The 118,893-nt window shown below is 28.2% G+C and overlaps 12 protein-coding genes and 2 pseudogenes across 13 annotated transcripts; 3 read left to right on the top strand and 11 right to left on the bottom strand.

The window, feature by feature from the left end:
- The first annotated feature begins 325 nt into the window (after nt 1–325).
- Nucleotides 326–16,634, top strand: LOC126853280 (pyruvate dehydrogenase (acetyl-transferring) kinase, mitochondrial). Its single transcript, XM_050598882.1, has 8 exons — nt 326–794; nt 12,486–12,693; nt 12,784–12,968; nt 13,070–13,234; nt 13,515–13,693; nt 13,805–14,029; nt 14,160–14,383; nt 14,468–16,634. The coding sequence occupies exons 1-7, from the start codon at nt 692–694 to the stop codon at nt 14,346–14,348; spliced, it is 1,254 nt and encodes a 417-aa protein (XP_050454839.1). The 5' UTR covers nt 326–691; the 3' UTR covers nt 14,349–14,383; nt 14,468–16,634.
- A 1,542-nt stretch (nt 16,635–18,176) lies between these two features.
- LOC126853279 (zinc carboxypeptidase-like) lies at nt 18,177–21,029 on the top strand. Its single transcript, XM_050598881.1, has 7 exons — nt 18,177–18,296; nt 18,497–18,650; nt 18,979–19,491; nt 19,577–19,664; nt 19,872–20,074; nt 20,428–20,512; nt 20,692–21,029. Exons 1-7 carry the CDS (start codon nt 18,277–18,279, stop codon nt 20,892–20,894), a joined length of 1,266 nt encoding a protein of 421 aa, XP_050454838.1. The 5' UTR covers nt 18,177–18,276; the 3' UTR covers nt 20,895–21,029.
- A 1,062-nt stretch (nt 21,030–22,091) lies between these two features.
- Nucleotides 22,092–24,325, top strand: LOC126853590 (zinc carboxypeptidase-like; annotated as a pseudogene).
- Nucleotides 24,326–24,708: 383 nt separating this feature from the next.
- LOC126853274 (uncharacterized) lies at nt 24,709–30,408 on the bottom strand. Of its 2 annotated transcripts, XM_050598872.1 has the most exons (9): nt 30,308–30,408; nt 29,726–29,760; nt 29,433–29,552; nt 27,658–27,865; nt 26,890–27,365; nt 25,960–26,137; nt 25,627–25,848; nt 25,211–25,440; nt 24,709–24,905 (listed from the first exon to the last, which is right to left on the bottom strand). In XM_050598872.1, the coding sequence occupies exons 2-9, from the start codon at nt 29,744–29,746 to the stop codon at nt 24,744–24,746; spliced, it is 1,617 nt and encodes a 538-aa protein (XP_050454829.1). In that variant the 5' UTR covers nt 29,747–29,760; nt 30,308–30,408; the 3' UTR covers nt 24,709–24,743. The 2 variants fall into 2 exon arrangements, with proteins under 2 accessions (XP_050454829.1, XP_050454830.1); XM_050598873.1 differs by lacking the exon at nt 29,433–29,552 and having other exon boundaries at nt 30,308–30,400.
- A 1,625-nt stretch (nt 30,409–32,033) lies between these two features.
- LOC126853589 (odorant receptor 4-like) lies at nt 32,034–34,077 on the bottom strand (annotated as a pseudogene).
- A 1,141-nt stretch (nt 34,078–35,218) lies between these two features.
- Nucleotides 35,219–37,740, bottom strand: LOC126853588 (uncharacterized). The gene is made up of 7 exons (XM_050599437.1): nt 37,447–37,740; nt 36,967–37,142; nt 36,736–36,822; nt 36,430–36,529; nt 35,974–36,075; nt 35,610–35,768; nt 35,219–35,323 (listed from the first exon to the last, which is right to left on the bottom strand). Exons 1-7 carry the CDS (start codon nt 37,738–37,740, stop codon nt 35,249–35,251), a joined length of 993 nt encoding a protein of 330 aa, XP_050455394.1. The 3' UTR covers nt 35,219–35,248.
- A 1,407-nt stretch (nt 37,741–39,147) lies between these two features.
- Nucleotides 39,148–42,025, bottom strand: LOC126853283 (odorant receptor 67a-like). Its single transcript, XM_050598884.1, has 6 exons — nt 41,809–42,025; nt 41,072–41,481; nt 40,292–40,391; nt 39,941–40,042; nt 39,543–39,701; nt 39,148–39,237 (listed from the first exon to the last, which is right to left on the bottom strand). Exons 1-6 carry the CDS (start codon nt 41,935–41,937, stop codon nt 39,178–39,180), a joined length of 960 nt encoding a protein of 319 aa, XP_050454841.1. The 5' UTR covers nt 41,938–42,025; the 3' UTR covers nt 39,148–39,177.
- A 1,447-nt stretch (nt 42,026–43,472) lies between these two features.
- LOC126853299 (odorant receptor 22c-like) lies at nt 43,473–45,347 on the bottom strand. Its single transcript, XM_050598906.1, has 5 exons — nt 44,994–45,347; nt 44,618–44,717; nt 44,064–44,165; nt 43,840–43,998; nt 43,473–43,592 (listed from the first exon to the last, which is right to left on the bottom strand). Exons 1-5 carry the CDS (start codon nt 45,278–45,280, stop codon nt 43,530–43,532), a joined length of 711 nt encoding a protein of 236 aa, XP_050454863.1. The 5' UTR covers nt 45,281–45,347; the 3' UTR covers nt 43,473–43,529.
- A 1,618-nt stretch (nt 45,348–46,965) lies between these two features.
- LOC126853587 (odorant receptor 67c-like) lies at nt 46,966–50,101 on the bottom strand (the record flags this gene model as incomplete). The annotated part of the gene is made up of 6 exons (XM_050599436.1): nt 46,966–47,025; nt 47,276–47,434; nt 47,518–47,619; nt 47,794–47,893; nt 49,153–49,559; nt 49,796–50,101. Coding segments are annotated over 6 exons (1,134 nt in total), but the record flags the coding sequence as incomplete, so codon positions are not given.
- Nucleotides 50,102–53,592: 3,491 nt separating this feature from the next.
- On the bottom strand, nt 53,593–54,848 carry LOC126853313 (uncharacterized). Its single transcript, XM_050598926.1, has 2 exons — nt 54,549–54,848; nt 53,593–53,997 (listed from the first exon to the last, which is right to left on the bottom strand). Exons 1-2 carry the CDS (start codon nt 54,846–54,848, stop codon nt 53,593–53,595), a joined length of 705 nt encoding a protein of 234 aa, XP_050454883.1.
- Nucleotides 54,849–56,059: 1,211 nt separating this feature from the next.
- Nucleotides 56,060–58,338, bottom strand: LOC126853308 (odorant receptor 67c-like). The gene is made up of 6 exons (XM_050598920.1): nt 58,237–58,338; nt 57,523–57,929; nt 57,089–57,188; nt 56,793–56,894; nt 56,426–56,584; nt 56,060–56,146 (listed from the first exon to the last, which is right to left on the bottom strand). Exons 1-6 carry the CDS (start codon nt 58,321–58,323, stop codon nt 56,090–56,092), a joined length of 912 nt encoding a protein of 303 aa, XP_050454877.1. The 5' UTR covers nt 58,324–58,338; the 3' UTR covers nt 56,060–56,089.
- A 1,475-nt stretch (nt 58,339–59,813) lies between these two features.
- Nucleotides 59,814–62,863, bottom strand: LOC126853586 (odorant receptor 30a-like). Its single transcript, XM_050599435.1, has 6 exons — nt 62,570–62,863; nt 60,886–61,292; nt 60,499–60,598; nt 60,261–60,362; nt 59,952–60,104; nt 59,814–59,870 (listed from the first exon to the last, which is right to left on the bottom strand). The coding sequence occupies exons 1-6, from the start codon at nt 62,861–62,863 to the stop codon at nt 59,814–59,816; spliced, it is 1,113 nt and encodes a 370-aa protein (XP_050455392.1).
- Nucleotides 62,864–63,855: 992 nt separating this feature from the next.
- LOC126853585 (odorant receptor 4-like) lies at nt 63,856–65,726 on the bottom strand. Its single transcript, XM_050599433.1, has 6 exons — nt 65,643–65,726; nt 64,919–65,325; nt 64,605–64,704; nt 64,389–64,490; nt 64,033–64,191; nt 63,856–63,912 (listed from the first exon to the last, which is right to left on the bottom strand). The coding sequence occupies exons 1-6, from the start codon at nt 65,724–65,726 to the stop codon at nt 63,856–63,858; spliced, it is 909 nt and encodes a 302-aa protein (XP_050455390.1).
- An 18,703-nt stretch (nt 65,727–84,429) lies between these two features.
- Nucleotides 84,430–87,528, bottom strand: LOC126853306 (adult-specific cuticular protein ACP-22-like). Its single transcript, XM_050598916.1, has 3 exons — nt 87,412–87,528; nt 86,511–86,751; nt 84,430–84,723 (listed from the first exon to the last, which is right to left on the bottom strand). Exons 1-3 carry the CDS (start codon nt 87,526–87,528, stop codon nt 84,581–84,583), a joined length of 501 nt encoding a protein of 166 aa, XP_050454873.1. The 3' UTR covers nt 84,430–84,580.
- Between the last annotated feature and the right edge of the window lie 31,365 nt (nt 87,529–118,893).

Genomic DNA, 118,893 nt, shown 5'->3' with positions numbered 1-118,893 from the left:
GCACTATAAAAATTCTTGTCATTTCCGGAATTAGAATTGATGAAATGAATGAAGGATTTTGCACCGATATATTAATAAATATATAGTATTTTCCCCCCAAAAATATAATAAAAGAGTATTATTTGTTGTTTATATTCGAATATTACATAATAAAATGATGGAATTTTTATCTGTAATTATATATCATAATAAAATAATCTGCGCGATTAGTGTATTTGGAATACTTTGAAATTTTAGATTTGAATTTAGAACAGAGAGGGAAAGAAAGAAATTATGAATATATTTTAATAATATATATTATAATTATATAATGTGATATGACGTCAATTAGTACATTGAAGGAAAGGTGAATACATTTAAACTCTATGTACATGTGTGTGTGATACCGAATAACTCGTACATTCATGGTACGCATGCGCGGCTTGACGCGAGCCCGCATATACCGCACCGCGCTCCGTGGAGTTCTCAGCACTCGTTGACGTGAATCCTCACGGTTGTGCACGACGATTCAGCTATATTTTTTTCCTCGTGCCGACGACTACTACTACGTGCGAAAGGCGAGCAGTAGTTTTTTATATCATCCGCTGTGCGATAGAAGGAGTCTCCACCTCTCCGGTTGCGAATCTCCCCGACGTGCGCCGTTACGAGATTTTGACTGCGGGTTTAATGTGTAACAACAAGGCGATGCGAGATGAAGTTCACACGGAACTGTCTGAGCAACATTGGCAAGATGTTGGACTTTTACTCGCAGTTCAACCCTTCGCCGCTCTCGATAAAACAATTCATCGATTTCGGTGAGTTCTTCCTCGTCTTGCATTCGACGAGTACGCTCGCCCCTTACTGTCAGACGCGCATCGCGACGCGTTTTATATTGTCTTGATTTATATCTCGACGGATGGCGTACGTGCCCCCTATCTCATCCGCTCCGCTCATCACATGTATTTAAACGCGATTGACAGAGAGGCGTCTGAATTCTAACTGACGCGAAGCAGCGTCCGCAAAACTTTCGTATGTAGTAGCAATGCTCGGCGTATGTAATATTTCAGTATTAATTATTTAATGATGACTTCAACGAAAAATTATTAATTTTAAATTTTCTATATACGTCAGATTCTTTATATACGTATTGATAATTTGTAAACACAATAAAAAGTTGATGTCAATTTAATAGAAGTAAAGTATTTTGTGCGTGACGCTATCAAAATATTTTATGACAATACAATTAAAAAAATTGATTACTTGAAAAATATTATTTCTGTACATTTTGTTGAAAATTATTGACATATACATATTTGCCACATATATATATAATTTATGGTATATATATATATATATATATATATATATATATATATATATATTTCGTAATATTACATTTAGACCAAAATATATTATACAAAAATATAAAGTAGACAATTAGCATATATATTAAAATTTTTTATTTTATTTTCTATTTTATGCAATACTCAAATATATATTTTTTATTACAAAAATAAAATATTTCTCATTTGATACATATAATTATGTTTATAGATTATTTATATACACGTACACAATTACTCACATATACAATTTTTAAGTTATAAAAATTATATATACATACACATTAATCGTAAATATATAATTTTTATAATTAATAATAATTTTAAAATAATATGTCTTTAATAACAATGTTTAATAACAATATGTCAAAAATTATGTTCTATCCATAAAGATATGAGTTTAAAATAATATATATATATATATATATATATTTCCTGATAATAATATTTATCCTGCATTTTAGGGATCCTGGAATTCCATAAAAGTGCCTCATGTCCCGTTGCATGATTCGTTACTGCATTTACGCATTTAATGATAACAACGATCTTATTATGCCAGTCTGCTTTTTGTAATGTACATGCATGGCGTACGTGCGGATTCAATGAAAAATTTATAATGTTTTGAACACGTACAAGAATATGTATTCTTGTATGTGTATGTAAGAACTGGTTCTCATTTTTCGGATCTTATAGGGAACTGATGTCTTTTTCCTTTTTCATTTTTTTTTATAAAAGAAAACGTAGTAGGGATTTCGTCAGGATGTTTCTTTACGAAAGTAGTTGACCTTCCTTCTGTTTGCTGTGTTATATATGTTTGTGCCGATAAAGAGTGTTAACAGATACGCTTGTGTGATGCAATTGTTGCATGCATATTCAAAGTGAGTTTCTTCCTGTCGTGTCTCAGCAATATATTTAGAAACGTATATAATTGATATATATCACTTAATTTTTTTTTTGCACAATCAAGAATGATATTATTTTAATTAAAATTAAAATGCTAGATAAAAGTAACAAATAAAATTTTGAGAAAAATTAATTTAATTAAAATATCAACTCTTGAAGCTTTCATAAAGTGACAGTAAAACTATTAAAAAATATAAAATTTAAGGAATGATTATTTGACATTAAAATTAAATAAGGAATATCATGAAAAGAAATGAAAGTTTTAGAGTCAAGTTTTAGAGTGTGGGATAGACGACTCAGGTCATTTACCTTCGATTGCTTGTTTCTTATGTACAAGTACATTGCATGTTTTGTCTAGCGGTTGTTCTTGTTTCAGAAATGTTTCTAGACATCACGGTTTAACGTCACAGACGTGTCTAAAAGAATCTCGCGCTTCAATAGAATTTCTAATACACTAAAGTCTATATTGTTTGCAGTCTATTAATTCTTGATATAATTTTTGGAATATTTATTGATTTATCAAGAATATATAGTTATTTGATAATTAATTCATTTTTATCAAAACGTTTCACAAAGCGTGAAAAAATTTGATGGAGAGCATTTTTTAGTAACTTTGAGAAAGATTTTTGTTTTAAACTTTATTGTTGTGAGCGTGTTGTGAATAATTATAGTTATGTAAATGCACCGCCGCAACACTTCCTGCTTCACCTTGTCCGCAGACTATGTTTACCATTTGTTTTATGCTATTCTTCGAGCGTGAATGCTGAATATCAGACACGCTTCGAACAATGCAAAATTATTTTTGGAACGTACACGCTAAAGAATCTGTCTAATTTTGGCGTGAATAATATACAAGCAGCGAATTAAAACTTTGTCGAAACAATGAACTGAGCAAAAATCTATTCGGATAATTTTCTTAATCTTGTTTTGGAAATCTAGATGCGCGAATAATACGGTCACATTCAAGGAACGTATGCCCTTCGCTTGCACTAGGTCAAGGTCGCAATATATGATACATTTGGAGAGAACACTACTCGGTTTCAATCCTTGTCATTAGTAATATTTGATCTTTTACACAGACGTAAACATGAAAATATTAAACAATGTATGTATGCAATATCATCCTATATCTTGGAATGTTGCCCACGACTTGGCAAAGTCTGATAATGCGAAAAGCAGGAGCGGATATAGATCTGGTGGAATTTGTACCCTGCAGATGGTATCATTCTAGCAATACGCCCACACTATATCTCACTACATCTCCGTTTTGCTAAAAATATACATGTCACACATCAGGACTGCGAACTTTGTACCGTGAGATCGATACATTTTCATTCACGAGAGCAAAAGTTTATGATGCATGCAGCCTGAATAAAAACGTACAAAAATCTGAGCCAAGTAGAAAAATAAATTGTTTTTTATGTAAAAAATGGATTGAAGAAAATAAATGAAAAATTTATTACGTATTATAACTATTAAAGATTCTCTTTTTGAAATAAATTGAAAACTTAATTTAAATTACAAATATTAAATATGGTATATAAACATTTCTAGTAAAGATTATGATTTGCTTTTTAGACAGAATGATATTATGAATTGTAAACAGTCTACTACATTATTTATCACGTAATATATATTTTATTTTATTAATAAATACATATATTATATATTCTATTTATACATTAGCGCATTAAGCTTTCATTAAACTTTTTTTTTTTACGTAACTGGGCTAGAGATCAGTGATATTGTATTGCGCAACGCGTTATCGACATGTGCTGCTTCGAATGATCATGATTTGTTTTTCAATATGCTGCTGCGTTTTCGATCAATGATAAGTCAAAGTAAACGTATATTTAAACATAATACTTGATATATATATATATATAAAAGGCGTGATTATTGAATGAATGTACGCTGATTAAAATTAGTAGGTATATACAGGCGCGTGCAGCGTTAAATTAATACTATTCGTGATTGAATACTTTATATGCAATTGGCAGATGCTTAATGTCTTTCATATCACATATTTTTAAATAGATTTATTTATCCATGGCTTTTTGAAACATTAAAAAAAATATATTTTTCTTTTCTTATTTCACAATTATATTATATTACCAAGAAGAGAAGGAGATTTGTTATTCAAACCCGTCGCTGAAAATTTCGACAGTGTCATTAGCCTCGTGTAAATCGAGGTCACAGCAGTAAACAAAACTGACGAGTTAAATCTGACATCAGGTGCTGATTTTTAAAGTCAGATCACAAAATAAAATGTGTCTTATGGTTTCTGCACTTTACATTACGATAAATTAAAAAATTTTTAAAATTGATTGAGAATAATTTAAATAATTTTAAATTTTAATAATTTACATAATTTTTTAACAATATTATTTTAGTATATTATTTATATTAGATTTTAATGTATGTAAAATAGTTGTTTTGAACAAAACGTATCAGTATGATGTTTTTTAAATATATATATTACTTAAAAATATTGATTAAAAAATGGAGTTCTTGTGATAAATTCTGTCTTATTTTTGGAATTAACACCAAGAAATATATATAAGAATGAATCAAAATTATCCATTTAAAACAAAATCATTATTAACCATTTCACATTATTAACCATTTATTGACCAGTCATACAGCAATTAATATCGATTTTATTAGAAACAAAATTTATCCTTTAATTTCATATATTGAAAGTTTTATTACTATATCATGTATCTGTGGATATAACTTTTATCTTAATTTTAAATTATTACTTTTTACACTAATAAAGTTTTAGAGTTTTGTTATTAATCACATTATGAAGTAAGTTTTATTTGAAAATATAGTTTACAAGATTGATAAACAAGGATTGTACGCGATTATTTTATAAGAAAATACAGCGAGAGTTAGTTTATGCGGTTACTTATGAAAGGTAAACGTTCTAAAACTGATTGATATTCGAAGTCTTTTGTTTTAGGTGAAATAAACATCTTTTTTTGCGAAATATTTTTGGAAAGTAAGATATTTTTAATCTCTTTTATAACAATAGTTGTTATTGCTAACTTGATTTAATGTGGAAGATACTTAACTTTTATCCTTCTTCTATTTCATATTAAACAAAATTACCCAATATATAATAAAAATAATAAAAGTAATAAAAATATCTATGCTATTTTTGTGTATATTGTATTATAAATTAAAGATTTATCATCTCTTATCTCAAATAAAAATGCATCTTATTGCAAAAAATAGATTGAGAAACACTTGTATATTGATCTTCTTACAACGAGAGATTAGTGAGATAACACGCAAAAACATTTGTTGAGTTTTAAATTCGTCTTGAGTGATTTTAACGTATATATTTTATTGCAATGCGCAATGCGTCAATGTTGAGTTGAAATTGCAGCGCTTATTACATTCATTATCTGTTATCTTTCTACACTCTGTATTTTAGAATTTATATCTTATAGCTGTGAGTTTATGACAGTCTGTCCTATCACAAACTATACAGATTATCTATAAACTACTCAATGTCAATTATCTATTTAAGTCCGATTATGATTTTGCGTTAGTGACGTAGTTATACTTCCCACGTCTTTATACGTGATACTCTATTATTGATTTATTTTTATCATTTCCAAGAAACTGTTTGACACACCTTGATCATATGATCATGTTGTCTACGTGCGAGAAGATGCTTCGCATTAATGAGCAACATGTTTTTGTATGTACACTTCAGTTATGATATACCCTTTATCCTGGAAACTGAAACTGATCCGGTTTCTGAACTTCGTAGAAATGCGTATGAAGCCTGTTCTGGTTCTGCTTCATCCGCCGATGTGATGACCTCTAAAGGTGTTGTCATACGAGCGATATATCTCGTCAAACTGAGAATGCTTTCATTTATAATATTGTGTTATATTAGATAGTTGTCGTTAAACTGAATTTTGCTTGTTACATGAGGAAGGAAGTAATAGAAAATTTATTATTTATAATAATTGTAAATTATAATATAGACGACATATGTACTTCGACGCTGTTTTTGTTTTGGTTTTTAATATGAGAGGAAAAAACTGCTTATACAAAGTATCAATATAATGTGATATTTTTGGAAATAGTAAATCGACTTTGATTCGAATGGGAAGTTCATTATGCATTTACGCAGAATTTATACTTACTCGCGTGATACGTCATCGGCAGATTGCATAAACTGCAAAGTACGTACTATTTAAGTTTGCCCTTGCTTGTTTAATGTCACATGTGGTTTTAACTTAACAGGTTGCGACAGGTCATTACACATTACGTGCAAAATCATCAGCGATTATATATTTTCCAAACTTGTGTATAATTATAAGTGGTTGATTTATTTTCATTATGATCTGTAGCATTTAGATTTGTAACATCAGCGTATTTCGAAATCTTAAAGGGTCCGAGATATTTTCTTTATTCATTAATAAAAAAAGTTAATAAATAATTATATTTTTATATAGTACTAGGAGTACTTAGTCTATATTAATAGAATGCAGTATTTGCATCACATTATGCGTATTTCTTCGCATTTCTGTCGCAGACAGAGAAGTACGATAAATCAAATTTTTTTTTCTTTACCTTGTATTATTTCAAATATAAAACACGAGGACTGCGCAAAATAAATTAATTGACCGAGAATATAGTTGTTTAAAAAACGTTGGTTTTAATTTTCTAATAAATTCTCGAAAATAGAAATAAAATCGAATAAAATAGTATTATATATAAAATTAAACACAATGAAAAATAAATTAGTTAAAATTAAAAAAAATAAAATAAGTCAGAGATAATAGATATTAATTGCCTCAATCAAATAAATTCCAAGACCTGGAATATTGCACTTATCTAATTTAAAAGTTACGTCATATAATTTTTGTCCATATAGTATGCAATTTCGTTGTATGTATGTACAGGTGCAGCAATCTCACTTGTAATCGCTTTATACTAGCTACATCGAAAATCATTTATAGAAAAGTAATTAACAACGTTTGATGAGTTTTTCATGAAAATATTTGTTTTGAAGGAACGAAGCTATTTTTACTTTTAATTTCACTCGATTGTTGATGCATTCATATATACGATAGCGGATTTCAATTATCATCTCTTCATAGAGTGAAGTGACTTTTAAAACGTATAGGCAAAAAAATACGGTATCAGGATTATCTCTTCTCCAAGCAATTAAACTTATCTGTGATACTAATTAGTATCATATACAGATGTATAATATACAGAAAAATAATTATAGTGATCGAAAAATATATGAGGTTTACATCTTAGAAATATTTTTATTTTACATATTGGAATATTTTATAATTATTTTATAATTTTCTACCGATTTTTTGAGATATTTCACATTCAATATTCTGAAAATTTTAATAAACATATATAAACAAACATATTATAATAAATAATAGATTATTATTATAGATTTCAATTGTAATGCATTTTTATACAATTAAACGGTGAAAATATCATAAATATATATGTACATTGACATGCAATCTGTGGAAATAATACAATAATCATTTTAAAAAGTTAGTGTAACACATTGGAAAACACACAGTGAATTCTAATTTTATGTCTGTTACTGTGTCTAAATGCTAATACGATGATACAAAAACAAAATGAATCAACTCTTGCCACTGTTTATTAGTATGAAAAACTCACTAGTGGACTTGTGCAAATTCAAGCTAGATAGCTAGTTAATGTATCGTATACATTATGTTCTAGACTACGTCCTTGTCAGGTACATTTATGAGTATAATTTATTCAGAACATAAAAATTTAATATTATCTAAATAGTTTTCCAACAAAATATTGAATTTAACTCTCATTTTCTTTTTATGTAACAAATGATATTTTGTTGAGTTGTTAAAATTTATTTAAAAAGAAACGATGTAGATTTACAATTTTTTTTTTTTAACTGCAGTTGATAAATTATCAATTTATATTCGTTTTAATTGCACCTTCTGCGTTTAAAGCAGGATATAATAAAATACATTTTGATCTTGGGAAAAAGTAGAAAAGAAGCATATGTGTGTTGTGCAGAAAGTACAATTCAAACGAATAAATATGCATTTCTTGCAAATTGTACATTTTGCATCATCAAGCAGTAAAAGAAGCCAATTTATATTTGGCAGAATGAATACGGCCGATTATAGGTATGAGTATCGAGAATGAATCCAAAGTCCAAAAGGCTCTTTCCTATCCGTGACACATCCGGTAAACAATTGATTTCATTTGACGTCACGCTATCTTAGATAGATTCTTGGACGTCTTATTTTTTCGCCCACTCTTAAATGTCGTCAGTGATACGTTCCTCGGTGAAGAAAATATTGATCGAATTCCAAATTATTTTTTTTTCCCGATAAGTTGGCGATCTCTCATCATCTAAGTATTCCGGTGAATTCGTGTAATTCCGAAATATCTTTAATCTTATTTCTTTTAGCTTTTATTTATTTGAATTTTTATTAATTTTAAATAACGATAATCTCTTTACATAACGAAATATATCCGTGTTTCTTTCGTTGAAAGTGTGTTAAGAAGATAACACATATGTTTTGAACACTTATCTTTTCTCTCTCTTTCTCTCCTTCTCTTTTTTGTCTCTCTTAATTTATCCGGTACATATAGACATATTGCTCTTGAACTAACTTTTGTCAGCTCAAGTCAAATGATAACTGATGTTTGGTAGCAATATGTATATAATGAATTTAATGATTACTATTACCATTTGGACAGAACAATATTCTTATCTGTTATGCTTGGCATGTCACATCATGATGATTCAGAGTAAAGAATCGTGAGATATTTATTTTGCTCTTTGTAAGCGAGTATTATCCTACTTGCCAATTAAAAGAGAATACATCGTTGATACTTTCAAACAAATAATATTTTCGGACAAAGCAGAATCTTTCTTTCTTTCTTTCTCTCTCTCTCTCTCTCTCTCTCTCTCGCTCTCTGTCTCTTTTATCGAAGATTTGCGTGCATTTTTATGTAACGAATAATAATATTATATTTTATCTATATATTTAAAACAACAGCGAATTTGATCATAATAAAATTATTTAAACCAATATACTTTAATTTATGTTAGATTTTATAATTAAAAAATACAAGTTTGTACAATTATTTTAAATAATTCTTATGATTAAGATTTATAGACTGATATTTTTAAAAATGTAGTTATAGAAAATAAAAAGAAGTTTAGTTGTCATTCTATAAATTAATAGTAATTCACAATTAGTTTAGAAGGTAAAATTAATTAATATTAAATTAGAGAATCAACTAATATTAAATTAGAAATTAATTGAAATAGCTTCGTAATATTGGAAGTTTTATTATCTGAGCTTTTTATTATCGAGAGCTAGGACCAGTTGGTGATGAACAGTGAGCAGATGTCGCAAGAATTCTCGCTTATCCAATTTCGCATTGTTAAATGAAATTTTAGATAAAAACACGGTGCCACAATGAATCATCCGATCTGCGTTTAACAGATAAAAGCGTCCAATTTCCCAACAATTTCTCAGTTGGCCGCTCCTAGAATCGAATCGCGATTGTCGCAATTTTTTCCGGAAAATTCATGAGGTTGTAATTTCGTTTAACGCCCACGAATGACATAACAATGAAAAATTTGCAAAGATTGCAATATCTCTCAAACGCGCGCAATAATTATGTGAAATATCATTATCTTATAACGTCACGTATTTTCTTTGTTCAAATAGAATCCGAAAATAGATTTCTGCAAAATATGCTAGCAGACTTGTTCCGTGCGCGTACAAATCTAATACAATTATACAATGTAAATTGAGTCTTACTGACAAGCGAATTTGTCGTTGAGAGAATGACGCAATCTTTATATTAATTAAAGCTGATTAAAATTGCGCAGAAATGCAGTTATCGTCATTGACTCTTTCGTGTTCTCAACCTTTATATTGATTATATGCTGCGTGATAAACAGTCGTTTTTCAAATCGAAAATTAGTGAATATATTATTGAATACATTTAGGCATAATATTTTTTAAATAATCAAATAAAATTTTATGAGAAAATGTGAGAAACTTCTTTTATTTATAGAAATATTGACTGTTTCTATTGGAAAATAATAAAAAGGTTGTTGGATTTTATTTATTTGCAGAAAATAGATATAAAATATATTCTTTACATACACGATTTTTTCTTCTATGTATTAGACTCTTACTTTTTTAGAATAATTATCAGTTAATAAGTACAGAGCACGATTTAAAATTTTATTTGACGATTGATTCATAGATATTTTACTGATGAATATGAGAAGTACACTTACGTTTTCATTTTATCACATTTTTAATACTTATGCGTATACAACGTTCGAACATTTTACACTAGGACACCGAGTAATAATTTTTCAAATTCACAATCCTAAGTAACAATCTCGCGTTGCATGCTCACGAGGTCGAGGTTTATTTTCAGAGCACACTATTGTAGACACGCGGGAATATGTTTTAGAGAGGCATGTCTACGTAAATAATTGAATTTTCATTCTGCCGAGAAGATAAGGGATATTACGATCGATTTATCGACATTTACTCGCGAGCGTACAGATACCAAATATTTTATAAATGATCGATAAACATTTCTATCACAATAATTTTCTATCAAGCAACTATCTCTTATGTACTTTAAAATACAAATATCTTGTGTTTGACAAAATTAAAAAATGTATTTTTTAATAAAGAAAATTAAAAAATTAAAAGTTGAAAGAAAGCCTTTAAATATAAAATATAAAATTAAATATTAAATATAAAAAATTTTATTTTTTAACGAAGAGTTCTGCGCTAATTGTTCTAACAACTTGTAATTGAGCGGTAGAATATTTTTAGCCAAGACACATAGAGTATATGTACGAATGCAGCTGTAGTTCATATTTGTCAATAGTGATAGCAATACGTTGTTAAGTAGGTTAATGTATGATTGTTAGAAGTTACTTAGCTTAAAGGATGCTTGTATCGATTTTTCGATATTCTATAGACGATGAGGTAATACGCAATAGTTTTTAAATGAACTTCGTTTTATGTAGAATCTTTCGTAACATATTTTGCAATTTTTTTTTATACAAAACACTAAAATAAAATAGGTAAAATAGGTAAAATTTGAATGTTATATTAATTTATTAAATATTAAGATATAAAATATTAAGTTTTTGAACTTTTTTCGGAATATTTTTATATGTATTTATTTAACTACAAAAAGCACTACACTAATTTTTCGGAAATTACTTTTAGTAACAATTGTAAATAATTGGTTAAATGATTATATTCAATGAATAAAACATGCTTTTAATTTCTTATCTCATCATAAATAATTTCTTATCAGTTAATTAGTAACTAGGTGAACATCTCCATTTACTTTGATTCAATCATGAAATGTAAATATTCGTAAATTTTAACATTTATTTTCTCTTTCGACTATATTAAGTTATACAAAGTAAAAACTCAGCGTAAATATTATATTTGAGATAAAGATTTTAATCAATATGAAGAATAATTTTTGATATCATTTTGTTCGTTCTATATAAAAGCTGTAATATTCTTTTTGAGCATTTTTTACGCATGTTAAAATATATTGTATATTTAGATTTTTTTTTTTGAGACAGATTAATCAAATATAATATATACTTTTTTGAAAGACACTTGTCAATTGTTTATACGATTAATGGTTGGCCAATTGTGAAAATATCATAAATAGTTAAATCTTCTCTCGTTAAATTTGCGGTTTGCTTTTCCGCTGATCTTATATTGTAATGATAACGTGACAGTGAATTATCATTTATTTTCTTCTGGAAGACGTTTCTAACTTTTGCAACAAATTGCAATGCGTTTTACGTCTGGCAGATGAAAAAATATGCTGCAGAAACAAAACTTGTTTTGACGAATATATCTGTCATCGTTTTAATGCCTGTTCAATGTCAATGTTGCGCAAAAATATATCAATCAAAAAAGAAAGACTAAATGATTGAAAAGAAGATAAGAAATTTCTGAAATAAAAATGAAATAATTGCTAAAGTTTTATTTCTCGCAATTTGTGTGAATTAAGATATCTAGAATTTATTTTTATATTAAATTTTGGAAATGTTAAAATTGTTTATTAAATTATTTTCCGAGATTAATAACCGCTTCGATAAAAATTAATTACCTTATTCTATTATAATAATAAGTAAAACTTGCAAGTATATCAATTATATTTATATTTTGTATCTCTTTTCAGGTCTAAGTGCCTGCGAAAGGAAGTCTTTCATATTCCTGAGAAAAGAATTGCCAGTACGGCTCGCTAATATTATGAAAGAGATCCACTTGCTGCCGGACAATCTGCTAAAGATGCCTAGTGTGGGTATTGTGAATAACTTATATGCCACTTCCTTCGAGGAAATAATACACTTTGAGAAAGTTGAAGTCAACGAGACCACTTTAGACAAGTGAGTGGATTAAGCACTGTTTTGGACAAATTGCGATGTTTGAAAAGATCGATTATTTTGTACGAATTCTTCGACTGAATCTTTTTATAGATTCTGCCAAGCTCTGATAAAAATCCGGAACAGACACACCGATGTCGTTCAAACGATGGCGCAAGGTGTTCTGGAGCTGAAGGAGTCCCATGATGTGGACATTCAGACTGAAAATAGCATACAGTATTTCCTGGACAGATTTTTAATGTCCCGCATTTCCATTCGTATGCTAATCAATCAGCACAGTATGTACCGAATATATCAACGAAATTAAATACTTACTTACAAATTTAAGTATAAATAATATATTAGTATTTTGTTAATTTTTTTTTTCTTTGCCTTTTAGCGCTCCTCTTTGGTGGGCAATTGAACGGGCACAGTAGACACGTAGGATGTATAGATCCGTCCTGTGACGTGATCGGCGTCATTCAGGACGCTTACGAGAACGCACGATTTTTATGCGATCAATATTATCTGGCTAGTCCGGAATTGATAGTCAAGCAACATAATGGCAAGTTTGTGAACACTGTTGATTATATTAGCATTAATAAATAATTTGAGACACGATTATTATGTAGAGCTATACATGTATTATAGATTGTTATATTCATTCCCATTGTTATTTTTATTATCTTTATATATGTATTAATTGTGTTCATAAAAAGAAAAAGAGAGCTGTCTGCGCAAATCTTGTTATATTTATTCTATACAATTAAACGTTAATTAGAGCTGTAAAAAAAATAATAGTGACTGAGTTCTAGTTTCATATATTGTGTATTTTGTTTTTCCAGAGCTTGAACGCAGTAGTGAAATTAGAATTATTTACGTGCCGAGTCATTTGTATCATATGTTATTCGAGCTCTTCAAGAACAGCATGCGAGCCGTGATGGAGCATCATGGATCAGATTCGGACAATCATCCGCCGCTCGAGGTTCTGCTGGTGCGTGGTAAAGAGGATATTTGTGTGAAGGTACGACGAACAATTTTGTTTTATTTTTAACAATTTAATTTTTAAAATATAATGCTTCTGATTAGACTGCAACAAATAATTGATAATTTATATTTTATCCGTTTCATTTAGATATCCGACAGGGGTGGCGGCATTCCTCGTTCACAAACGGACCATTTATTTAAGTATATGTACAGTACCGCCCCACAGCCGAGTAAATCAGATGCACACACGGTACCCTTAGCAGGATACGGTTATGGTTTGCCATTGTCTCGGCTCTATGCCAGGTATTTGCACGGTGATATCGTGTTGCTTAGTTGTGAAGGTTACGGAACAGACGCTATTATTTATCTGAAGGTAATGCTTGAAAATTTTCACAAATCATTTATAAAAATACATTTAACGACTGTTGTTACAGTTTTATCATGTCATATATTTTATCTATAAGCAATGTTTGAAACACGTGTTTGAACACTTTTATCTTCAGGCGTTATCTACTGAGGCAAACGAATTGTTGCCAATATTTAATAAGACTTCCACGAAGTTTTACCGCATGCCGATACCCATTGCGGATTGGAGCAGCCAATGCGGTGGTGGGATGGCAACGAGACAACTTACTATGAGTCACGCTCAGGGTCACAAGCTTCCCCATGGGATGGAAATTACTCATTTATAGCAGAATGCGATCGATGTGGATCAGGAAACGATTGGGTAATTTGTAATAAGTGACCTATATCGCAATTTTCTTATTTATTTTTAATCGATTAAATTTAATTGTTTTTAATTGTTTTCTAGGGAACTCAGAAAGATTTTTTGATTGCAAATCACAAAGAATGCTTTAATAGGAAAGCTAGATCTGCATTTGAAGTTAGAACAAAAAATTGAAAATATATTCTTTACAAATATGAGAAACAACTAGTGATTAGGCGGATAAAATACTACATTGGCCAGAAATAATATTGATAATCTTCCTTGTGTCCGCAATTATATTACATATCAAATTATTTATACAGATTTGACAAAATTGAGGTTTTTTTTAACATCTTTTGTGACACAAGCGTAGATTATTCACTACGTGTTTTTAACGAGAACACTTTCACAGGGTTTATTCGAGCCAAATAAAAAAAATATTTTAAAAAATTTTGAAGGAGAGGGAATGAATGATTTTATAATGAAGCATTGCGTTTATGATGATTGGATTATGATTGTTTATAATATTAGATTTTGTATAGCAAAGGATCTTCTCATTAATTATACTACAGATAACATCAGAGAGCATTTTAATTTCTGAGGAAGCATTTTTGTTATATTAATAAGCAACATATAACTCGTAATTTCCAATAATACATCTTAGATCATGTTCTGAATCTATTCACAAAAATTAGTCGACATGCTTATTATTATTATTATAATTATTTGACATATTTATATTAAATAATGATACATGATAATGTGTATTAATAATTTAAATATAATTTGTCGTGATTTTTTTCGGAAAAAAAATTCAAAATATATATAATATGTTATATAGTTCGAGAGATAATTAGAGAGAAAGAAAGAGAGAGAGAGAGAGAGAGAGAGAGAGAGAGAGAGAGAGAGAGAGAGAAAATTAATATTTTTTTCTGTATTTTCTTTTTATATTATCAAATTATTTTTAAAAAAAAATTTTTATATAATGTTCACTTGTTTATTATATATATAATAAATTTAGAACGTGATCTAGGTAATTATTCCTGATTTTGATCGTTTGAAAATTGATATGTAATAAACTACAGACTGTGATGTAGCTTAAAAATTTGATTTAGCTAAACAATTACACGTATTAATGTACGCATACAGAAAATACGTGTATGTAGTAAATTATAATTTTACTGCTGTATACGGTTGTTTCAAATGATTACAATAAGGACTAATTAAAAAAAAATTATTTCCTATCTCCCGCAAAGTATTCGATGTTACATAAAAATTTGATTAGCCGGCCAATTGGTTTTTTTTTTCTTTATTATAATTTATATAAACAGATTAAATTTAAACGAATTAGAGATATTTCTTCATGAAAAAATCTTTTGATATAGATTTCATATTCTGAGGTATCCATATATATATATATATATATATACTTGTATCTGTATATATATTTCAGTGTATTTTTATTTGTGTATTTATTTTAATTATTTTTAATAATATTCTTTTTATAGAAGCATACTTTAATGCAATACATAAATATCACTACATGATTTGTTTGCCAGATTTTCATTGAATCCTCGGAGGAATAGCAATTTTTAATTGTCCAATAAAAATATCAATAATTCTTTTTTATATACTGTATATATATTAATATTAATATATATATATATATATATATATATATATATATGTATATATATATATATACATATACATATATAATAAAAGATATTATATGATATATAATAATATATTATGAGTATATTTATATATATACAACATTTTTGAAAATTATTGATTTTTCAATTGATACAGAATTTTTTTACTTGATTACATACCTTATTGATCAGATATCTTAAAAAAATTAATTTGTAAGTTTATACTGTTATGCTGGGAGAAGAATGTTGTAAGCAATGTAAGCGATAAACGAATCAGAACTGTGAATGCTATGTACGTTTTCTACGATGCTGCAATTTTTTAGATGTAATTTTCAAGATGTAGATCAAAACGTTCCTAATTAAACTAGTGTGTCAAGTAAGGCGTATCTTGCGCGTGCATAATGCGTACATATTTCGAGAGATCATAATGTCGATAATTTGTATAGAAGTCGTTTTTTCTGAATAATTCTAAACAAATGTGTATATAATGTTATGTTACGTAAATAAATAAATATGTAAATTTTTAGTTGTTACTATATAGATTTATAGATATATTCGTGTGCGCGGCACGAATAAGATCTTGTAAAGCATTGTTAATAAATACGTCTCGTAACAAACGCGTGCAGATTATTTTAAATTGTGAAAAATAGGTCAACTTAATCTAATCCGAAGTTTAATCACAAGTTTTCGCTCATTCTTAAGTGACGTACAGTGTTCGCACAACGCGTCTGATAAGGACCCGCATGTTATCAAGGTAAACGGTGAATGTGGAATATCCTATAACGTGCTTTATTTAACTCTCTAGAGATAAAAAATAATTTATTCTGTATCTTACAATTGCAAATTAACGCATATATTCTGTTACTTTTGCATGCATTTCACGTATCTATAATCCTTGAAAAACGGTGCGCATATAAAAGTCGAAAAATAGATCATCGGAGACACTTTCAAACATGTTGCTTGAAGAATAGAGGTGGCATCCAGCAAAATATTGTTACTTAAGCAAGTATGAGTACAAACTTATATTTTTTATTATATTACGAGATTAATTTGTGTAAAAAATTTAGCATCTGACAATAAGTCGATGAATTAAAAAATATGTTTATTTTCTATTTTTATTTATTTTTCGTAAACGATTGCGTAAGATTGATTATTGATTAAAGCCATTGCAATTTCAAAACATGCAAACTGTTTATAAGATAAAAATAATATAAGTACTTGTTTACATAGAGAAACACAGAGACATAAATCATGTTGATAAACATGAAACATTCACAATTTTGTAATCGATGCACTGCTTGTATCAGGCAAGATATGTGATATTCTTGCGATATATGTGGGGGATATTGAAAGCTCTGTCTTGATTTTAATCTATAATTTAGTGACAAGACAATTTTATCGTTTTTAATTATTTGCACAGATTAGCTGCCGCTAAATGCGATGCGATTAAAAAATTGCGTTATCAATTACTCAATAACTAATCAATGGAACATTTACGATAAGACAATGAAATTGATAGTGCATTTAATAAAAATATATAAATATATGTATGATAATTGCGCGTGAAATTTAAAATGCAATTTTTGCACGCTTAACAAAACAATAAAATTAAATAGCTTGTTTAAATAGTTTATTTAAGAAAAAATCTGAGATATAGATTAAGTGCCACATTTGTACAAGATGATTTTCTTATTTAATTCTAAAGATAGAATACAACTACTCATATATATATATATATATATATATATATATATATATATATATATATATATAGGTATATAAAATATCTCACTTTTATATTAAAACAGAAACTTGGATTATCCATATTTTAAATCAATTGCTCTCCTTAAATTTGTATTAATATTTTTTTGCGATACTAAAACAATATATCTTGAACGAGATAAAACTAACTCTTTTTTTTTAAATTATTTATAAAATATGTAATATACAAAAATTCAGATTTAGCAAGAATACATATTCACGCATATGTGTTTAAACATTCAATACAGCTCTTAGACAACTAATTGCGAAATCTCGATATTTCTCGAGAGCGTCGTACAGGATTGATGCGATAACGCGTGATTCTTTTGAAGTTAATCCGTTCGATGAGTGGTAAAACCCACGTAAAGTAAACGTGATTTTGTTTGATTGATCGGCGTGATTCTTTTTTTCGAAATCATGTCCTGGTGTCTCGATTCTTTGGTGCCGTGTGCATTCAGTGTTTAAATACAATGAACGAAACAGTAGCGACGATCACAAATGCTCCTGTCTTGTAAAGGGTAAGCCAATCTTTTGGAGAAAAAATTACAAATTAAAATTAAATAATTGACAATAATTGTTAACGATTACGTTTTCTTGCAAAAACTGCGTGTTGCACTATAATTAAAGAAAGTATTCGCGATAATTGTGACTATTATGGACTGACAATCAATAAAACTTAATTTTGCACATTAAAATAAAGAAAATCGTGTTTCTACAGAATCATTATGTGGAAGATAATAGTGTTGTGTACGATCCTGGGTCTGGCGATCGCCGAAAAAGCCAGATTCAATAATTATAAAGTCTTCAGGATTATCCCAACTACAGCGGCACAGGTCGAAATTCTACGCGAGCTGGAAGAAATCTCTGATGGGGTAAGTAAATCTTTTTTCTGTTACAAATATTTAAATTACATATATACGTATAAATCAAATATTGTATGCATATAGAATTATTCTTTTGAAAAAAAAAAATAGTATTGCATACAATAATTTCAGTGAACATTGATCCAATATTAGTTTTATAAAATTTGCGCAATTTAATCAAAATTTACAAAAAAATTAATTTTGAAAATTTTTTTATAAACTTATCTATAAAAAAAAATTTATTAAAAATCAAGTATAGGATTAATAATCAAATAATATATTTAATAATATCAAAATTAAATTTTAGCACTAAATATGCAAAATTAAATGTTTACAGTTTTCTTTTTGGGAAACACCGAGCTTTGTGGGCAGAAATGTGGATCTTATGGTAGCACCACATAAATTGCCCCAATTCTACGAAATAATGGCTCAGATCGGAATACCTCATCAGATTCATATCGAGGATGTTCAGGCGCTCATAGATGAAACGACTCCTATGATTCGATCAAAATCGTTCGATTTCACCAACTATCAGCCTCTTGACAAAATTTACAACTATCTAGACGAGTTGGCTAATAATTCGGACAAAGTAAATACTATTATAGGCGGCAAGACATATGAGGGACGTCAAATCAAAGGCGTTAAGCTTTCTTTCAAGGCAAATAATCCCGGAATCTTTATTGAGGGTGGTATTCATGCCAGGGAATGGATCAGTCCGGCAACTGTCATGTACATTTTGAATGAATTATTGACCAGCAATAATACAGATGTCAGAGCTCTGGCCGAGCGTTACGATTGGTACATTTTCCCTTCATTTAATCCTGACGGATATGTATACACACACACTACGGTAAGCCATTTTTCATAATGTTGGATGGGATTGTTTTTTTTTTTTAAATTGAAATCATCTATGAAACTCTATTAATCATTTGTAGAACCGAATGTGGAGAAAGACGCGTAAGCCGTATGGTCTCATCTGTACTGGCAGCGATCCCAACAGAAATTGGGATTACAAATGGATGAGTAAGTACTATAGTATTTTTTGAACACATAACTATAAAAATAAAGTGAATAAAATGTTATCTTTTTCAAGAGTTTAGAGATTGTTAAATATAATAATTCTGAAAAGAAGAGCTTAGAAGAGAAAAGAAAAATTTAAAAATCTAAAAAGTTCATAAAATTATAAAATTGAACTTATATTTGTTAACATTGTAATTTGACATTTAATAGGTGGAGGTGCTAGCAGCAATCCATGCTCCGAAACCTATGCCGGAAGTGCGCCGTTCTCCGATATAGAAACGAAGAGTATGTCTGAATACATCAAGTCCATAGCAGATAAGTTTGACGCATACATCTCGTTCCACAGTTATTCGCAGCTATTAATGTTCCCTTACGGCCACACAACAGAACATCTTGAGAATTACGACGAGGAAGTAAGTAAACTTTAATATCGTAAAATATAACAATTTAGAAAAAATTTTGAATAGAATATAAAATAAATCAACCAACTAAGTGCAAATCAACTAAATTATGAACCAAAAAGAATCAACTTTATTGAAAACGAAGTATTTATTCTTTTGTACGAGGATCTGATCGAGATTAAGTGATATTAATAATACATTAATTTCAATTCAAAATATAAATTTAAAATTCTTATGTATGCCATGCTTTCTTTTATATATCGAGCCTAAAATAAACGCACAGTGTCAAATGTAATTGTATCTTATCTCTAAAATGATCACTGATTTAAAAACACGAATTTATGTGATTTTATTTATGATTTCAGTATGCCATCGGTTCTAAAGCGATTGCAGCTCTCAAACAAAGATACGGAACAGAGTATGTAACAGGAAATATTGCCGAGACGATCTGTAAGTAAAATAATTTTAATTTATCTTAATTTCTTTAATCTATATAATAATGTTATTCATACATTGAATTTAAGTATCATTTTATTTTATGAAGCAATTGTCCGTTTTTTATTATTATTAATTCAAAAGAGTAAATATTCAATTTTTCTAGATGTAGCTAATATAAAACTCGTTTCTAGATGTGGCCAGTGGAAGTACTTGCGATTACATAAAAGGCACTTATGGCAAACGTCTCTCCTACACCTATGAATTGCGTGATCGTGGTCGTTATGGCTTCTTATTGCCTCCAAATCAAATTATCCCGACTGGAGAAGAGACTCTGGATTCTCTCGTAGCCATGTTTAAAGAAGCAGAAGCACGTGGATTTCCTAAGAAAAATTAAGACTAACTTAATTGATTGTAAATTTAATATTTTATGTTAATGATATATATTTTTGTTATATAAATTGCTGATTTTTATGATATTATTTTATAATTAATTAACAATAATAAATTTTGGTATTTTGATTTTTAATAATGTTTCAAATTTTAATTTTGCATCTTTATCATAACAAATAGTGAGATCATCATTATTTACATCTGGCTATTTTTGGAAAAAGATCAACCATTTTTGTAGTCTTTAGATATATTTGTGTGCATTTCATTAATTTATAAATATTTAATATAACTTATTTATCATATTTACATCAATTATTTATTTGTTTAAATCAATCAATTTCTTTGATTAGAAGTTGTGTGATTAAAATGTTTGTCATTGACGATGATCGTATGATAAGAAATTCACAAATCATTTACGATAAGCGGGTTTATGATAAGAGTGCATAGATTGATGAATATAATAATTTACTTGCGCGAAAATTAAAATGTAAATATAACTGCACAAAAAGATTCACAATGATTCATTACTAATACATCTAGCAAATAGAAAAAAAAGAATAAATATGTTTTTGAAAAGTAATAACGCTTGTTAAGTTATAATATATTATAATTTAATAGTTATTTGTTGATCATCAGTTAATGAGGAGAGAATAGATTAATTGTGCCGAAAAATACACAGTAACAATTTTTCTTTAAATTAACGTTACTATCTTTTTTATCTATGGTCATAAACATTATTATAGATTTAATAATTTACTTTTGATGATTATTAATTGATGCTGTTGTAACTTTATCTTTAATATATTTAAGCATTCATATTTTACATACACAATAAGAAGACATTGAGTAACAAAGAAACATTAGAAATAATTGTTTTGCAAAGAATATTATAAAGCAAGTTAGTAACGCATATATATATATATATAAACATCAAGTTTTAAGCGCATACAACTTATTGTTAGTAACATAAATATTGTTTGTATTTCGTCGGTGTCAGGCGTGTTTCTTAGTAACTCTGTTTACACATTTGAATTCTATTGTGTGAAATTATGCTAATTTCCAAGAAAAGTATTTGTTAAAAATGTATAATTTAAAAATTATAATTGTTTTTTTTCTATAACATTCATGAATTAATTTTTGTCTTTCTGATATAAATTATTCTTGGCGTAACAAAATATTTAGATTTGAAATAAAAAGAGTCATGATTGTATTAAATATGATCGTGAGCTTAGCTGACGCTCAAAAAGCTACTTTTGAGAATTATAAAGTTTTCAGTATTATACCAACTACAGAAATCAGTCAGATTTGGCAACTTTACAAAATAATTCAATTTCATGACGGAGTATATAGATTCTTTGTATATACGTTTCAGTGCACATAAATATATTCTTTTCTTTAAAAGAAATTAGATTATATAAATTTATTTTACAAATTTATTAAAACTTACAAGATAAAAATTGCGAAATTAAATGTACCTTACAGTTCTTCTGGAATACAGCGAGACTCGAACGTAAAATAATAAAAAATCTTATGGTAGCTCCGCACAAACTGCCGCAGTTTTACGAAATAATGACCGAAATTGGTATATCTTATCAAATCAACATCGAAAACGTTCAAAAATTTGTCGATCGAACGATGCCTGCAAACCGATCGATATCTTTCGACTTTAACAATTATCATACTCTCGACGAAATTTACAAGAATTTGAATGATTTGTCCATGCAGTATCCAAACAATGATGATACAGATTGTTATAGGTGGCAGAACGTACGAAGGACGTCAGATCAAAGGTGTCAAGGTATCATTCATGGCAAATAATCCTGGAATTTTCATCGAGGGTGGAATTCACGCCAAGGAATGGATCTCGCCGGCGACAGTCATGTATATTTTACATCAAATATTGACTAGCAAAGACGCGGACGTTAGAGCCCTGGCAGAGAGTCACGATTGGTATATTTTTCCCGTATTTAATCCTGACGGATATGTATACACGCACACTACGGTAAATAATATTTTATAATATTTTATAAAATTACTTGATATTATCTATTACTTTTAAATTGAGGTCATCTACATGAGTAAAGATTTTTTAATCGTTTCCAGAATCGAATGTGGAGAAAGAATCGTAAGCCATTCGATACCTTCTGCATTGGTGTAGATCTTAATAGAAACTGGGATTATAGATGGAATAATGAGTATATAAACAGAAAGCAATAATGATCGAAGAACAAAATATCGTTAACAGTACAGATTATTTTACAAACTTTAAACAATTTTTAGAAATTTGAAACTTTTAGAACATTTTGACAGGAATAAGAAATTAAAAGTTAATTCTATATTATATTATAATGTTAATGTGTTATTTTTATTTGATATTCTTAATTTTAGGAAATAGTACTACACCATGTTCCAATAGTTATGCGAGAAATGCACCGTTTTCTGAAATAGAAACGAGAAATATATCCAGATATATCAAGACTATTTCTGACAAGTTCTATGCATACATCGCATTTCACAGCCATGCGCAACTGTTATTATTTCCTTATGGGCATACAAAAGATCATCTTGACAATTACGACGAATTAGTAAGAAATTTTTTAACAAATAATAAAAAATTTTTAATAAAAATCTTTAAATGTGTTTTAGATAATAATTATATCATTAATGATACTGACACTTATATTATGTGTGTATCATATTGTATACATATAATGACATATATATGACATTTCTATATAAATTTATTTAAGTTTCATAATTTCAGTATGCCATCGTTTAAAAACGATTGCAGCTCTCAAGAAAAGATATGGAACTGAATATCACATCGGAAATATTGGAGAAACAATGTGTAAGAGAAAAATTTTTAACTTTTCTTTTCTGCTATCATGCACATTAAAGCAATTTTTAATTATCTCAAATAATCCATTATAATAAATATGTTCTTCTCTGGAATTATCGTATATTATAGCATAATTGGATGGAGCTAATTTGCAAGGTCACAATTTGAATTTGCAGTTTTAATTACGACACAAAATATCATTTCTTAAGTACTATAAATTTTTTTCTAGATATGGCTACTGGAAGTAGTGTCGATTATATTAAAGCTACTTATGGTAAGAAAATTACTTATATCTATGAATTGCGTGATCGCGATCATTATGGGTATTTGTTGTCTCCTGATCAGATTATTCCGACTGGAGAAGAGATTATGGACTCCCTCGTAGTTATGTTCAAGGAAGTAAAAGCACGTGGACATCCTTTTAAAAATTTCTCATTAGTAATTTAAATTAATTTTATTTATTTTTGTAAAAAGTTTTAAATATAAAATATATATAATTTATTATTTATTAAGTTTTATTATTTATTTTTTATTAAAATTACTTTTTCTGCGATTCAATCAAAGGTAAAAATATCGATCGTGAAACAACTAATTAATAAATAAGTCATAATTTATGTTTTTCTTTATAAGATACTTTTAAACAAAATATTGTCAAACAAAGTTTTATTAAATTATTTTTTTTCTAATCTGAAAATATAATATTTGCTAAAATCTCATTTTCTTTGTCAATATCTACATTAAAAAAATAATTAACTAACATTAAAAATTACCTAACATTAAAAAACAGCTATATTAATATATTATTTTAAAGCTAATTGATCACAATCTATATATATATATATATATATATATATATATATATATATATACACACACACACTCCGTTCATAATATCTATAATTCGGAAGACACTTCTGAAATTCTAATTATATCTATAAATTTTGTAATGTTAATGAAATAAATATAATATATATTATACGTAATTTCATTTATAATTATAATTAATAACTTTTTTTATTCCTTAGCTAGTTTTTTAGCCATTGCTTTCAAATCTTTTCTTGCAATTTTTCCTGAACCTGTATATGGAAAATTGTCCAAAAATATCACCCCAGCACGAAGCTTGTATTGATCCATCATGTTATTCGCCACAAACTCTATTAATTCTTGTTCCGTCACCTACACAGATGCCACAGATTGTAACATATTTTTTATTTTATAAAACATCTTAAATTTTGTATTAAAAAGTTATCATAAAAATAATAGTATTATCTTGACACATATTGAAAAAGAAAACAGAAATGTTTAAGTTCTATAAAATTAAAGAGAGAGTCTAAAAAAGATCTTACAATGGGAATTTCTATATATTAAAAATCTCATTATAAATTTTTTTTTAGGGAAAGTATCGGAATATTTTTTTTTAATTTGTAATTCGCAATCTCTTGCTCTTGCGTGATGTTCTCATATTTGCAACAAAATTATACCTTGACGTCAGGTTTTTTAGAGACATAAGCAATAGGATGCTCATCATCTATTTCATGAGGTACTGATACTACTGCAACTTCCAACACTGCCGGATGTGATAGTAACACATCTTCGATTTCTCCAGGTGAGATTTGATATCCTCTATACTTTATGAGCTCTTTAATCCTGTCGATAACAAACAATTCTCCGTCTTCATCGAAATAACCAATGTCACCTGAATGCAGCCATCCTGAAAGAAATTTAATTTTTATGGTATTACTATTATATATTTTGTTAAAGACAAAAAAAAATTCAATATATATTTATAGTTTATATAAATTAATTATTATAAACAACTTCAATTCAAAAATATTTTCAATTTAATTCAATTTTTTTTTTATTATTAATGTCATATAAAAATAAAACAGTTTTTTACCTTCTTCATCAATTGTATTTTTTGTCGCTTCAGGATTTCTGTGATAGCCGTTCATCATGGTTGCCGTCTTTATCCATATTTCTCCCGACTGATTTGGACCAAGAATCTTTCCGTTTTCTGGATCCACGATCTTTATTTGCACATTTTGGATTACTGTCCCGCAAGATCCATTCTTATGATTCGGAAGTTGTAGCGCCGCAAGTCCACCAAGTTCCGTCATTCCTATATAAATGCAACAGAATTTCTCATAATAATTTCTATGTTTAGTATTTTGATATCATATTTATAATATTTTATTACATTAATATTTTATTACATTAAAAAGACACTTGCCATAACCTTGTATCATCTGGATATGTGGTAAAATACGTCTCACATCTTCTTGCGTTTTCGCCTTCATTGCTGCTCCGCCGAAAATTATGACTTTCAAAGATGATAAGGGATATTTTTTTACGCAATCCGCTCTGAGAAACCGGCATATCATGCTTGTGCTTAGGAAAATTAATGTTACCTAAACAGCAAGATCAAAGATGATTTTATATTTCAACACGCAATACATACGAAAATGAAAAACCAGTTATATAATTTACTATAAACAGATATTATGAAAGTATGCAGAGATAATATCTTCAATATTTGTCTGTGTTATTATCGTCAGTTTATATCAAATCGTACTTTACAATTAGTTATGATGATAGGCACTTTTGCTGGGTAATTAAAAAATTTATATGTTTGCATGACGAACAAACTTCAATAACAAATAATGCCATTTGACAAGAGAATTTTCATAAAAAAATGATACATTTACATTTCATATTTACTTTATTTAATATACTAAGCATTAAATTTCAAAAAAAAAAAATGATACGACTTTATCACAGAATTCGTGAATAAAAACAATATTATTATTATTATTATTATTATTATTATTATTATTATTATTATTATTATTATTATTATAAAAATCTCTAGCAAAAAATCTAGGCGTGTTGATATGTCTCATTTTCTTAAATTAGGTTGTTAAATAAAAATTAAAATAAAATAAAAATTAAATAAAAATTAAATTAAAAGTAATACAACATTATGATCTCAATGAATATAAATATAAAGAAAAGTCTTTTATATATATATAAGATAAAAGAAAGTAAGTAAAATGAAAGTAAAATAATAATAAAAATAATAAAAATAAAAATAATATAAAAGTATAAAAGAAAATTCTCTTGTCAAATATTATTGCAATCTTCTCGTCAGCTCTTCTCTTACCTTATATTTTTCAATAAGTAAACATGTCATTTCTTCGTCGAATTCTGGGTAGATGATCACTTTGGCGCCTTGCGCAATTGCTTTAAAGTTCATCATCACTCCGCTGATCCAGTAAAGTGATGAGAACCAGATCGACACTGCGTTGGTCATGTCCAGATTTTTGATTTCGCTAATGAGTAACAGAGTGTACTGGGACATTTCAACACCTTTCGGCATTCCCGTGGTACCTGAGGAGTGCATGATACACACCGTTTTCTTGATATCATTGAGTTCGATATATCGAAAATTTGCTACTTCAGCATCGCTGCAAGAGTTCAAAATGTCGGAAAAAGAAATTGTGTCGGGATGATGGCCGAAAACCACAATCGTAGGATTGCAATTATTTTCCTTTACCGCATTCAAAATAACGTTTGTGGGTTTCTCGCTGCAGAAGATCACCTTTGGTCTAGTTAGCTGCAAGACGTGCAGCGCAGTTTCTAATGACAAACAAAAATAATTAATAAAAACTAAATAAAATAAAATTACATCAAAATGCTATACATTTTTAATATTATGTAATAAATATTATTATATAATATATTATATAATTAAATAATAAAAAAATAAAATCTTTAATTAATTCGAGATAAAAAGAAATTGCACTTGCTTTGTCATCTCTCGGAATTATACTTATTTTTAATTTTAACTCTTATAATCAAATGCAATATAATGTCTGCATTATATAATATCTGTGTTATAATATTTATATTATCCCACTGCAAAACTCACGCATATCCATATTGTCGTACCACGGATTAAAAATCGCGTTGATATAAACTGCTGCCAAACAAGGCACAATAGAATTAACATGATTATGTGTACACACACTGATAACATCGTCAGCCTTGATTCCTTGTTTTTGGAGCCATACAGCACATCTTACGACTTTGTCTTGTAACTCTGCATATGTAACCTCTTGTTCTGTGCGTGCGTCTAACTATAATACGTTGTTGCTATTATATGCTATTATACAGTTCTCTATTATAGTTATTATATGATATTTTGAAACCATGAAATATTTCGTTTTATTGCATCATTACAGTTAATGAGAGATAGGATATCTTGAATTTTTCTAATATATTTAATTTCATGTAGAAATTAGTATACTAAATATATGCAATGATATTAAAAACAAACAATTTAATTGCAAATTAATATTTGTTTGTAAATTTTGTGATACTTTTTTTTATATAATAAATATTGTATAATTAAACATATATACATTCTATATTTTTTATTAATATTAGAATAAAGTTAAATAAAAGAAATAAAAATCTTAATTTGCAATTTAGTTTATATCCAATTTATTTTAGCTTTCTTGAGTCTAATTCTGTCTGTATAGAAATGATTTTATCTTCTGTAAAATTACAGACAGTAATTTTACATTTATTGCTTTGTTTGTAAGACTTTCATCCATCAACGATTTGAAGACAGTTTAATAGCTTAATTTCACTACAATTAGTGGAGCTAAACTATATTTAACAAGTTCTTGCGGTTTATGTAATTTAATTGCTACGATAGCAAAATATTTTCTTTATTTGTTTTCCTACTATTCTAGCAAATGATATCCCAGCAAATTATATGATATATTATTACTTCTCTAAGACGTAGAACATTATAATATTTTAATAACTTGCTAATAATCTTTTCCAATTTAATAATGTTTTTTAGTTTAATAATTTCCAGTTTTGTATTTAATATCGAAATGATATATATTTGTATATGATTTATATATGATATACTTTTGTAAATATTCAATATTATATGTAAAATTGAATTACTATAATAAATAAATTATATAATATATATATATATATATATATATATATATATATATATAAATGTTTCTTTATATGTAATTTAATTTTATATATATAATATTGAATATTTACAAAAGTATACTTTATTAGTAGAAGACATATATATATTGTTTACACATATTGTTTACCTTATAATCATATTAATAAGAAGCGAGAAATTGCTAGCAGATTTTATTAATCTCATTATTATTTATATTTCTCAACAAGAATTAATTTTAAAAGAGAAAGAGAAAATATTTTTTTTTTAGAAAGTTTTCTTTTTCTTATTTACTTAATTACTAGAAATCTTGAAAGTTTTTTTTTTCTCTTATGTTGATGTGATGCTTAACCGTTTGAGTGCCAAGCGGCGCGATCGCGCTTCTTCTGTCCTGTCCTCAAAACTGCAGCTCTCTGAACTGCGAAGCCCATAATCACAGCAGGCGCGGTTTCTCTCGATGCACAACTTTACGGTGACCTTTCAATCTCAGGTAAAAAAAAAAGATTTTTTCGAAGAAACTTGCCCCCCCCCCCAAAGGCTCGCTATTACCAAAAGATAAAATATAATATAGAATATAACAAGCGCTATCGCGCCGCTTGGCAAATTTCGACACGGAATATAACAAGCGCTATCGCGCCGCTTGGCAAGTTTCGATCGGGAAATGAGAAAAGCCCGTGGCACTCAAACGGTTAAATATTCTGACTTACATGTGCGATTTTATTTCTATGGCTTTTAATCTGGACCCATACCATCTCTCCAAGACTCTTATAATTGCCCGTATAAGGTAATATTTCTCCTTTGTAAACATTATTTTCTATGGTAAAATTCTAAAAATAATAGATGAGTTTGATAATTTTAAAGAATCGCAATATCTTTGCAATATTATGTTTATACTTTGTCTTTAATCTTATATTTAATATTATCTACTCGTTTTACACTTGTTGACACACAATAGCTTTTTATTTAAAAATTAATTACATACAATTGTTTTTGCATTTACCTTCGCGTTATCCGCAACCATTTTATCCCAGATTCCTAGATATAAAATTTTGAATAAGGTCAAACAAACGGTTCAAAATAAATATCACCGCATCATAAATAATTACATTCAATAAATTGTATTAAATCTTAATTAATCAAATTAAAATTAATTTTTTATCACTGCACAATGCATAAAATAAAAAGTTTTTTTTACAATAAAAGATAAAATTTTTAAAACATTTGTTTGCGTGATATTACGCACATAACTGCTAAATGAATTATATCGTACTTTATATTATTTAAAACGATGATATAAAATTGATAGAGTAAATTTTTAATATTAATTAATTGCGCAAAATATTATGTTCATGTACGATTTAAACTTTTATATACAATATATATATATATATATATATATATATATATATATATATATATAGTTATATACAACAGTGTATATATCTATCATATACAATATTTTCAATGTATATATAAATAAATTCCAGGTTTTTGATTAATGGAGAAAATTGCTTGAATTTGAATAAAAATCGGAAATGCTATTGAAGAAAATATTTTGGAAGATGAGAAGTTTTTGCACTACCACAAGATCACTTTTTCCGCCAATGAGAAACAGTAATGTTAATAAACAACGATCAATGTATCGTCGTGGATAAATGTTGACTGACATAATTTAATAACTTCTACTTCAAATATGTACTTCTGATGCACGTGATATCCCCTTCTCTGATTCATTTCGTGACTAGTTCGTAGCGTGTGTTAAGGTATTGTAGAATTAAGATTATGTAATCTATAAATTCTGTTGTTTCTATTGTTTGTAATAGATCTTTTTCTTCTTAATTGTTACAATAGTCGTCGTTAAACATTTTTGATATTATGATATTATTATTGAGCTGATTTAAAGTGAACTAATTTGTGAAAGAGTTTTGAAATAATAAAGAAGTTATTTTTGAATAAATCATTGCTGATCTTTATTGGGCACACGTCAGTGAGCCACAAACTTTTTAGTATGCGAGAGCATTGCCATGGCGTCGCTACGGCGGCACACCTGTATATACAATATATATATATATATATATATGTGTGTGTGTGTGTGTGTGTGTGTGTGTGTGTGTGTGTGTGTGTGTGTGTAAAAAGAAAGTGACACTGAAAAAATGTAAACAGATGAAAGAAGATTAGATCAAAGGACATGTGACTCAGCAGTTCGGCAGTCCCGACTTTCGTCATGATAAGACAAATAAATCTATTAATACTAAATTTTCATTTGAAAATTAATGCCCTTTCCTGATTCCCTTGATTGCCGAGTTACATATATAAAATTATTATATTTTTATATATACTAGAATACTACAAACTACGCGCGCTCCATTCATTTTATGTGTAAGTGTATATAATTACTTACATATTAATTCTAGTTTCACACTTTTTCAAAATAAATTAAATAAAAATTACACACACTTAATATTTAAACTATCAAATGTGCCAGTATCGATTTAATATGGTGTGCTACCCAGAATTCTAAATAAAAAACCGGAAATATGAAAAAATTTATATTTGAAAATGGTTATCTCAAAATCTAATGGAACGCATTACTACGATCATTTTGATCTTATTTGAAAGATAATTTAATATTCATCTTTTGTTTCAGTACTTCTTGTTATAAAATGCATACTTTTCCTGATATTTATAAAAATATATGTGGTGTAAAATAATTGTGGATTTAGAGATTTTTGAGTGTGGTGGTCATATAATAATTGAGTGAAAGTTTTTCCTTCTTCGATTCTCCTCTCATAGAGATCAAAGCTACAAAGCTTTCTGGCTAAATGTAGCCAGAATGAATATGGCCAGGAGTAACGCAAGGTAGGTCCAACTGGCCCAACGGAAGCAACATACGGTGCACTACATTAGGGCACTTGAATAGAGCACGCGAGTAGGGCACGCGAATAGAATACGCGAGTAGGGTACCTCCTTCAAAATTTTAGTGATTCTTAATAAGCAACCATGACAAGCTTTTATTTTGACATAAAATAGTATACAGCGCAGTATTAAGATAATCAATCAATATCGAGGAAAAGAAGTAACAATACTTGTATCGAGTACTTGTATGCGAATATCAATTTAAAATAAATTATTGCTAGGTGCATTTAAAGTTCTGTTTAACATTAATCAGACAAAGATATTTTCAATATTTTGTATATTATATTTTTTACATTTTATAGAGGATTATTAATACCTAAAAATCAAATCTAATAAATCTAAATAAAGATCAAACTCTTTTTTTCTTTTAATTAAGTAATACGTTGATCAGTTCATGTTCCATTTTTTTGATCTTCGAACATCATTCGCATTGTAGTAAAGTAAGAAAATATAGTTGAGAGATACTGGAACATTTACCATATTAAAAATATACATATTTTTTTTGTAATAAATTACTATAATATGCATATATATATATATTTGTGAATTCCTTTTGGAAAAATATATACTTATTTTTTCTAAAAGGAAATTTATAACGTGAAAGCAGAAATGAGTGCTTTGCAGATATATATTAATAATTTCCTATTTTTAATTTTTTTAGTATAATAATTATTTTGTTACCATATTTAAGCGTTAAAATAGTTAAACTTGACTATTGTTTTATTTTGCTATAATATAATTTAATTTTTTTTATATAGAAAAAATTATTTCAAGTGATAGCTTCTAATAATTATATGATAATTAAATGATACTGTATGCTATTGACGAATTCTAGCAATCAAAATTGCTATCTCACCGATGCATAATAATGTAAAGACAACGAAGGCAGGCCGCAAGGTAATACAACAAGTACTGGTCTCTGGCTTCTTAGTATAATCATCTGTAAATTTTTTCGAAAACTCTTGGATTCATCATACCAATTTGTTTCAAAAGCTATTTGTGCAATATTATTACTCTAAGAAGAACATTCAGAAATAACAAAATTATGTAAATATGGTAACGTTATTACTTATCAGTAATTAACTCACTATGTGAATCAAGTGCTCCGCTGGCCATGCGTACATAAATACTTCTAATAATGCACTGATTGCTAAAAAGACGCACTGGATCTTCAATGCTAATGAAACTCCCTATTCAAAAAAAAAAAACGTTTAATATGTATTTAAAAAAATGTACATGTTACATCAATTGTAACTTAAATCTACTATTATTATTTATAAATGCGTAATTAAGATATTATTTAATTTAATAATTATAACAACGCTTCAACACAAGTTATATATAATATTTTCGATGCATGGAATGGGAATAATTTTATGAAATATACTTACTGTGATAAAAATAAGCCCAAATACTATCAATGACACAGTACTAAAAAATACGGTTCCCAATGCAAAAGGACGAACTGCAAGAGTTACTTTTTTTGCGTACCTAAAATATTGCACTTTAAGATTTTATTTCACACATTATACTTACTTTTTCTAAACATCTAAAGATACATAATAAAACTATTTCTTTAATATTTTTAGCAAAGATTAGCAAAGATTTTGCTTTAGAAAAATAACAATATTATACTCGAGTAATAGTTGATGTTTCTCGATACATTTCATGAGATCGTAAATATTTGTAATCGTGCGTAAATCCTCAATCAACAATTTAAATCTCGCTGATGCCAACCATAGCAAAAGGGCCATGAAAGCGTTTACACATAAATGTGCAGCTATTTGCAGACCAACTACAATTTGATGCATATATGTAATAGCCCTTAACGGTTGACGAGATGCATCGAATGGAAAATCAGCAGGTGCCGGAAGCGGTTCATCTAATAGGACAGGTCCTACAAAAAGGGCGAAAAGGCTCGTATAGAATGATGTTATACAAAAGCCATAAAAATTGGCACACTTATCGATATAGTCTCGCTGAACAATTGCTTCTTCATGAGCTTTAATCAGCGCGCAAAAATTTTCCATTTTGAAAGTGACACACTGCAATTAATTATGACATTTTAGCTGAGGACGTACGAGAGGAACAAGCTTTTTATTTTAAAAAAATAATATTCCTATTAATTACTTGCAAACGTTGATAAATAACTATGCGACACAAAATATTCCAGATAACATGACTGCAGGGGAACAAACCCAACGATGCTTTTATGACAAGCTCAGGATCATCTAGATTCTTTACAAGACCATATACCATCGATGCTATTACAGCTATAGTTAGTAATATAGAGATGTATTGATACAACTGCATACACAGCACTTTACGTTTACTTGCATCTTGCGGTAGTGGCCAAAACCATGCAACAAACAAACTTAACTTTACAATAGCAATCGTTTTTTTTAGTGTCATTCTTTTTTGCATGACTGCCTACATAAGCTATACACATACGAGTATATTGCAACTACTGTTTAATGCAAATCTATCTCTCGTGTTGAAACAACAATTCAAGAACTTGCGGCAAAATGCTAGAATTATACACAGCAAAATCTTAAGTTCTTATTAAGAAACTATACTGTGTTATAAATTTTCTTTTTACATATATACCCTTAATAATATTTTTATAAAATGTGCAATAAACTGAGAACAATACAGTTGCATCAGCTATTTTTAGTATAAATAAGAAAAATATTCATGCATTGTATTGAACTAAATTGAGTATAATTCTCCTGAGATATAGAACATCGATTGAGAAAAATATATGGTAGTCTTAAGATATGGTAATCTTATATTTTTATTTCTGCATATTGTCTGCATTGACTAAAATTAGGTGGCAGAGAAGTATTAATAATTAAATCCATAGAACTTCAAAAGGCAATTGTGGTGTTATATAGCAATTTTTTTAAGTATCATTACAACATTGATAAAGTATTTTAACATAAACTGAGATATCATTGAAATATGTTGATGAATAAGAAAGAAGTTTTATCGCGTGCGCTTGGTGGTATAAGTTCTCTTATAGGTTTATTCACAATATAGTTCTTTTCCATAAGTTTTGTTAGATGAATTTTGTCAGACAGGTAATTTCTTCTACTCTTAATTGTCAATCTTAATTTTTTGATACCAAATTTTAATTACTAGTTCTTATATTTTTTATTTTTTTCGTAATTGAATATACCGATTATCGATTGTATATCAAACGAATAAAATATTTGATGAAAATTAAAAGTAGCGAAAAAAATTCACATATATCATTTAAGTAGTATAATATAAACTTTGTGAGATGTTTAAATTTTCTGCTTGCACGATAAAAAAATAAAACGTGCATTTGCATTTTAATAAAAGAACACTAAAAAATTAGAGAATACAAATGAAACATATATATGTATAAATTTTTAAAATATTTTTAATATATAATATTTTTGTGCAACATTTAGTAATTGTACATACAAAATAACTTCTTGTCTACATTGTTATGTAACATAAAAAATACTATCGTATTTAAATGCGATAAATATAATTAAATATAGTGCTTTTAATATGTTGTTTAAATTATTGATTTTTCTGTAATCTGGTGGTAGACTTGTGATAAATTTTTATTTTATAATTAAACTTTGTCTGCTTCATTTTCTTCTAACATTACTCGTAAAGTTGTAAAATAAGAAAAAGCCGTTGAAATATACTAAAACATAACAATATACATATATATTAAAATATATTATATATATATATATATATATATATATATTTATTTATTTATTTATTTATTTATGAATATATTAAATTAAAATTATAAAAATTATAATAAATAAAATCTTTTTGAAATATAGATACTTTATAGAATATATATATATTTTATGGTATATAGTAATATTGTAATTCTCATCACATCATATATTAATAATAATGTTGTTAAATAACATTTATTTCTTTCATGATTCGCAATAATATAAATGTTTTTGTCTTACCGAACCAAAGTATCTTAAGGATAAAATAGGTATAATGCAGGTAACGGTAACAGCAACTGGTTTCTGGCATCGTAACAAAATGGGAAGCAAATTTTTTTGCATATATACGTTGCGAGAATACCATAACGATTCATAAACCGCTAAGGCAACATCTGAACTCTGTTATAAAAAGATATTTATTAGTAAAATCGTAAATTGTTATAAAAATAAATTTTTATGTATAGATAATTTCTCTTTTTGATTAATAAATATAAGAAAATATGAGCCGTTTGAAATTTGTAAACGCATCATGTATATCAGAATTATATATATTTATTAACAATTGCTTGTGTATAATTATTTGGCAAAATAAAAATATACATACTGCATTCAATAGATTGTTAGCAGGCCAACAACACATAAACACTTGGGAAAGGCAGGTGAAAGTTATCACACAAAATTGCAGTTTGATAATTAATGGCTGTTGCTGTTAATGTAATAGATAATATCAATTTTATAATAACGTCACATTATTTTAATATAATAATATACAAATATGCGATGTTTTTATATGCGCTCATTTAAACAGATATAGAATCTTATAAAAAAAAATATTATTAAAAAAATGATAAAAAAATGACAATTTTCTTAAAAAATAATTAACTTAAATTTTATTAAATAATTTACAGTTAAAATAAGCGGATTTAATCTTGATATATAATAATTAGAATGATTAAGAGTAATTTTGATAATATTATTTTAAATAAGTAGGGAATAAAACAATAAATGAATAAACTTTTATTTTATTTAATAGTATTTCATATTTGATAGTAACACTTACACTGACAAGAGTGAGACCGACGAATAATACTGCCGCTGCACTACCTCCAACTATTGTCAAAACCAGAAAACGAACTGAATGAGTTACATCATTTGCGTATCTGTAAATTCATATAATGCTTATATTTTATAACTGTAAAGGATACAATTTTATCAATGATCTTAAAATAAATTATATATAAAGTATAAATAATTTTTATTTAAAAAAAAAAACATATTTCTTTTTTATTTTCTTCAGATTCTTATTGACAAAATTTATTATTATAAAATTAAGGATTAATTGTATTATTTAGATTTATAATCGTACCGTAGCAGTTGTTGGTGCTTCCGAATACACCGTGTCAGTTCGTAAACATTTGATATCATTCGTAATTCATAGCACAACATATCAAATCTAGCTGAAGCAAACCAAAGTAAAAGTGCAATAAGAATATTGATACATAAAATTGATGCCATCTGCATACCAACAGAACTCTGTTGTACGTAAATAATCGTTTTTAATGGCTGATAATTTACGTTGAATGGATATTTAGCATACGTTGGAAAAGGTTGAGATAAAAATGGTGGACTGCAAATAACAGCAAACGCTGTTAAATAAAACCACATCGCAGTCACAGCGTAAAATATCGCATATCTATCGACATACTGTTGCAAGATATCCTTTTCGAAACCTATAGCATGTTTACAGTAGTTTTCCATCTCAGCAATTAATAACTGCAATATATAATTTGTGGTTTTGGTAGAAAATCATTACATTTTAATTAAAGTTATTGTAATAACATTAAAATATTAATTTGAATATGTTTTAATTCTTAATTGTTATAATAATTCATAAAAATTGTTTAATTATAATTGTAATAAATAAATTTATGATTTTTTCTTTATAATTTTAAATATAAATGTAAATATGTGTATGTATATAAAAATATATTATAATTAAATTGCATATTAATATATATAAACTCAAAAAAAATCAAAACGTCATTTAAAGGAAATAATTGTCTATTTAGATTTTTACTTGGAGATGTTTATGCTGTCCGTGACATATCCACATTTCTATAAAAGCTTGAGCACTGCCAGCTATTAATGGAATCGATTTGACGCAAATGTCGGGACGTTCATTCCAATCCTGAAGGGTCATGAACAATGGTACAAAAAGACACCATATGTTCACGTAAATCAAAAAGCGTAACACCCTAAAAAGAATTACTTGTCGTTTTGTAGCGACGGCCGGTAGTGGCCATGAAAGAGATATAACTAAACTCAATTTCGTGAAAGCGATCACGTTTTCCGGTGTTAATTTTCTCGACATCTTACTACCAACTGAAACGTCAGCTGTCAATATGTGAGATATATAATAAAAAAAATGCATAGGGAAATAATACATTTCTGCATACAAAAAATATCAATAATGATACATTATAGCTATCATTATGCTCGCACATGCAATGAAAGACTTCTGCACTATTCGTTTTCCCTCTACAGCAATATAATACATTGGTTTATGAAGGTATAACGGAAATAAGTTATTACATAAATCATTGCAACATGCACCTGAATATTTGCTGCATTGCGATTATTTGCCGATGTTTTCATAAGCTACATTATAATGTCAAGACAATTGCGTATGTTATCAATTGCAACAATCATATATTATATCTATAGACTATTTTCATAGCGAATTAGGTTTTATACATTATAAGAAGAAAAAGAGATGTAGTATTAATTTTTATATGTTAGAGAGCACATGGAAAGTTCACCCAAGTTGAAATAAATAAATGCAATATATTTATTAAGCTTTAACGTGATATAATAATAATATTGTTTTTAGATAAAATGAATAAAAAAGTGAATTATTCTGAGTCATACAGAAGTTTTAAAGTGAATATCTAATATAATTTAATATTTATATGTATATATAAATTTGTCATATACAAATAAAGAAATATGAATTGCGTTGGAATCAATTTTTGTATTATACTTGCGATAATGTAATCACGTTTATCTTGCATAAATAAATATACTACTATTGCGCAAAAGTCATCAACATTATCACAAGGTATAAAACTTATATTTATATTTAATAAAGTTTAATAATTAATTAATTTATTTTTAATTTATTAACTAAATATATAATCTATAATAAATATATTTAAAAAAAAAACATTTTTAAACTATTTTCAAAAATATTATTTGTCTATAATAACTTATTAATACGAGATTACTAAATACGGGATTATGGACTGCATTTTTTTGGAATTATACAAGGGCATCTGAATTTCTTTCGATTAGTTAGTTCCCTTTAATTAAAAAAAAAAAAACTGAATAAAAAATAAAATAAATAATTTTACAATAAATTATAAATAATTTTATAATTTATAATCGGATAATAGCACAGAGATATACTTTATGTATTACACAGCATGAACATATATGTTTTTAAAACAGCAGATATCTGGAGTTAAAATTAATTCTAGATTATCTTATATTTTTCCTATATGTATTGTATTTACATAAACGGTAATATTAAATTTGTCTCATACTTACAAATTTAAAAAAGGTTAAAAAATAAGCAATTGATACAAAACTTTTTTATTTCTAAGACATATGTTTCTGAGAAATTAACACTCACTAATAGAGATATAAATATATTTTTGCTTTTGCTAACATTAAAATAGTTTCTAACAAAAAATATAGTGATTTTTCTATAAAATTTGGAGCAATCCGTGTAAATTTAAAAAATTTAATTTTATGATTCTACAAATATTACTCGTAATGTCATTAAATAAGAGAAAGCTGTTGATACGTACTGAAATAAAATTAGAACATTAATGTTGTCTCGCTTTATATGGAAGATATGTAAATAATAATAAAATTTTTTACAAAAATTGTCAAAAATGACTAAAAAAATAATATTTATATATTATTTGAAATAATTTAAAAAAGTATGTGTTGATTTTTGTTTCTAATTTACTAAAAAGTCTATTATTTAACAAAATATAAAAATAAATTATTGACCCAAAGTCTTTCTTATCAAATTCTTTCTATATTATTAAAATCTTTTTATATTATGTAAATTGTATAAGAACAATATTTTAGTATTTTAGATTTTACCGATGCATAATAATTTAATGATAAAACTGGTAACATAGAGGAAACTGAGACGGCCGTTGATATTTGGCTTCTGAACAAGATAAGCGCTATACTTCTTTGAAAAGTTGCGTCTTTATTGTACCAGGGTGATTCATATACTGCGTGCGCAATATTTGTACTCTAGTAAATAATATACAAATTTTAGAATAATATGATCAACATTAATCATTATAAAAATTGAATCACTACAGAAAGATGTCATTTTTACAAAAAATATGTAATTTAATATTTAAATAATATTAAAAAAATGTAATTTAATATATATATATATATATATATATATATATATAATATATATCCAAATTTACATTTAGTTTCTTTATTTAAACTATACCTATGTACTCTTTGATGCAACTTACCGCGTCCATCAAGTAATCGGCTGGCCAAGCGCACGCGTAAACTTCCATAAATGCAGCTATACACAGAATTATGAATTGTGATTTGTCCATTAATTCGCTTTCCTATACATGTAATAATATACGTATAATATATAAATTATAAATAAGTTATGTAAATATAGAGTAATAAGAGAGTAATATAAATTATATATATATATATATATATATATATATATATATATATATATATATATATAAATGCGATATGTGTTAATTTAATATACACATAAAAAAGTCTAAACTATATATAATCTGGTAATCATATAGAATATATCACAACCAAAGTCGATTCAATAATAAACAATTACTTACGCTTGCAATTACTAAACCACCAGCTACAATCGAACATGTACAAATAATTATTATCGCTAATATTGCTGAACGAACGGCAATTATTACCTCTTGAGCATATCTAAAATAATTTGTTGCTTATTGCTTAATCATTATTAATTAAATTATCAATAGCTTACACATCAATGCAATTTTTTTTTTTTAGTAACACCGCTATAATTATATCCACAGCATTTAAAAGACATCACACCCATGCGATTTTGAGATTCTATTATTTTATATATTATCTTTATACAATTTATGATGTCTTAGTTAATCATTGACTCTATTCATGTAGTATCGCACGATATATTTTTTAACCATTTGGCCGTACGAGTTTGTATAACTATTGCATAATTATTTATCCTTATTATTCTTTTTATTGTTACAAGACAATCTCGTTTAAAATCAGTTTTTAAGATATTTATATTGATTGATTGTAATTCACAATAATTTTTTCGAATAAGTGCAATGTGTAAATATGTGAGTAATGAATTCTCGTAATCCAAGAGAAAGAAGCCTAAGAGGCATCGAGCAATAGCAGAGCAATCTTGGGGTAAATAATTTATGGTTCATATATATTATTTCTTATTAATTGTGCACGCGTTTCTATTTTTATTTGATTTGTTTATTTAGATAAATTAAATAAGAATTAGAAAAAAAATAAAGTTTTATATCTTATAAAAACTTTTAAATTTTACAAGAATAATTAAATATAAAGATCAAGGAAATTGAAATAAAACAAAAACATTGTTTTATTACCTTAACAATTTTATATGTTGTCGTACATTTGCGATGATACCGTAAACATCGGTGACCTTTCGAAATTGATGCGCCAAGATTTCGAAACGAGCCGTAGTAAACCATATGAAAAGACCGATAACAGAACAGTGACAAACATTCGAAAAAGTTTGCCAAATAACGATGGATTGATGTAGAAAGACAATAGTCTTCATTGGTTCACGTTTCACGTCAAAAGGATACTTTGCTTCTACAGGTAGGATCTGATCCGGTATTATTAACGGTGCTATTATTGTTGCAACCGCGGTGAAGAAAACCGCCACAGTAGAGCCTGTATAAAACACTTTACACTTATCAACGTATCGTTGATAAATTTTTTTTTCGTGTGCTTTTGCGTTTTTAAAATTATACTCCATTTCCGAGATCAAATACTGAAATTTAATTCGACATTTTGATTAGAATACATAAAATGTACAGCTTTTGTATGATTTAAACAACGTAATAAATAAATTTGGAGTTGCAGATAATGACAATTTTCTATAAATATATATATATATATATATTTTTTTTATTTCAAAATTATCAGCATAGAGCGTTGATAAAAAGATCGTTTATGGAATAGTATTTGTAAAGCTTTGTGATTAATAACATTGCGTATGTTAAATATAATATTTAATCTATTTTAATAGAAAGTTGCATAAAACAGATTGAAAAATGCTAATCTAAAATTAATTCTTTATCACTTTGGTATTTTTTACTTGCAATCGATCATATTGCAGCGCAAAAGATGATATTTCCCAAGGGACTTGTATAAAGGCTGCCACTAAACAACATAGCTTTGTTATCCTCGCTAGATTGTAATCATTGTTAAAAAGAGTGTATACCATTGGCACAACTAATAATATTACATGCACACAGACCAAGAAGCGTAGAATTTTAAAACGTATCACTTGAAATCTAGTAGCATTCTTCAGTAGTGGCAATGAAAAGCATAATGCTACCATTATTTTCGTAAACTTGACTGCGGTTTCCGGTGTTATTTTGCTCGCCATAATTACGTCAGAGCTTATCAATATAATAATAGTGAGTTTATATTCTTTCTCGATCGTTTTCTTTCTTCTCTTTATGTCGTCTCTGACAAAAGTACAAGCTTTCGTCGATTTATAACACATACATATTTAATGTATAATAGCATAGTTCGATACACGTAATTTATATAAACGCGGTATTGCAAGAAAAAAATATTTTACATATAACATACTGGTTTGCCCGATTATATTTTATAGGTGCTGCGAGTAATAAATTTATAACGGTGATTTCGCGAAAGAATATAGGAAAAAGGTATAGAAGAGTTTCTACAGGCGTAATAAGTTTCTTTACACGATAATCATGAACTATTTGCAGCTATTGCAATTTTCTATAATATTCAATTTCATTTCAAAAGCTAAGGAACATATAAAAACATTTATAATACGAACAATATTTATGATATTGTAGATACATCGTCACTTCGTGAAGACGCACTTCGTAAAGATATTAACAAAATCTTTTTAGTGCAATAGTAAAAAAATTTTGTAAATACATAATTGTGTTTTTACTTTCTACAATTACATCATAAATATTGTACAGGAAATTTATTATTTTTCAAGCATATTTTTTGAAAATTAAAGTGTGTGTGTATGTGTGTGTGTGCAGAACTTATTAAAAGGGTTTATAAAATTAATCTAAAAATACATATTTTGCAGAATATAAGCTGAACTATTTTACAATATTATCGATGTTTTATTTCAATATTATAAAAAAAATTCGATTTTCCCTTTATTACAAAGATTTTATGTTGAAATATATATTTTTTAGTAACAAAAATTTAATTAATTAATAATTTTTATCGTAAGAACACGTTGTTCTAACTTTTCACTTTAATTTTTGTCTTTTTGCATTAATTTTGAAAGATAGAATTTTTTAAGTCTGCAAGTTAAATTTTTTAGCCAAAATTAATATATGTAATAATTTTTATCGTTCACGAATAGCTGAAAGATTATATTATATTAATAAGTATTTCTGCTGTTCTACTATCTCTCTTGTCAATATATTATTAAACAATCACATCTTTGTGCGGCTATATTAGCATGCGATATTTATTGATGTACGTTATGGCAATATATTAGATATTAATTTCGCGTACATGTAAAAATTTTGTTTACTAATTATAATAAAATTAAAAATATACATTATTAAAATCAAAGATAGATAGAATGTATTGCTACATTTCATAAATTAATTTCATAATATAAATTTATAATAAAAACAATTCTATTTATAATAATTTTGAAATTAAACAATGTAATTTGCGGGTTCAAAAATTTATATTTATACATATAATAAAATTTATGTGACACAATATATATAGGGAGAGATTTTTCTTTGTGTATACATCAATTGCTACTATTATTATATTAATTCTATGCAACGTTTACTTTTACTCTTCATCATTTAGAAATGCTCGAAACGTTGTGAAAAAAGAAACTATAGTTGAACAGTACTGGAACACATAAGGATAAATATAGCTAAGTTTTCATTTCAAGAAAAGATTGTTAATAATACTTAAAAATTTACATATATTTTTATATCTTTATAATAATAATTTATGTTATTCAAATATGTTTAAAATCTGTTAGTAAAATATCACTAAATATTGAAATTATGTATGACAATAGCTAAATAACTGATGCGATCGATATGACAGCTATGTTTAACCAATAATTCAATCAATTTAAAATCTTTCTTACCGATGCAAAATAACTAAGAGATAACGTGGGCATAACACAAGCTATTGCAACTGTTATTGGTTTTTGACTCCTTTGCATAATAATTTGTATACAATTCCGTATTTCAATTGATTGATCATACCAAGGCATATCGAATGCTGCCTGTCCGACGTCTTGGGTCTGGAAAAAATAATAAACATGAATAAAATTATTTATAATAATTTTTTAGCGATAAATTAACTTACTGTGTAAATTAAATGTTCTGCTGGCCATGTATACATAAATACCTCTGATAAAGCGCTCAGAACCAAACCGATACATTTTAATAATAATAACCAAGAATGATCCTGTTTCAAAAATTTGATAAAGTAGATAAAATTTGACATATCTTTATTTATGCTGTTTACAAATTTGTTGATTTATTATTAATTTTGTGTGTGTGTGTGTGTGTGTGTGTGTGTGTTTGTATGTAGTAAATTCCTTATATCTACGAATGAATTAAACTTATATTTATTTAGTCAAACAGTGATATAATTTTTTTAATGTTAACATTAAATAACAATAGAGAACTTACAAAAGCAATAAAAATTTAAGAATCAAAAATTGCTGCAACTATTTGCTTCTAAATTATTCATAAAAATAAATAAATACAATATATTTACGATATATAATTTTAATTTAATTCATATTTTATAATGTAATTTAAGTGAGACCGTAATGTTTTTATATAAAAAAAATAGTTTATTTTGGAGAAAAAAAATTATAAAAGAATAACTTTTTTGATATAACATATACTTACGGTAAGAATCAAAAGACAGAGTATTACCATGCAAACTGTACTACAACATATAGTCGTTAGTGCAAAAGGACGAGCAGCAAGAACAGCTTCATTTGCATACCTAAATAAATTTATTTATGCATTTAAAATTCACAATATTTAAGTATTTTTCAAATCACACAATATATATCACGCAATAATGTGACTTTTGGTATATTGTATTCACACAGAGATTTTCTGATATACGATATTTTTCTCATAAAATAAACTATATTGTTGGCTGTTGAAACAATAACATGTTTCTTAAATATTACAGAGAAATTTAAGTGCTACGTGTAAGTGTATCGGGATTATTATTTGCAATTGAGATTATTGTTATCAAGTGGACGATATTCACTTGAGTAAGTCCTGATGTTTTCTAATACATTTGGCCAAATAATAAACATCTGTGGCTTTTCGCAACTCTTCAGTCAATATCTCAAATCTTGCCGATGCAAACCAAAGTAAAGCAGCCATGTAGACATTGGAACATAGTTGCCCTGATACGTGTACTCCGACTATAGTTTGATGTATATAGAGAATAGTTCTTAGCGGCTGACGATATGTGTCAAATGGATATTCGGTTAACAATGGAAACGGTTGATTCGTCACAAAAGGTAGGATAACCACTACCACCGTAGCCATATAAAATGTTATTATAGATACACCATAAAATATGATACGTTTGTCAATGTATCGTTGAATAATTATATCTTCATGTGGTTTAATCAATTCAGAAAAATGTATCATTTCGAAAGTGACATACTGCAAATAGTTGTATATATTATTGGTATAAGAGTATAGTATAGTTTAATAGTAAAAGGTGATTTCTTAATTAATTTGCATCTGAGTTTTTCCATGTTAAATGTACACATAGAAAGCAATTACTTGTATACGGTGGTCAAAAATTATGTGAGAGATAAAATTTCCAATACTGTGAGTAAGCGCGCTTACTCCAAGAATTAACTCTACTAAAATTGAAAAGTTGTTAAAATGTATTGTGATAGCATATATCAATGTTAGTAGTAAGCATATTGCCAGAATAATGCAAAAACATTGATATAGTTTTACGCAGATCATTTTCAATCTTGTCGCGTCTTTTGATTGCGGCCAACCCAAAACTGGAAACAAACTTAATTTTAGAAAAAAAAATATTTTTTTTAACATTATTTGTCCTTGCATGACTACGATGTGCTTTGTATTTTATATGCTTGTATGAGATTGCAAAAATCAATTATTATTTGAAATAGACACTTTTCCAGAAAGACCGTTATGGATAGTCGAAGGATTTGCACAGATATTATGATAAACAGACATACATATAGTCAATGGAAAATTGATATATACGCATGTTAGTTATTCTTGCACATTTTCGTTTCACATACTTGTAGAATACGTCGATAAAATTATTATGCAATGAGAAATAGTGTTACGTGTTTAGATTTAACAAAAAAAGCTATCTACAGCAATAGTCGATAAAATATAAATACAGAATAATAAACAAATTGAAATTTTGCTACGATATCTGAAAGGTATACTATTTGCATGTCCTAAATATTATAGGAAAACGAAACTATAAATTATCGTAAATTATCTATCACTTTTCTTTAGGTACTTCAGGTGTTTCAGGTGTTTTTCTTCACCTTTATTGTAGGTTTTGCAATAAGGCGTTTCTGCTTATAAATACCACAAGGCGTTTCCGCTTATACCTGAGCGGGCACCATCCTTCCCTTATATCTTCTTTTATATATTTTATAAATCGATACGCAACACCTCATGTGAAACTAACATATGCAGGAAGCAAGATGTGATTACACTGATCGACATGCGGTATTTCTAAGAATCGAGTTTTGTTTATAAATGTATTCATATGTTGCTACGCATTCTTTGAAGAGAGAAAATTGTAATTTTATAGATAGTGGAACAATAGATAATAGACTAGGAGTGCTTAAAAAACTATTATGGAGTGATATCTATCAAATGTTTAAAAAAAGTAAAGTATGTTTTTTAAAAACAACCAAAGATTAAATGTAGATCTTATTATATATACAACATAAGTGGATTTAATTTACTTAATGAATGTTAATATTCTTATTAATTATTTATTAGATAATAATTTTTATTGTTTATCAATCTTGGTTTGTGTTTAATTGTGTGTTATATATTATACATAATGCTTGCAGAGAACAAAATAGATTTATTTTGCTATATAATTTTTAGTATTACATTTACATATTCAACAAGATGAAAAACGTATTTAATATTTTTCAAAAATACCAGAAAGAAATTTACTAAATATGCTTTACCATGTGTTCCAAAACATTTTTAATTCATGATATTTTTACCATTAAACGTACTGCATTAAAATAAGAACAGGATGTATACAAAAACTGCAATAAAAATTTTTTTATTATTTTTGGAGGCATAATTATAATTAGATATTTTTTTTTTATATACAGTAAAATGTAAAAATTTTATTAGTATTGTAGATCTATTGTGATCTATACTATAAATGTATCTACATATGTATATAATGTGTTCATAAAAAGTTAGAGTATCAAATTAATAATGCGTATTAAAAAGACAAGGCATTAACTTCAATAAAAACGTATAAAAAGTCATGCAATGTACGGTCTTTACCCCTGCGTAGTAACGTAATGACAAAGCTGGAAGAATTCCATTAATCCGAATAACTTCAGGTTTCTGTGATCTGAAAATCATTTGATAGATCTTTTTTTGCATGCTTACACTTCCTTGATACCATTTCGATTCGTATGCTTCAAAGCAAATTTTGCTACTCTATAAGGAAAAATAAATTATTAGTAGCAGTTTTTATCTAAAATAAATTTTAATTGATCTAATTTTTAGTTAAATAACATTACCATATGCATTAAATTATCAGCTGGAAAAGCACACATAAAGAGTTCCAAGCTGGCACTAAATATTACGATGATATATTGGATTTTGACCACTATCGGTTGCTCCTATTTATTAAAAAATCCCATACACACACACACACACACATCTTTTCTTGGAATTCAATATAATATGAATATTTAAAGATATATTTATAATTAATCAGAAGATCTGATGTTTTTTTGTCACAACTGATTATTTATACGCACACGCACAAATAAAATAACTCACGTGATGCTTACAGTGACTATATTTAAACTTCCAAAAACAACACCCATAGCTGTCGTTGTTATCGTAGTCAAAACCAATGGCCATACAACGTTAATTATTTTGCTAATGTATCTGAAAATTGTGATATTTAATTAAAAAATAGTATTTAGTATGGAATAAATGCTATTCCTCTATTTTGTTTTATGATAATTTTTCTCGTTCTGAATTAATTGTCATTTTTTAATAAAATAAAAGATTCTTACGTTGTTTTCCATTTTACATTATCACATTTATCATGTGACCATCTGATTTATATTTAAAATAAAGAATACACATTTCATTCTGCGCATGTACAAGAATAGAGGGAAAGTGGAAATGACGAAAGATTTTAGAGTAGGGGAAGTTTTCTTGGTGATTCTAGAATATGGGAGCTCTACTTTAAAATATCACAATTATAGAAATCATATGCTAAATAAACATATTTAAATAATAATTTAAGTTTAACTTTATTTAGAGCAAAATATAGCTACTTTTTTATTTCTATATATCTCAAATTAATTTACATATTTTAGCAACTTGCATAGATAAGATTAACAATAATTTATATTTATAAAAAATTAATAAGAATCAAAAATGCTGTAAAAATTCGCAGTCAAATTAAGTGTTTTAGGGATCGATTTGAGATCGAATTGACAAATTTCAATCTTTAATTTAAGATTCTTTCTAAATATCTACAAACTATTGTTTCATGCAAAAATCTAATAGATATACATATAGACAAGAAATATATTAGGTGTGAGCAATTAAAACAGAAATTATGACCAACTCTTCCGTTGTTTAAAAGAAAAATTGCTTTTATTATTGAAGCATTCAGATTTCAAATAATCCTTGTCACTATATACCCATAAATAGATTAGTTATAAAGCTAGATATTGTTATAATATTATTAGTTTTTTTAACCAGCATAAATTCAGCAAAAATAAATCAAATCTAATTATTATAATAAATTTTATATAAAAAAATCGCTTAAAGGTATTTACAAAATATTTGAAATTAGACATGACATTTTTCGAAATCTAATTAATAAACCAGAAATGATTACATTAAATAAGAAAGTCTCAAATTGATTTTTAAAACGCTTAATTAATTACGCATTGTTAACTGTATTTTTAGCTGTTATTAATTTTATATTATTCCGAACTATATAATTATTTTTATATTCACATTCATATACACATGTGCATCTGCAAAACGTCTTTTTTAAAAATATCTTTCAGTAATGCATAATGTATTACGTATATACGTACATTATATGAGCTCGTAAAATGCATGTGCACATATTTATAAAGATTTGATAAATATACAAGATTTGATGAATTATTAATTCTCACCTTAATATTTCATCGTGTAGCTTGATGCATGCATCGAGTTCGCACTCAGTTTTGATATTGCGGATCTTTTGGGCTAACAATTCTAATCTTGCCGCTGAATAGAATAAAAGAATTGCAATGCTGCAATCGATGCATAATCCGGCCGAGGCTTGTAAGCCGACAAATGACTGATGCAAAAAAATAATACTTTTTATTGGATGATGTGCCACGGAAAACGGATACTTTGCATCAGTCGGAAACTGTTGCGGAAGAAATAATGGTCCGCAAATGACGCTCGTGGAGGCCAGATAACACCATAAAGTAAAAGCACCGTATATAGATTTGTAATTGTCAACATAACGTTGCAAAATAATATTTGTCTTATCATCTGCCTGCTTGCAAAACGTTTCCATGTCATAATAAAGCATCTGAAATTATATGTATTATAATATACTTTGTACTAAATATTGTTATAAAAATTAGTTCTTATATTACAATCTCATTTGCAAAATTATTCTTGCATTAGGCATATATTAGTATAATGTAATTTAATAATAATTAAAATAATTTGTAAAAATTATATATTAATTCTTTTTACACACATGCAAATATATTAAATTTTATCTCAGTAAAAGATTCATCAAATCTGATATATAATACATACTTGAAAGGAAGTATATTGTATACGACACACCATCATTTTGATCGTGACTTGAATGACTCCACAAGAAAGGCAGATCGACTTTGCTAAAATCACGGGATTGTCACGATATTCATAAATTGAGTTTAACAACGGAAGTAATAATAAGATACTGCAGAAGTAACACGTATACCAGCAAGCTCTGAAAAGAATAACTCTAGATTTCGTTATTTTTGGTGATTGCGGCCAGGCGCATATCAATGCTACGCTGATTTTTGTAAAAAGTATAGCTCTGCTTGGCGTTATCTTCATGGTGATAATAGTAGTTGTACATACGTTGTAAACACGTTATTAGCACGGAGAACACGTTGGCTATCAGTAATAGATAAATTCTCCTTGCACACTCGTATGCCAATGAATTTCCTTCTCTCTAATATTTTGCGTTTGCGCATTGTAAGAGCAAAGAGAAGAGCCCAACGAGAATTATCCACAAGATAAGTTACAGCTGAATCCACATAAATGATAATTGTACTAAAGATTTCATAACATCTTATGGCTATTGCTATACTTGAATTATACATTAATTATATCAACTTATCAATGTAAGTTAAAATTTTGCATAAAAATGTCTTAGGTATTTTTGTTTATTATTAAGAAACTCAAATGTGATTACACACTACATTAATCGATTTTGAGACGCACTGTAACTTCATGTGTAAAGCTTGTTGTGGAAACTAGTCTGTTAATGAATAAAGTATCCCTTTAGGTACTTGCATAATCATACCCTTGGTTAGCATTGCATCTATGTGTGAGAATAATAACAAGTTACAACAAAGCAGTAATAGGATGTGATGTTTGAACTACCGTGAAACTCTCACACTTAATTCATTAAACATTATGCGCGTTATTAATAGCTGTTCGATTGTTAGAAGTGTAGGAAGTGCTAAATACCTTTCTGTTAAAGCAAATAGATTTCCTCTGACTTTGCCATAGTGATATTCGATGATAAACAAGCAAACATCTATTTAGTAGTGCATACTAATGTGAATTAAAATCATGTTTTTTAACATTGAAATTTTAATACTGAAACATTGTGGTTTGTATTAATTAATATAAAATATCAAAATTTTTCTTTTATAAAATATTAGTTATTATTTATTAACTTGAATAATTTTGAATTCTTTAAGTAATCTAAGTTTCTTATTCTAGTTTATATAAACGAGATTTTATGCTTCATTTTTTACAAGCGTAACTAAATGTATATATTTTTGTAAATTATAAAATAAATTGAATTATATCGCTAAATTCGTAATTACATATTCAAAAATCATAAAAAATTGAAAAAAATGTTATGTAAAAAGATAATATTTATATTTATATATGTTTTAAATATAATTATTTAGTAACAATTAATAATAATGGCAAATAATTGGTAATATTTTAAAATAATTAAATTATATGCTTTATATCAATTTTATAAAAAAATAATTTTATACTAAATTTTATATTAAATTTTATACTATTTTATATTAAAAAAATTAAATGCAAACAAAGATAATATGATCCTTTAAAACATTAAGAAGAAACTGATCATGGATCAGGTATGTCAAAAATTAATAAATCTAAAAGTGCCATTATGAATCTCGAAATGTATTAGATTTATTAATTTTTGACATAGCTAATGCATACAGCTCCTTTTTAAATAGGATCCTGATATTTAGCTTTTTATATGTATTATTAATAATATTTACAGAATCATAAAAAAAAAATTTGCTTTTTAATTTTACGCAGTAAAAAGCAATACTCTTAAGTATATATCTATCAAAATATTTGCAAAATTGTACAATTATACACTTTAATATTTTGAATTTTTTAGAAGCTTTTAACATCTTTAAGAAACTTACTACTATATGTATAACTCACCGTGGATTAAGATGTATCGGCAAACGTTAAACTTTACTTATCGATAAGTTACAATGTGTATCATTGGAACTCATTTACTTCTGCATAAAAAGGTATTTATTCGTACAAGATAAGTGCAATTGCAACAACATTAAAGCCAAAAATAAAAATATTTTTTTATGTAAAAATATTACATTTTTTAAACTAATTGATAACTAATTGTAGAGATTAAAACATATCAGCAAACGCTAACTTTTATTTATTAATTTATCAATTACTTACATAGATGCGATGCATGTTGTTAGAAACCAGCAATATTTGTGAATACAAAAAGGTATTTATTTAAAGAATATAAATGATTATAAAAGATTATTATTAGAATAATAATATTTAAAAGTCTAATACTGAAAAATTTTCTATTTATTATTATTTTAATGAATGATCTGATTATTTTAGTATATTTTACTTTGTTTACTAAATCATAAAATAAAAATACAAATAGTATGTTGTTTACTAAACCATAAAATAAAAATACAAATAGTATGTTATAAAAAACAATTTGTCACTAATAAAATAAGGTGACACAATTTAAAATGTATTTTTAATACCTCTACATATATTTATGTTATACATGTATATCTACATATATATCTACATATGTATATCTCTCCATCTGTCTATCTACATATATATCTATATATATATTATGTTTGCTTTCTTTTTTTTTATTTTGCAGTTATCTTTAATTTATACTTTTACTAATCTATAGTTATACTTATGCGGCAATTACTACTCTCATCGTCATAAAGTATGACAAAACTTTGGTTACAAACTGCAAATACACACAATATAAATTTTTTCAAATATATTACAAATATAAAAATAATATATACATATATATATATATATATATATATATATACTGTTGAAAAAAATATGTATTATATATGTATATACTAATAAAAGTTTCTCACATCGCCATAATATTCTAGAGTAAGAGCAGGTAAAAAGCTACCCATAGATATCAAAATCGGTTGCTGACTTCTTTGAAGCATTATGAAAATATTATTCTTTTTTTTTTTTGCATCTTACTAGTACATGAGACACCGTACACCGACCAAGAAAGTTGTGTACTCTATTAATAAAAGTGCATTACAAATTATCTTATATTTTTTCTTCTATGTATATAAAATTATATATATATGTATGTATGTTGCTAAGAAAGTTCTATTATATAAATCATACTTACTATTTTAAAAAAAAAAAACTTACCATTTCCTTTAAATCATCGGCTGCCCATGCTGTGATAAACATTCGTTGTAATGCGCCTATAGGCATAGATATATATTGAGGAACCAAAACCAAAGAATGTAGCTGTTTAGAAAATTAAAGTTTCTAAAATTATAAATATTAAAACTTATACATCTATTTATATTTATATTATATTACATAATGCTTACATATAACATGGGAAAACCACCGCTGATTACAGTAAATGCCATCGTGAAGTTAGTTTTAAAAAGAATATGTTCAAGAGTCCACTGTGTTTCTGAAGTAAAGCTGCTCATATATATAGAAATGTGTAAATCGAAGAATAAATTCAACATACTATATATTATAAAACTTAATAAAATTTATAAGAAATAATGAGAAAGGGGAAACACATATGTTGTAGCATAAAAAAATTTATATTTTCTCACATATATTAGTGTTTGAATAAAAAATAAAATTATAAATAAAATACTATTAAAACAATTGTTTTTTTATAAACTTTTATTAATGAAAATTCTAACAATAAGACAGAAAATTGAAGAATTGAAAAATTGATGTATTAATTAAATTTCTGCGATTAGAGAGATAATTGGTATGCTATTTTGTAATAATGTTCTAAAAGATTTAAAAGATATTTTATTTTTATCTTACTTTATTATTGCTTGATGTTTTTTGATAGACGATATATGAAATTCATTCGCTTGTTCTATTTCTAAAGCTAACATTTCCAGTCTAGCTGTTGAATAGAAAAAGAAAACAGCAATCATAATGTCCACATTAAGAGAGAAAATAGTGTATGTGGTTGCGTATATTTGTGCAACATAGAGAATAATCTTTCGTAACAGTGGTTCCATTGAAAACGGATACCATGCGTTCAAGGGAAACTCTTGAGGCATAAATAAAGGGGCACAAATGACGGTAAAACCTGCCATACTGAAGGATATTGCAACAATCGTTATAAATGTAACATAACGATCTATGTATTTTTGTAGAATTACTCTTTCGTGTTCTTTTGAAAACTTCATAAATTCCTCGATACTCACCACTAGATTCTAAAACATATTAGAAACGATTCATAATATAGTTCGACACAAAGAGAAAATAAAAATATATAATTATTTTTTAACAACAAAAATCAAAAATAATTATTTTTATAATAATTATAATATTTTTATAATTATAATATTTTTAAAAACTTTCAACATAATGCAATACATAAAATTATATAATTAAAATTCTGTTAAAAATGCAGTTAGATTAAGTTAAACATTTCTAATATTTACAAATTTGCAATCCAGAATAATTAACAGAATAATTAATAAAATAATTTTTTTTACATAAAATTTTTAATTATTAAGCGGGAAAATTGATAAAAGAGAATCAAGACACTTGGTGATATAAGGTATTATGCGAACTTATTATTATTATGTTTTAATAAAAATTTATTAACAATAATAATATTTTAAAATTATATAATTAATTATATAATTAATTATATATTAATTACTAACAGTTTCCATTAGTGTAAAAGAATTATTGCAAGACATAGTTATTAAAAATTATTAGTGTATATTAAAAGAATAATTTTGATAAATATTATTACCTGTAGCTGTTTTCTTTGAACTGTGCACAAAATTAAATTGAGAATACCTTCCACAGAACATGTCATATGGGATATGTTCTTCATCAATTCGCCGACATCAGAATTCAAATTTTTAAATAGATTCATTAAAATTCCTAACCACACTGCCACAAATATGAAAGTAATAACGAAGCAATAAAGATTACGGAAAAACAGCTCATATTTTCCAATATTTGGATGAGGTGGCCAAGTGTTGGTAATAGTCCCGAACACTCGGAGAAGGTATAATAGCTGTTGAAATGTCAGATGAATGATTGCCATATTGTGGCATCAATATCCGCTCTACAAGATGTTCTAGATAAATACGAGACACGAACAATAAATGGCGCATCAAGAAAATATTGTAGAAAAAGAAATAGCAGTTGGAGGCGAAACGGCAATCAATAGCGCATTTATTATTTGTTGGCTAGTGTTTGATCTCTCATAGTAATTACTACCTACTCCCATGATCATAGGAAATAAAGTTAAAATGCGTGCGATATATGGCACGCATAAATTCCTCGATAATTGCAATAAGTTTCTATATTATTGTTGATCCGTTTTTTGCTTCTAGTACTCTGTAATTTTTATAATTTTATAGCACGCATTGCTATTTTATTTATTTCATTTTTTGAATACAAACTTAAAATACTATCTAAGTATAAAACCACAATAAAATATCGCTCCATACATTAATTTATTTTTTATATAGCAGCAGTACTGAAAAGTGCTAGAGAAGAAAAGTGCTAAAGAAAAAATGAGTTTGCAGTGATAATATTGAAACAATTTAAGGTAATATTAAGTAAAACAAATTTTTTACTGTTTTGTAAATAATAATTATTATAAAAACTGTCAAAATATTGAACAAATATTTTTTAAAAATATTTTTTAATTAAATATTAATAACATTATGTACAACAAATATGTACATATACAATATTGAATGCAATACTTTAAAAATAAGAATCTTAGTTTTAGGTTAAAAGAAAAAAAGATATATTCTTGTTATTTTTAAGCGTTTTTAAGCTTTTTTCTATCATTTGGGATATCTATATGTACTCCATGTATGTGACGTACATATTTAAAAAAAAAACATTAATTACTGCAAAAAGTACTTCTTAACAAAAACTTAGTATAAACATTTTTATCATGTTTTATTAATGTTTATAAAATAGAATTTCTTTAAATATAATAATATATTAAATATGTTTAGCAGAATAAAGTGGTATACAAATACACATATACACACACACATACACACATACTCACAAGCATTGTATTGAGCATATGTATTGAGATTGATGTGTCACATAAATATGACACTATCAGATCATCTCTTATCATCATTAGTATGTTAATAATAATTATAGTTCTATTTAAATTAGTTTTAATTATGAAATAACATTATGTTTAGAATATTTTTATGTGTGCATGTATATAAATTTGAGAAATCTAATCATAATAATATATTTTTAATGTTTTTACATTTCTCGCAAAATATAGCGTTTAGACAGATCACTGCTTTATTCGGCAATTACAGCTCTCATCGTCATAAAATAGGATGAAATAGTTTTTAGGAACTGTAAAGATAAAATATATATATTTTATAAAATAAAAAAATCAAGTTATTTGATAAATAATTATTGCATTATTTTAATTATATGGAGAAATATTTTTCTTTTTTTCGCTTTTCTTTTAAAAATATTTTTTTGTCGAAATGCGAGAATTAAATTATATATGATAAATATAAGTGTTTTAATATATTCGTATAAATAAATATTTCTAAAAAAGACATTGTTAGTGACAAAAGCTTTTACATGTTAAAAAAAATCAACTATATAATATAATGAGTATCTTACGTTAGCATAATATTGCACTGATAGCACTGGAAACATACTGCCCATAGATATCAAAAGTGGTTTCTGGCTTCTTTGTATAAAAATAGATATATTAGTGATTGTTTTACGAGATTTTTCGAACCATGGTATATTATATGCAGACCAAGCAATTTGTTGACTCTAAAATGTTGTGGAGAGACAAACAGATTTTGTAAATATAATCTGTCTAGTTGTGTATAAATACGCAAGATAGATGGTCAACACAATTTGAATGTTATTTATATACATTAAAAAATATTTTGTTAAGTTAACTTTTTATATAATATACGTGTATTTAATATTAACATACTCTCTCTGTAATCTAATATTTTATTTGCTAATAATTTACCATTTCTGCTAAATCATCTGCCGGCCAAGCCGTAATATAAAGTCTCTCACATCCACCCAATACCATGCAGATGAATTGTGCCGTTACAGCCAGAGGTTGTTTCTAGATTAAATAAATACAATATATATATATATATATATATATATATATATATATATATATGTATTGTAATTTTTTAAAATTATTTGTATTGTAATTTTTTAAAATTATTTTTTGTCTGTGTACATGAGAATAATTCAATTTTTCGAAAACATAAGCAAAAAATATAATAAATAGGCAAGATTGCAATTACTCACATGAACCAAGGGAAAAGCTCCGCAAATTACGGCACTGGCCATTGTAATATTTGATTTGCAAATTAAATATTGAACTGTATACTGAACTTCCTCTACAAAACTAATTGTGATATTAATTACGGCAATAATTATAGGCATTTCTTGTACTATATTATTGCTATTTGATAATAGATATTTGTTGTATATTCGGAATAAGACTATATAATTTTGTATACATAATTTTAATCTAGATGACTAATTTTATAAGTATGCAGTTTGCTCATAAAAATAAGCTTGCAGCTATCTCATAAAAATAACACAACTTAATATGCTTTATTATAAGATAAAAGATAATTAAAAAAAATATTTTTTATATTAACGTCTAATAGATTGCATAATAATATGATATAATAGAAGTTTGACGATATTTATATCTGAAAAAATTAATTTCTTACATTATTATTTCTTGATGTTTTTGAATACAATTTTTTATATGACTTTCGTGTGTTATTTGTTGAAATTCTTGTCCCAGCATTTCCAGCCTCGCAGCCGAATACCAGAAGAACATTGCAATCATGAAATCCACCGTGATACAAAATCCAGTTTGCAAAATGGCGAATACTTGTAAAATATAAAGAATACCTCTAGTGTAGGGAGTATTGGTAGAAAATGGATACCATGCTTCCATTGGGAGGTTTATCGATAAGAACAAAGGGCCAAAGGAAAAAGTGATGGCTGCCAGGATATAAGATATTCCAACAAAGGCGTAGAAGCCCGAATAACGATTTATATATTTCTGTATAATATGCCTCTCATGTAACTCAGCATGTTTGAGAAAGTTCCTCAGTTGTGCTAAAAGTTTCTGTATATACATATATACGTATCAATAATAGCAATTAACATAACTATTTTGTATTTGACATATGTTGCATTATTTTAAAAAATTATAATTAGTAAGATTTCAGATTATACTTGTAAAGATATGTAACATTATTTTATATACATTTTTTCAGTGCCATATTTACTTTATATGCACTCTGCTATCATATTGTATTATGTATATTCTTCACATAAGAAATAGTAATTTATCGTAGCAAATGTTTTTACATAATATATGGATTTAATATTGTGTATAAAGTTTTAGTATTCAGGCTAACAGAAAATCAAACCTGTAATCGTGATCTTCCTATCCTACACAGAATTAGATTGAACAGTACTTCCATCAATGCTGTCAATTCAGACAGTGCCTTCATCATTCGAATAATATCATTTTTAGAATACCATGCACCAAGAATCAGCGGTGGCAACGAGCCCAACACATTCAAAATTGCCAAAGTCCAACCGAGATCTCGAAGGAAGATTTCTCGCTTTCCGGCGGTGGATTCTGGCGGCCACGTGCTTGTGAACGTCCCACAAAATTCGAGAATGCGAAGTACCTGATGAATCTTTATACGGATTAACGCCATAACGCAGATTACTGAGAACGCGAATTTTTCTTGTATTATATTTGTTGATATATTTATATCTTCTTTGCTTTGCACGAAATTCACCTATACATTATTGTTATAGGAGGCGATACCGAACGACATAAATCGATGCTTCATTATCTATTCCTCGCAAGGCGCATGATTAAGAAGAAAATAATTAATGGTCTACAAATGATAGAGGAAATGAAATATGATACCAATGGAAGTGAGATATGAAAATGCTTTAAACGTAGCTGATATTCAGCTTTCATTAAATCTATATTTTACAGTTCTAAGGTTCACACGCTAATGGTCCGCAATTATTTTCTCATTTAATAAACCTGGCAATTTGCATAGATTATTTTGGAATATATCTGATATTAATGTCTAAGAAGTATCTATACCAGTGGGTGTGGAAATATACACGATATATACAGTGTATAATAAGAAAAAAACAAAGATCATATAAAATTAGCTGAAGAGTTTTTCGTAGTAATATTTGTTTTATTTTTTTAATAAAATAATAATGTTTACATTGTTATTATTTTGTCTTCTAATTAATATTAATAAAATAATTGCTTAAATTCTAATTAAAAATATTATTTTTATTTTATTATTATCAAATACAATAATTATCCCATAAAGTTTACGATAAAAAACAATTAAAATTTGTAAAGATTTCTATAGATATTATCTAATAATTGTAAGTAAATATAGAAATCAAATTATTCTTTTATAGATATATATATTTTTAATATGGAGATACAGTATATGTACACATATGTATCTCCGAGAATAGTGAAGTCTTGTTTGATAATTGTGTATGTCACAATGGTAGTGGTAATATTATGCGAGTGATATGGTGAAATCGTCGATTCAAACTTTTATCTAAGTATGGTAACAATAGACTAAAATTAAAATATTACTTTTATGTGCTTTGACATCTTTTATATACTGAGCGTTCTTTTTTATTTTTAGAAGGTTTTTCAATAATTTTATATACGTTTTGTATTCTTGCAAAATAAATATAATATTTAATAGTATAATTGTTTTACAGAAAAATGTACATTTTTATTTAAGAATTATGATTTTTTAAGTTTTATTCTATTAAAACAAAATATAATATAGCCTTGGGTATTTTTAAATTGAAAATATTATATTGCAGAAAAAAAATAATTACTTGCATCATAATACGTCAAGAGAGCAGTTTCTAGAATAATTTTTGTGCGACAAACAAATAAATAAGGATTATGCATTAAACAGTATTTAGATATATAAAGTTAAGTATTGATTATACTATTCATTGCTGTAAAATAAGAGAATGCCTTTATCATAAACTGCAAAATAACACGGATGTTAATAATTTATTAATTTTTTTACATACAAAAAGATATTTAATAAATATAAATCTGTCTTACATTTCCAAAATATTCTAAAGAGAGAACGGGAAGAAAACTTGCCATCGATATTGTAAGAGGTTTTTGACTTCTCAGTATTATAAACAAAATATCATTTACAGTTTCTGGTGTCATATAATCTTCGAACGAAGAGCTGTATGCTACTTGTTTGCTCTAAAATTTTGCAAAGTTATCTAATTTAACTATAATATATAACTATAATAAAATCCTTTTAACTTTTAATATTTTTTTCACAATAATTAATCGATAAAATAACATAATATTATTAATATATTAAAATAATAATTAAATATTTAATAAATTATTTACCATCTCACTCAAATCATTTGCTGACCATGCGCTGATGTAAAATCTTTCGCACGCACTAAGAAATGAAAATATAAATTGAACTTTTACTGCCAAAGGTTGATCCTTTAAAATAAAATAAAATTTTTAACATCTTAAGATAAGAGAGAAAGAAATAAAGTTTTTATTCTTAAGTGCTAATCTTAAATGCAATTTAATAAATAAAAAATCTTAAATAGTAAGAATTTTTTAATAAACTTACAATAATCAATGGAAAGAGACTACAAACTGCAGCTGTGCCCATAGTAAGATTGAGTTTTAGAATTAAATATTGTACCGTATCTTGGGTCAATTCAACAAACCTAATATTTTGATAATAAGCAAAATGATACAAAAATGTTTTAGTTTGTTGTTTTTATTTTAATATGCCTTAACTTTTTTATTACAAATTAATAGATGAATCTGTATGTATCTTTTAATTAAAAGTGTTTTTCAAACATTTTTGCTAGTATACACATACACAATATAATGTATTAATAAGTATAGTATTGAAATATATTTAACAATATAACATTAAATATTATGTTAAACACAGCAAACAGAAATATTTATAAATTATTAATATTATTAAAATAAATACACTACTTACTTGATAATATCTTGATGCTCTTTAACACATGCATGTATAAAATCTTTAGTTTTTGTACTTTCTAAATTATGTTGTAATACTTCCAGCCTAGCTGTCGAATAGCAGAGAAATATGGCAATTGAGATATCTGTATTGAAGCATAGAACACATTCTGTGCCAGCAAAAATTTGCGACACATAAATTAAAAATGATCTAAATGGTGTATCCATAAAAGATGGATACCACACATCAACTGGAAAGCGGTCTTTTGTGATCAGAGGACGAAGGCAGATGATCAATCCAGCACAGGACAGCAAAAAAGTATTTGCTGCTAATACTAAAGAATAACGGTTTACATGATTCTGCAGAATATTTATGCCATTTTTATCGGCAGTCTGTAGATAGTTTTCAATTTCTTCAAAGAGATACTGTAAATGATTTTAAAAGTACATACACACATATTCTATCAAATCTCACGCAAATTGTACATTAAGTTTGAATATTTTTCTTGTTTTTAAAAATATGAAAAATGTTTAGGAAATTAATTAAAAAACATTATTTAAAGAAATAGTAGATCCACTGAAAATATAGGTTTGATATTATAACGGTATGCTGTTTGAAACAATTATTTTTTAACATTTTTTTTTCACGGGAAAATTTAGCTGTTAAGTTATCTAGGTTTTTAGATAAAATCTGATAAATGATAATTTTAGGTAAAATCTGATGAGATAGCCAGTGTTTGCACTACTTCCAATTAAGCGATTAGCAAATGTGTTATTTACAATAATATATTGCGTACAACTCAAAGCTTTGTCAGCTGATAATGTTAATGATATCATATTATCAATTATTGCAGAAAACACAATTTTTAATATTTTTATAATAATATTAAATAATATGAAAGAACTTATTTAGAGTGTACATTTTAATTTAAGTTAAGAAATAATAAATATGTTTAGCGTTTATTTATTTGTTGTGCTCAAAAGATGGTTCAACATATCTATATATTATTATTTTAAATATATGTTTTAAATAAAATGTTAAAATTTTGTAATTATTTTGTACTTCTTTTAACTTATTTTAATGTTTCTTAATTTTTTGTACTGAAACTCATGGTATCATATTTTGAATTTCTTCTAATATCTGCTATGACGTTATCACATCAAAAAATATAATTCAATTTTAAGGAAAAGACAATAATTTCGAAATAATTTTAAGAAAAAATTGCGAGCAAAAATTTGTTTTATATTATTACATTTGTTTACTCAAATAATGAAATTTTTCTCTCTTTTCCAAAGATTTTTTTCGTATTTCTAAAAACAATAGATATATCAAAATGTTTCAAAAAAATTTGTAAAGAAAATTCTGTATATAGATTTTACTAAGACATACTAAATAATAAAACACAAAATTAATGACAATTTTTAACATAAAATTAGATATAATAATTCTATTAAACATGAATACATTTATAATAAAATAAGTCTATTAAAATTGTCATAAAAACATTAATTATTTACAAGATAAATTATAAAAATGTTTTGTAATTTTTATGCAACTCTTATATATAATCTTTATGTATAAATTTAAACTTATTTATCATTTTTAGAAAAATTTGTATTTTTTTTTTCAAATTAGCTTACTATTGCACGCTATTAGACGTTTTTATTGTATTTGATTTAAAATAATAGAAGTTATCACATACTTGAAGTCGCTTTTTTTGAATGTGGCATAATATAAGATTTAGGACCCCATCAGAAACACAAGCAGCTACGAATATAGTTTTTAGCACCAAAATGCTATCATCTTGATTGTGATAAATGAAGAGCATCTCGCCGACTAATTGAAATATCAAATTGCCGAAGGTGAGACACCAAACAATAGTTCGAAAAATAATGTTAAATTTTCCAGATATTGGTTTTGGCGATGTACTGGATAACACTCCTAATATTTCAAGAATCTGAAGCAGTTGTTGAGGTTTCAAGTGAAAACGTGCCATTTCTGCATATAGTTATTTCTCGAATACAACCCAAACTATGTACTCGACTTCTTATCATTAAACATTCAACATACGCGCTATTGTAGGAGAGAACGCAATTAAAGGTATAGAGAATCAAAGTTCATTATAAGTTGTAAATAATTAATATATAGATGGGGATGCTTAATAGATAGCATTTCGCATTTTGTTTTCCACGAAGATATTAAGACAAATTATAGTCTCAAGAAATGGGATTAATGAGTTTTAAAGCATGGTTTCAAAGCTAATAGAAACTAGTATTTTCCTTAAACGCTGTCTGAATTGCTATTTATTGCTCATTAAAATAATTAATTCTTTATTATAATAATGCTTGAGACTAGTGTAGAATGTAGAGAAGGTCGTAAAAGTAAGGTACAGACAAGAATATCATCGTATTCCTTGTCATAAACATTTTCTTTCTTTAGCAAAATTTCCGGAATAATATGCATAAGGGATACATGCAAGAAATTTAATATAGTTTATATAATTGACAACCTATTTAATAGATTGTTATATCAATACCAGTGTTTATTTTTTGTAAAGTAAAATATATTACAAAACACATACATAGAATTTTTCTTAACAATAAAAGACAGATATTATCTTAATAATTACTTGTGGTATTTGTTTATACTATTTTACAATCTGACATAAAAAAAGTTTTAAAACAAAATTGCTACTTTGCTATTTTTATTTTAATAATCTAAATTATAAGTATTGTTGAGCAGAAAAAAAAAGTAGACAGGTAAAAGTTTGTCTGAAAATCTTCAAGGAACTTTTATCTCAAATAATTTCGATAAAACTTTGTTTAAAACAAATTTTAAGATTTGTTTAGACTAGTAATTTTTAATATTAAATAATAATTTTAATTAATTTGATACATATAAAAAGTTGATATTTAATTACTAATTTATATTGCTCATACAATGGTTTAACAGATGTGAAAGCTATCACATATGTTGCCTTCTCTGATTCTAATCACCAATTATTGTTTTCATTGTTGTCAAATAAGATATCGTCGTCATGGAATACTGTAAAAAGAGAATCTTTATTATATTTTTATTTCCAATTATGTTTAAAATTATTATAAAAAAGTATATATTATATTATAAAATAGTATATATTATTATAAAAAAGACATAAAATATGACCTTAGTAAAATATTCAAGAGATAATGTTGGCAAAAGACCTCTTATGTTGACTCCGAGCGGCATTTGACTTCTTTGAATCATGAAACATATATCTTTAGTGTTATATTGTAAGTTTTCAAACCATGGTATACTATATATTTCCATTGCAACTTGTACACTCTGGAATAATAACAATATCATTATTAATTGATCATTATTTTAATAAAGCTTTGATTAATTTTTATTGACAAAATTATTGTACAAATGTAAAAGTTTTTATGCTCACACAAACTCAAATACGCTACATTCATGTTGTTTATAATATATTATTAATTTACTAAATAAAGAAACAAAGAACTTTAACTTTTATTAATTACATTTTCCATCAAATCGTCAGCTGTCCAAGCAGTAAGATATAATTTTTGACATCCGCAGATTATCATAAAAACAAATTGATATGATACCCATAATGATCGACCCTATATTAATTAAAAGAAATAAGTTTAGGATAAAAGTCAAATAAATATCGCTAAACGACGAGAATGATAGATTATAATAAGAAATAATTACATATTAATAAGAATATAACATACGCGAATAATTGAACAAGTACTAGAAATAATAACTAATGACATCACAATGTTTGTTTTGTAAAGAATATATTGCACAGCATGACTTGCTTCATTCACGTATCTAATTACAAAAAATAAGTTATATTTTTATTACTTGCCATATATTAATATGCTAAAATATTGATATTATTATGTTAAAATATTAATAAATTAATTATATTTTATTATATTTTTAATACTACAGAAATATGTAAAAAATATTTAAAAACTAACTGCATCTTTTGCATATACTTTTACGATTTTTTAAAGAGTTTTTAAAGTTCTTCATCACTTACTTGATTATTTTCTGATGTTTCTTAATACATGAATTTATCTGGCTTTTATTCTTCGCACTTTGTATTTTTGAACATAACATCTCTAATTTTGCAGATGAATACAGAAAAAACATGCCAAACATCAAGATTACAATGAAATTAAGTCCAGCTTTCATGATAACGTATACTTGTAAGATGTAAAAAATACATATCGCCATCGGTGATTCAATAGAAAATGGATACCATATTTCAATAGGCCACTTTGTCGAAAGAAAAATAGGACCGCAGCAGAAAGCGAAAAAGCCTAAGCAATGGCATATTGCAACCAATATGAAAAAGATGGTATAACGATCCGTATATTTCTGCAGAATGGTTTTCTCATTATCGTTGGAAGTGCGAAGAAAATCTTCTATTTCTTTCAGTAGTTTCTAAATTTAATTAACATTTTTATAAATAAATTAAAAGTTATATCTTCAACGATAGAGCATAAATAATAAAACTGAACAATATATATTTTGTTGAAATAGTATTACTATTTAAGTTGAAGTACATATAAAAGTTTATGAGTTAAAAGTACATTAAAAATTTATGAGACTTTATTAATTGTATATCTAAAGAAACTTTATTTAATTATTTTAATATCAAACATAACGTAATATTGAGTAATAGATAAATGTACTACTACACAAAATATATATTATTTTATGACAACATTTGAGAATAAAAGTTGATGCACTGCAAATACCTGTATGCGTGTTTTCCTTAATTTGAATATGATAAGATTAAGTAAGAAATCCATCCCAGTAACAAATTGCGCTAGAGCCTTCATCACTATCGATACATCATTCCAATAATTATAAACAGAACATATAAATGATATCTCTATGGCCAGTAAGATCAAGAATGTAAAACTCCAATCAATTTCTCGCAAAATAAAAGTAAATTTTCTCTTATTAGGATTATTCGGCCACGTATCCGTTATAATATTGCCTATGTGTATAACACGGAACAGTTGATGAATTTTCAAATGTAACAGTGTCATTATTTAAAGAATTCAAAACACAAGAATAAAGAGAAACACGTTTGATACTCTTTCTGGTATAGAATACTTCTGGTAAAATTGTAAATGGAAAATAAAGTTGGTGAATTAATAGCTTATTTTTTAATTAGACTATTTTTTATCGTGAACATGTTTAATGATGTACAGTGGTAATTAATAAATTATTCTAGCAAACATAATTATGATTTACTTATTCAAAGGTGAAGATTAGCATTGACTGCAAACGACACGAAAAAGACATTAACATGGGATCAAGTAGGAAATTTAATACTTGATAAAAAAATTTCAATAAACATGCATAAAAATGCTTCTTTAAAATGTTATTGCCAGAAGATAAAAAATGTTTACACATACGCTATTGTTGAATTGCTTTGATAAATTTATGTATTGATTCGAGAACAAGATTATTTAGTAATCAAAAATATAATAATGTGGTAATTTCAATAGACTGGTTTTTATTGTCTTATATTTAAGAATTTTTGTCTTTTAAGACAGAAGTAAAGGAAAATATAATTTATCTTTAACTTTAGCAGAGATGTCATTATTTTGTTTTTAAAATTGCTCTATATAAAGCATATCCATATTCATAAATTTTGAATAAGGATCATGTCTCTCTTATATGGATTTAATCTTTTATGAGCTTACATAATTTTTTTCTATTCTAGCATATACTGTAAACTGATAGGCAAATCTTAATATTTGTACACCATAGCTTAATGACTTTACGTCATAATGTTGACATATGTTATCAAGATTATGATACTGAATAATTAAGATTAATAATTGATTAAAAATTAAAAATTATAATATTTACATAAAATATATTTTTGTATTAAACAGTTTACGTGTCACTATATATATGTATATGACAATGCATGTATACGAATAATTTATACAATATTTTTTTCATAATTAAATCGTGATCTTTTTATTTTAAATACAATATCGTTATTTTATCATTTCTCACAGTTTTTATTGTGAAATATGTAGAACTTTTCATTATCAATAATAAAATATTGTTTTATATAGTATTATAAAACATGGATATAACGCTATAATAAAATGATTGATAATATTGTTCTTTAATTATCTTTGCGTTTGGACCGATCGAGCCCATTTGATATCGATAAAAATGCCCATGATGACTATCTTTAACTGTAGCTCGTTATAGTGACTGTCTAACAATGCATTCTCGGTGTCGATAACAAAATCGTATATTTTATTATGATATCAACAACAGATAATATTAAACCTGCCAGCAACTTATATTTTCGGTTGGTTTTTACCATTAAACGATTAGAATGAACAGAACAACTGTTGATATTTCAAATTTCAATTATCGTGCAATAAATTTTCGCAACTAATTAATTTTTGTAATTTATTTAATTCACAAATCTCTCAACTATTGTTTTAATAAAAGTTTTAAAAATATTTCTTTACATTTGTAAGCTAGTCAGCAATTTGTACTAAAATGTAAATGCAAATCTTAATAGCATATCTTTTAATAACATATGATTTTCTCTTGGTAACCAACTATTTTTAACTTTTACAAGTTTGACTTATACGATTTTCGTTAATTAGTGCATTGCATAATTATCCAGCCGTATTATATTGTTGTGATTTTATTTCAAGCATTATTGTCACCAAAGTTACGACGCAAGCATAATGGACTCGCTTCGTACGAAGAGTTCCCTCGAAATTCCTAAATAAGCTCTTTTGCACAACGTAAAATCCGATTGTGCTTCATGCCTTAAAGAAGCATTTCAAATTTGCAATGCACCGAGAATGCGCGCGTTTGCTTGGGCGTATAGTGCCCCGCGCGAGCAGTTTTGATTATAACCCGTGAAAGTTTGACACTGTATATATTAAACTTTATATTACTATGCTGTTGCTATATTACTATACTTCTGAGGGAAGAAAGAAATAACATAAAATGTTAATTATAAAATGTTGACTAAGCTTTTATATTTTTTAAATTAGTTATTTTTTTTATTTAATAATTATGAATGTAAAAATTTATAGTGTGTTTTATTTGTTGAAATTTTCAGAAATCTTGCACAAGAAATTATTTTTCCTTTTTAAATAAAAAAAAAGTATTTTTTAATGATACGTATAGTTGTCGAGTCCGTTCGAAACGAGCAATCGTCGATTTGTATACGCATGTAATAATGGACGGAACATGTGTGGCCGTATTGTATTGCATTTCACACGCACTTCTTATTGTAACATGTGTTACTTTGTTGCGCCACATTATCATTCTGCAATCGCGCATTAAATGATGCAAACATGATGGTTATCAAGTTGATAAAATACTCTATTTCAATGAAATTATCGAGACCATTCGGTCAAACATAGCGCGAGCGTAGTTTCATTCTTCATATCGTTCAACGTCAGGACATACTTGAAGTTAAGATACCAGCTACTCATGTTGGTACGTTTCGTGGCAACTTTGACATTTTATCGTTTTCGATTTTGTGTTCATTGATTTGATACCATAAAGTAAATAATCAATTAAGGATTGTTCTTAGATAATTTGCAATTTTTTTGCAAACTTAAAATAAGATAAATTGCTCAAATTTTGCCTAAAATCCAAAATTTTGTTCTTCTTTATTTCCATCGATACCATCAGTCGATACCATTAAAGTATGAGTATACCCACAGTATATATGTATGCATTTATAATTAATCAAGATATTATTTATGTCGATTTTTTTTATCATAGCTATTGTGATATTAAGGTTTATAACAGCTTTATCTTGGATAGAAAAAATCTTTTGTTATTTTTAAGCTTCAAGGTGTTTATTCTTTATAATACACTTTAAAAATTTTTTTAAATTTTTAAATGCACAGATGTAGAATAGTATTTCATAAACAATCAAAATGATAAATTCCAAATTCTAATTATATATGTTTTATTATATGTAAAGACAATCAATATATAATAAAATTCAATATTTTGGATTCATAACGGAACTTTACACATATTAAATCGTTTTAGTATATGAAACAAGTGTAAGATGGCAGCATATCCTAAGATAATGTAGCTGATAAAAGTTAAATTGTACAGTAATCCTTTAAATAATTAATGTTTTTTTTTTCAATATCGGATAAGTGAGTTAAATTGGCTAGGTTTGACATTTATATGCTTTTACACTTTCTTTTATCCATAAGAAATGAAAAGTTTAATTAACAATTTAAAATGCATATATTGTTCTATATAAAAGTTGGTTTGGATGGTTTTGAAAGCAATTAACGACATGTTCTCGACTGCCTTTTAATTTACATCTCTATGTACTACTAGTCAAATACGAGAATTCATAAAAATGATTTTAATTGCTTCCGGAGAGTGATTACAACCCACTTCAATAAAAAATATTAATATTTACAATAGAAAATAGGAAAACTCAAAGGAAGACAAAACTCCATAGAACTGATATTAAACAATATTTTATAAACAAAGAAAAAATTATATACGCATAAATATTAACTATATATAATTTTGTCGTGTTGATATAATAAAATATTAATATTAAGAAAATTATATTAAAAATTATCGATGTATAGCTGATAACAAGCAATTCACGTTGTGTATGTACACATTAAACATGTTATAAAAATAATCCATTAATCACTTCGTGCGAGTTTACCGTACAAAATGCACCGCCCTCGTTGTATTTTGCATTTTGATCGAATCAAAATTTAGCAGAGCAGTCTGTTTGCGCGGTTTCGTTAACAATGAGTTATAAAACCAGATTGACAGATTAATTATCAAATTCATACTAGTTTATACGAACACCGCTGTTAATTCATGCATATTTTTGAATGAATATACGGATTATAATGGCGGCGTGCGGCAGTTTTGTGATGAAAAGTTTGATTTTTATTACATTTTCAATTCTTTTTCATTTTAATATGTGAGAATGCTTATATACATATATATATAAGCATTCTCACATATCTATTTAATAATTCAATTTAACTGGTACAAAAAATGATTGCAGTCTGCGATATTATCAATATTTCAATTGGTTGGCAATCATTAATCACTCTCTTCCTTAGAGCAGTATCTACTGTAAAAAATTATTTCTGTATTATTTTGTACATTTTATCTTGTACGTTAATGTATTTTTAAATAATACTAAGATTAGAAGTAATAGAAATGCTATTTTATTTAAACAGTTACTATAATAACACGTGTAAAAAATATTTAATAGAAAACGATTTTGTGGAACTAATCAAGATAATATTGTACATGATACATATTTTTATAATATATACAAAGAGATACTTACTAATATAGCACTGTAGGAACTAGAACAATCATGACGGAGAACATAGTACAAATCATGGCAGTCGATAGGATCTCCGCATCGCTCATTGCAGTTTTTGTTCCATTTTGCATTGCTTTGTTCTCCTGAATAAATAAATATAATAAATAAATATAAAAAGATTAAAAATAACATAAAACAAGTAGATATGCATATGCAAAAATATTGATGTAAAAAGCTGCTACAATGTGCGTGAAAAATATTGCCTTTCATGCATACATCAATCATATATATAAAAATAATATATAGATTTTATAACAGATTCATTGTATTAAAGATGCACTTATTTTCGATTTTTTCACATTTGTAAGAAAATTTGGCTGGTCAGTTCCCATCAGAATTATATTATTCATATTTATTTTTGCTTTTCTTTCTCTTATTTTTCATCTAATAAATTATAAATTCAACCTTTGAATGCGAAGATATTATTCATGTTAATCACGATAAAATTTTTGCATTTATATATTATAAATATAAAAGGATAAAAGGATCTTTGTTATATATCATGTCGTACATCAAAAGTATACATTAAAAAAAAAATGTAGCAATTCTGACTGAAATCTATTTTTACTATTGTGTATTACTAATAATTCACGATGACTAAATGCAAATGATCCGTTAATAATATCTACTAAATGTTAATTTTAATGACGAGAGAGATTGTCATAAAAATGCGTTTTTACAATATTTATAACAATATAAATAATATATATTATAACTAAGTTTTTTAAATAAAAATTGAAATATATGTATATAAAGTTAGATTAAAGAAGTTTCGTGATATTTTGAAGTTTAGTTCCAAAATTTTTTTAATTGCTTATAAGTTAAAAATCATTGTTGTTTAAAAAATTATATTAAAAAAAAGTTATTCTTCTCTTTTTTGATAATCTGCTTAAAATAAAATTTAGTGAATTTTAAAATACTTTGCATATTATACAAGAGATCAGATTTATTTTTATCGGATCTTTGAGTAAAAATAATTCATGCATTATATATAGGACACGGAATTGCAATTAATTAGTTCGCCAATTCACTCAATTTTGCATTGATTTTGTACAAACCAATACGACTGAATAGAATTCTCAACATGCATTTTGCAAGAAGGCATTAATCCTTTAAGTAGTGATAACACAATGAAACTTTATAATCTAGTTTTGGATGCGTGTTCTCTCAAGCGCGACCTTCTCTTCTATACCTTCTGCTCTCTTTTCACGCTTTTGTAGTTCCCATCATAAAGCTCACTCTTTGTTCTATTCAACTGAATACAGAAAAACTGGAAAATTTTTCTAGTAATACTAGGAATATGATAAATACGAGTATATAGAAGTTAATATTTAATGTGATATATATTAATCTAAAAGTTTATTAAAACGCTATTATAGGGAATCTTTTATATAAGTTTTATTTTTCTTTTTTAGTCGTTTAATATTCCGAAGAATCAACGAAGAATTAATTAAAGGAAAGAATGCTAAATCTTTTGCCGTCGAGTGTTTAACTGATCGTTTGTTCTGATAAATCCTTTAAGTTACAAGAAGGGAAATAGTGGACGGGGAAGGTGAAAAGAAGTTTCGTAAGTATTATAAACGAAGATGAGAGGGCAAAGTACTTACAATGGTGTTACTTGGCTCTTATGCACCTACGATACAATAATCGAAGGGATTTATATTTAGAAATTAAATACATATTTATTAAGATAAAGATATAATTTGACTCTTTAAGATTATTTTAAGTAACATAATGCATTATAATAATGTTGCAAATTTATTCTAAAAATGCATTTTTTATACTTTTACAATTTAATTTCATACAGTTTCCTGTCTTTTTAGTAAACTTTTAACAAATTTGAAATATTATCTTTTAAAGATAAAATGTTGGATTTTATCACAATGTGCGCTTGAAATGTGTTTTCATACATTCAACCTTTCACATCAAAATATCATAGATATTATCGCTCGCAGTTCAATAAACATTCATATATCGGAATCTTCAATGTTATTGGATATGTTATTTCAGTGTTATATAACAGGATCTTTCTCTCTTTTCCAAAAAATAATTAATTATAATTATTGATATGTTTATTTTATTTTTATAAAACAAAATTTGTAATTATAAATATATTTATAGAATGTATAAAATTTTATTTAAAAATTTTTAGATATGTGTGTAACACAATACTTTATTTACTGTATAAATTTGTGATATTTTATATATAATGCCGATTACATTAACAAACTAATATCTTTGTATGCACCAAAATTAATCTTGGTTTAAAATTAATAAATCTAATAAATCTGAATCTGAAAAGTTGATGTCCCCATTTTTATTGTCGTTAAAAAATGAAGTTAATTAATAACTGCACATTAAATAACAAAAAAAAAAATCTCTTCTGTAATTGCATTACGCAAAACTTGATCTATTTCTGTCTAATCTATTCGCCAATTTAGTATAACTAATTGCCGACGCTTGAAATTCGCATCTAGTTGACAGAGGCAGGAGATCGAGGTTGTTCATGTCAGACAGGAAATCGAGCGACTTGTCTTTCGATCCTCATTAAAACTTTTGTCGACAGCATATCGTCCTTCCGAGAAACTGCTTATTGTTTAACTTAGCTCGTTATCATTATTTGACCCGAATATGCAATATCGGCCACGTGAACGGGTTAATCGCGCGACAACCGCGCGCATCGACTTTGCACCACGCCTGTCGCTAAACTTTATGACCTAACGCAAGAGAGAATACTTATGCAGTCAATGAAAATGTGCAAACTTTCCTCTTAAGCACGCGCTTCAATGAAAATCTAGGCAAAATAATTACAAGCCCCAATTTCGACTTTCCCTTAGAATCGCTAATCTCTCTTAACCCCATCTGATTGTTTGACTAATCTTTTTGAAATGGATTCAATTTAAGCATAGAATAGATTTTAAAATACTATTCATTAAAGTTTGTGCACATATATATAATACGACGATTGTTATCGAGAATTTATTTTATCAGATAAATGAAAGATATGAGTGAAGCGCATGAAACAATTTGATTTAACTTATGTTATAATTATAATGCATTAATAATGCATCAATCGAAAATCTTTTTGTAATTATTTTATAAAAATTTATTACACACATGAATGTTTATATCAGACATTAAAGATTTTTTATGTAAGTTTAAAAATTAAATAACATTTTATATTTACCAACATGAAATTATCAAATATGTTATCTTTTATCGCACATTACAGAGAATATTATAATAATTTAGGATATGAAATACATAATTATCCATAAAATTTATTTGATTTAATAGAAGAGGAGTTATCTCGCGCATAGCGACAGCCGAGTTTCACAGTTAGAATATTAAAGCTTGACGAGCACATACCTTTTCGATTACTTGCACGTAGCAGTGGCAGTAAAGGACGCAGGAGAGCAATATCAGCAATAGACTTTGCGGAAACATTTTTGTTGTTAACGCTGGGAATATGGAATACGATGTATTTTTATACACTGCGTTGATGTATTTTTATACCTGCGTTGTAGCAGTTATTTACTTCAGTCGACTCATAGCAAAGATGCGCATGCGATTAATGGTTTGTCGGCCTTTATCGCTTGTATTACAATCCTAAAAGCTTATCTTATCTATCACATTGAACGTGTAACAGTGGCAGTGTGTAGCAACTACTACATGTATGTTCTAAGTACGTGCGCGATCAGTTGTGAATAAACGTATGTATATTTTCGAAGATTTGAAACTATATTTTTAATTTTTTTTTTTTAACATAATAGTTGTTAATATTAAAATAAAATAAAAATGAAGCTAAAATATTTACATAAACAAATTTATATAATTGTTGGCATTTATGCTCAATATAATCTTTTTAACTTTTTTTTTTAAGAATTTGACAACTAAGACAAAGCTAAAATTTTCGATTCCTGATAGAGATAGAAAATCAGATAAATTTTATCAAAACTTTCGAACTAACATTCCAAATTTCAGGAATGTTGAAAGTGTGGACGGAACTTGCGGATTTAGTGGAAGAAAAATTACATACATGCCTCTTGCATCAAGTAATAATAAAGATAATTTGCTAAAAGAAAAACAACATTTTTTCGCAATGTGCGCTAATCTTGTAGAATAAATAGTTTCTCGTCATAAATAGAATTACCTGCTCATGTACAAAAAAATAAAGATCTGTAAGTAGCTGTACAATAAATTATATATATATATATATATATATATATATATATATATATATATTAATGTTAATATATCATAATATTAATCTATTAATCTATTATGATAGTATAAAAATTAATATATATTTTAATAAATTAAATGTATCATGTGATTATTTTGTATGTCTTATTTAATTTTATATATTTTTGTCTTGAGATATATACATTTAAAATTATTTTATCTGTTTTATTTATCATTTCTATAGATTCTATATTTGTATAACAAGTTCTTAATTCAATTTATCAAACGAGCTTTAATTGATGCTCGTTCAAGCCACGAGATTATTCGTTGAATATCGATTATATCGATGTAGCACAAGCCCCTCTAGCTTTTGTAATCAATGCGGCGTTATACTGCAAGTGCCGCATCCTCGATGCGCCATTAAGAGCCGATGGTACTGACGTGGTTTAACGCTAACCCAGTTCAACTAAATTTTCTTTCTCAGTCTATGTTATAGAATAGCACTATAATCCAGAAAGGGACAACGAATCGCTAACTAGAGTTAGCTAACCCAGACTGTCGGCGTAACCGCGCCTAACAGTGTCTTTTAAGGTATTATGCGCAGTTGATCGTATTAAGGGATGTTATATGGGCGTTACGTCCACTCATGGTTCATAAAGGGGTTTTAACGCAAAATGACTCTGTATCCTGTTTCTCTGTTTAGAGAAAGCAGCGTCGAGGATAAGATAATGATTTAAAATTTAATTTTGGCTTTTTTGATAATTTCTTTCTCTTTCGCAAGCATATTGTAGCAAGTACGCAAACAACCAGTTTCAGTATAGATCATGCGTACATTTTGTAAGATTTAATTATAAATGTAGAATATTATAGGAGAAGTAAAATGTAATAATGGTGTATTGCCGTTTTGAGTGCGTGCACACAAAAACTCGTTTGTAGAGTCATAAAGAAATTATTATGTTCTTTTTTTTTTATAATAGGAAATGAGCGCTTTGCGAACATTTTTTTATTTATTTTATATATAAATGGCACTCATGCAATGCGCGCTATATGTTAGTTTCAGAAAATAATGCAGAATTAAATGCAACGAAGATCGGAAAATTACACGTGTTTGTAGATAAATAATTGGCTTGCGAGAAAAAGAAAAAATGAAGACAATATGGAAGACTATTTCCCTATGGATTACATACTCGGAAGGCATTTGCACAGATAAAAATTAAATTAAGACACACAGAGATCCTAGAAAGTTCTTTTTGCTCTTTCTTTTCCTTTTTCTCTTTCTTTTCCTTTTTCTATTTCTCCTCGTGATCTCGCCGGAAAATATTGTTATTTCGTGAAACGGGTCAGACCAGTGAAAAATACTGCAGTAAAATCATAAAAAGCACATACGCATTTGCTCGCGGCAGTAAAATTTCTCGAATGTATTCTCGAAATGTATACATCATTAATTATCCTTTGATTCATGAAATCTAGTAAGTAATTGATTTTTGCATAGTGCGTATTTTGCATAGTTTAAAATTTTTCAGAAGTGAGGGAGAGATAGAGAGATACAGAGAGACAGACAGAAAGAAGGAGAGAGAGAGCGCATTAAACGTCAATATTATAAAAAGTTTAATATCCAGAAAACATGTTTTATATTATTTATTGCATATTTTTTAAATAAAAATTATGCAAAATTTGTAATTTTTAATTTATAATATTTTGTCAAAAAGTTTTATTAATACTTTAATTTTCATAATAATTTTTTTTTTTTGAGAAAAAGAGAAAAGTTTTAGTAACATAATAATTATTTAATTTCTTGCTCTTTCTTTTTATTATTAATTAAAAAAGTATTTTTTTATCATGTGCCATAGCTGTAACAAGATATATAAAAAATATATATATATGTTAAATATTATATGTATGTTAAAATAGTTTTTTTTTTATTATACAATTTGTTATTTCCAAAAAATAATATGACAAATCAGTTTGAAAGCCAGTATTGTTTTCAACATTAAAGAGATTTCAAAAAACAAAAACTCTTTCTTTTAAATTAAAAAAAAATATTATACATATTTTGTTGAAACGTGCAGTGGGAATATAATTTAATAAATTGATTAGTATGTCTTAAATATGATAGAAATATTACGAAATTGCTATGTCAGTCACATATTGACTGCAACCACGAGTAATCAATGCGGCAAATTTCTCGAATGATTTACTAATATTTCGAATAATTCGTGTTGGCCGATGTGAATACGAAATCAATAATTGCTTTAATCGCGGTGGCAAACGGAATGTAATACTCCGCCGTTGCTTGTATTTCGAGTAGAAAAGCATTTTTAAAGGGAAGCAAGCACTATCAGGATCTAACTCAAATGAACGGATTTGCAAGTTTAAATAGCCTCTAGAACAGTTTAAAGCGCTTTAGGAATTAAAATCTGTCCGTAAAGTGGCTTTAAAATTCTAAATCCGTGTTTTCGAAGCTGTTCAAATCTCACTTAACGAAACGTATTTTATATTATTCAAAAGAGCAATTTCGTTTTTGTATTACGTATTGCAATGTTTACACAAATTTGCGCAATGGATTTATTCCAATATAAACAAATAAATTGTAATTGTAAAATATGTTCTTTTAACTGCATTATAAACATAAGATATGTAAACAGTTTAGTTCAAATGTTATGAATATTTTATTTGTTATTTTTATAATTAAAGAATTTATATAATAAAATCGTGTAATAAAATTGTGTAAATATACAACTGCGTATATAAATTATAACTGTAATTTCATGCTTCATGAATATATCTTGTATATTAATAATTGATTTTAAATTGCTTTAAACTGACATTAAAAGATCAAGTAATAAAAATAACAGCTAATTTTCAATCGCATTTTTGGATTGATATCTTATCATTATATTTTGTCTTTTATCCGTCCAGATCGTCTTATGCTTTAAATGAGACAGATAAAAGACAAGACGAATTTCAGCTGTGCTTTCGAAGTAAACTTGCGACGAGGACAAATCGTAAAGTCTACTTCTGTAATGTTGCAGATCTTAACGCCGAAAAAGAAGCGAAATGTCAAGTTCTATGATATATAGTGTTTTCTGTTAAAAGAAAACTAGTATGCTTATACAGTGAGGATATTTTCTAACGCTATTCCTTGACATAAATTTTTCAAAATACACCATTTTATACCAATATACTGGAAAATTTCGGGATATATTTCTTTAGTTAATCTTTTTCAATATGTTAAAAGATTATTACATTATAATTTTTGCAAAATTATTTAACTAAAATAATTGTCTAATAAAATGTATTTTAATATCTTATATAAGTTTATTAAATTGTTATTATTCTTTTAATTTATCAAAGCAAACTTTTCATAAACTTGTCATTTTTTGATCACTTATTTCTATGTGACAAAAAACCTTATTTTAACTTTAACTGTTACTAATTAAATATAAAAACTCCTTTGGTTAGTATCAAGATTTTAAGTTACTGGAATTATGATGCATTTGGTTTTTAATGTTGATCACGATGGATTAAAATATTTCATATTTGATGAAAACGGATTTATAATATTATTGTTGGTCAGAAAAACCGAGATTTTTCATCAATTTTTTTTCGATATGACGCAACTAGAAAACTCATGGAAACTCATTAATTCTTGATGCATTTTACTTCATCGATATTTCGTTTCCGTTCAGCGAGATTCTTCTTGCCGGAACCTTTGTTTTCCGCGATTTCTCTCTCTTATCTTTGTGAGAAAATGAGCGATGTCCATTTGGAAGCTGTGCGGTTGAAAGCAACCAGTTTTCCTTCAGCCTGCGAATCGAACGACGATCGTACCTCGGCAGTCCTCTCAGACTCAGGATATTAAAGACAGATTAAGATCTTCGACTTCCGGTTCCGCCATCCATCGAATAATCGTCGCTGTCGTACAGCCAGATCTTTTAATGCACCGGAACATCTGCTTTGAACGGAAGCTGTCATACTGTAAGATAGATGTAACGCGTTGAAGCGTTTATGTTCAATTTCGTGAAGTTTATTAATGCTAACGGAGTTATGTTATGTACAATAAAGTGTCTATTTCGCAGTTGCGATATCATTTTCTAAACTGATAGTTTATATACTCTTCTTTTTTCCTTTTTTTTTTTGTTTTGAATTTTTTGATAAATTTCTTAAAAATCTGTTGATAAGATGAAATTCTATCAGCTTAATATACTTAAATTTTGCATTCTTAATATCTTTTTTAACATAAGATACATATTATTTAAAAAATAACACAATTAAAAAAAAATTTCTGTTTTTTTGAAACTATTTAGCAATTATCAATTTTCGTATAATATTTAAATTTAATATCAAAAAATTCTTTTAATTAAAAAAAATTCTATTAATTATAAAAGTTGCAATTTTATTTAGTATGTGAAGAAGGATGGCAGAAAATAAAAGAGCATTGTTGTCAAATTTACGTAAATTGTAATAAAATACATCCTGACACATTCAACATGCGATAATACTACAAACAAAAGCAGCGAGCGATAAAATGCAAATTTCGCGAACGCGCAGAAAACGCTGCCGTCACCGAGTATAAATAATTTTAATCTTCGTTTTTATATGTCGGTGCGTTTTCGTGCGCATTTTGTGCGCACGCGCTTTGCATATAATGCTAAATTAAATTGTTCTTGCCAAGATATAAATATTTTCGATAGTTAATAAGCCCGCAGCAAAATATCTATGCGCAGTCGCGTGATCCATATTTTCATAGCTCACCCGATCATTTTTTTATCATGTTTCTTAATGTTTTTATTTAAAAGCATGCAATTTAACACATGTAGCAGCCTTTCTATATATATATATATATATATATATATATATATATATATATATATAAACTAGCCAGCTTATAAACTTTAATTTAATGTGTATAGTTTTTATTCATTCCAACAAACATTAAAACAGGCCGAAAACTTTTAATTGCTTTTTAGGAAGGAAAAGGTTCCGGGTATGCCAGCTGCTAGTAAACATAAGATAAAGTATTCTGTAATTAGAAGTTTTACGAGACTAGCAAATTACCGACGTTTACTGAACTAAGATAAAGAATGTATAATAGGTTGTCCAATTCTGGTTCTAATTTGCAATAAACATTTTATTATTCTTCGAGAAAAATGTCTTGGTAATTAACAATTTATTTTAAACAAGCATAATTATATATGGCATTTAGCATAAAGTATACAATAAAGAAGTAATTACTCATAAAATTGTGAATATATGCAAGAACAACTTTAAAAGAAAGAAACTTAGGAAGAGAAAAGAAACAATTCACGTTCCCTCAGAAATTCAAACTTCTTAGGATTTAAATATTCAAATATTTCTACTATATAATACATTGACGTAACCTTTTCATGTTATTTCACGTAGATTTTAATGCAAATAAATTTTACATAAGTACTTAATATAATCGTAATATGTGCCAGTAAATTATAATTTAATAGAATACAATGCGCTTTTGTAACTAAACAACAATTTAATTAAAAATACATATATATTAGAATACAGGATAACAAGCTATTGTATTTTGATAATATTTATCTGCAAATTATTACAATAAAAATTTCTTCTGAAATAACAGATTAAACGGAGGAAGTAGAGAAGTCAAGTCAAAAAAAGTTAGTGAGGACTCTGTCCCTTTTATGGCGGCATTAGAGGAAAAATCAACAGCTATGTTAGCACGCCTGGCCTTCTTCACGGCGATTTGTTTCACTTTGCGGAGCGGCTACCACTCTCGTTCTACTTCCGAGTCTCTTTCGCTCTTCGTTTAATCTTCTCGAGTCAAGTCGGATCCCACCATTAGTTCGCGTAGTCCATGTACTTTTCATTCGGACCCACGTTTTGCCGGTGACCTGATACAGAGTTTCGAGACGCCGAAGGGATAAATGATCGACGAAGTTTCTTATGAGGGGCGACGATTTTCTAAACTATTTTCTGTGATGTCTAAAATTGTAATTGCTTTATCTATTGTTCTGCAATAATTATGAATGATTGAAACAGTCAAAATATATAATAGAAATACATATTAATGTATTTAAGTAAGTAGAATAAGCATCAAAAACCGGCATTGTATATAGAATTCTTAAACTAGCTCTTATTTCTCACAACAACAATTAAATGTACTTTATTACAACTCATATAAATTTTATTAGTTTATTCATTAAATGGATAATACAATAGATGTGCTCATTATTTGTATATCCGTTGCTCGCTTGTATACATACTAAATCAATTTGATTGACTTCTTCAAGTTTGAAAATCTTGTTCAATTTATTCTTTTTAAATTTTAAACGTAATTGGTTTCAGAATTGCAACCGTGAATACAGATCAGATTTATAGATAGAAGAAGAAGCTTTGTACAATATTTATGCGTGCATATTTACATGACCCAATGTGATTGATCGCGAAGAGAGCTCGGAGCGCCAGTGCGCACATACATGTACACATACCAGTACGTCGCGCGTAAACAATTTCAGTAAACAATTCTTGTGATCCAGGAGTAATTTCCGAAGTAGAGTTCCGTTCTGTTCTCGCGTTGTATTTCCTTTGCGTAAACGTCGCTGAAGAATACAATTCAGCGGCGATGCCGGTGATGAGTAAATTTCGTCTTAATGTCGATTCTCGCGAGTCTTGACCTACAAAACGATCTAATTGTAAAGCCAAGGTAAATCTCGAAATTTTTTTTTTAGTAATCTAAAAACACGTTTGAGATATTACAGCGTCTTGAATAAAATACTAAATTGCCGAATTATATATGTGTATATATATATAATGTAAATTGTTTAATACGTTTTGTCACCTATACGAGCGTATATAAAATATCATTAAATCAATTAAATTAATTTATAAAGAGAAAGCGAATGAAAGAGAATGAAATTAATAATTTTGGAAATGTCAAGTGACAATGTTACAAATATAATATTACATATCTAAAAATGAAATAAAGTGTTGAATACTAACTCTGCTGTGTTCATGTATAATATGTTAATTTAAAATAATCGGAAATAAATTAATAAAATATTGATTTTCATTTTAAAGCTATTATAATTAATGTCTGTACATAATGTAGAAATATGTAATTATATACGTAATAGTAATGTTTTATTTGTAAATAATTAATAATATAAAATAAATAAGAAATTTTCGTTGATATTTCTATCAAACATGTAAATTTTAATTATTTTAATAATAACAGCAATAAGTTTAGAGTTTTAACAATTAAATGGAAAAATTGATAAATAAGAGTCAAACTTAATTGTTTAATTATTAATTACCCTAATTAAATTTTTTAGTACGAAGACAATGTATCGAGTATACATTGATAATATAAAGTATTGCATTTGTTTACGATTAAACAGAAATAATTTAATAAATGTTGACTATCAAAAAATTTTTTTAATATTCGCTTTTATAAGAAAGTTTTTCCTGTCTTCATCAAGACGAATATCAAACACGAAAGAACAAAAGAGAAAAAGTGAACTAAGATAGTTTTTCCCGGTGATGTAAAGATTAAGAGAAAAGTTAAGATAATATTTAAAATATCTGTGCAATGTTTTCTCGGAGCAGCACATCAAAAACTTTAAATAAAGATTTATCTTCCGTATAGTCGGCCAGGCACGAAGCGAAAAAAGACTTGAAGAACGCAGTCGCGTAGAAGTTCTGGCGCACGGGAACTTGCCGTTCACATGGGAATTTCGTTTACTAACGTAATTTGCGGTTACTAGTCAAGAGGTCCGTGACTCTCGTTCGCGCTTAGGTGTAATGCGATCATGATTCGTGATGTTCGAAAAAGAAGAGGGGAGTATAATTGATACATACCGGGAATGCATCTTAGCGTGACTTTTACTTATAAAGCATGAATAGAACCTTGCGATATTTTACGTAAGTCAGTATTTACATTGGACTTCCATTCATTCTCTGACAAAGCATTAAACAAAGAAGTTTTTTTGCCCCATTTTTTTCTGTATGTTAGAATATTTTATAAAAATGTCAAAATAACAATTCGATATGTTACAGTTTGTAGCATCCGAAATAACGACGCAACTCATCTTATTATTCCGAATTAAGATTGAAATAATTTGTTGGTATCAATAAAACAGATAATGCAATAGAGTTTGTTATTTTTTTGTCACTTTCATATAAAGTAATTCTCATACAATGTCATTATAATTTATTAAGAGTCTTGATTCGAAAATATACGCGCAAATGCGTTTTAATAAAAAACTATTGTAAGCATTGTTTTTAAAAATTACTAAAGCAATTTGTAATATTTTATTTCATAGTTTAAAAACTATTTTTATTTGATATTTTTTTCTGAAAATATTATTCACATTTTATAATATAATATTGCACGCAAGTATATAAATATTACATAAGATATTTTGGATACCCGACATTGTTTTGAGAAAAAAAGAAGTTTGTGAATATTTTATTTTGTACTGAAAAAGGCAGTAATTTTCAAACTTCTTTGATAAAATGTTTCTCCTATTATCCCTTTCTTTCCTCTACACAACGCGCAATAACATCGTTATTTTTTATAGCTCCGGATCTTGTAACCTTGCTGTAACTTAACTCCGGAAACATCATAAAGCAGGTAGGAGTTACTTCGTAACCGTCGCGATGCTCGTCGCGTTGAATAACGCCATTTAACTTTCGCGATTCAGTAATCGGATGGAAATGCATTTATGAATATAAAACGTGCGCGTATACCTTTTCTTCAAGGAACTGGAAATTGCACAGCTTTTCTACAGCGCGAGCGAGTTTTTGGATTTAAATACCCATTACATAGAAATTTACAAACGGCGAGATTTATAAAAAATACTGAACAAGTAATTTTGCCAATTCAGGTTTTCACCGTTATATGTCAATCAAATTTTTCTGCTAATCTTGTCGTTGTAATCACTTTGTAATCACTCATTATTATGTACTATTAATTAATTACAAATAATCAAGTATTTTTCTACAAATCTCAATAATAATCCTCTTTTTCTCAAGAAAATAACGCATTGTATATTTTTCCGGAAATTATTGTATGGCCGTGTGTGTCGGATTATTATATTGAAATGCAATTAAGGTTGTCTCATTCACTAGCTCGGTATTCGATTTATGATGTTTAACATAGGATAGCGTCAATTAACAAGATATATGTTTCAAGCAAATTTACTATTTTCTATGACATTGTGCATGTTACGAAAAGTGCGTTATCAGGTGTTTATCATACTACTCTTCCCAGTCATGTTTAGTGATTTACCGCTCGTTCGAGCGATCGTGTACGCCGAATGTAAATTACATGTGGGCACATCGAAAATGGAATATCGACACGTATGGACGTTTATTGTATTTTGAGAAGATGTGATTTATATGTTTTACATATTTGAAAAGATATTATACGAAACATATATATATATATATGTATCTTCCCAAATTGTCCCTCCAGATTGCCTATATACGCTATGTTTTTAAAGATGTTTTAATATATTTTTGTACATTGTGTAAGCAATTTTTGAAAATGTTATATTATATATTTTTTAATACTCTGGCAATAACTTTGTGCGAAAAAGAAGAGGATAATTAATAAGATATAACATTTAAATTATAATTAGAGAGAATCTAATATAAAATATTACAAATATAAGAAATAAATCATTTACGCAAGATTATTTTTTTAGAAAATTTTAAACAATTTTATCTGGAACGTGAATTAATAAGAACTCAATATTGCCGGTTACAATTAGCTAAATTTTTTCAGAAGAAGTAATTATTTCTTTTAAAGAAGTTCAATAATTGTGCGATTGATCAGCTTTCACAACAGCTTTCAAAGTCATTTTGCGATATTGAAAGGCAATTTATGACAATAATTCTGAAAATACTTCTACCATGAATTTTCGTTGAAAAGATAGAAACGGAAAATTAAAAGTACTTAATTATTCTTTTAATAAGTGTAATATAAATGAGACGTTTATTAACGATTATATTTAATAAAAACAATAGATATAAAAGAACTAAGTACGTAACTAAGTAAGTTTGCGTAAAATAATATGAAGTTTGACAGAAGTTAGTATTGAGCCGCGTAGGCTAATGATAATCGTGATTATGATGATCGCTTCGGTGACTGTTGTGCACTTGAGCATGAAATCCGTCCTTGCCCGCCTGATACTTCACTGTTCTGATATTGCCATCTGGTTCCTTCACAGTATATTCCCCGAACACTTCTGTGCCTGCAAAACGTCAACGTATAAGTTATTTGTCTCGCGCTGCTTCACGCGAAGCTGGTACATTTGAGACACGCGTTATCGTTCTCTTTTATGAAGACGAATTGAGATTTACACGAGTACAACGAAATATAGAATATAGTTTTCATTCTTTTGTTAAAAATCCATAACTATATTTACATCTCGCTGATATATTTTTTTTTTACACGATTATATAAGGAAACTTAAAATATTTTAAAAGAGAATGAAAATCTTGGAAAGAAAGAGAAAGAAAAAATGAAATCATTATCTTTATAGATTTATTATTAAAAAGTGCAAAAAGTGCAAAAACTATTAATAATATATTTTAAAATTATAATTAATAATTAACATTTCTATTAAATTTGTCTTCTTCTTTTATTTTGAGGGACGTAAATATTTGATATAATCAATATTTAAATAGCAAGATATCTCTCTTAAAACTTTAAATATAAAAATATGATCATATATTATTTAAAGAAGATTTATTTATCAAATGCAATAATTGATAAATCATCATAATTTAATGTATTTATTGTATTACGTTTCTTTTAATCACCATTGAATTGCAAATTTCTATTTCAAAATATAAATTTTTTATAATCTATTACTTGATAGATTACAGCATATTTTAATGAATATTATTAAATTTAGATTAAAATCTTGCTTTGATAAAATGTGACAAATTTTGTAATCGATTTTAGTTATTCTAATTAATTTAACGTTTGCGAAAAAGGATAGGAATGGTACGCTCGCAATTACTCAGAAACTCTTCTATCAATAGCTGCTATCTAAGCTTTATATGGTTATAAACTTTTCAGCCGGTGCGCTTCTGCCTTTGAAGACACGAATACTGAAGCGCGGTTTTTTAGCAGCACTTTTATCGTTCCTAACTTTTCTCTCGGCGCGTTTCAACGAAATCTCTCGCTCCAGTTAAAAACTTGACGACGCTCGATGATCTCGTTTTATATAAAAAAGAGTTGTGCTTTGTGGAAATATTATTACAAAATTATATCAATGGAAAATCGGATTATTAAAAACGAAATATTTATTTTGTTTTATCTTGACAAAATTTATTGATAAAATAATATGTCTGTATTGCAATTAATTATAATGAAACGTACTAATTATAATAAAAAAGAGAGAGTGCGGACTAAGATTTATTTTTAAATATTTATTGATATCTATAAATGTAATTTAAATAAATTTTAAATATTAGAGGATATATGCTTAAGCATAGATTTTATTTAAAATACATATTTGCAAAAAAATATATATGTGTTTAAATTTGAATCATAGAATCGAAATGGAAAAAAAATAAAACCATATATTAAAAACTTTTTTTTTAAATTTAAATCACGGTAGTACAATTTTTCGTAAAAATAAATTCATGTCCAAGTTTTTTTATTCCTTTAAAATCATTTCTAAAATTGTATACATTACTAATAAAACATCGCTCGACGAGTGATAAAGCGTATGTAAGTCAAGTTAAAAGAATTACCGTGTCGTGGCTTTCCATTGAGTATTCTAAGAGCAACATTATAAAATTGCTCAAGCAAAGGTCACGTTGCCACTTTTATTCGCACAATCAGTCTGTCCTACGTTCACCTCGCTACATTTGTCAGCTTTTTCTCCCCTAGAGCACGGCATCGCGATTCCGCGTACGTAAGTAGGTTATTCTTATTCTTCCCGCTCGCGATATATACGTACGAGAAGACGAGAAGGATTCTCCTAAAGCAGAGGAGATTAATCTCCATTCAAACTACGTATCTTACCGTCTCTATGCTCCTTTTGACCGTGATAATCGCCTGTATGGTGGTCCTCGACCCCGTACGAAAAGGCATAATGGGGATGAGCGACATAGTCCTCATGGTGATGTCCGTGATCGTCGTTCCAGGTGACTTCGTGCTCGTTGCCCGTCACTGGCCCGTGAAAATTTTGGAATGAGTGTGCATATCCGTCCGGTTTTGCATTGACCAAAAGCAAAGTCGAAAGCACTAATACGAATAGAACGAGCTTGACAAAAAATACATTTGTTAAATTAATAAAATTCTAAATTAAGTTTAGCTTTGAAATATGGGATAGAATTTCTCTCTCCTTTTCTCTCTTTCTCTCTCAGTAGAGACAGTGTTGTAATGTACATATGTAAGAATATGTTAGAATAACAAAAAAACTATAATTAAAAGAGAAAAAATAAATCAACTTGGACAGAATTATAGGAAAAAAGAAATTTATAGTAAAGCTTAGTTGCGGAAATGTGATAGAATATAGTATCGGCTGACAGAAGAGACAAAAATATAGGTATTCTTAAAAAATAAGAAAATAGCTAAATAAAGATTTACAATTTTAAAAAAAAAAAAAAAAAATATTAGAATAGAATAAGAAAATACATTTTAAATAAGAAAAATAATAAGAAATTTTTAAATTGCTTTTTTTAAGTAAACATAATAAAATAATTTAAATTTAATGAAAATATATTATAAAGATATAATATTTTTCTAATAATATATTAAGCATATTCTAAAAATAAAAAGATAAAATCTTTAATCTTGATCGCTAAGTTAATCAATACAACGATTAAAATATACAGATAATTCCAATGCTTTTTTATGGACTGTTACGAAGTTGATGAATGGTTGAGAAACGATTGGAATATGTCGCACGATGTACACTCACTTCGGAAATCATGGCATTAATTAGCGTTCGCAAATCGTGTCCCCCTTTACACAAAGGCCTAATCAATCCGCGTGACCCGCGATCGTCCCAAAAACTGCGCGATTCGCCTGGTGCCATTGTTCCTTTTATAGGTTTGCTTTTCACAAGTTTCCCCTTTGCTTAATTCTTCTTTGGATTCATGCCCGAGGGAGTTGAGTTAAGCGCTCCCGCGGACGTTGCAAAACACAATTATTCAACCGGTCCAGCCGGCACAAAAAGTGTCGCGGTGCTCGGTCGAGCGCATTAGCCAATCTCGGACTAATGGAGCCCGCTCGTTGCGGAAGGAGAGCGAAAAAATGGATCGCCGGACTCGCTCGTTTCTTTCATTCTGCGACACGCGCGTATCGATCAGGATGGCCGCGATCGATGGCATCGAACGCTGTCAGGTAGCGTGACAACGCTCACGTCACAAATGCTGGACTTTCTTCCGGTGCACCGAAAAACATTACCTCCCATGGTCCATTTCTCTTACTGCGTCCTTCCTTACGCAAGTTCTCGTTTGATATATCCGGGAGTCAAATCGATATAGATAATGTAGAAGTAGAAAAGATTGGGACAAAGAAATCCAGCAGATATCACTTTCAGATCAATAGAGCAATGGAAAGTGCTTGTTGTCGTACTTTAGTAGCACAAACTATTTACATCAGCAATATAAATAAATGTTAACAGTGGTTTTAACGCACTACAAATAATATTTTAGGTATCGAATAATAATTAATGTTTAATGCTAAGAATTTCTCTATATATTTTTTTATAAAAAATAAAAAATTTTTAAATTTTGCTATTGTAATATTAATAAAAAAATTAAAAATATTAATTATATTAATAATATTGTATAAATTCAATTTTAAATAAAATTTATATCTTCTAATATATTAAGTATATCAAATTAGTCCTTTTTTCAAACTTTTCTAAAATTTTTTGAAATTATAATATAATTTTATCATTTATAAAACATTTTGGAGGAGAGAATTTAGCATTGCAAAAACTATGGAAAACGTTATTTTTTCAGTTGTAATTAAAGTTATTTTTTACTAAACTATTTTATTTATATTACATTTTATTCTTTTAATAATTTATTTTTTACTAATTTTAATCCGTAAAAATAAAATGATTTTGATTTTACTTACTCTTTTATATAACTTCGTATAATGTGTTAAATCTCACTCAATATTGAGTAAATCGGATAATCTCCCTTGATCTTTATCAAAAAATTCGATGAAAATTTTTAGCGCGGTATTCTTTGTCATGCGGATGAAATAGAGATATGCTAAAAAAATTTGCAGAACGCTTGATACTAACCCGAGTGGTCCTCTCGTATATTAACAAAAAACGGAAGACTTCATTCGCTCTCTCCATGCTACAGGATGGAATGAAAGAGTGGATAGAATATGAGAGAGAGAGAGAGAGAGAGAGAGAGAGAGAGAGAGAGAGAGAGAGAGAGAGAGAGATGGATAGGTGAAAGAGAGAGGTGGATCGGAACAGGGACGACGAGAGGACAGATTCTGGCACACGATGTGCTGGAACGGCGGAAGTGCTCGAAGAGGCGCTCAGGTTTTGAGTTATGACACTTTTTGAGTCGAGAAGTCGCATTGTGAATGGCGCATCCGGGTCCGGTGTAATATCCCACCTCGATCTCAGTGCCGGAGCCGGCGATAAATCTGCCTTAAATAAGATTTGCCGGCGACACTCCGGCGAAATAAAAGGAACGAAGCGCGGATGACGGCGCGAGCTGCAGGATGCCGGCTTGTTACTTCTTCGACTTTAGTCCGTTGATGCGCTTCGCTCGCCAATTCATGCCGGAGTTAATGAGTAGCCTGAAGTCTTCGTCTTCGTCTTCGTCCTAATTACGAGCGCGCTACAACATAGCAGCAGCAGCATCTTCGTCCGCAATTTCTCGTCTACCATGATGACTCTTACAGCTCGTATAAAGGAAATAACGAAGTGCACCTGACGAGTTCCCTTTTTATGAGCCTTACACTCGAAGTTTATTCGTCTATCTTTGACAAATAAATTATACGCATAAATAAGTGATAATGCTAATAATATCAAGAATGCTCTATTATTATCATAATTGTAATAAAATATCTTTCTATTAAATATGTATTAAAAATATATTTCTTTCATTATTTTTTTTCTCCAAAATAAAATACTTAATTAATATGCAAAACAAAATAGTTAGTAAATATTTAAAATATTTAAATATATAATTTTCTTAATGTTGTAAAATTTTTCTGTATAAATTAATTATTCTTGTATAAAATAATTATTCTTATTTAATATTATTAGCATTAATATTAATTAAAAAAGTAATTGACATAGCATGAATTACAATTTTTTCTTGTTATTTTAGTACCAAAATAATTTGTGTATGATATGGTAATTGATTACTAATTATTATTACGATATGTTGTATTATATTAATATAGATTCATTATCTGTACATTATATTTATATTGGACATTGCATCACGTATATTTTTCGCACAAATATGTGCGGTACAAATGTTTGCTTATTTCAGCTATATTATTTTATAATAACAATTTTTATTAAAGAAAATGTCAAGGGAAATCTTCTGTTAAAGCAGTTTACTTTACCGAGAAATATGATTTTGTCATTTATTGTCTTTTCATTAAGTTAGTTTAGTAACATAGTTTACCAGGAACCTCTTAATTCCAATTGCTAATTACTTTGATGTGTAGATATAGCTGTGTACATATATATATATATATATATTTCTTTTTGAGAAGAAATTAATTGGGATGAGATTGTCGAGAAAAAGAGATGTCCTATGTATACGTATATCTGTTATCTTTTTTTAATTTATTTGTGTAACAAACATGTTACAATAAATTAATTAGGAGTATTTTTGATTTAATTAGTGTTTGCTAAGTAAAGAGAAAGAAAATTTACGTCAGCTGTATAAAACGAAAAGTTATTATAAGAATATCCAAGTAAATGTTGCAGAACGATAACGGCGGCAACTCAGCAATTGCGAATTGTATATATAATTCTCGAGTTTTATAATCTTTTGAAATTATGAAGCTGCATTGTAAAGAGACGGGGCAATAAATCAGGCTCACGATTAAATTGTAGAAAATATGATTTGTTACTGACATGAAATAGGAGGCACGCGAAAGAAAAATTCTACTAATTTATGTCTAGATTTGAATTGATGTGTATGTATATGTATCACTCGATAATGATTAATGATGCTTTGCTTTAGATTTTTATAATCTTTTTTGCTTTAGAATAATATTACAATAGGATTAGACAATTATTTTATTTTAATTATTTTAATTATTTTTAAATAATTATCTTTTTTATCTGTTGTCAATATTTAATATTACATTAAAAATAATTTCTTTTTTGCTATAACGTTAATAAAATATTATAAGGTATTGAATCACATAAAGAAAAAATTATGCTCAGATTATAAGAGAAGAGTAAATAAATACGTATTTATTAAAATGATGAAATATTGTACCAAAATAAAAATTATATAAATTATTGTATAAAACTTTATTAAAAATTTATTTCAACAAAAAGTAAAACTAATATTTCATTTTAGAAAAAATGTATTAACGGTGGGATTTTATGGTATTGTACAGAGTATTGTAAATAGAATGATCTTGTCTATCGATCCCCATAATTGTCGTATCATTCGATGGACAATTATTGGCGTATCTTCGGTGCAGATACGTCAACCACACTCACGTGTGTACGATCCGCAGACATATTTTGTAATCCCATTGCACGAGCACATCGCACGGACTGTGCAATCCATGTTTTCTACATCCAGCGGGACAGATTCTCACGACACGAGACAGTTCACGCGTGGAAGCGGAACAAATTGGCGTGCGCGTACGTTAGACAATAAATCATCATATTTTATTTTATTTTACTCTTTTTCCTCCAAAAAAATCTATTGCCCGTTCGCCCATATTTTCGGCTGTATATGTTATTTCGTTTTTTCGCTTTCTTCTAATATTTTAACAAGTTTATTTGCGCGTTACATAATGACTTTTCCATGCACTTAACAAATCATCCTTTATCTGTTTATAATATTTAATACTTTTTAATAAACTGCGGATTGTTATTAATAGTATTATTAATGACCATTGTTTGCGACGTGCATTTTTGCGCAAAATCTAAATTGTATGAAATTTTAATGTTTTTACAAATGCTCATTTATTTGTTCAAATGTTCCAAAAATAATATACTTAGTGGAACTTGTTTCTTACGACTACTGCAATTTTTAATATTTTTATTCAAACTTCTTTTACTTATACAACTATACTGGAAATGAAACCTTTTACTTGTCAGACAACGGCTTTTCCACTAAGCTGTCTACATCTTTCTCATATCAAATGCATGCATTCTCGTTGAGAGGGCCGAGCGACAAAGAAGTTACAGAAGCCGATGAATTCGTGGCAACACGAAGCCGTAAGAAACTTCCTTCGGGATAAATCCCGGGGATTACGCGACGCCGAGATTCCTCCTTTTATCCGTGACCGCGCACGCGCCAAGGCATCGTAACTATTCCGCACGCCGGTGTAACTGCAGTTGAGTGTCTCCGGGATAAATTCCAAGGAAATTGTTCCGCCCAGAGAAAGACGAATAGTTCTGTTTGTCCACGAATTTCGAACCATTCTCTCCACCAGCGACCCTCTCAATGCGTCGTCTCTGTCGCGCTTTCGAGGACGCTCACCTATTTATAGGTCAGGATCTTGCCTCGACATCGGCTGGAGATGTAACGCGATGCAGCGTCGTGGAGCTCGGCGCGTCTCAGGACACCTCCTTGACCCCTATTTGCGGCTCGGAATCCCAAAACAACTCAAGCATCATCGTGTGCGCCGCAGAGTTGCCGGCAGATATTCGCTCGAAAGTTTTCGCGTAATTGCGCGAGATAGAAACGCGCCAAGAGTAGGAGGAAAGATGGAGAGAGATGGGAGGCTACACGGTGAGCTCCGTATCGTATATTATACAGATGCGGGTGGATGCTTGGAGAAGAGAAGCGAAAATTTGATAGAAATATCATGGAAAGACGCTACAGATTCGCGCAGAGCGAACTGGATATCGCGCGGATTCGCGCGCGAATCAAAGGCTTCGCGTAAATTGCCTGCGTATTCCGTAACTAGATATTTGCGTATCTCGCGACGGCTTCATTCGCCTTCCTCTGTATTAACGAATATTGCAGATACGAAATGTTATCATAAGTTTTTGCAAGAAAAAAATTTTTCACAAAAATATTAATAAATCTTTATCTTGTTATTACATAATCCATATCCTTTGACAATAATCTATAATCAATTTTAAAATTGCAATTAATCGGTTAATTATTTGTAAAGAAATCGATCGGTTTCTGTTAGTTTTAAAACCTAGTAATCGTATTCAATCAATTAAATAATATTGATGATTATAATTTTATAATAATATCGATTTGATGAAAAGCAATCAGTAATTTCAAGTTTCAGACTCGCATAAAAAAAAAAGAAAGCAATTCAGTAAAACGATAGAGTCCCGATCGAAATCCGAAGATTTCCATGTAAAGTTCCTCTAATGTCATTTCTAGAAAGTTTACTTTCGAATATGCACTTTAAGTACGCTTCGGGATAGTCTCGCGATGTCTTTCGCGTAGCGAGACGCTTCCGCTAATGACCAAGAGCATTTCCCGGGTCCTTGCTAATTTTCCAAGTGTCCCGATTACGGTAGCGATGACACGGCCGGGGTCACACCGCGCGCCCCTCGGGTTAATTGGTTTTCACAGCGACGCTAAAGTTAATGTAGGTTTAGGAATATCCGTTGCGAATTACCATCCGTTGTAAGTAGCACTCTCGGTGCGACTCTCTCTCTCTCTCTCTCTCGATGGCAAAAGATTAATACCTGATGATGTTGACGACTGGCATTGCATCGGCGCCTTCTCGAAAGCATTACCTAAACCAGTACCGTTATCAGATTCACATCGTCTCATCTTAATTGCGGCTCGTTTGCCGCTTGCGTTATCTCTCTGCTCTGTTTCTTATATTAATTACTTTCAGAAGAGTAACGTGCATAGGGTGGGTCACAAGGTGGCAAGTGCATGATTGATCGAGCAACTGTGAGGTGCCACTGCAAGCATTGCTACAACAAATTTGCATTTTCTTTCGTTACAACGGCGGGGAGATTGAATTTGTGATTTACTTACGTGCGATAGATAAGGGCGTCGCGATTATTTTAATTTACACTTTGCGACTTTATTTATTACTTGTGCCTTTAACACCATAATCTTAAACGCTACAAGCTTGAATATTCAGTAAGACGAAATACGAAACAGACACGCAAATTTAATACATTCAAAAAACAGATTGAGAGATTTATTATTCACCGTGATCTAATTTTTTAAGATGTGTACGAATATATATACACTAACATATGATCTATATATATTTATATATATATACACATAAAGATATGTAAGTAAACAGTTTGTTTCAATAAATGACGTTATGGCGATAATTTTGAAAAAAATATGGAAATTTAAGAAATTAGTTCTTATTGTTGTTCGTTTTTTAGTTTTTAACTTATTCTCTTATCATTATCTATTAATTTCATCAATTTTAAATAACAAAATTGTGACTACCCGTGTTATTATTCCGATCATTTTGTGATAATTTTCTAGTGGCATCTTTAATCCCACCCAGGCTGAATAATAAATTAAACATTGTAAATCCATTCCTCGTGCTTCCGTAATTCGCTGAATCTCGAAATCCGGCGGGACGAGGAAGTCCCTGCGACGCCACTGTAATAACTGTCAGGATTTCTCAGGCATTATACAACCGTATCAGAATAATGAATGACAAAGTTCCCCTCGGATCGTCCGCGATTCTGCATCTCTCAAAACAGTTATGTATTGCTTTTAAAGTGCATCGAAAATTCCGATATATTTCCGCCGAACTGTCAAAAAGTACAAAAATACAAAGTTAGATGTGCAGCCTGCGATAACCATATTTATCCATCAGCTTCCACTACTAATCAGGATAGCAGCAACGCTATTCCGATATATATGTATATTCAGCAACATTCCGGCAAGTTTCGTGTGTTTGGAGATCGGTTACACTTGGGAGCAATTAGCATTCCTTTTAAACAAGTAACTGCAAGAATGAAACTAATTTCCCTCCGACTTCTACGTATGCAGTGCATTCCCAAAGCGGTATTTCATTGTTCGCTGATCTCCCCATTCTTTGGTAAAGTGTATAAATTTAACAAATAGCGTGTGATTAAAGCGACACTTTCCAAGTTAATGTGTTGACAAGAGTACTTATTAATCACAGAATAGTAAATATTTTAAATTCAATATCTATTATATGATAATATCATATGTTTCTGAAAAAAAAATAAAAGAAGGCTTTTGTATCTTTTTACAATATTGTATAAATATAAAACAAAAATTTATATATTTTAAAAATATCGTGAATTTAGTCTAAAATTACAGCAGAATTTTTATGCTATTATATACAAAAATTAAAAATTCTTTGTAACTGATACAGGTGAAAAATTAATTTGACATTTTCAACTTTGCTGTATGTGAACTAATGAAATATCGAGTCTGTGAACTAATAAAATATCCAGAAATTATTAATACAAAAGGAATTATATTTAACTTTTAGCATAAAATTCGTAGAATTTTTTGAAAAAATGTGAACTTATAGAATTTCCTTTTTTTTGCTCTTGATGTGAATAAACTTACATTCGCCTAAAAATATTCTCTTTTCATTTTTTATTCTAATAGTTTTAATACAGCCCTTTATAATTACGATAATTTATCGATCTCTTAGCACAAGAAATATAATGTTAAAACTATCAATCAATATCTAATGTCTAATGTCATATTGTTTCGCGTTGACAACGAAATCATGCCGGTAGAACGCATTACTCTCATTTCGAATGAAGAAACATTTATTGAATTCCACGTTGTTTTAATTATCGCAGGTATGTCGAAGGGCAATATTAGTCGCAACTGATATATACATATCGATACAATAAATCGATCGGAGAGCCTACGTGTCTCAGCCTCAGGGTTATTCCTGCGGTCTACGTCTCCGTAACGTGTAATTGATTTACGCTTACAAAATCGTAAACACCCCGGACCTCCGCATGTTCTGGAGAGAGGCTTTGCCCTGAAGGGAGATTTACTCAGTCGAAAGAGAGAGCCCAAGATGCAATTTCATGACGGCTCTCGGTGCGGACGGAATCGTAATTGCGTCTTAATTAACCGGGCATAACTTAAAGATGTCGTAATAATCATGCATATAGTAAGCGGAAATGGAATATATGAGTTTTATGTAATTTTGATTTTAGATTCGATATCAACAAAAATTTTATATTGTGGGTAGAAGAAAGATATACGTAGCAAAATTTACATATAAATCTCATAAATTAATATAATCCTATTTCTCAATAATTATATCGCATTTTTTAATACGTCAATTTGAGTAAAATTTAATCCTAGGCTTTAATGCGGTTCTTTGTTATAAGAAATAATATATCAATAACATAGAGACTATTTAAAAGAAATATATAAAATTTCAATCATATAAAGTTGTATGTTGTATATTTATAGTTTTCAAAAGCAAAGATATATTTTATAAATTTCTGCGGTTGACGTATACTCAGATTGCTATTGCCAAAGATAAGTGAAGATACTTGAGTAAATGTCGAATATCGAGGAAATATCCAGTCATCTAACCGACGTCCTCAGGGTAATTCGGACTATCCAACAGCCGAGCCTGTTAACCACCTGGTCGTATGCGTTCACCTTCGTCGGCCGGAGGTGCTAAAGGCTATAGGACCCAGCGTCGTCGACCTGCAGGGACTCCGCCAATTCATATGCAAATGCGAAAGCTCCCGCGGCCTGCTCGGCATTGTTCGCTCACCCGAGTTTCGGTGTCCCTGGGCTTGACTTACTACGTGAATTTCCTGAAAACTAACGCGAGGTACCCGTGTAATTGATACTCATTCTCTCGCTGCCGGCGAGCCGGTCAACGGGTCCCACCTCTTTGCTCTTGGCTCAACTCCGACAGGAAGATGAAAAAAGATAAGGAAAAGAAAAAGAATAAAAACGTTAAATTGCGTTCTTTTGTTAACCTGCATCAATTGGTCTGACATTTCACCTTGTGTCATGTTAAATTATTAATTATTTATTTTATTGTAATCTCTATTTTATTAAATTTAATCTATTTCATTAAATTAAATGCTCTCTCTCTCTCTCTCTCTCTCTCTCTCTCTTTTTTCTCTTCGTTTTCTTCTTTTTCTTCTCTCTTTTATATGAAATATTAATATATATTTATTGTATTATATTAGTTCTAATTCTTTTATCAATTTATATACATAATATTTCGTATAATATATTACTAGTTTTGCAGCAACAGCGTGCCAATTTTTATGAAACACAATTAATGATAAAGATAATTTTTTTTTCTTCATAATTTAAAGCTTATTTTTTTGTATACAAGAGATTTGGTATACAAGAAATATTTCAGTGACAGAAACATGGAATAAAAGATTGTTTTTTTATTTTTACATTTTTATTAAACTTTCTATTATTTCAAATATAAAATTAACAAGCTGTAACAAAAAATATATTACTTATTTAAATATTACAATTGCTCGAAAAAAAAATACAAAAAAAAGAATAGATTCTAATTCTTTATATAAAATGTTCTACATACATGCATATATATAGTAGTGTGTGTTAAAATTATTTTAAAGAGATTATTATTTTTGTGATATATTGAAAAATCTAATATCTTTATAAGAAATACAAAAATCTAGTCGAGTATGTCCGGTAATTGAAACGAGATCTTGGATTATATTTTTCTATGGAAAAAATCCTGTATCTTGCATATTCCTATTATTATCGCTTCAGAGAAAAGCGGAAAAAAATAAGAAAGAACAAATTGGTGAAAAGAGTGAGGGAGGAAAAACGCATGCAACCGTCTTTGTCGCCTTGGTACGGCTATTGTCGCCTCTTTGCATCGGTTAATGGTTCTCCGGATTCCTTTGAGCGAGTTGGTCGTCGCTTTACGACGATCGGATGCAACGGAAAGGATGGAAAAAGCGCCCAAGGGGATGGTTTGTCGATCCGGAACGACGATGCCTGCATATATCGATCAGGCGCTTTCCGAGGATGCCGATGTACAGAACATTTACTGTACTTTAAAGTTAAATCATAAACTTTAATGAAGCTTATGAAAATTATCTAAAAATTTATCAACAACTTTTTAATAAGTATATTACATTATATCAATTTGTAGGAATAATAATATGTACTTGCAAGATATTTTCGAGAGTTTGTTGTACAATTCAAAAGATTATTTTATAAAATATTTGGTTACAGCTACAAAAAAAAATAGATATTAAATAGTAATTTTAAACCGATAAAATCCAAAGTGCGAATAACGATACATAATAATTATTCTTTAGAAATTTCAGAAATTGAATTCTGCGATTGATAGTCATCCTGTAAATGAAAATCCGGCTTCGATTCAATCTTCGATATTTTTCTCGCCTCAATATTTTCTCTCCTTTTAAGCTCTTCTGGAATTAGTTTGGGGTTGAGTAATTAGAATCTTTTACATTAAAAATTCACAGTTCTTGTCAAATAGTCAATCAAAAGAAATTTCTTATACATATAATTAATTTGTTCAACAAAAAGTATTATTCACTGTCACATTTATGCTTCCAATTTTTTTTGGCTTATGATTGTCATTTATTGCTGTAGCAAATGTATTAGAGCCTTTATTTTTAATGAAAGACAGATAAAGTAAATTTAATATCAATTTTTGTATGCATTTCTTTTATTTATTTATGATAAAAGTTTTCTTATACATATGTATTTCAATTCCGTTTATATGCTTATCAAAATTATCCCATATCTATTTTATATTTTTTTAATTATTTCCCTGCAGAGGAAAGAGAATAATGTAATCTTGATAGAATAAAAATTTATAATTCAGAGAAGCAATTGCGAGTTATCTTCTTTAGAAATAAATAAAATATTATACAAAGATCTCAAAGTTTCTTAGCATTGGCTTTACTGGATTAGCTTTTTAAGATCTCTTACCTGTACTTTTAAAGCTTGAGTTTTCTATTCGTCAACTAAGTTACATGGTAAAGCTCAACATGCTTAAATTTTCAGTATGAATTAGTGGAGCTTTAAAATATGTTATATAAATATATATAAATATTAATCGGCATTAACATAAGATTATAACTTTTTCTTATGCCAAAAGTAAGTTGATAAATTACGCTAGCATATTTTCGTATAATTTATGTAAAGTTATTTTCGTATAATTTATGTAAAGTTATAAATAAATTTATTTATATTACAAATAATATTGTATTTTTAAAAAGTCAGATAATAATTCACATTTATGATTTATGCATACTTTTTATGCATACTTAATTATTTCCATCATTAAATTAACATATTTTACTTAATAAAAAATTAATTTAGTTCATACCTTTTTTTCTTTCTATCAATTTCGTTGAAATGGATATAAAAGAGCGCGAAATCAACTGAGTCGCTTTCAATTTTAATAATGCATTTTTAATTATATAATGCCAAGCTTATATCCCTCACTGTCTACATTTCTGCCTGTGTTGTCTTGTCGAGAGTGATATGATGTGCATTTGTAAACGTAGTCTGTATAAATGATAATAAAAATGAGGATTCTTTGGTGTGAACCACTCTGCGACTGCATAATATGTAACGTGACACATTCTGCGCTTTCAGAGTAACCAAAGTTAATGCGCATTCGCACATTACAGAAAAGCTTTTTACGTAATCTATGGGATATAATTTGGATAATACAGCGTGGTCATTTTGTCATTGGGCTTGATGCAAACCACATTTAACATTTTGTTTTGTATTTTAATTGTTAAATATCAATATTGATAACATCACTGTAGTCTAATAGATTGTGTTGCATTTTCATTAATGGGAGAGATTTAGTTGCATTAATTGTGCACGTTTAATTTACTCATATTTCATGCACGTACGCAACATGCGTAGATTTATTTGACTCATTTGAATTCTAAGTTGTTGGATCGCAAGAATATAATTATATAATAATATAATAAATAAATTTTATTTATCCGCGCATTAATGCAATGTAGATGTAATTAATAGACATCTCAAATATTTTGCAAATTTAATATTTTATTTTTGTAATAAAAGTAAATTATTTGTAGAAAATATAGGGTTTCCGCGATCATTTTATATCTCTTTTTTACCTCTAATAAAGAAGAACATCTATTGCCATATGTTTATACAGAGAAATTAATGCATTTTAATCAATTTAATTAAAAGTTAATACGGCTGTGATGTATTTCTTATTGCAATTGGAAATTTTCCAATATGTGTATAATAACAATGCGCAAATTTTGAAATGATATTCATATTTTAAAACTAACAATAAATTATTTATTCGATGATTATATTTCGTCGATTCAAAGATTTTGTTTTTACGAGATGTCAAAAAATATGACGTTTGACGTTCTAAAAACATTATGAAAAAACTTTGAAAACTAAAAACATTAACAAAAAATGGGATAATATTTGTGAAAAGTTTCAATGGTGGGACAATTTTGAACCAATTCGTCCGACTCGAATCGATTTTGGATTAACAATACAACGGAAAAGTTTTATCAACGGCGAATATTATTTCCGACGGTTCGCCGTGCCAGTAACAGCTTCATCATATCCAAGATAATTGCGTTGCGACGGTATATAATTAGAGCGTATTCTGCCCTGCGAATATCTGCTGCGTGGCTTTCGTTGGAAATGTTTCACCTGCTTCAGTCCCGTACAATTTACCGTGAAAACTTGACGTTCGGCTATAAACTCCAGTATTATCACGAACACATGAGAGGTGTCTCCAAGATTTATGACCTGCGTGATAAATTAATTACTTTCACAGCTTTCTATCATACGCGGCCGCAATGTCAAAAATAATATATTTTTTCTTTATTTTTATTATTTAATTCACTTATATCAGATTAGCAATCTATATTTATCGAGGTAATAATACCATAATACGCAGATAAATCCGATTATTTCAATCTTTCGTAAAATTGGCCTGTTTCTCCGATTGTTTACAGTTATTGTTATTGTTTATAGTCATTGGAATTTTACTTACACGGCACATTGAAATCCGTGTTAGATGTACATTGTTAGTAACTTTCTCTCGTTTTGAAGAAGATATTCGTGTCCAGTGCGGTAAAGTTTGCAATGTGTACGAGCAAGTTTGCACGCTGCTTGAGCGGAAAGTTGAGTGATACGCGGATAAGAGGAAGTCAAGCAACGTTCAAGTCCGCTTGCGCAAAATACCAAGCGTTATTTGCGTAACCTATGATCCCTCCGCCGACGGGGAAAATATCGTAAGTTTGTTCGCTGCCTTGGGGGATACTTAAGGGGGATCGGATACCCGCGTTTTCTTTCTTGCCGTCGAGATCCGCGGGGAGATCCCAGCGCGATCAAACGGACTACAAACTCTCGTAAAAATATCCCCGCGAACATCTCCTGTTTTCTTCGCCGCGGTTTCTGTAGAACTATTACTTTATCGGGAATCTTCGTGTATTTGTCCCGCGAATAGTTACAAATCCGAAAATCTAGCCATTCAAGTGTCTAGGTAGAGTTTGTTGTCGCGTGCGCGGAAGTTTAACGCGCTCGTATATCTGAATACAATGGATATTTAGTTTATATTCGTTATAACAGAGGCTAGTTAAAGAATTTGGAATACAACAAAATTGTTATAGTATGTTTGATTGTGTAAATATTTTTGAATATATATTTTATAGATTTTTTAAAACAAATTCCATAATTATATAACAATAAAGAGAAAATTCTTGTTAACGATTGCTTTCAACTTTGCAATTTTAACTTTAATAAAAATATTATTTTCGAATCTAATGACTGATATAATTAGAATGAGAACGCTCAATAATATCTGATAACTTTTATTAAATTTTCTAATATTAAAAATTAATTCAAAATTGATTAATTATTAATGTTAGGAAATACGCGTATAAATATATTATTATCTGTAATATTAATACGTGGAATTATCTTCTCTTTTTCATCCATCAATCGCTTTCAATACTACATCAGGAAAAAGTATGCAAAAAGTAAAGATGGAATAAATCATGATTAGCAGCCGTCAAAAGTTGTAATTTAAATTCATTGTTTCTCGACCGTGGAAATTATATCGCAAGTAAAATCTCAATCGTGTATCGTAAATAAGTCAAGAATATATCAGGATTAGTTTTTTTTTTTTACGATTTTCCCATACGAATACCAATCAGTAAAATTGAAAAATAATGCGCTGCAGTAACATACTTTTCTTCAACATTCAACAAGAGACTCGATTTTACACGATTTATTAAAATAATGGTAAGCATGGTTTTTAATTATCTACATTCACAAATATCAGGCTACATCCGCAGCAGTAATTAAATTACGTTCGCCGGTGCAAAAATATGCCGGAGAGATTTTACATTTTCAGCGCAAAATAAAAAATTGTCGAGTTCGTTCCACGAACATCGCGGATAAGAATTGTGTATCTGGTTTTTCAGCTTATTTCACGAGCGCGGCTGCCATTCGGATATCTCGAGAACATGAATTTAAAAGAAATAAAAATATAATGATATACTTTTAATGCATTCGTATGATACCTTATTAAAAATTTGGAAATTATAATTTATCTAAATTATGAGGTGTATAAAGTCAAAAATTAAAGAGCTATTTCAGAAAAAAAAAATTATATTGCAATTTTTTATTATTTCTTTATATAGTTGCCTTCAATTTTTATGGACTTTGTCTATAATTTTATGTTTGCTCCAAAATACTAAAACATAAGTAATATTTAATGCCTTTAAATTTCTGATATGATTCTTTGTAATTATAATTTCGATTGTTTAGACATTGACATTAGTCTTCAAAATCTTACTGGATTCTTGTCATTCCTTTTTAAAAAAGTTAATTTGTAAATTTTACTACGCTACTATCTTATTATATACACTGCTACAGTATTCTGTGAGTAATTTTACTCTCAAATGCAAAAACTGGATAACAAGATGCATCTCTTCCTAAATCCAATCAGATAAAATGTAAGGCATACGTTTTTAAATATTAAATCAAATACAGCAACACACATAATAACGTTACTATTACAATAAATATATAAATAAATCTTGAAATTATGCTTAATCAGTGTTATTCGAGTAGGAAAAAACAAGACAAATTTCTTTATTTTTTAATCTTTTTTTTTATTTATAATTGAAACTCTTGTTTCATTCAAATTTTCATTTTTGATTTTCATTGCGATAAATGCAAATTTTCCTTTGGATATGAATATTTAGAAATCACGCTACAATATATAAATTAGTCGAATACGACAAATTTTCACAATGGAAGATTTGTAGAAAGCGAATTTATCGCAAGCAGTCTACGAAAAGTTTGCAATGGACTTCGGTAATTTCATTCCCGGGCAGAGCGAGTAAATTCGAGAAAAAAATACGAGAGATTCTCACTCTTCCGTCGAATGTACTTTACTGGGTTTTTCGCTGCCGTTCGCTGCGGGTCACGAGAGAAAAGATTGTTACCTACCATTTTTCTTCTGATCTTTTTAACGTGGCTGGGACTTTCTCACGAAAAAGGATGGATAAAAGAGAGAGAAAGACAGCCAGGCATCATTGCTCATTCGTTTACGATCATTGAAAATCATACGCGTGCACACATTCGTAGTAGAAGAGTGAATGCGCAAACGAGAGGCATTGTAGGGATATTGCACGCGGATAAATTTGCATAAGGCGAGCTTAAAACGATGGCATAAGGACGAAGGAAGGAAGGAAATGCCGATCGATCTTTCGCAACCGACGTTATTTTTCGCGGGCAGTTCTGAATATTCATAAAACAATGATTTGTGGTTTATTGCCGACGCCGACGCCGACGCCGCCGTCGTGCCATACCGCTGGTCACGTTTCTCTGTCCGATTCATTTTCTCTTTCGGCCAGTTTTTATGCGCGCTCTCCCTCCGTGGTATTCGTTAACGATCGATCCAGTTCTCGCATCGCGTGAATTATCCTCTGTTGACGTAGAATATATTTGGACCACTATATAGACCAGTGTTGTGCGACAATGTGACTATCTAATTTTCATTTATTTAAAACAAAAAAAAATTTTTCTTAATATATTCTAAAATTACAATAAAATAGAGATTTAGACAAAAGTATGCAGAGAATATTCTTTATATAATCTCTTTTCTTTAGCATATTTTAAATTTTGCATGTTTAAACAAGATCTATTTCTACTTTTCTTTATAAATTAAATAGAAATAAAAATTTTTATTTTGATTATTTATGCAATAAATATGGATTATATAGATTTTATTTAATTAATTTTGATATAAAAAAATATTTTAATCAAAATATATATTTTTTGCAGCCATAAATAAAATTAATTTATAATTCTTTTTATTAAATTAAATAGATAAAAACATATATTTTACTTTTAGTAAGTTGAGAGGCATTTTTGCAATCAATTAAAACTCATAACTTCAATAATTTGCAATTAAAACCTTGCCAAAAAACTGCTTTTTACTTACGTGAGTAATTTTATCATATAAATTCACATGTGACATGGCAGATTCGTGCCCAACAATGTACATTGCGAGCATGAAGGCAGTCCAAAGACTGTTATTTCCACCGTGTTGCTCTGCATGTCATCTCATAGCGCACTTGACACGCTTGGTTTTATTTAGCGACCAAGCGAAAAGATGTCTGATGTCTTGCGCCTGTCTTAGCTGTAGTTTGTAAAGATCTATTTAAGCTCAAGTGCTCAGCGCAAAAAGATGCATAAAAATATAGCAACATCAAATATTTACTTCAATTATTTTGTTGGGCATTTGTATAGTGTACATACGGATAATTCATGCCCAACTTTTAGCGAGAATACACACACGGAATTTATATTTTATATTGGACAAATTTGCATGCATGTACAATGATATATATCTACTTTAAACAGGGCTTTACATAGTTTAATGTCCTTTTGGTAATTTATGACTTACGTGTGTAACTATGACCTACATAATATAATAGCTTTAAATTTAAAGCTGCGTTGTATTTCTAAACTAATGCTAAATTAACAAGCTTATAACATTGGCAACAATAATACTTGTAAAGTTTTTATAAAATAAATACATATTTTGAAAAATTATGGAAAATGAAATATATTAAAGAAAATAAGATTACATAAATAACTGTGCTGTAATATTTGTATTTTTTTTTTCTTCTAAATTGCTATAGCGCAAATAAAATAAATTGCATAACGCAAATTTTTATATTTATATATAATCATTTCTGTAAAAGATATCGGCAACTTAAATAAGAGATATAATTTTAAACATATAATTAATCAAAACAATGGTTCTTAAATTATTATCTGTCTATTTTAACTTGTGAAAAATGATTGTATGCCTATTGCCATCGTAACGTATTATAAGATTGAACATTTTCCACCTCTCAAGGGGATTTAATTTTCAGCTATCCATAGAACTCGACCGTAAAACTTTCGTTACTCCATTCCATGATTTCTCTGAATAAGTTTCCAACGGTTCATATCCTTTCGCTCGATTGTCGTCGAGGTTCCTTTCGTTTTATTTTCTCGAGAGTTCTTATCCATGGTTGGCTCGTTTACCTATTCAAGATAATATTTTGCATCGATGTAGTTCCAGATTATTTTTAATTTTTCTTTTATAAAATCTCACGTATATTTTTAATAAATTTTCTATATTTTTTAACCTATTATAAAAAAATATATGATACAATAATTCTGGAGCTTGTTATTCGCTTGTCAATCAGAAAGCAGTTTTGCAGCAATTATTTTTCGATCACTCTAGTGAGTATAATTAAGCAAATTGATATAAAATATAAATAAATATAAATGCAATAAATAAATTAATATTATTTATATAACTTAATGAAATTAATTTAATATTTATTTATATACATATAATCTTTTAGTGTATAGACATATAATTTCATCGGATAAACACATTAATTAAATGCTATTAAATGCTTGTAATCACAAAAGCTTCATATGTATAATAGAGCTGCGTGCAACAATTATAATTGCAATTTCTGTGATACAATGAGAGATTTTTCTGGATAACATATAAATGCGTTTAGATTGATGCCAATGATGCATTGAGCAAACTGTATTCATAGGCAACGTATAGATAGATAAAGCTCGGCCGCAAATTTGCTGATTACAAGCGATTGTTACCCTTTAGCTCACGATAACTTTGCGTTTACCCGTACGAGCTGTAAATGCCGAAGAACTAATCCTGCATACCGCTATCATAAACATACCGCAAAGGTAGCCGCAACGTAATGCTGTTGGTAATTACGCTCCGTATATATGTACGTGCAGATTACTTCATTACTTACTTAGTATCACAGACTGCTCATTGCTAGAATTTCCGAGATTAAATTAGAAGCAATAATTTGTGAATAATCATTATTTGATGTTTATATCTTTAACGAGAAAGTTATTAAAATTTTTAGATATTTATTAACTTAATCTTTTTTATAATATCTTAATTCAATTTTCTTATTAATGTCAAAATCTTTATATATTAAAACAGTTTCGTTTTCTCTCTCTTTTATTGCATATTAAAATAGTTTTATTAAACAACATGATTTTTAATAAACACATGATTTTCAATTATTACTCTATTCGATTTATTACTTTCTAATAAAATTTAAGCTATACTTAGCTATATAAAAAAATAATTTCTCGTTTTATTCGTGCATATCTGTGTTATATTGAAACAAATAAGTATTTTTTTTCCAATTTCTAAAAGACTTTGGGTTTTCTCTTATAATTTGCATTATCAAAATTAACTACGAATTAAATATGTTTTATAATTATAATTATAATTAAAAAATATTTGGAATTTTTTATTCCAGTTTATATATACATATATAATAAAGGCAATTCCATTTTGCTGACTTAAAAATATGCTGAAAACTTCAACTTTTTGATTTGGTTATTCGATATGGCGTTTTCTTCCGGATACCAAGCATCTCGACAATGCTCAGCGAAGCGCATAAAGATGAGAGCGTAAGGAGGTCGGCTGAAAGGCCCAAGGACCTTCGGGAGGAGTACTCGAAATCGAGTCTCTGCCGCTGTCACTGTACTGGAAAATACCGGGGTCAAGATACTATCTTATGCAGCGACGGATGTACCAACGAAATGCGAAATGATCGTCGACGAGCGAAAGATCAGCTCTTATTTGTTATTCACTACCCGGACAAATCCACAACAAACGTATACGAATTCGCTACGCTACGCTTATTCGCGGAGACGGGAAACGTCCGCTCTGGGTTAAGGAAAATGTAGTCACGAGCGGCAAAGTACTCGAGAACGTGTTGAGGGTAGCTGCATGATGTTCCCGAGAGCGATTTTGTTCCGGTACAGAAGTTGGATTTGTCTGTAGATTTCTGCACAGATTAAAGAGTTGCTTTATGCACCGTGTATTTTAACGAAAGTATTAAAAAATTTGTTAATCAGAACGGGATTATGTCGTGGCGTTTGCATAACGTCTACAGCTCTATTGCTCTCTCTTTGAGACAATTGAATTTTTTGCGAATATAAATGAAACTTGATGTCAAAATAAAACCTGTTAAATTTTCTAATGGAAAATATTTATATTTCTTCATATGAATCATATTTTACTATATACAGTAAAATATTGTATATTTGAAGAAATAAGATAATAATAAACTTGTTACTGATTACAACACGGAACTTTTAAATAAAAAATAAAAATGTAAAGATATTAAACAAAAATAAAAATATTAATGTAGTGGCATAATATAATTTTTTGGAAATATAAATTAAAAATTTTCTCTACACATTTAAATTAATTGATATTCAAAATCAATTGGTTTTACTACATATCTTTTTGCTTATCACAAATTTTTGATTTTAGATAAAGAAAACATAATTAAAATTTCTCGCCACATTAATGCTCGATAATAAAGCTTATTCTTAATAAAAATCGAATTAAAAAAAACAAATAGTTTCTTATATTTTTATATCCTAATTTTTGAGTTCATATTGTTATTCCGTACATAAGTTATAATATTTATACTTTATATTGTTTACATTTTTATTTTTTATTACTAAAAATGAATTACAAATCATTTACAAATAAATGAATAATATTAAATTTCAAAGACCGCCTCTATTGCATTATATTTTAATTATTAGCAAAACGTGCGTTATTGATATTATCAACAGATACCATCAAAGTTCTGTGAGATTAATATTTGAATTAAATATTTGATGAGATGTGCGTAGACTGACAAGATTTAATTACATAGAATGCAGTGCATGTGGAATATTTGCGAGACAGATTCATCATTAGCAAATTCACGCGTAAAAACATCGCACAAAGCAATAAAATGTTTATAAATCGTAAGATTGATCTCTGAGCAATGTTGACGGAAAAAATAATTTCTTAGTGTAATGTGTTAATGGATATTTCGCACACTTTTTAAAATATACTTTTTTAAATATGATCTAATTATTAATTTAATATATTTTAATATACTGCAATCTAAGTGCAAAATGTAAAAAAGTGCTAAATTAATATTTTATGTGTTTTAAAATGTTAATAAATAGCCTCATTCTTCTCATCAATAGCAAACATGTTAATCAAGCTAAAATATTCCAATTTTATAAACTGTAACGAACGTTTAAGCAAATTTTTGAACAAACATGCTATTGAAAACGCATTGTGTAAACTGCAGTTTAAAAATATTTTGTATAATTTGCAATAATTGAGATTATCAGAAAATTTTCAGAAAAATTTTAAAATTATTATATTTAATATTGTTATATTTGAATATGTTTAAAATTGCAAATATGAATAAAGTAACACATTATTCTCTTTTTTTCTTCTTTTCTCTTTTTAAAATTAATATAACTTTTAAATATAATTTAATATACTGAAATATATATAGAAATTTAATAAATGTTGTGCATTATATATCTATTGATCAATGACATAAAGATAAGAAGTATGAGTAGAAGTGCAAATTGGTTATCTTCTCTTGTTATAATTTCGCTACTTTTATTGGAAACAGATTGGAAAAGGAGATAAGTACCATTAAAAAAATGAAAAACAGTTCTCTATAGTCGGAGTTATTATTAGATCGATCGTTACTTTGATATATTAAACATTAGATAGTTTGATTAAATGGCTTGTAAAAAAGTGCGAATAGAAAAGTAAGCGAAAAGAAGAAAAATTCGCACATTTATCAATCGACAGGAAAAAAGCTATTCGTATTAAATCATTAAAACGAATTAAGGACATTTTGATGTATGTGCGCGCATATAAGCTCTCCCGTTTTATTACATCTTGCAAAATACATTTTCTCGATGCAAATGATTATATCAGGTGACAATGACGTTAACATTTTATCCTGATTTTTTAAAAATAATAATTGATCACGCTTTATAAAATCTCGTATACAATAACTATAATATTATTATATGTATATTACTTATTCTTTATAAGTATACTTATAAATAAAATAATTATTATTTCTTTATGTAGTCATTTAAATGTAATAATTGATTATTAATTTTCATTAAATCTCTATAAAGCCTTAGGCTTTGGAAAATATCTTAATAATGATCTCTTAATGATTTTAACTTTATTATATTTGCACAATTAATTAATCTTTTATTTTAGTTATTTCCATACATAAACCAACATATATTACAACACACAGCCGTTGCAATAATAATTATCGTATTTATAACCGTATATATACATACACGTACATACCTGAAATGTCACATGGGAAATCTCTGGGCGCTAAAATTGGTATCCCATTATTAGTAGTTATTATTTTATTTACTTGTACAAAAGCACTAATTTAAGCCTTTTATCTGTCAATATCAAACGATGCAATTTTTTAAATCTTTTGCATTTATTGATATACATTTTATTCTGTATTTTGCTCTTATTGTTTTATCTCTAAATATTACAGAATCAATTCGATTTTATGTGCTTTATATTATAAAGTTCAGTTTTTTCTTATCAAAAAATATACATTGTAAAAACAATGTATATTTTAAAAACAATATAACATTTTTATCATGTTTTAGAGGAGAAACTAGAGAAGATATTGTTGAAAAGGTCAAAGGCCCGACGCGGTTGTCTATAGCTCTGTAAACTAATGCCGATGGGGCGCAATGCAATTAGATGCTGAGTGCAAGACGACACCTATAGCTGATGCTACGCTGCAATTATTAAAAGGGGAGAGTAAAGTTAGATGTCAGTTTCACCCAAGCATCGGCCAACATCGTCAGCTTAAATTTGCTTCGGTTCTTTGTAACAACCCCCTTTGAATAGTAATTATCATCGTCTATCGTTTTCTCATATATAACTCACTAATTAGATATCCATTTTACATAGAAAAATAATGGACACAGCCAGTCAGTCAGATTTTCATAATACGTAATATAACATAAAAAATATTTTATTTTTCCTTATTTAAAAAATAAAATAAATATGTCTTTATAGTGCAATCGTTATGTTACTCTTATCTCAAGAAATGATGATATTTAATAATTATATGTAAAGTTCTTTCTCTCTCTCATAAATATCTTATATAGATATTTAATAAATACATATTAATTGGAAAAATATTTTTATTTTTTATAACGTTTTTATAAACACGTACACGTGTGTATTATAATTAATGTGTAACAAAATTTAAAAAAATTTTGTATAATAAAAATATTATTTTCTGCCTACAAAAACACAGACAGTAATAATAATTTTAATATAAGTAATAATAATTGATGTATTAAATAATTGAAATATTAAATTAATATTAATATTGATTTATTATCTACATTTTACTTTTTTTGATATTTTAATTAATTATACAGCATTCTCGTAAGTTGAATTGTGCGCTTGTACATGCGCAGGAATACTTACAGCTTACAGAAACTTTAATTTGACATTGCACCAGACGCGTTTCTATCCATCTATCCTGGATAGCGAGACAGCTAAAAACGATTATAAGTTTGCGTGGAACTGGTTTCAATAGGAGTCGCGCGCAATTGCAAAACGCAGAATAAATACTTTGTCAGGCGGGTTGGGGTTAAAAAGGGGCAGCTCTCAGCCTTCTGCTACCAACAGATAATAACTTTGAATCCCCAATGACCCCTTCCTCGCCTCAAGATGCCCGGCTGCCCTCCGTCGAAGTTCAAACTTCTGAAGAACTTCGTCTACCGAGCTTCAGTCAACTAGCTAGATAGGTAGGTATATCCGGGACTTGGGAAAGGTGCAAGTTAGAATGAAAGAACAGATCCTTAGTCCTCTTTAGAAATTCAAGAAATTCAATCCTGAATTTCTTATTGTCAACCTTTTCGAATTCTTGTACATTCCCAATCATTTGTAAACATTCGCTTTGATTTATACAAGGCACAATATTAATAACATAATGTTGTAACATAATACAGTAATACACATACACTTATATAGCGTGTCCTAGTAATAGAATATTAATATTTAATATAAAGATGGAATATTTTATTTGGTAAAAAAATTTAAAATAATTTAATAAAGAAAATGTTTTATTTTTTTACATATATTTTTATATGTTTTGATTATTTTGCTAATATATATATATATATATATATATATATATATATATATATCTTGCTTATATTTATTGTAATATTAAAAAATAATTTAAAAAAAAATAATTTGTAAAAAAATCACAAAAGAAAATGTTATATTATAAATTTATAGCTAAAATTATGCGTCTAAAGATATATTATAAAAATATTCTTAATGTTGTTTGTTAAATATTAATTTATTACTGAATCATTTATGTAAATTGTCGTTCTATATGAAGTAATTCCGGCTTACGAACTAACTTGTGGCATCTGATACACAGTTTGTTAAGAGAGATTTCGCCATCTAAAGATTTCGAAGTAGGAAATCCTCTTAGTCACATGTCAAATCCTTATCTCTGCGGCTTATCGCCCCTGTAGCTTTTAGATTCGAGGCATAACTTGAAGTGCAGAAAATCGTATATACCGATTTGTCTCCGAACATGAATGTAATATTATATACAATGTTATTTTGATACTTAGAAAGCATCGCGCGATTTATTTAATAAGACGTTTCGGTGAACAATCGCAATTCTTGCTTTTATATGTACGTGTTACAAAATTGGAGTGGTTGCAATGGCGGCCATTAAAACTTAAGAAACTGTTGGAAGAACGCTGGATATAACTCCAGCGGTTATAGACAATATTTTTTCGAAACTCGATCGACATGACGTATCGTGCCAAAGGAATCGTGTCATTGTAGTAAGTCAACTTAAACGATAGGATCAAGGATAGAAGGATACAAGGAATCTCATAAACATTCTGGATTCTTACGCCGTTTTATGTCGATAAAATTTATTAAAAGAATTTATGTAATACGAATGATGGAATGTCGTTTTGACTTGGACTTATCAATATCATTCTGAAGAAGAAAATATTTCCTTTTTTAAAATTTTTGTATTATATAATCAGCAAAATAGCGACGTGGTTTTAATCACGTATAATTAAAAAAAAATATACAAAATTATATATTGTTACAGCATTATATTACAACATGTATTTCCAAACTTGTTCTTTCCACGTCCACAATGGTATGTGACAACACAGTTCTGCAAATATTAAATATGCATGGTATGTTCAATTTCAGCAATGCACTGTGAAATTATATTTTATGCTAATAATATTAAATTTCAATTAAATACGAGTTAAACAAGTGCGAGCAGACCAGAAAACTTACTCTCATTGCGATCGCATTGCAACATATTGTCGACAACAATAAAACAGGTTTAATGCGATTATAACGTATAATAGACTGATTAAAAGCGCGAGCCGAGCTATGATATTTACAGTCCGGCCTCTGAATTTTCATGCGGACGAAATTTGTGCGCAATTAAAAGGCGTTTAACAGAATGTGACGCGTAGGAACGCGGCGCTAACGATCGTCGGCGACGTGAGGCATCAGGCGACGGTGTGAATTTTAACGAAACGCAACAACAAGCGTCGAAACGCGTCATCACGAACGCCGAATAACGCGAACACGATCAAATGAAATAAAAGGCGCATCGCGAATCCTTTTGACGAGGGTTTGATTTATGGGCCTCTTATCGAAAAACGTTGTAACTTCTGAGAGAATTCGCGGATCGGAAAGCCGTGTTTTCGCGGCCGTAGAAAATGGTTACTCTTCTCACCCTTCAATACGGGAAGGGTCGACGGGGGAGGAAGGTAGAGAGACAGAGGGGGGCGAGCGAGCGATGCTGACTTTATTCAAGCGACCCAACTTTTTGCACTTTTGGCGGGGCGCCAATTTCGCGAGAGAAATTAACGCCAGATTTACGAGGTGTTACAAGGATAGGATTTACGTATTTGTTAACCCGCCACCGTCCTTGTCGCTATTACGCCCCTTCGGCGCGATATTTCACTCGGCTGCGATCGGTAACATTTTCGCCGCGCTTCCTTCTCGTAGATAGAGCGTATGAAATATCGGTTTTAGAGTCCGCCGCAATTACCGCGGGAGCGTAATTATCTCGAGGTACATTATCCGTGGCATGGGAGACTTGTGCCCTAAGTACACATTTAAGCAAGCGTCGCTAGTCGTAATTAGTAGAATTGCCACGGTTATTACTCGCCGTGAAATAGAAGGGGCATAATCGTTGAATCGAGAAGTACGATCGAGCCTAACTAATTTCATTGCTCATTATGTAGAAATACGCTTTGTAATATGTATTCATTAATTGCTTTTGCTATTTTAGCCCACGATGTGAGATCAGGAAGATTATGTAAATGATTGCTTCTTAAACACTCGATTCCGTCGACTGATTTCTGTTTGTCTCGGATCTCTATTTGTCCGCGTTAACGTACTATCGGCACAAAGCTAAATTTCATGCTGTACGTTAGGTATTGATCCAAGAGTCCTTCGTAATGAAATAGCCGCAATACCGCAGCAAACACAAACACAAACGTCAGATTTGTGTTGTTAGAATATGATTTAGCGTCGCGGGATGCCCGATAGAAACTGAAACATGACTTCCTCTGTTTCAAAAGTTAAAGATAGATCCAACATTGATTCCTTCTTTCCTTGTGAGAAATGAGAAATAATCATTGAATTTTTATCGCAGCGTGTTATTTATGTTTCCTTATTCTTCCAACGTATAACTTGATTCGAAAGATATCGGAATGTTTTATTCAAAGCGTTACCTCGCAGGAAGATGAAGTTTCTGTAATACATCATCGTCTATGTGAGAGTAGGGATAATGTTGGAACAGAATATTCAGAACTCAACCATGTATTTTCAGGATCATTTGGAATTGAAAAATTCAAATAAACTCAATTACGCGTCTTGATAGATACATAAGGTAGATAAAAAAGATAACTAGATACTTGGACTCTAAAATCTTTTTGATAAAAAAAAATGCATTAAAATTATGAGTTCAAAATTATTTCAATAAAAAATATTATTTTTGTAATTTTTATAATTTAAAAATCTTTAATATTCAAATATTTTGTTTAATTATATAATTATAATATATATATACATACACACACAATAATCCGATGTTTTGCTAAATAAATCAAAGCAACGATTGCGATAAAATCGTCAATGTAAGATTAAGTTGTAAATATCTATGGAACATTTGCACAGAACGGCACTCCCGGCATTCTTCGAGATTTGTAGTCCGACATTCATGCAGTCAGTAGGAAACGGTCGTCGCGGTATACCGGAAGTATATCCGTGTTTGCACGTCCGCCGACCGCACGGCAATCCGCCCGTTGATTACACAGTTTTGCGCTCGGTGCATCATGCCTCCGATGGAAATCTCACTAATGCATTATGAAAATTATGCAAATACACTTGGTACAGAATAGCTACACGGTTAAGCGGATAATTTTTCTGGTAAAGCAATAACTGCAATATCTTCGAACTGGCGTAGATTCCGTGTTTTTTTTTTTCTTTTATAGATGTTTTATAAATTATTTTCAATCTTTAATGGCTTAATTTTTCCGCACTATCTAATTACAAAAATCATATTAATCTTCATTTTTACAATTAAAATTATTTTTGAAGATTGATAGTTTTAATAATATCCTTAATTTTTAAATGATTAGAAACTTTTCTAATGTTTTTGATACTGTGATGTAAAAGAGCATTTTTAAAGTCGGAATTCAGCATAAAAAATTATGAAAAATAATCTTTTTTTATTTTGAGAAAAGATTATTTCTTATTAAACTATAATATTGTAAGATGATTAAAGAGAAAGAGAGTTTTTAACTTGTTTTCTCTTCTGTCGCTTCAAATTCTAATCCAAGATTTATTATATAGTTCTCCTTAAGCATCTCTCTCGATGCTATAATAGCAGATTAGATTATCTCATACCTTAAACGATCGGTCTCCATGGCATTCTATTATAAATCGATTTCCCGGACATACTCAAGCGGCCATCATTCACGGTTGGAAATTGATTCGCCACAGCTCCGTTGATCGCGAAGACACTGTGTACCCGGTGCGTTGACAGGATGTATTCTGTCCTCATGTCCGATATGGAGCTGATGCGTCACGTACGTGTACAGATACTAGCAAATTGGACTTACTTCCGCTCGCCGTATATATTCTACCTATTCAGGAATTCATTACGGACTATTCTGCGTTCGCGTAAGATTTGCCGGATACAGAAGCCGTCTCGGAGTGCTACCGAGTATATCGGGCATTTCGAACTCATTGAAAACGAGGTGAATTTGCTCTCCAATGGTGAAAGGCGAATAGGAACGGATAACAGGGAGATAAAGATTTGGATGGACTATTGATAGAAAGATCATAGAGATCACTTTACACTTTTCATTTTTTTGCGTGTGCAAAAATTTTTTTGTTATTTAAATTGTAAATTAAACGTTTTTTTTACCATTTTTTGATACAGGAATGAGATAAATCATCGACAAATTACAAAGAAAATATTATTAAAAATTAAAAATTTGCTAACATCATAACAGTAAATAACAATAAATGAGGATATTTTTAAAAAGCTCCATAGCCAAAATAACATCTTTTTGTACATTTAAAACTGGTTATCTCAAAACTTATGGAATGCACTACAATAATTTTGATCTTATTTGAAAGATAATTTAATTCTTTACAACTTTTGTGATACTTTTTGTTAAAAAACACATACTTTCCCTGATATTTATAAAAACGTATAAAATAACTGTAATTTCAGAAGTTTTTGAGCGCTCACTTTTTAAGGAAGCCTTTTGCGGCCTGTATTTATAAACACAAATAATGTTTAGAAACTTTTTGTTCAGAATTAAATTTCTTATAAAATCTCAAAGTCTGATCGGAATATTCTAATACCCATCCTATAGATATAAAAATGTTAATACTTTAATAAATACACACTGAAGGAAAATTGAATTTTCGCGTAAAATAATTAAAGAAGGCAGAGTGCAATAGTCTCTAGTAAATGATTATTCGAATTCCACGTAAATTGCGGATTAAGCCGACGTCCAAATTCTCATCTGATGTTCGGCTGATATCTGCGAGCTATATTTGCGCGATTGTAGAATCGGGCTTAATGAATTCCTGAATAGAAGGAATGCACGGCTTGCAGGTATATGGAGAGAAGGTACGAGATTCGCGCCTGCTATACAGGGTGCGCTAACAATCATGTACACTTTAGTTATACACTCTGGCGAATGTGGGATCATGCTTTTTTTTATCGAAAACTCGATCGAAGACCGATGTAGGTCATGACGTTGTAATTTTCAATATTATACTTGGTCATTAAAACTTGAATTAAAGTTTCGTTAGAACTTGAATTAAAGTCGATTTAAAATTAAGTAAAGGAGAATATTTTTTAAATAATAATAATTACATTACATCACATTTGCTGAATTCCGATTAGAATTATGTATATTTTAATTTAATATATATCATTAATATACAATAAGTTTTCGTTTTATCGCTTGCTAAACACGGTTCTTTGCTTACTAGCCCCACATATTTTTTTCTCTTTTTGTTCTCTTAAGAACTCTTCTAGCTACGAAGCAACTCTTGTATTACGACATGAGTGCGCAGAAAGTTTGGGTACTTAGCATATGAATCGTTTTCCGGAAACTCATTTGGTCTGAAGCTTTTTTTCTCTAAAGTAATCACAAAGCATACATTCTCCTTTCTTATTATTGTCATTCGACATATTACGGTTTTTACGAAAAATAATAACTCGTATTTACTAGCTGCGTATTATTACTTTTCCCTTTTTATTTAAATTATTGTTTTACGTTTTCATGTTTTATTATATAAGCATTGTATTTTTACCTATACTTGAAAAAATTTCTAGAAATGTGTGTGCTGTTAGAGATTAAAGATATAAATAAACGCAATTATTTTATAAAGAAAATCAATACAGTTTTATAATTCATAACTTTTGTTAACGTCAAACAATTCATAAAACCCGATATTATACAAGCAACATTTATTTTTTTGTCGACGAACTGCAACAGAATTTCTGTGCAAGAGTTGTTTGTATTGACAAAACTATTAAAACTGTAGAACATACATACATACACACCCACTCTTTCTCTCTCTCTCTCTCTCTCTGCGAAATTTATAAAAGTGAAAAGTCTATTTTAGCAAAGCAGTTGACTTAACGTACCGCTTCTTCATGTGGAAATTTTTGCTCATAAAAAACCGTATAGACGCAAACGCGTCACGTCGCGTTGACCGACTGTGATTCGACGATACCCTATATAACAGACATAAAAAGGCGGTAAATCGTCCACGATTCCAGTCAGGGTAAATCTGATGATACGAAAGCGATTCTCTGTTTTTCCGACTTCGCTTGCACGCCATAAAGTCGCCCGTGCGTATGATATCTATAATCATCGTAAGAATACTCTATGTTATCACGTAAGTATTCTTATGTTACGAGTATATTTCTATTTAAAGACATCGGTATAAGAAAGTATAGGAATATTTAAAGTTTATTTATATAACTTTTAATATATATGTAGTTATCCATAGTTTATCGCAAGATAAACAAGAATTTAAGAATTTGTTTAACTGTAATTTTAAAGGAAAATATAAATAGTTTTATCATATAAACTTCTTTTATTATATAAACTTAAACAATAACACAATTAAATGTATTATGATGCAATATAATGCATAATGCAATGCAATAGAATGAAAAGAAAAAGAAATAAAAGATATAAATTATACTATAAAAAATGTGATATATTTTTAATGCGTGGTACATAAATTTCTTAGATTTTGTTTTTTCATTAGTTTTTTTGATACATTTTGATACATTTAATAATATATTTCAGAATTATAACTCCCCATGCAAATTTGCCATAAAAATAATTTAATTGCAAAAATATATAAATCGGGATTTGTATAATTAGAAATCCGTTTTTATAATTAATTTGATCAGTTATCTCATATGTATTACATTATTGGATTACCTAAATAATTGGAAATTTATTTATATAATTGCATTATTACAAATAGTTATAAACGCATATACGTATAAATAATTACAATGTTAATTATTGTGTAATTATTGTAAGTAGATTAAAAAGATTTCCATTAATATAAACTCTGTTCTCACGTGACATGATATATGTGTTTAATATCAAGAGACACAGGATTTGAGTAAATACGCATAATAATGTTTTCTTACAGATTTTGAATAAAGATTTGTATTTGATTGAGTTTTTCAATGCTATAACTCAAACAAGCTATCTCTATAATTTCATATATTTAATAGTAATCAAAAATTTTAAAATTTAAAATTCTAAATTTACGCACCGATATTGCAATATTTATTATTTATCCATTAATTTTTATTATTCTATTGTATTAATAAAGAATTGTATTTAATACATATATTTTTATATTTTTTATTTTTAGAAGACTATTTCTCGACTCGTTTTCACGTAGACGTATTTGATTCTTTTTATATGAAAGCGATCCAGTCGTCATTGTGTATATTGCCCAACGAGTGGAAGTATCTCTGAGCGAGTTTGACATTAGAAGCAGTAACGTCATGACCTTTTTCTTCGATCGTTAAGAGCACCTCTCGTTAAAGTCGATAAAAATTCCGTTTGATTGAGAAGACATTGAGGTCTCCTTCTTTCTCTCTTCACATTCTATTCCTTTGTCTTCGTCTGATGCCATCCGTCATTAAATTCCTTTTCGCTCGACGTCGTCGCGGAGCGAACGGTATATTTAAGTTAGCACCTGCCAAAATGTTTAATCGATCATC

The sequence above is a fragment of the Cataglyphis hispanica genome, chromosome 12 (genome assembly GCF_021464435.1).
Source record: "Cataglyphis hispanica isolate Lineage 1 chromosome 12, ULB_Chis1_1.0, whole genome shotgun sequence".
Classification (NCBI taxonomy): domain Eukaryota; kingdom Metazoa; phylum Arthropoda; class Insecta; order Hymenoptera; family Formicidae; genus Cataglyphis; species Cataglyphis hispanica.
Note: the sequence above shows the minus strand (reverse complement) of the source record. Positions and strands in the feature narration are given on the sequence as shown.

Bases quoted from the DNA above. Each gene is read 5' to 3' on its own strand.
- LOC126853280 (XM_050598882.1), top strand. From the start codon at position 692: ATGAAGTTCACACGGAACTGTCTGAGCAACATTGGCAAGATGTTGGAC. The intron at 795-12,485 runs GTGAGTTCTTCC...ATCTCTTTTCAG, and splicing joins AAAACAATTCATCGATTTCG to GTCTAAGTGCCTGCGAAAGG. The intron at 14,030-14,159 runs GTAATGCTTGAA...TTTTATCTTCAG, and splicing joins ACGCTATTATTTATCTGAAG to GCGTTATCTACTGAGGCAAA.
- LOC126853279 (XM_050598881.1), top strand. From the start codon at position 18,277: ATGCTCCTGTCTTGTAAAGG. The intron at 19,492-19,576 runs GTAAGCCATTTT...AATCATTTGTAG, and splicing joins ATGTATACACACACACTACG to AACCGAATGTGGAGAAAGAC. The intron at 19,665-19,871 runs GTAAGTACTATA...GACATTTAATAG, and splicing joins TTGGGATTACAAATGGATGA to GTGGAGGTGCTAGCAGCAAT.
- LOC126853274 (XM_050598872.1), bottom strand. From the start codon at position 29,746: ATGGTTGCGGATAACGCGAAG. The intron at 27,366-27,657 runs GTGAGTTTTGCA...GTTTGTCATTAG, and splicing joins GTACGACAATATGGATATGC to AAACTGCGCTGCACGTCTTG. The intron at 26,138-26,889 runs GTAAGAGAAGAG...CTTGCTGTTTAG, and splicing joins TACTTATTGAAAAATATAAG to GTAACATTAATTTTCCTAAG.
- LOC126853588 (XM_050599437.1), bottom strand. From the start codon at position 37,740: ATGTCGAGAAAATTAACACCGGAAAACGTGATCGCTTTCACGAAATTG. The intron at 37,143-37,446 runs GTAAAAATCTAA...TATATATTGCAG, and splicing joins GACAGCATAAACATCTCCAA to TTATTAATTGCTGAGATGGA. The intron at 36,823-36,966 runs GTATGCTAAATA...TGCTTCAGCTAG, and splicing joins TTATCTCAACCTTTTCCAAC to ATTTGATATGTTGTGCTATG.
- LOC126853283 (XM_050598884.1), bottom strand. From the start codon at position 41,937: ATGGTATACACTCTTTTTAACAATGATTACAATCTAGCGAGGATAACA. The intron at 40,392-41,071 runs GTAATAAAACAA...AAATTATTTTAG, and splicing joins CAACATATAAAATTGTTAAG to ATATGCTCAAGAGGTAATAA. The intron at 39,238-39,542 runs GTAAAATCTAAA...ATTTTATTTCAG, and splicing joins CATTAAATTATTATGCATCG to TACGTATCAACAGCTTTCTC.
- LOC126853299 (XM_050598906.1), bottom strand. From the start codon at position 45,280: ATGGCTACGGTGGTAGTGGTTATCCTACCTTTTGTGACGAATCAACCG. The intron at 44,718-44,993 runs GTGAATATCGTC...AAATTTATTTAG, and splicing joins AAACATCAGGACTTACTCAA to GTATGCAAATGAAGCTGTTC. The intron at 43,999-44,063 runs GTAAGTTAATTT...TATTTTTTCCAG, and splicing joins CAGAACATTTAATTTACACA to ACCCAAGACGTCGGACAGGC.
- LOC126853313 (XM_050598926.1), bottom strand. From the start codon at position 54,848: ATGGCAATCATTCATCTGACATTTCAACAGCTATTATACCTTCTCCGA. The intron at 53,998-54,548 runs GTAATAATATTT...AATATGTTTTAG, and splicing joins TTCAAAGAAAACAGCTACAG to AATCTAGTGGTGAGTATCGA.
- LOC126853308 (XM_050598920.1), bottom strand. From the start codon at position 58,323: ATGATGAAGGCACTGTCTGAATTGACAGCATTGATGGAAGTACTGTTC. The intron at 56,895-57,088 runs GTGAGTAATTGC...TATTTAATCTAG, and splicing joins GAGCTTTTCCCTTGGTTCAT to AAACAACCTCTGGCTGTAAC. The intron at 56,585-56,792 runs GTAAATTATTAG...ACAACATTTTAG, and splicing joins CAGATGATTTAGCAGAAATG to AGTCAACAAATTGCTTGGTC.
- LOC126853586 (XM_050599435.1), bottom strand. From the start codon at position 62,863: ATGGCACGTTTTCACTTGAAACCTCAACAACTGCTTCAGATTCTTGAA. The intron at 60,105-60,260 runs GTAAATAATTTA...GCAAAATTTTAG, and splicing joins CAAATGATTTGAGTGAGATG to AGCAAACAAGTAGCATACAG. The intron at 59,871-59,951 runs GTAAGACAGATT...GTTATTTTGCAG, and splicing joins CTTTAGAATATTTTGGAAAT to TTTATGATAAAGGCATTCTC.
- LOC126853585 (XM_050599433.1), bottom strand. From the start codon at position 65,726: ATGAAGGCTCTAGCGCAATTTGTTACTGGGATGGATTTCTTACTTAAT. The intron at 65,326-65,642 runs GTATTTGCAGTG...AATTAAATTTAG, and splicing joins TAAGGAAAACACGCATACAG to AAACTACTGAAAGAAATAGA. The intron at 63,913-64,032 runs GTCATATTTTAT...CTCTTTTTACAG, and splicing joins CTCTTGAATATTTTACTAAG to TATTCCATGACGACGATATC.
- LOC126853306 (XM_050598916.1), bottom strand. From the start codon at position 87,528: ATGGCACCAGGCGAATCGCGCAGTTTTTGGGACGATCGCGGGTCACGC. The intron at 86,752-87,411 runs GTGAGTGTACAT...TTTTTTGTCAAG, and splicing joins TTAATGCCATGATTTCCGAA to CTCGTTCTATTCGTATTAGT. The intron at 84,724-86,510 runs GTAAGATACGTA...GACGTTTTGCAG, and splicing joins TCAAAAGGAGCATAGAGACG to GCACAGAAGTGTTCGGGGAA.